The sequence below is a fragment of the Perna viridis genome, chromosome 10 (genome assembly GCF_037379345.1).
Source record: "Perna viridis isolate PV_CMFRI_1.1 ecotype Kerala chromosome 10, ASM3737934v1, whole genome shotgun sequence".
NCBI classification, from domain to species: domain Eukaryota; kingdom Metazoa; phylum Mollusca; class Bivalvia; order Mytilida; family Mytilidae; genus Perna; species Perna viridis.
In genome coordinates this window covers 10,840,377-10,962,272 of record NC_142454.1, presented here as the reverse complement: position 1 = coordinate 10,962,272, position 121,896 = coordinate 10,840,377, and the positions used below count along the sequence as shown (strand labels likewise).

The window sequence follows — 121,896 nt, the reverse complement described above, 5'->3', positions numbered from 1 at the left end:
TGTGCAAAATACCTTTCAAAACAAATATGCAAAGCTTCATTAAATGTTGTTGCACAGTTTCTGAGAAAAATTTTGAAATTGTAGACGTGAAAAAAAACGAAAATAAATCTGTTTCAAGGGCGACAGATCATTTTTAAATTTTGGCATAGGTCGGTCTCCTGATAGTGATCAATATTAATCTTCATCATAATTTTTGCATAAAAACTGTATTTTTCAATTGATGAACAAATTTTAAAAGGCCAGTTTGTGAATGATATCCGACCAAACAATTACGACAAACTTTAATAACATTTTGTTACATGGTTTCAGAGAAGATATTCAAAGTTGTAAACGTGAAAAAACTACTACAAAATATGTTCCAATGTCCATAACTCCTACATCAGGCGATAAATCATTTCGAAAATTTCAGCATAGATCCATTTTCTCATGATGGACAATAAAACCTTGTCAGAATTTTGCAAGGTTTTGACCTCTATTTTATTTATAGTAACAGTGGTCAAGTTTTGAAGATTCAAACAATTTTAATCAGTTTGCGAGGACATCCTAAGAAACCACTACACCCAGTTTCATTTAGATTGAAAATGCAGTTTCAGAAGGAAAATTGTTTGAAGAAAGTTACCGACTACAGATAACGACGGGCGCAAAGTGATGCCAATACCTCACATGGCCTGTAGACCAGCTGAGCTTAAAACAATTTCAAATCATCTTCCAAATATACCGAAGGTTGTTTTTGAAATACTGGAATACAGTGGTTGACGCGTTTTCCAACAAACGGTCGGTATTCCAATGGGAGCAAATTGTGCTCCTCTAATAGCCGACCAATTCCTTCACTCTTATGAGGCTGACTTTTAGCTGATCACAGAGGAAAGCTAAACGTCGTTTAGCCAGAACATTTGATCTCAGTTTCCACTATTTAAATGATGTATTATCGTTAATCTTTCCTAGTTCTAAGGATTTGATACATCGCATCTACCCCAAAGAACTTGAGATAAAAGATACGACAGACACCGTTAAATCAGTCTCATAATTTAACCTACACTTAGAGATCGATGGCAAAGAAAAACTATTGACCAAGCTATACAACACACGCGATGATTTTCCATTCCGTATAGTCAATCTTCATTTCATCTGTTGCAATATTCCTTCAGTATCTGCGTATGGAGTTTTCATATCACACTCATATGTTATGCCGTAACTACGCAGATTATTTGTATCGCGCTAGACTTTCTGGAAAAGGCTTATATTGCTATAAGATTGAAGTCATCACTACAAACGTTTTATGGTCGTCATCATGAACCCGTGGATTGTTCCGGAGTATCCATCTGCACCATAGGAACCAATTGTTCAACGTCTCATAGTATTCCTGAAGTTTCCTCTTTTGTCGACCTCGGACTTGACTTTTAATGGGCAATACGGCGGGTGTTTCTACGAAAGCACAGGACGCCTACCCTTACGGTGCACCTGGTCAATGCTCCCAGTTTTTAGTAGAGTCCGAGTTCATTTACTTTTGTTGCTTTATACTTATTATTTTGGTTATTTTATATTCATAGTTGTGTATGTCTGTTTTTCCCGTTTGATCTGTCCCATGATTATATTCTTTTGATTTCCGCTAAAATCTTGGTTTCTTTGATTACTATTTTAAATGAAACCAGTTACACTCCTTGGGATGCTTACGTTTCCAATTTTAGCGTTCGTGTATCGTGCGTTTACACATCGCTTTGCGCGTTTAAACGCACGATAAACGCACGATAGAAGCGTTCGTTTATTTTTGTATTCTGATTATTTCCTTGATTTAACTGTTCCTTTTATAATTTTTGCTATCATTAATTTATATAATTTCATTAATTTTGTTTTCTACTTTTTTTCTGACTTCATTATATGTCAATATTATTATTTCTCATCGTTCGTCTATCGTGATAGGAGCGTTCGTTTAAACGCACGTTAGAAGCGTTCGTGTATCGTGCATTTGTTGAGCCTTTGGCGTGCGTTTGTGTATCGTGCGTGCGGAAAACCTTAACGTCTCGAGGAGCGTATCAAACTTACCAGCCGTTTTGAATTAGGTCACTTATTGTACGGAACACAACATATTTTTGACAATGGTAATGGCAATCCATTGATTGATATAATAGTTTGTTTCGCAAATTAAAATCCGCGATTTGTATAAACGAAAAAGAACCTACATCAACGAGCACGCTTCAAAAGCAAAGAATGCAATGGCCAGAAATGACACCAAGACTGCGTACAACATCCCATGACAGCTGGCAGGTAGAAAGACCAACACATCAAAACCAGTGGTAGACAACAATGGCAATAAGATAACAAACCTAGATCGACCATTTTTAAATGGAGAAGTTATACCAGATGCTCCTGATCTACCTACCTGGGGAAGATCTTAATGTTGATACTGATACATCCAATAGAATACAAAGGAAGGGGTAAATGTTAAATGCTAGGGTTACCCAATTCCATCACCTGGGGCACACACACCATTTGCTCTGTGAGCAGAACGCCTTTAGCACCGCCAGAGTTCGGAGTACTATTTAGTTGCCTTTTACGACAAGCTTAGCACTGCTGCGAGTGTATTCTTTTGACACCCGCCCCGGGGCCCTAAGGCATCTTGAAAGAGTTGTTTGACATCTAGAAAACAGTAGAAATCCCTGAGGAGTGGAGTTTTGGTAACATCATTAAGCTTCAAAATAAGGGCGACCTGAACAACTGCCAAAACAGGAGAGAAATTCAGCTACGCTTCCAAGAAACATCCTAGCAAGAGTTATCATTGAGCAGTCCGTAGAATAGCAATTATCCTTCTACATCACCTTCGTGGACTTTGACATAGTTTACAGGAATACACTTTATATGTACTACTACACTATGGAATCTCTGTCAAATAGTAAAGATTATTTAAGGACTCTACAAAAACACCAAATGCCAAGTCATCAACACTTCCACACTCTCACCATCTTTTAATGTGCATACAGCAGTACGCCAAGGTTGTCGCCCGTCACCCCTGATCTTCTGAGTAGTCATGGACTGGATTATGGGAACATTGCTGTCACTACCAAGAGGAATCCAATGGTCATTCACTATAAAGACTTTTTGTATCGCGCTAGAATTCTAACAAATACGCTTCTGGAACAGGGTTTTGTTGCCACAAGATGGAAGTCATCACTACAGAAATGTTATGGTCGTAATCATGAACATGAGGATCGTTATGGTGTATCCATCTGCGCCGTGAAAACTGATTTATTCAACGTGTCATAGTTTTTCTTTGCTTGTTTATCTACCCCGGACTTGACTTTTTATAAGCATCTGTTTAGGTGTTTCTAGAAAAGCATAGGACGCTTACCCTACTGGTGCACCTGGTCCATGCTTCCAGTTTTTAGTGGAGTCCGAGTTGCTCATTTGCTTTTGTTACTTTGTATGTATGATATTAGTTACTTAATGTTCTTTATTATGTATGTCTGGTTTCCATGCCTGGTATTTGTCCCTGGATTACATTCTTTTGATTACCGCTATAACCTCGGTTCCATTGATTATTCCTCTACTGTGTGTAAATAAGTACGCAATCATCTGGCACTATTTGGTCATCGTTGAGCGACAGTGAGAAATTCAATGCTGAAAACCCGAATGTTAATGTCATATTTTAATGCGATAACACTGATTTTACAAATTTAAATCTCAAGACATGACTTCATGTGAACACTTCAAGATTAAAGGTTTTGACATGTGGTCAAGAAAAGAGGGAGGGATTTTAAAATGTTTGTCCTTACGGAGAATATTCATCCTTTCCTTAAATCCTTTTTGATAGTTTTCGAGTGTGTTCTATTGTTTTACTTATTAAAAGAAGTGAATATAATGTGGTTCCTGATCGCAATATTAAGTATGTTACACATACAACAATACGTAAAGGTGTAACTATGGCTAGTAGCTAATTGGAAAAAAAAACTGAATGTTTAAAATTGGGGTGGGGTGGGGGGGGGACATTTCTTTTTACCCATTCATTGAAAAAAAAATGCTCACACTATTTAACATTCTCATGATTAGTCGACCCCACCCCTTTGTGCCTAAGAAATTTGTAATGTACTTTTCTAAAACTAAAAAATAAAGCAAAAACAAATAAAAAACAAAAAACAAACAAAAAACATTCACTATGTATACAGTAATGTACTTGTCTAGTTATTTAGTTTTTCAAAGACAAGATACACACCACTAATTCAACCAATGGGCGTTTGGAACGTCAAAAACAGAAATTATTCCTCCTGTTCTTCATAGTTCTCATTTTATTTAAAAAAAAAACAAACTAAAACTGTTTATGAATTTTATAAGTGCATTTTTCTTCTTGTGCTGTAAATTGATTACAGGGTCTTGCTCCCATGATCAAATTGTGGAATCAATAAGTCCCAGTGCGACTGATCTCGATTAATAATGAAACCCTATCTTGTAAAAAAAAACTGGGATTTCCCGTGCTATATAAATAGACCCTTCACCTCAGGTAGGTCATTTGATTATCTTCATTTTAGTCACCTTCTCTATCTCATCTGCGGGTAAAAAACTATATAAAATGTTTGTAAGATATATTTTTTTTTGCTCAAATTAATGTGTATACCGACGTTTAATTGACGTTGGAACGAGTGGTTTCCAATATATAGCGCTCGGAAGTACATGTAATTAAGAGAACGGAATTCCAACCTCTTACTAAAGTTGACTAACTTGTATAAGTAATTATGGTCTATTATATACCAAACTTGGTGAATATCCGACACCTATGATTTTCCAGCCTTTATTGGTTCCTTTGATGTTTGCAGAGAACTCTATAGCTGCTCTTTTAATACCCCGCCGTTAATAAAAAACCTTAATTTTCGGGAAGTAAATCTATCTTTGACTTGTAATTTCCGCGTTCTATAAAAAGATAATATATATTTCGGGAACCAGTCGCTTTCACAAAGTACATGACTGTTCACCAAGTAGTCGTTTAGCAGAGGTGTACAAACTTATAGTAATCTGAAAGATGAATGAATCGATCATCAGATGTCTAACTTCATTTTCTTTATTCAGTGTAGGGTAAAAACTGTGTGTCCTCTAATATGACTAATTAGGTGATTAAGTAGTTTCTGCACTTGTCTACTTTCACCATGACGTACTTTCACTTTAATTACCGTTCTTTTTAAGGCAATGCCAATGGTAGTCTGGGATTGCTTTGCCGTCCAACGGTAAAGCAATCTCGGACATTTTGTTAAAGAATGCACATCACAATGAAACCCCTCCAGCACCACTCGTGCTATGAGCCTTTAAATAGTTGATGTCAGTAGCTGAGTATATATTTGGGAATCGGAAATAGAACACCTGTAAGCGCGGTCTTTCTTTTTATCGACAAGTTTTGAAAAGAATCCACAAAACGCGACCGAAACCGCATAAACACATAAATATTCTGACCTCACAAAATTAATTTGCCAGCAATCCCCCTCCTCAGAATCAAATGGTCGTCCCTCAAAGTATTGCCACACATGGACAGTATGTTGCGGAAACCTTTCGTACAAAGCGTACATAAAAAAATGCTATGCAAACCAGAGGGAAAAGTAGCCAAGCATCTCCCCACCATAGAGCAAAATAAATCCCAAGGCTAACATGTAGTCTAAAATTAAAGTTTAGTTTAAACATATTTATAATTTTGCTCAAGAATACAAGCAAGGGGATTGGACTCAAGTTATGACAACATTATGGAGGTCCTCTCACACATAAACAATCATGATTACAAAGAATGCATACATGTAATGACGGCAATTAAATATATATATACAAGGGTCTGAAAAATTCCCAACGATGTTAGAACTGTCAAGTTTGCGAAGCAAATTTTTCTCGTTCCCTCCGCGGGACTCGAACTCGTACCGCTGTGACATCTATGGCAACACCGCCTGCACTAAGTACATCGTGTACTAAGTTACAGTCCTAGATTAATCCTACGAGGAGGAATCACCCGGCCAGCGAAAGCTATATTTTATCTGGCCGAGTGGTCTAGGGCGCTGGACTTAGTGCAGGCGGTGTTGCCATAGATGGGAATTTTTTCAGACCTTTCTATAAGTTTACGTTATCTTCCCTGTATCAATTTGATCCGATGGAGCAGTGTAGAGAATAGAGTCGTCACATTCTGAGACGTTGTATATATATATATACTAAAAATAACAATAGAAAATGAAAAGGTAATGCAAATTAACATCTAACTTAAATCAAGGAAATGGAGTAAAGGGGGGGGGGGGGGTCTGGCAGAAGGGCGGCTGGGAGTAACGTGAGAGATAGTCATTTAATCATTTCATACATACATGCAGTATTATCCAAACGTTTTAGTTCATTTGATAAAATGATGAACACAATCAAAAATATCCGTGTTTTCATCGCGTATGTGAGGCTTTCATCACCAGCCAACAGAAATTCAATCGTTACGTTAAAACCGCCTAACCGTGCCAACAGAGAATTTCTATGTTCATTATACAAATTGCATTCCATAAAAAAAGAATGTAATAACTGCAAGAAGAGGTTGGCACTACATTTATACGATTTAAGTCAGCATTTAGGGAACTGCACGTTTCTTTGCCTGGTATATATAATATAACTTTCCTTTCACCAAAATTGAAGTACTCAGAGGATTTTTCCCGTTGTCCTTTAATGATTCTTTTGAAAATGCTTATGTTTCTTTCATTTCTTGTCTCTAAATTTAGCTGATTCCAGTCTCTTACTGTGAATAGAAAAAATGACCTTTCGTTACTAGTTAATCTGAAGTGGGGAATGGTATAAGGCTAAAAACCACTAATTCCACTTCCCATAGGCTTCTATGCTAATTTCACAATATTCAATGGCTTCTCTGGACTTTACCTTAACTTTAACCTGCAGAGGACTATATATCAGCATGATTCTACATGTGTCAGCTCACAATCCTCAGAATGGCATGTGAGGTTAGCAGACTTGCAGTGCAGTACTGGTCACCGGAAGTGAAGTGTCTACAAATAGCATGGGAAATCCCAGTGTTTTCACAAGATAGGGGTATATTTAGAAATCATTATGGAGATTAGGCTTCAAATCACAAGAAGCAAAATGCACCTATAAAATGTACAGAAATGTTTTTCCTTTCAGAAACTGTTAATTTTTTTTAAATGAGATGAGAACTTTTTCACAGCACTATAAGGAACAGGGGTAATTTCTGCGTAGGACTATATTTGCGTACGTTCCAAATGCTCATTGGTTGAATTGGTGGTCTGTAACCTATAATCCGCACTGTTGCGAAAATTATACGACGAAATATGGTTATTGAGTGGGGGCATAATATCGCTTAGTATAGTGGACACAGTTGGTTATGAATAGAGTAAAACATGTTAAGACGTTTGAATCGTCTTATATCTTCCAATAACTCCCAACCTATTTCATAGTAAATCGATTCCCTTCCGGCAAAAATAATTAATCCTGTTACAATTCGCCCAGCTTCAAGTTGCAATTTTTCTAAATTGTTTTAAGATCAAAATCACACCCGTCCCAGAGATCTGAAGCATATATTCCATGACTAGACGAATGAAAGTTAGATAAATTTTAGCTAAATATTTTCTACAAAGAACATATTTAAGTTTTCTAAGAATGGATATTTTTTTGCCAGCAGATTACATAATTTTGTCTAAATAGGTTAAAAACGTCCCGTTCGAATCAAACGTTATACCTAGGTGTTTATGAGACGAAAAAAATTCAATGGGTTGGTTTCGAAAAAATAAATCAATGCCTTTCGTAATGTTGTGTTTAGCAATGATTGAAGCCTTGGTTTTCTGGGAATGTATTAATCATTTTTCGGACTACGTTGTGATATTCTCTAGGTCTAAATTCATTACATCTTCTATTGTACATGTAGAATACGATAGTGCGGAGTATGATAGCGATGTGTCATCCGCAAAAAGTCTGGCAAAACTGATGAGATCATCAGCTATATCATTAACATAAACAAAAAAAAAAGCGGAGGACCAAGAACGGAGCCTTGTGCTACTCCAGCATTTGTTTGTTTCAAAGGAGATTTTGAATTGGCCAATGACACTTTGCTCTCTGTTCGCTAGGTAGCTTTTGAACTAGTTCTTCAAATTGTCGCTTACTCCATATGCTTTAAGTTTTGTCAGTAAACCTGTATATATGCCAAACTCGGCCGAAAGCTTTAGATACATCACAGAAAACAAAAGAAGATATATTTTTTCTTCGATAAAACCTGTTTGATATCTATAGAGTAAGTTATTGAACAACAAATGATTAAACATGTGCTTAAATACAACCCCTTCAAAAACCTAGCCGACAGATGATATAAGTAAAATTAAAGCACTATATAGCAATATGAACTCCCATGTAAAAATCAAAGACTGAAGTCTTCAAAGTCGGTAATCGTCAAATATTCATTGGTGTCACTGATTTTGGCGTAATTACTTTAAACATCCGAAATGATACAAATGCGATATGCTCTAAAATCAGGAGACTTCCTCCCTTGGTATTATTGCGTACTCTATCGGAACCGTTATGACCCAAATGGCTATATACAGATGTCCAGATAATATATGACATGTATATAATCAGTTGTAACGAACGGTTGTGTTTGAATCGGAAACTGGATAATATTGCATAAATTCAATACTAACTCATTTTATCTTTCAATGTAAACTCGTTCTAATTCATGCAAAAAACACGCATACTAGACATGGTGTATGATATGTTTTTAAAAAGGTGCGCTGTACCCCATACTAAAATGTCTTTCTTTTAAAAATGAGTATTCTTCAAGCGTTTTTAAACTCTTCGGGCGTTGCCGGGCACTTCTTAGTAGGACACTGACTAAGTACCGATTTGACCAAGTGCCGAATTGACATTCCATTTTTTTAACGCATGGAACCGAAACCTGAGCCGAGGTCATAAGCATTCGACATAATATGGGCAAGTTAGTGTTGTCATTCGTGATAGATCCATCTGATACAAAATTTACATACTGTCATTACAGGTTTGTGGAGCTGCGTGTTATTTGTCTGTTTCTGCTTTTATGTTTTAGCTTTTCTTTCTACAGTTCCACCCTCCATATTTGCGGCGGATCCAGGATTTGTGTTCGGGGGAGGGAGAGGGGGCGTTAATTAAATTAAATGCCATGCAAAGCAAGGCAAAACAATATTATGGGGTGAAACTTGTGGTAAAAAAAAAATCCTACTAGGGGTCGAGCCTGATGAAATGATTTTATTTATATTTAAGCAGCAAGCGAAATCAAGGTTTTTATTTAAAAATCTGTCTTGTTAAATAATGGAATTTTTTTTCAATATTAGGATACTATAAACTTGAAATAAAATGTTTCCAAAATCCCAACCCCATACCCTCCTTTGCCTTTTTCACAAAATGGTCGATAACTTTATAGCACTTCAAAATACTTTACATTTTGTGCCCTTAAGAGCATCTCTAGCAACAACCTTTTTAGTTTTGGCTGGTCAGATCAATATGTACAGATACCGGAAATATTACAGTTCTCTGTGGATGGTGGGAATACTTTACACTTATCATGTGACATTAACAGAATTCAGACGTAACTGATAGCAATTGGAACTACTCAGCCATTTCTGATACACTAAAGAATAAATAGTTTTTCTTTTGTGCAACTATAAAGGCTGAGGAGTTTTGATTGAACTGACACTGCGAATTTCAAACAAGAAACAATTGCCTTTCCTATCTTAGAAAAGCTATGTTTGGATTTGAATAATATAATCGGAGTTATAATTTTTACCAAGGCAGTTAGTTTCTTGACAATCATCAGTGGAACAGCGAAGATACATGTGCATACATCCACGTGTTTCCAGAACTTTTCAAATACATCAAATTCACTTCTTTTAATAAGTAAAACAAAAAAAGAGAAAGACTCGAGAACTAATAGAAAAGATAAATTTATTTTTAGTGCTATGTAATCTTAACAAATGGTCAGGAAATTTGGACAGCTCATGCGGGATATTTCATCAAACTTCAGCAGACGTTTATGTCAGTCTTTTACATGCTCAGATCGAAATGAACTTAAAATAAAACCTTTTAAGTAGCTATTTTAAGATATATATTGGACATAGTATTATTGCATCCCATACTCTGCCTGTTGAAAAATATCAGAGTGTGTGAATGTATTCGTTTCCTACCACACATGAACGTTCTAACATGTAAACAAAACATTGCATCTCATGGACTTTTTCATCACATAGGCAAACAGCCGAAAACTTCCAATAACGATATTCTTTCTTTCGGATCAGATCAGCTATGAAGTCAGCCTCACAAGAGTGAAGGAATAGGTCATCAAGTAGAGGAGCATGATTTTTTTCCCATTGGAATGCCAACCGTTTGTTGAAAAAAATATGTCCACCACACTGGACAAATATGTTGTCGATTGAAAATTCCAGCATTTTGTAAACATCTTCTGTATATTTGGGAGATGATTTGGAATTATTTTTTACAAAGTATGAGGAATCTCTACCACGAACTATATATTTGTATCTAAGTGTACCATTTTTTTTTTGAAAAACACTGATTTATAATGTTTTCAAGTCAGAATTTTAACTGAGTATGGGGAATAGAAGTATACAGTCTTGAAAAATTTTGGATGCAATGGGTGAAGTATAGGAATATGAAATAATTGGTATGGATTTGTCTTTGAAATATGGGGGAATTTCGTTGGTAACATTTTTGTGATGGAGGATTATAGCCAAATCAATTGCATCTATATCTTTGATGACAAATAAATTCATCACAAATATTTTTATATTGGCTTAAAAGGTTTCCTATACTTTTGATGTTGTCATTGCATCTGTAAGGTATTTCATTAACCAGTCTGCGTATCCAGTACACCTCTCTTTCCCTATGATTCTTTTTACTTAGAATGGGACTGTTTGTAGAATGGTAAATTTTTTTTTCTAAAATACGAACTTTCATAGAGAGGATTGAATGATCTTGTTGATTAAAATGTTGCTAAACTGTCGGGAATTAGGTGATATTAATACCCAAACAATGACCGCTCATTCTTTTGTTTAATCGTTCTTGTATTTCACCGATATATACTGAACCACATAAGTTGCATTCTAATCAGTATATTAAGTTTGTTGATGTGCAACTTAAGTCATCATGACTTCTTGTATGGAAGGTTTTGTTTGTAAGGAAACTAAAGAAGTAAGAGTCAGTTATAAGAATGTTGCATATTTTGCAATTTTGATACCACATTTTGATATAGTACAATGTGGCTTGTCATTGTTGTAGTCAAATATATCATTTAAAGTGATGGAACATGGTTTGATTATTTGGAAATAGTCAAAATTTTGCACTGGAATAGATGGTCTATAGATTGAATGTTTGATTGGGTAATTTTTTGTTGGAATGGTCGGGGCACTATCCATACAAGATGTGAGCATGCTAAGATTCACATCTGGGAACACCACAGTCTTACAAGACAACAGTGTGTCTGATCTGCTGTCAGGTTGGGAGTTTTTTATACTGGACAAAGCCCGAGCCAGTTTTTCTTTCATTGCTCTTGTTAAAACCATTAATTTTAAAATTGTGTTACTGAATTGATGATACCCTCTTGGACAAAGTCCACCAGCAGCGGTATCGTCCCAGTGGTGTGAAATAGTAATTAAGGGAACCAAGGTTATAGTTGTAATCTAAAGAGTGTAAACTAAAGGTATTACTCAATTTTTCTGCCAAGTATTGTTTGGAAGGGTCTTAATTTATTCTAGACATAAACTGTGATTTGTAACAGTACAGAAAGAGGTCTGCTATGGGTGGTGCACAATTAGTCCCATGGGAATTCCAATAACCTGTTCTACTCTTAACTAAGGTTACCTGTTATTTATCTGTAATAGTGACTTCATAACAAAGAAAAGTAAATATATTATTTTTGATTTCTTATTAACCTTTGTCATGCTGTGCCTACATTTATCTGGGCTTTACCTTGTTTCCCCTTCATTGATTCTAGCAGTGTTTACCTTAGTTAAAAAAGGACAATTTGTTACCATCTGCCAGCAGCATGACTGTGCTTTAAAATGAGGCTATCTTGTATAGAGTTTGTTAAAAAAATGATGACTTATGAGCTTTGTATTGACTACTTTCGGTTTTATGCCAAACTGAGGCCAAAAATTGGAAAAAAAATTTGTCATTTTTTGATTACCGCTATCACCTTGGTTCCCTTGATTACTTTTTCGCACGAGTGACCCGTCAGGGCTCTCCTGACCTAACACTGCTTACTGTAACAAACCGTTATGGCTTTAGTGGCCTTCACAGGGTACAAGTTGACAGCTATTTAAACTTAAAAGGCAGTGACAGTGTCCAAAAGATCACACTGGTGTTCTAAATTAGTTAAGTAGGACACATTAGTATAATGTTAAGGGAAGATTTCTACCTAGAGAGCTATTTAAATTACTCACTAACCTACATACATGTAAATTAGTATTGAAATTGGAACTGTTCTTTTTCAATTAGCTGTAAAATAATCAAAAGAAGGCATAAAAGAAAGCCTATTGTTTATTGTGATAAATAAAATTGTTATTTATTTCTTTCACAGGAATTTCCAGTGAAGTACGTGTAGCGAAATGGGCATGTTAATGGAGGAATTTATGTTTGAATTGGTAAGTTATATGATAATTGATATATTCATGTACCAGACACTTGGAACCAGGTAAGTGAAGAATGAACAATTTATTTTTCAGGTGGGGTTCTTAATTTACTTCACATGCATCGTCAAGAAGATGAAGGCAAAACAAATTGATCCAACATTTCACATATTTATATAAAGAAATATAAAAATAGTTTGTGGAATGACTTATCTTTGTAACTCACAAAAACAAGTTCCAATGCATTTTGGTCACTTAAGTCATTCACAATCTATTCTTGATTTACTAACAAAAGTAGAAATAAGAATTTTTAATTTGCAGTTGTTTAGTGCGACATCATTGATTTCCAAATAACAGTCAGCAAAAAAACAGAACATCAATGAGATATACTCAGACCACAGGGTTTATAGACACTGTGAACAAGTTATTAGTACCCTACCTGCTTTAGCCCAACGAAACTTTAGATTTGTATTCAGACAGTCCTGAAAAAAATAGAAGTTTTCAGCACATTTTTTCTAAACAATGGCAGAAGTTGAACTGATTTTTGAGTCAACCTTGATGAGTTTCAGATCAAATTTTTGTTTTGTTTCGCAGTGCTGATTTTTGTCCGAGTTATGGCCCTTGAACTTTAAAAAAAATACCAAAATTTAAGTTTTCCCAACTTCCTTTCTAAATGCTTGCAGATACATGTATATAGCTGATTTTTTTTTGTACGTGAACCTACCCTTATGAGTTACAGATCAAGTTTAAGTTTAGTTCTGCTCTGATGACTTTTGTCTGAGTAACGGAACCTTGAACTCTAAAAAAATTAGCAAAATTTAAGTTTTATGCACTTTTTCTTCTAAACACTTGCAGAAATTGAGCTGATTTTTTATATGTGAGTCTACTCTGATAAGTTACAGATCAAGTGAAGGTTTTGTTCCACTGCCCTGATATTTTGTTCGAGTTATGGCCCTTGAATTTACTGAAATGAATTTTTCCACACTTTTTAGGTTTTTGATTTATCAAAATGCCTGACTTGGCCAGTCTATCTCTGGAACTTCCCTACTATTTCAAAACACTACACAAAAATATAGTCCAAATGTAATTCCTTTCATATCATTCAATACCTCTTTTATAACCAGTAAATATGTTTCTTGCAATTATTCAGCTCAATAATATTCTATTGTTTCTGCAAATAGAATAGAGATCTAGTCTTCATATCCACTGAAGATTTGAGGGACTCCTTTTTGGCCTTGAAAGATCATATTTATTAATAAATTTGTTTTTAGAAAATTAAGTTCTTGCAGTAATGTTTCAAGAAGCATAAAATGTGTTAAGCATGTTCCATTTATCAGTCAAATTCTCCAGCCATTCATGACTAGTTTATCATTAATAAACAGGAATTGAAGAGCAGTGATTTTAAGAGAGTAAAATTGGCAGCAAAATTAAAAGTTTTTGGAAATCTTATGTTCATCAAGAACATTTTTTTCTTAAGCTGAAATTGTTGTTAATTGATTACATTGTGTAAAAAATAATCTGTTCTTGTAGTTTTTTAGTGTTAATGCAAATTAAAAGTTTTTAAGTTTTAAGACAGTCTTAAAAATTTAGGAAAAAGGTGAATTGGAACTAAACTTGTATCCAATTGTATGTGCACAATATTTTGCAAATCTGCATCTGTTAAATTGATTTGAAAGAACTTGAGATAAAGGATACTACAGACAATGTGAAGTCAGCCTCATATCTTGACCTACACTAAGAAATCGATGGTGAAGGAAAACTATTCACCAAACTTTACGACAAACATGATGACTTTTCATTCAAAATTGTCAACTTTCCTTTCATCTGTGGCAACATCCCTTCAGCACCTGCGTATGAAGTGTTCATATCACAACTCATATGTTATGCCAGAGCTTGCTGAAACTACACAGACTTTTTTTATTACGCTAGAATTCTAACAAATAGGCTTCTTGAACAGGGTTATGTTCCTACAAGATTGAAGTCATCACTACAGAAGTTTTATGGTCGTCATCGTTAACGTGTGGATCGTTATGGTGTATCTATCTGCACCATGAAAACTGACTTATTCAACTGGTCATAGTTTTCCTTTCCTCGTTTGTCTACCCCAGACTTGACTTTTTATGAGCAACTCGGCGGGTGTTTCTAGAAAAGCAGAGGATGCTTACCCTACCGGTGCACCTGGTCCATGCTCCCAGTTTTTATTGGAGTCCCGAGTTGCTCATTTGCTTTTTTTACTTTATATGTTTGATTTTAGTTAGTTTATGTTTTTTGTTGTGTATGTCTGTTTTCCATGTCTGGTCTTTGTCCCTGGATTGCATTCTTTTGATTACTGCTATAACCTTGGTTCCCTTGATTACTCTTTGAACATCTTTCTTGTGTTTGTCCATATTCCTTCTTCTGTTCCAAATCAAGGTCATTTCCTCAGTTTGTCATTTATACTTGATGATCTGAGGTAGTATTTGGGTCAGTGATATAAACTGTTTATATACAATAAAAGTCCCCTACCAGCTGTTTTATTTTAAAAATAAAACAGTCACTTAAGGGGACTTCTTGTATTGTTTAGCAATACTCTCAGAATGCTTGTTTCTATAAGGACAGATGTTTGATTTGATAAAGCTTTTTTACAATTTTTCAGTGTTGAAAGGATCTTAATGTTGTAGAATCAGAATGGACTATTTCAACCAAACTATAACAACATCAATGAAGTGATAATTTTTGTGTTCCATTTTCTTGTTTCACTCCCTTGTATGAAAATTCCCCAACTGTTACTCTTTACAACATTGGAATATGAATATTTATTTGGTGAATTGTTAAAATTTTCAGTTTTTATAGGATATACTGCCACCGAGCCATGACCCTAGATATGTCACCCTCTTTTTTGTGGGTAAAGTAATATATATTGGAGCTTACGTCTTGATGTCCGCTTTGTTGAAGATCATGTTGCGACCTCCAATTTGATTATCCTCCTGCATATATGGTTGATTTACTGTTTTGTTTGTTATATTATCCTTTCTGTTTCTATTAGTAATATGCATTAGGCCAATTAAAATTTATTAGTAGGTTTGTATCCCCTCTAGCCCTTAAAAAATTGACAAAAATAAAAAATACTGGGGCATGAATTTCAAATCTGGATTTTGTTAGCATCAGTTTCTAGTATAGAGGTACTGTAATGCACAAATCTTTCATTTTTTGGTGACTAAAATGATGTTTCTTCTCTTAATCTGATGTGGCTATGTATTTAGAACATGATTTATAATACTTCAAATAGCTAAAATTAGGTGAGCTAAAATCTGGTAAGAAATGAAAAATAAAAAATAAAATCGTTCCACCCACCATCATATTTTTTGTGTAAACTTTTAAGTTTACTTGGCCTTATATAAAATTATTGAATGCATCAATACATGTATATAATCTTTCTTTTTATACACTGCCAAAGAAGGGACATATTATGGTGTATGGTTGTCCGGACAATAACTCAAAAACACTTTCACCAACTTTTATGAAACTTTGGTGAATTGTTCATATCTATTGATGTAAGCTCCCTTCTGATTTTTATAAATTTCAGATTTTTTCGTTCCAGTATTAAGAATTTTTTTACTCAAAAAAAGGGGAATTTTCAAGTTTTCGGACAATAACTCAAAAACTCTTCACCAACTTTTATGAAACTCTCATTGGTGAATTGTTCATATCTATCTATTGATGTAAGCTCCCTTTCATCTTTTTTATAAATTTCAGATTTTTCATTTCCATGATATGAATTGTTTTACTTAAAAAAGGGGGGATTTTCAAGTTTTCAGACAATACTTGTAACTCAAAAACACTTTCCCCTACTTTTATGAAAATTTAGTGAATTGTTTATTTCTATTGACATAAGCTCCCTTTCGATTTTAATAAATTTCAAATTTTTTGTTTTCATGCTATGAATTTTTTTTACTCAGTAAGAGGGGGATTTTCAAGTTTTCGGACAATAACTTAAAAACACTTCCACCAACTTTTATGAAACTGGTGAATTGTTTATATCTATTGACGTAAGTTCCTTTTTGATTTTATAAGTTTCAGATGAATCTTTTCTGTGTTATAAATTTTTACACTTAAAAAAAGGGGATTTTCAAGTTTTCGTACAATACTCAAAACCACTTTCACTATTTTTTATGAAACTCTGGTGAATTGTTTATATCTATTGAAGTAAGCTCCCTTCTGATTTGTATAAATGTCAAATTTTATGTTTCCGTGTGATGAAGTTTTACTCTGTTAAAAAAAGGCGGAAACAGCCAAGGAAATTTATTTGTTGAAAAAATCATTGAAAACAGACCATTTGTTATGATGATCAACTAATAAATATAAAAGTTACTTGGTAACCTTGTCAGAAAAGTGTGTTTTGAACAAGATAAAAATTTATGGGTGAAAAATCAAAACAACAAACTTAGTCAAACTTGAAGTAGCCTTGATAGTGCCAATATTTTTGTGCATTTTTTATTACTTTTTTGGGTGGGGAGGGTATTTGACAGGGCTCACAGTATTTCTAGTTGATCATATAAATTCATTAAAAGCATAAGGACAAGTTAAAACGGCAACGAGCTTATCATGTGCTTCAAGTGCAGCTCTTTATTTTTTTGTAACACAAGTTTAATATGGTTCAGCGCTACATACTATACTGCCAAAGACCATTTTTGTATGTATCTTTGTGAACCCCATTCTTTTGTTTACATTTCCTCATTCTGATTTTTTATCTCAGTTTGAAAAAGATTCTTACAAAAGTTGTCTCTCACTAGTGTATTTAATTTCTTTCATTTAGAATGGCTACCAAATATGTGAGTGAGGCCATGGTGAATTTTCATCTATATTAAGTTGTCTATATCTCAGTGTTTCATCTTATAATGATATGCAGTGATTGATCCTTTAATCTCTACAATGCTACATGTACATGTTGCACTTATACATGTCTTTTTGTTTGCTCACCTAGCCAAAAGTCTTCTTGTTATTTAAAAAACGTGGAAAGAGTTCAATGCACCTGTATAATTGAAATTCTCTCCAAAATATCACATTTTTTTACAAATTTTTACAATTTTCTATAAAAAAAAAATCAGCTGAATATGTCATTTAGACCAGTCTTAGGCCTGATTGGTTAGGATATATACTTTTTCTTTTAAATGGTCATGATAGTTCATTGCATTTTTAATGGTTCTAATAACTTGCTTGTACTAAGGATAAGAAATGAACATCATCATGCATGATTATTTTTTAGGCAGCAAAGTCAGTAAAGGACTTGCTTTAATGTTTGTCCTACATTGTCTGTTAATTAAGCAGTTTTACTATATACACTTCTTTTACAGACTATAATGGTAAAAGTAAAAGTTGTTATACCTCCTGCAAACCAGGGATTGAATTTTGCCATTAGCTAAATTTAGCAAGTACAAATATATACTGTAAATTTGCCCTTCCTAAATCTAAATTCCTTGGGTTGTTTCTGGGCTTTACCTACATGTATAATTAGTGTACATGTATAACCTAGTTTTTTGATTAATTAGAGTATCCATAAGCTATAGCTCACTTATTCAATAAGGATTTGTTCTTTAGGTAAAGTAAACAGACATCACATGTTGGCTGTAATTTAAAATTATAACATGCTTGGTAAATGTTTCAGAAAACCTTTTTTTACATTTTCAAAAGAAGGACAAAAGTGATGATAAAATAATTGTATTAAAAAAAATTGGTTTAGTCAAATCCAGTTTCAGTCTGCCCTGTATTTTAAGGAAAACAAAACCTGAAGATCTTTGCATGATTGTAGAAAACAGACTACTGGCACAAGGTGTATGGCTAAGAGAAACAGAAAACATTTCAATTGAAACTAAATAATGGCAGATCTGAGGAAGGGGGTCCAAGAGTTCGTCCCTGCACTTGGTTTGAAAATTTGTTTGTTTAAAACAAAATTTTGACAACAAATGAGCAAATGATAGTCTGTTTCCCCTTTTTCAACAAATTTCACTATTGAATCCCATTTATATAAATTTTTGGATCCTGCTCCTTCTGTATCATGATAAATTTAATTTCATGACAAAGAAACTATTGTCACAGCTTTTCATTTAGTTGTAATTTGAATTTGATCCACTATAAAAATGCCCCAAACATTTTCTTTGATAGGACTAATGTACTATTTAATTGAACTTGTCCAAAACTACAGGCATATAAATTGAAATGTTCAAAAGAATGTTTTTGTTTAAATTGTGAAGTATATTCCATTCAGAGCATATAAATGAATTACAGCCATTTACGTGCTACACTGTTTCGATCTGCACATCATCTGATGTTTTCAGCCAATGAATAAACTAGGTTATAATCTATGCCAGTTTGAGTGTATTAAGTAAAATATTAAAGGATAAGAAGGGGTCACTCACTCCATTCACTCCACCCCTTCTTATCTCCACCCCTTCTTATCCGTTAAGGTTTTATTAAATATACCAGTACTCTAAACTTATACTAAAATAGAATTCCTTATAAGCAAATTTTAGCTAGTGGGAATAATTTCTACTCTCAAAATTGAATTTTACCTTACATTTAGCTGATATTACCACTTAAATTCAATCACTGTGCAAACAAAAATCCAACTTAAGTACAACACCTCTTAAACCACTCATGGGATTTTAATGAAACTATTTAGGAAGTTTTTGCATTAAATGTACGTGTAGATAAGGGAGATAATCGAGCTTAAGGGTTTTACATGTTAAAACTTTGTTGCTTTTTTTTTTTTTTTCGAAGTGCAACCTCTCCTAAACTGCTCAAATGGTTTTGATAATATTTTGGTTTAATGTTATGGGAAGATTGAGCAACGCATGTAGATTTGCATGAAGGAATATAGTTGCTGTTGGAGGACTGTAACATGAGATATTTTGTCATATATTTAACGAAATGTAAGCGGGGCGTTTGGGGGGGGGGGTGGGGTGTGGGTGGTTACCTCTCTTTATTAAATGCTCACAGTATTTCTAGTTGTTCCTGTAATTGATTTTTGGGCAGTAAAGGTCCACAAGTATTTTCAGACATTTGGACAGATTTAAAGTTCAAAATGTAAATATGCATAAGTTTCAAAAATTGAAGTATGATCATTATTACACTTCCAGTGTTTTTTTTTAATTTTAGGTTCTGATTGCTTGTATACTTCCTGTTTTAAGATTTGAGTTCACATTTCAATGTCCAACCAAGGAGCAATGGTCTCTAAGATCCAGGATTGTATGTAATTCAACTGTTCCTTCTTACTACTGCATCCTAGATTTAGGAGATGAAAAGTATATGGAACTATGTCTGGACTTTCCCTCTCAGGAATTAATTGGCAAGTATAAATCATAATCTTGACAGTCTGTAACCATGAGAAGTACCGGTGCACATTAATGGCTTAGTTGCACTCGTGCAAAACAGCTTTTAGAACAGTGAATGTCGGACAGGTGGGTGGGTGTAATATCGTATTGGTGCTATTTTATGGCCTGGGAACTAAACACATTGTTTTGGCTATCAAATCTAATCTATAACTCAAGATACATAATACAGACATAAATGCAGGTGTAGCATGCAAGACAAACTCTGCCCATATCTCACACTATTGGCTTATTTTAATACATTACATCTCTCCCTTGTTTTCGACTTATAACTTTACTATAGCAAAATAATTAATTTTACTGTCAGTGTCAATATCAAGATATTCATCAACCATGAAACTGTAAACATATTCCAGTTTTTTAATTTTAATTATCCAAATGAGTCTATAAATCTATCACTCTTCCCCTTACACACAACAAAAGTAATACTAAACATTTGTTCCAGTGCACTGTCTATTAAGCGGACACAAAGTCATTAAATCATTGAGGTTTCTTCTTATCTCTTGGTGGTCGATCATTTACGGAATGGTCGTCACTATTTTGTCTGTTTGTAAATTGTCTGTAATACGGTCTGACATGTGAGACGTCTCTATAGAAAGTTTGACCGTTATCTGACCTCACATGGACACTTGTTTCACTTTGCTTACAACTTTGTACACTATAGTCACCATTGGTTTGCTTTTGTGTTAAGATCACTCCTATACTAAAAGGTGACGCATCCACGACGATACTTGTTTCGCCATTTTGGTTGTAATATGCCATTACTTCGGCACTTGTGAGTAATTGTTTAATTGTTTCAAATGCTGTTTGTTGTTCAGGCAGTCCAATGCCATTCAACTTCTGTTCATGTCAACTTGCGAAGCGGTTCTGCAATTGTTGCGAAATTCAGAATATATTTAGCACAAAAATTAATTAATCCCAAGAAAGATTTGACACTTGCTGGTGTTGTTGACATCTCGAAATTATGCACTGCTTTGATCGTGTTTGTATCAGGTTTGACACCATCCTTTGATAATGAATTTCAATTGTGTTTTGTTGAACTCGCATTTGCTTCGGTTAAGGTTAGATTCTTTTCACAGAGTCGTGTAAGCAAGGCACGAAATGTTTAATCATGTTCTTCTTGGTTTTGTGCATAGATGATTATATCGTCTGCAATATTTTTACAACCTGGTATGTCTTGTATTGTCTGCTCAATAACACGCTGATGTAACTCGGGTGCTGAATTAATTCCAAACATTAGTCTCTTGTACCTGTACAGGTCTTTATGACATAAGAATGTGGTGATATAACGCAACTCTTCTTCTAATTCTATCTGATGAAAAGATTGGTTTAGATCCATTCATTTGTTGCAGAGCATCCTCTATAATTGGAATTGAAAAACGTTCTCTCTGGACAGCTACGTTTGCTTGTCACATGTCTAAGTAAAGGCGGACTTCATTGTTTTTCTTAGGCACTACTACCAAGCCTGAAACCCATTGTGTCGGACCACTGACTTTCTCTATTAGGTTTGAATCCTCCAGTTCTTTTATTTTTATTTCTACTTGTTTTCTCATTTTGAACGGAATTTTTCGTACTGGCTGAGCAACAGGTTTTATTGATTTGTCTATGTGCAATTTCAATTTGAAGTCTTAAGGTTACCAAGACCTACGAATCTGTCCTCAAATGAACTGATTATCGTGTCTGTGTTGAAGTTAGAAAGGTTGTTGACACTATTTAACATTTCGATGTGGAGCAATCCTAAATCTTTAGCAGTTTTATAGCCAATTAACGACCTTCCATCTCTGTTAATTACGTGAAATTCTACATCATGCTTGTTATCTTTGATAGTCATGCTCAATTTAATCTTGCCAAACATTTCTAAAGGTCTTTTGCTACGGTACGGAAATACATTGACTGCACATTTCTGAACTTGAGATTTGATACCTTCAATCTCAGTTTCCACTATATAGATGACGTATTATCTTTAAACAATCCTAATTTCGTGGCCATTAGTGACATTTGTGAACTTTTTGTGTATTTTTCAAGTACTGCCGGGCCATTTCTTTTACCCTTTTTGTTGATGATGTTGAAGTTGAGGTAGGTGAATTGCCTTTCTAAGGGGTTCAAATTAAGACCCTCAACTTCTGATGTATAGGACCATTGGATTCAATTTACCTAGGTCCTGGACCTCCTTAGTACCATGTGTTACATTTACTAATTTTGAGGACCTTTCATTCAGGATGAGAAAAAAAATCCAGGACTGACAAGGTCAGAAATTTCACACTTCAATGGAAGAAAGTTTAAACCCCTGTCTCTGAAAATTACATTTTACAAAATGTACATGTCATAAATACTATCAGAGAAAAACATAAGTATGTTATAATTAATAATTTGACGTAAGTTAAGGAGTGCTATTAAGTATTTATTTTGTCATGGCAAGTATCACTTAATTACAGGTTGTTATATGTACATTTACATGGATACATGTAATTTATTTGACATGGTATATATATTTTCTGTTTATATCATAATAGACAGATTTTCAGGTTATATTATATTACTCATTTATACTAAAATGGATATATGCATTTCAATGTTCAAATGATTACACTTTCCTGTCCTATATTCTACTTTCACTTTGGAAATTTTTGAAGGATTTGTTGTGTTTAGAACGCAGGCTTGAACTTTTGGAAAGTTAATCTTTATTTGGAGTAAATTTCTCATGGAATTTAAAATTTAAAATTACAAAATGAAATCTTAAAACACTGCATTTGCTTTGAAAATGTACTTTAGTCATCTTAAACAAAAATATTTGCCATTATGAGGTCTTTTACAATGTACATGTAGTTTGTAGCATATATTTTTACTATTTCCAGATTTCCTTAGGTTTTAGTGAATATTAAACAGATTTTCTGATAGAAAAGTGGTTATTAGTTTGAGGATGTGTGGCAGCTGAGTGGCTGCCAAACAACTTGAAAAGAACTAGTCTGATTCTGTTTTAGTATTAATATGTTGTTACATGTGACGAAATGAAGGTCAAGTTAGATTTTTACAAATATCCCTATTGTGGTTTTTGACTGGCGGCCAATTTTTTGTTGCAAAAAAGCACTTTTACCCTTGTCAGTGCAATTTTTGCACATTCATTTCAAATTTAACAAAAATAGAGACTTTCACTCTTGTCGACTGGGTTTGAGTTGTAACTAACTAATCATTTGCAGTTATAATTTAAATTCAGGAAAATCTTGTTTGCTGTCAAATGGACAGTACCTTGTTCCATATGTAAACTTGAGATAATAATAAGATAATTAATTGGAAAGAGTGAATAACCAAAACATGATCACGAGTGCCGATGAACACCTAGATTCATAGTTCTCCTTTCCTCGTTTGTCTACCCCGGACATGACTTTTTATGAGCAACTCGGCGGGTGTTTCTAGAAAAGCAGAGGACGCTTACCCTACCGGTGCACCTGGTCCATGCTCCCAGTTTTTAGTGGAGTCCGAGTTGCTCATTTACTTTTGTTACTTTGTATGTATGATTTTAGTTACTTTTTGTTCTTTGTTGTGTATGTCTGTTTTCCATGTCGGGTCTTTGTCCCTGGATTACATTCTTTTGATTTCTGCTATAACCTTGGTTCCCTTGATTACTCTTTAACAAGTGAGCAAAACTTGTTACGCATACAAGTTAAATCTTTATGGTTTCTTGACACAAGTGATCATATTTTGGTTATTTTTTATGACCAATTTATTATCTTCCATTATTCATTGCTATTTTCAATATGAATATTATATTTTGTGAACGGCATATTGATATTCATGTTTTGAAATTTTGGCAGAAGAAAGTGCGAGAGTGAAATTACCGAATTTATTTCACAGAGTGAATTTATGGAAAATTGCAACATCTTGTTTAAGTATTTGTTAAGATTCATTTATATGACATTCCATCAAAGCTATTTCATCTGTTGTACTTTTTTACTAATAATGCTCTTGAACACAAACTATTTTTTCCCTGGTATAAGGCTTAGTGTTTAATTTTTCAGGATTTCGAAAAGTCTTTTCTGGAAACTTGGATGGTGAAAAATGTACTACAGGAAGATACCAGCCTATAAAGTTTTGGACTAATGGTAGCTCTGATTGTATATACCAAAAGTCATTTTGTAATGATGAAGGCCAGGTAGTTCATGATGATGGAAACAGTATACTTGATCGAAAATGTAAATGTGACTACCGTCATGGTTTCAACTATGTTAAAAAACCAAAGAATTCCTGTTATTGTATTCCATCTGTAGAGGATTGCACCTGCTATAAAGTTTCTTGCCCATCAGAGAAGTTACTTTCACCAGGTATGTATTAAATACTGTCAGCAAGCTGTATTGACATATATCGTTGTTTCTATTGCAAAGTCTGGATTGATAATTGAGGGTTGATTATTATGGACATTTTGAACATATTAGTATCTTGCTGATGCGTAAGGGGTTGTGACTTATGCTGTTGAGTAAACCCCTGAGAACAACCTTTTGATAAGTGTATACACTCCTTGAAATGTTCACATTTCCCATTTTAGCATTTGTGCATCATTTATTGTAAATTTGTTTTGCGTTCCTTTAAACGCACGATAAACACACTATAGAAGCGTTTGTTTAAACACACAATAGTAGCGTTTATTTAAACACACACTAGGAGGGTTTGTTTAAACACATGATAGAAACATTCGTTTAAACATATGCTGGGAGCATTTGTTTAAACATACAATAAGAGGTTTTGTTTAAACGCAGGATAGAAGCGTTTAGTTGTTTTTGTACTGAAATTATTTCCTTGATTCAACTGTTATTTATATATTGTTTTGCTATTATTAATATATATATATATATATATATATATATATATATTTTCATTAATTCCTTTTTCATTTTTTTCTTCTGTCATTATTTGTTGATATTATTATTTTTCATCATTCGTCTATCGTGCATTTAAACACATGCTGTTGGCGTTTGTCTATTGTGTTTTTAAAGACACAATAGAAGTGTTCCTTTATTTTATGTACTTTGATTATTTCCTTGATTCAACTGTTATTGTTATAACATTATTATATTTTTTGATATTATTATACCCCACACAACAAAGCTGCGAAGGGTATAATGTTTTTTACCCTTCTGTCGGTCCGTCCATCAGTACATCAGTTTTCCAGACTTTTTTTCTAAACGCTTGCAGATATTGCCACTGCAACTTTTGGATTTGAACTTTTTTTTTGCGGCAATGGGGGATGTTATGGCTAGGTGTAGCAGTCTTGTGTTATTTCTCATGAAAATTCCTGCCTCCATTTTTCAATCAGATTTCAGATATCTCTTACAGTTTTCAAGTTATAAGTGGTCAAAGGGAACCACACCAACAAAAGGACCGTTATGTAGTCAATTTTGAAAAAATATGAGATCCTTTATAAAAATCTTTACTGATTTGTTTTTGTCAGATTAATGTCTTTTATGTTTTTTTAGTTATAGTGGTTTTAAAATGCAAAGGTCTATGATTAGCACCTGTCGGGCAGAATATTTTTTTGGACCCTTAATTGATTTCATAACAAATAGGCTTCTGGAACAGGGTTATGTTCCTACAAGATTGAAGTCATCACTACGGAAGTTTTATGCTCGTCATCATGAACTCGTGGATCGTTGGTGTATCCATCTGCACCGTGAAAGCTGATTTATTCAACGGATCATAGTTTTCCTTTCCTCGTTTGTCTACCCCGGACATGACTTTTTATGAGCAACTCGGCGGGTGTTTCTAGAAAAGCAGAGGACGCTTACCCTACCGGTGCACCTGGTCCATGCTCCCAGTTTTTAGTGGAGTCCGAGTTGCTCATTTACTTTTGTTACTTTGTATGTATGATTTAGTTACTTTTTGTTCTTTGTTGTGTATGTCTGTTTTCCATGTCGGGTCTTTGTCCCTGGATTACATTCTTTTGATTACCACTATAACCATGGTTCCCTTGATTACTCTTTCAAATATTGTGCAATACTGTGTCAAACCTAGTTGTTTTAGTCCCTATGCTTGTTTGCAAAAAAAACTAATATTGTGTCCACAATTTGTCCCAAGTAGACACAGATTTTAACATTCTAGGATGGTTTCATTATGCCCCTTCACTGAGCTCTTTATCTTTCTTTTTTATTACAGATTATGAATGTATATCTATCAATAACTGGAAAAAGAAATTTAATTGTTCTGACATATCAATGGGGTAAGTTTTTTTGTGTCTTATTTCTAAAAGGGTAAGTGAAAGAGTGGTAGACATGATGTAAAATCATTAAATTAGTATCTACTCTGCAATTGTTTTATTTTGCAGTCAAATATTGCATCAACAGGATATTACAAGTGATTGTCTCTAACCAAACATTACTTTATTATGATGTTGCCACAACATAACATGTCCTTCTTCTAAAATAAATGAAATTGTTTTCTGGCAAAAAAATGTTTTCTTTTTTCATATGTTATGTTACAGTGTATAGACATTAACTGAGCACCAACTTTGTTATAGAGAATATTTTTAAGGACACAGCCTAGTATTTTTCCTTTGTTCAACCTCATCTGTAGGTTGGTTCTATTTCATGTTAACTGAATGAAAAGGTAAAGCTCAATATTAGACAGCAATTTTTAAATTGGTTGTAAAAATATATATCAAAATGATACCCAGAATAACTTACACACTTCTTGAATTTTAAACTGAATCAATTTTTATAACCGCCACAAACAAAGTTTGGGGGTATATAGGTTCTAAGCAGCTTGTTGCATCGTTCTGAATTTTTGTGGGATGTAAAAAAGCCACATGGAGATGTGCATACTTTCAGGAATTTATGTTTGGACCAAAGTTGTAGAAATGATGTCTGTTGAACTTAAATGTTTTTTAGCAAACTTGGTGTTGTCTACAACTCTTCCTCAACTACTTGCAAGATTGTTATAAAATTTATTGGGGTGATTAATTTAATTACCATATTAGGATGTGCATTTTGTCAGAAATTAAATTTTAATGTTTGAACAAAAATGTAGAAATAATACTGGTATGACAAACTTAATGACTTATCATTCCGTATTGTCGTATAATCTGTGATAACATCCCTTCAGCACCTGCATATGGAGTTTTCATATCACAAATCATACGTTATTCCAAAGCTTACCATAACTATGCAGACTTTTTGTACCATGCTAGACCTCTTACAATTATATAGGTTTCTAGAACTGGGTTATGTTGCTACATGACATAGTCATCACTACAGAAGTTGTATGGTAGTCATCATGAGCTTGTGGATCGTTATAGTGTATCCATCTGCACCATGAAAACAGATTTGTTCACATTGTCATAGTTTTCCGTTCCTCTACCGTCTACAGGGCCTGTTAAAGATTGTCATATTGCAGGAGGCAAGTAAAATAAACATTCAGACAAGTAGAAGTTGTAATACTTGCTCAAATGACAACCAAATTTTATGTATTTACAAACATGTTTTAACCTAAGGACAACCTAGTTTTCAATTTGGACAAGTTGTAATCTCATCAAATTGCCTGAAAGCACTAGCTTCACATGATGACAATGTTAAACCTTTGTTAACCTTGTATTTGACTTTTTAAATATAGCTTGGTGGGTGTTTCTAGAAAATCAGGGGGACACCTGGTCCATTTTCCCAGTTTTTAGTGGAGTCCTGAGCTGCTCATTGACAATCTTGCAGGGCATAAAATTGTTCAGTAAGCCCAAATTTTCAGAAAGATCCATTGACAATTGAATGAGTAATAGGTCTGTAATGGATTTATTTTCAAAATTTTACATTTCCAATTTTGAAAATCTTCTCGTCTGAAACTGCAAGATAGATTGAAACAAAACTTAGTATGAATGCTAGGTAGAATATCTTCGAAAATCTGTTCATGGGGGTTTTTGATCTGGCAGAAACATGACTACTGTTACTAAAAATAGACCATTGGGGTCATGTTGCCTAATTTTGCACATAACTCAAACACAGTTGGGTTTAGCTAAAATATGGCAGGCAGTAAAATTGTTCATTATTATGAGACGGACACATACAAACATTTTCAGAAAGGCCTTGATGAGTGAATGGGTCCAGAAATAGATTGTATTTACTGAATTTCCAACTTCAAAAATCTTTTACTCAAAGACTTCTTGTACGATGGATTGTAACCAAACATGGCATAAATGTAAGGATATTCTTAACAATCTGTGTAGAGAATATTGATTCGTCAAAAAACAATGTCAGGTCACTATTAAAATTGAGAATTGGTGGAAATTACTTGAAAACCAAGGAGTTTAGTCGAGTTTTCACTGGGAAAAATTGATCAGCTTGGTGAGATCAACCTATGCCTAACGTTTCATGAAGATATGTCCATCAGTGTTGGAGCTATTGCTCTTTAATTAATGAAAAAATGACTGACAGATTTATTTTGTAGTATGAAAACCTGGTGGATCACTAAGGTCAAGAGTCTAGCTTTAGAAAGATAAAAATATCTATTTTGACCAGGTGGGCGATACAGGCTCTCTAGTTTTGTACATTAAAAATCATATTATGGAAAAAATGATCCTGACAAAAATATACACTGATAGATTGATTTACTTCTTTAGCTCAGCTGGCCCAATGGGCTAAAGGCGCTATTGCCATTAATTAGTTTCTTCTATCATTGATTAAAAATTTTTTTTATCCATTTCTCATTTGACACCACTGGATCAATTTGAGAACCAAACTTGACACGAATTTTCTATAGGGTTTTCTGCCTAGAAGTTTTGTGGGGATTTTTGATCTGTCAGTAAAAATAAAACATTGGAGTTGGACGGTAGCTCCATATATATCTCCAAAACTGATTTTGACATAGATGTCCAAGTGTTCAGCATGATAAGATCTACTAATTTTGTAGTCAATTTCTAGTGTAAATAGGTTTTGTCATGTTGGAGGTATTGTCCTTTCAAGCTCACCTGGCCAAAAGCCATGTGAGTTATTGCCATCACTTGACATCCGTTGTCGTCATCTGTTATCTTAACAATTTTTCAAAACTGTTCTGCTCTAAACTTGGTACAAATGTTCCTAGAGGTATCCTCCATAGAACTGATGTGGGGATTTTTGATTTGTCAAAAACATGTCTGCTGTTACTAAAAATATAACATAGGGATCAGACAGTTTTTTTCGCATATATCTCCAAAACCCTTAGTTTTAGCTTAATTCTGACCAGGTAAAAGTGAGATGAGATGAGATCTAATTATGACATATAATTACATTAAACTGTATTACTGATATTTAAATGAAATTTGAATGAAGATATATTTATTTTTACAGTCCAACTGTTATTCCAGAGCAGTCCATTGATTTGCTAAAGCTAACATCACAAGGTATATGCATCCAATATGAAAATCTTACAAGAAAATGCATGCTTATTATTTAGTTTTTTAGGGATTTCTCTAGACTATTTATTTTTGAAATTACAAAATGAGGAAAAAATAATTTTGTATCACTATCCCATATCAGCAGGTGTTTCTAGAAAGTCAGAAGACACTTACCCTGCCAGTGCACCTGGTCCATGCTCCCACTTTTTAGTTTTTATGTTCTTTATTGTTTGTGTCTGTTTTCCATGTCTGGTCTTTGTCCCTGGGTTACATTCTTTAGATTTCCACTAGAGTCTTGTTTCCCTTAATTACCCTAACTAAAGGGCTTAGTCATGTCTGCAAGCTTATGGGTAAGATAAGTTGGAAAACAGAAAGCAAAGAAATGTATCTAACCCCCTTAGTCATGACTGCTAAACTAATTCCCTTAGTTGAGGTAGTTTTTCAATGTTTTAAAAATAAATTTGCACTTATTTTCTTCAATTCACGATTGCAGTAATACTTTGTTGAAGCAGGAAGACCTCAAATGTTTCGCTCACTTGGAGATCAACACCAAGTATACTGTCATCATAAACTTTGCCAAAAGTCTTCTTTTCTAATTCCACTTGAGATTTAAGATTTTGCATTTGTGTTATGTGGATTTAAATGATAGTGTAACAAACATGACTGCTTTGTATATTTACAGAACACAGGGATCAAACAACATTTTTTATCCAAAAAACTATGTTATATTAAAAAGGAAAAAAATAGAAGTAATCATCTGTCTTTGCCCTGAAGTGCCCTTTGAAAGTTTCCTTTGGGTTGAAGTTTTCGGATGACTATAAGAGTCATTGGTCTTGAAAGGCGAAAAATGACTCATTCATTGAATAAGGGTTAGGAATCTTTTAGCATACATTTAAAAAAAAAACCTGTTTGATAAAACAGCTTTAAACTGATGATCTATCTTCATGGTTAGGCCAACAAAACTCTTCATTGATTCGAAGTTGTAGGACGACTGCACTCCTTGAAACATTCATGTTTCCCATTTTAGTGTTCGTGCATTGTTAATCGTGCATTTATATATTGTTTTGCGTTTTTTTGAATGCATGATGATTGCACGATATAAGTATTCATTTAAATGCCCAATACAAGAGTTTGTTTAAACGCACGTCGGGAGCATTTAAACAAATGCTTGTAGAAACACTATTGAAGCGTTTGTTTACTTTTGTACTGTGATCATTTCCTTAATTTAGCTGTTATTTTTTTATATTATTTGCTATTAATAATTTATATATTTTCATTAATTCAATTGTCTTATTATTTTTTTCATCTTTTGTCTGTTGTGCGTTTAGACGCATACTTTGAGTGTCCATTTAAATGCATGATAGAAGCATTCGTTTATCGTGTGTTCGGTAGGTGTTAAGAGTGCGTTTTGGAATCGTGCATGTGGAAACCTAAATATCTCAAAAAGTGTACCTATAAAAGTAATTGTCATGTAAAAAGAGAACTTTACATTTTTGCAATTTTATAGCACTGCAAAACAAAAGGGGGGGCCCGGTAATGGTATCATTTTTAACGTTCTCGTAATCATTGCTTAACATCTGGGTTTCCAGATAGTAGGTTGTGTGTGCTTGTAAGTGTATATCTATGAAAAATGTAGGGGCCATTCTACGAAGGGAGGTGGGATCTATTTTGTGGATTGTGATTCAAATGTTTCAGAGTAACTAGCTTGGATTGATTTGGGTCAATATGAAGATAACAGTTAGGAAAACTATTCAAAAGAGGGTGAATTACAAACACTTATCTTTTTTTTTTGGTACAATTACTTTATTTTGAAAATGTAAGAATCTTAAAGAAATTGTACACCCTAAATTTAGGGCAAAAAAATGCAAACATTTTTTTAAATATTCTGGTATTCTCACAATAATTTGAATGAAAGTCAATGGATTGGTATGAAATTTAGCTAGTGTTCCATAGAAAGATCCATGGATTGGATATCAATATTAAAAATTCTAGTTTATAGTTGTTTTATTGCATACCTATAATCAACCAAACTGCAGAACTCAACAATAAGGCTTGTCAAATTATCTGATATCAAAATTAAAAACAGCCAGACAAGTAAAATCCAAGAGAAGCTTGCCTAATGGGACAACTAAAATCATTTTGTACAAAAAAATATTGTAACAATTTACTTAAAGGCAAATAACAAGGAAAGAATTGAAATAACTATCAAATTTGTCAATTGTCAGTTGTCAAATTGTCAATTATCTGTAACTGATAATTCAAAAATGGTTCTTTATCAGGGTATATATTTATAGTAAGAACACATATTCATAAACCAGTGTCTTTTCCATCTGAATCAAAGACGTGCTTGATAGACAAGGATTCCATTGTTGAAATCAAAATGATTGAAGTGTTATATAAACTATGATTGACAGGTACATGTTTAAGTACTTTATTTTTAAAAAATCAAAAACATCTCTACAGTTTGGATTAACTGAAGAATTGTCACGAATTATGACTAGTTTGCGAATATCGGAAGCCCACTATGAAAACAAATAAGAGCATGAATATTTCTACATATGTGTAGTAGAAGTGCAATCAGCTCTCAATATAGTTCATACTTATCAACACTGCATTTGACCAAAATATGCATCCTATCTACTAGAAAATGGCTAGAGGCCTATTTGATGGACTCAGCTAACAAGTCAAATGTCAAATGATGGGGTAAGCAGACCATTCAAAATAAAGCAAGGAGTAAGGGAAGGGTGGGAATTCTATCTGTTCACTTATATTTGTACAATATGTATTGATTGAACTTAAGAACAATACTCACTAGGATGTCATATGGGAGACATATACATAGAAGCACCTACCTGTGCAGATGATATTGCCATAATTTCAAAATATTTTAATTTGATGAGAATCCTGATATTTGATTGGTTTGTTGACAAATATCAACATTGTTTCAATTGTATAAACTAACTTGCTATTTAGGCAACGCCCACCTTTTACGGAACTACTTTTTGTTTGTCAACATCCGAAACAACGTTTTCAGTCACATTGTAACGTTGAAACGTTTTTGTGACAATAAATTATTAACTAACTTTATGTCCGCCGGGTTTATGTCAAATTCCTGCTTTAATAACTGTGTCTTCAATTTTGGAAAAAAACTGAACATTTCCCAGCTGTGATGAAATGACAGCGTCTTGCCGCAGATTTTAAAATGGCGACCAATTTGTTTACTAGTTATATTACACAGAGGGAAAATTGAAGTTGTTGTTTACTCAGTGTGAATAAAAGTGATGGATATATCATTTTTTTTATTTTTAATTAAAATATAATGAATGTATTCAATTTCTGATAAGTTTATACGCTATAACCTAATTTGGGCCCATTAAGCTGAATAATCCGCAAAGCGGATTATGTTTCAGAGTAAACGGGCCCAATCAGAAATTGAATACATTCATTAATAATCTGTATGAGATGCAAATAATGCTGAATGTTATAGCCAGATATGCCAAAGAGCATCACTTAAAAATTCATCAGAAATAATTGATTGCTCTAAACAGAAAACATGCTACATTTATATTTTGGTCAATAGTGATGTGTACATCTTAGTATGAAAAGAACAAATAGGTCTGAAAATAACATCGATGTAAAATAATTCAAGCATCCAGAAGAACAAGTTAAAACCTCATTGGATCTGGTGTACACAGTATAAATGGGCAATAATTGTATTCAAGAAACGAAGTTATTCACATGAAAGAATCTATTGAATATGGTGAATGCAAATGTTTAAGCCTTAAAATGACACTGTGGAACCTTTATTAATGTTGACATAGCTACTTCAGAAACTTTCATTTACTGAATTAGTAGCATGGCATTTTAAGCATTTGTGATTTTGTCATTGCTTCTTTAGATACATTTATATCTGTATTACATTGGAAAGGAATCTGTGACATCAAGAGATGTAATAACACAAAATATATATTTTTTGGAGTAAACTTTTATTGGAGAATAATCAAATCTACTTAATTTATTTTTTTTTTGGTAGGAAATAAGCCTGTTTCTCCTAAATATGGTGCTATTGGTGTTACATTTCTACATACAGTTTTTGTAACAGCAGGTAGGTGAACTATATTTTCAGTGTGTATTAGGTACCTCATTTATATATATATATATATATATATATATATATATATATATAGATATATATATATATATACCTCAGTTTATATTTTACAGTTTTGAATACAGCTATGTTTTAAAATGTAAACTAAGTTGATAATTCATCTACATATTTTGGTGCCCAGTTGTTTGCTTTCATCAGAAAGACACACCATAAGAAATACGAATTAATTTTGTGCTATTTTGGGGATTTTGTTCCTTCAGGCTTTCAAGTTTTCTAGTTTTTACTTAAGTAGTAGTCAATAGTATCGAATCTTTATAAAAATTAATCACAAAAGCGGGATAGGTATTGACTTTGTGGGGGGTTTGACTTAAAACATTCATGAAAAATTGGTGAAAAATTAGCATTTCATATGACTTAACTAAGTATAAGTGTACATATGTCTATTACCTTGTACACTATTATTATTATCTGAAAGGTCAGGTATTGAATAAAGGAAGTTATGACCTGAACTGCAAAGTAAATTATGGCTGAAAAATAAAGTTATGTTACAGGAGTTTGAATGAAATTATTTCTCTGAATGTTTCAGAAGTTTATAAACATTTTGTATTACAATATGGATTCGATTAGTATTTGGGTGACCCCGGTTGTTGATAAAATGAGCCAGAAGAAGCAGGCAATTTATAATGCTTTACTATATAACTTTATTGTATATGTGAATGTTCTCAATGAAATGGCATCATAAGCTTCCACACCAGTCAGATCTGCATTGCATACATTGTAACCACTTTGGGTACTGTCCAATTTTCAACTTCCTGTTTCATGGAACTTTTCGTCACTTAAATAATTGCTCCTAGTGGATGAATTGTTTGCAAATTTGTGTGTGGCTTTATATTGATGGACATTCATCGTAAACGATTTTAGGTGTTGTTTGATACTAAATTCCAGCACCAGTGGGAGTCATGTCTAGCCTGACAATGCATGAAACTTCTTGGTTCTTCTGACAAAGTAAAATTGATGATTTTTGCTATTTTTAACTTACAATATCTTGGCCCTTTTCTTGAGCACTTCATTTGAAATAAATTGGATATTGTTGGGGTTTAAATTTCTGCTTTACAGCTTTGTTTTATAAAGGATATTTTTTTTTTTGTTTCCTTATTTCTCTGATACTTAGATAGCACCTATATAACTTACACTCCTATTTTTTCCGTGAAAGTTGTCTGAAGGTATCTTTTGGGTCTATATCCTTAGTGAATGTGTTCATTTTGCAAAGATGTCTTAGACTAGATAACTTAAATTCTATAAATATATAAAATGGATCTTTTAAAAATTGTATGACAAAGTGCCATACTCCAAAAAAGAATTTGGGTTTTCAAAACTTTATAACTTAGTTTTGTTTTGGTGTGTCCTTACTTCCTTTCCCCCCCCAACTACTTTGCAAAACATTTTTTAAAATAAATTTCATATTTTGTATATATTTTATATATATCTTGAGGTTTTCATTTTCCAGGAGTTGCATTTATACTGTATATACTTTCAAAACGTGAGTTTGGAGGTAAGTATAACATGTCTAACTAGTCCATTCACCGATTTTTATATGTTTTAACAGTACATTGCTATAAATTATTTTTACATTTCGCAATTTACTTCGTTTATACTAGACAAAGAAAGGAAATCAGATTTGAAGGCTACAAGAGCAGTAATACATATAGTCACGTGGAATAGGTCTCAGAACGTTAAAATATTTGAAATTCTTCTATAATAAATGTATCATTTAAAAATTTCTGATAGTAATATAATCGAATCAAGTTCCTTTTCCCTTGGCTCCCATTGTTATGTCACCCAATGCTGTACTTGCTGATCATATTTGAGCTCGATATAATTAAAGAACTTTTCTGGTATGGAAGTGAATGTAAAGGTCATCTATTTCATTTTAATGTGATTAATAAAGGTAACTAGCATAAACCAAACATGTGCTGAAAATGTATTGCATGTATGTTTGTTTCATTGTAAATATCAATTTCAAACAGAACAATGAAAACTTTCACTAGGAGAATTGTATTGAATGATGGATTCATCAGAAAAGCATGTATAATAGAAAAATATGAAACATAATATTTATGGCATGTTTGACATAAGAAAAAACCTCTTAAGTTAATTTGATTTATGTCGATGTCAAATTTTACAAGACTTTTAAAAATTTGGCAAGTAGGAAATAAATCTTTTGGTAATTTCAGGCAATAATAATCTTTTTGTTTTTTTTGTTTTTAGATTTAAGTGAACCAACATATATGAAGGCCCTTCATGACGAAATCCCATTTAATATCAAAGGTAAGAAGACTTTATTATTGTAGGTGGTGGAACAATTTTGACTGTTCTGTAAGAAGTTTATGCACTATATTGTTGCCTAGATACAACCTTCATTTTTTTCATTTTTCTTCCAAACTTTGGTAAATTGTTAGTTACAGCTTGGATGAGGTTGTTTTTCACTGAAATATGTTGATGAAGACACTTTTTGGGAGGGGAATTTAAGAAACTGCTTTTGCGTGTATAGAGCTTTAGTTGTTTATCATCATTCCTTTTCATTTGGATATAATGTTGTTAATCAAATGATGTCCAGAAAAGTACTTTTAGGGTGAGACAGATATTCATATATTTTTCCTTGCCACATGGGGACACTGGGACTGCGACTTTGTCTCAGGTTAGGGTGCTGGCCTAAATTGCTGAAAGTTATTTGTTTTAGTCACACTTTAGACTTTAGATATGGTAGTCATTGTTTCTCAGTAAAGCATGTAGTATTTAAGGAGATAGACTGATTAGATTTGAGTCAAAATAATATGACCAAGTGGAGTTGCATGCCTAACTGTGGGCTTTTATTTCTGTGAGCTAGCACAATAAGAAACATTGCTCAACATGTCACTTTGTAAAGTAGGGTATGTTAAATTGGTCAATTCTTACCTTGAAATTCTTAAATTACATCTGCTATAGGACATGAGACTATAATAATCAACTTGTAGAACAACCTCATTATTTGTCATATTTTCTTCCAGCATACACAAAGTATTGTGTAGCATGAGAGCCTGGGTGAAATTTGTTTACAGAAATCTTTAGGAGACATGCATGTCATCACTTAGATGTGATTTGGTTTTGGTTGGCAAAAAAAAACATTCATACTCGAACCGTATTAAATACTGTTCTCAGGATTTTGCAAGATTTGTTTCACCAATAACTTAAAGAAATTCTGGTGCATGCAAGTCCAAATGTCTAGCCATTGTTTTAATGTGAAATCGGAATTTAATCCTATCACGTATATATCAGAATTTAATCTTCACTAAAAGTTGTATTGGAATTTAATCCTCATCCTTTATTTGTTTTTTCTTTTTATATATAGAGAAAATCACCATCCTCGTCGCCAATGTAATATTGTATTGGTGTTATTTTATGGCCTCGGAATTAAACGCATTGTTTTGGCTATCCAATCTTATCTATAACTAAAGATACATAATACAGACTTTAACATAAATGCACTTGTAGCATGCAAGACAAACTCCGCTGATCTCTCACACTAATGGTTTATTTTTATACATTACAGTGTCCCATCCCTTTATCATGTCATCATCATTTCATGTTCATTTTTTCATCCATCTCGTGTTAATCGCATGAATATAGCTGAAATATTGTTGCTTCGGCGTTAAACCCCAACAATCAATCAATCAATAATTAAAATACGATGAACAGAAGTACATAATCTATTATTAGTTTCGTTTCGCAAGGTACAGTCCAAAATATACCAATAACTGGGATGAATACTTCCGGTCGACACAAGCATTCATGTATCGTGCAACTTGTTTTGTGTCTTTCGTGAATCGTGTGCTTCATGTGCGTGTTTCTTGTGCTTCATATGTGTGGGATTCGGAATTTTACACATTTCTGGAGGTGTGCATACAGTGACTTAATGGAACAATTGATAGGGCTAATTTTATAATCATTCAATACTTTATGATTAATTTTCAGTTGAATTTTAGGCAATTAAGACCCTTTATCTCCCCACCTCCTTTGGAGTGTTGCTTTACTTTTATGGGCATATGCATTTGTAAGCAGTTTTGGGTGCTATCTGATGTGAACTTCTTGCTTTGTAGGGCTTTACCATTTTCATTGTATGGAATGATAAAATAAAACATTGTCACAAAGATTTTGCTCCTAATTGATGGATTCTTTTCAATGACTTTTTGTGTCGCTTTACATACAAATGGTATAAATTGTTAGTGATTTAGGGTGGGGTCCAGTTTCAACTTCTATACTGGTTAGAGTATGCCTAGCATGACCAGGTATACAACTGAATGTTTTCTTTGATAAAAATAAACCCGTTGAGTCGACAACACTGAAATTATCCTTACTGGTATATTACTCATGCTATGTTAAAATTATATGCTCGCCAAAGTTTGTGTTCATTAGGTTGAACAAAACTACCATGTTGAACTATATTTTTTTACCAACAAGAAGTACAACATGCTCCTGAATCGAATAAGTATATTACAAGTTAAAGAATTTTAATGGTGCTAGATATCGGGCATTAGAATCATGTTAACATTGTAAAAGAAATTGATATTATAAATGACACTTTTAAGGTTTTTGCATGGATGTTGACTATGCTTGCTTTCTTCTCCAGAGTTACAGCAACATGAAGTTGACAATTGGAAACACGCTTTAAAAACGTTTGTACCGACCAGAGCATCAGCTGCTGTAAAGGAATCTATTAGGACAAATCAGTGTGTTGTTATAACAGGACCTCCTGGGTGTGGTAAAACTGTAACTGCTAACTATGTTACCCTCTATATGACTGAGTCAGAGGGATATGATTTGATGCTTGTGTGTGACATAAATGACACAATAAGATATTCAAAGCCAAAAGGAAAACAATTGCTTTTCATCGATGATATATTTGGAAAACATTTTATTGAAGAGCATAACAGAGATTGGTGGGGAAAACAAAACCAGCGAGTTCAAATCTTATTGTCTAGAAATAAGGATTTAAAACTTATAGCCACATGTAGGTCATATGTATATAATCTAATTGATGATAGGTGTCTATTGCCTTTTATTGAAATATGTTTTCTGTCTGAAGGTATTTGTCTTAACATAAGTGAAAGGCGAAGTATTGGACATTCTTATATCGGTGATGAAATTAATGGGCTAGGTGATAAGGTACTTATGGAATTCGATTTTTTTCCACAACTATGTTATTATTGTAGTGTAAAAACAGCAGGTGGATTTGAAGAGGTTGTAAATCCTTGCATGTATATAAAGTATGAAATAGACCAATTGTTCAAACACTTGGATATCAATTTCATAATATTTTCATTGATAGTTATTTTAGGCAATTCAATCAAAATTGACCTACTCACTAACGAAAATCATAAAGATAATGATAAGCTAAATTTTTTGTTTCGTGAAGTTGGTCTTAAATCAGCTCCTACTAAACAATTACTTTTAAAGTACTTGGTGTCCTTGAAAGGTTCTTTTGTAGTTGAAAAAAACACAATGTATAAATTCAAAAGTGAAAAATTATTCAATGGTATAACATTTTGTGTTAGTAAATATATTATGAAATCATTACTTAAGTATGGGAAATGGTCAGTTTTAAAGGACAGATTTACACTTGATCAATTTAGTAAATATAGAGCAACAAATCAATGTGTATCAATTCCACCAGGTTTTGATCAACTCTACTTTGATCGTTTGTTGATGGATATAAAGTCAGGATTATTTTGGGATGTATTCTTGGACACCAACAATAATCTCCCAGAATTTAGAAACCTATTTCTAGACTATCTACGTAACAATTTTACTTGTAAAGATTTTAAAGAGGACACAAACAAGTCCACTGTATTACATGCTGTGGCTGATCAAGGATATGACGATTATGTTAAGTTCTTTGCTGATTTGGACCGGTCGAGAGTAAACATGAAGGATAATAATGAAAATACCCCTCTTCATCTTGCAGCAATTAAAGGACACAAAGCTGTGGTTGAAGTATTGTTAAAAAGGAATGGATTTTTTGATGCAACGAATAAAAAAGGAAATACACCGTTACATCTTGCATGTGCAGGAGGTTATGTTGAAACAGTTGTATCTCTCTTGTCAAAGAAAGCCGCAATCAAACAAAACCCTTTTACTTTAGATACAGCGCTGCATTTGGTTTGTAATAATGGACACATAAATTTAGCTTTAATATTATTGCAAAAAAATGCGAAAGTAAATGTTTCTGATCAGAAAGGTCTAAAACCATTACATTTAGCATGTCGGAAAGGACATATTGAAATATGTAAGTTACTTCTGTCCCATGATGCAAATATCGATTGTGTAGATAACAAAAGAAGAACTGCATTATATCATGCATGTGAATTGAACAAATTAGATGTTGTTAAACTTCTTCTCGAACAAAAAGCAAATCTTAATATAGATACATTAGATGGAAAAAAAAATCCTATTCACATTGTATGTGAAAAGGGTTATTTAGAAATCACAACGGAACTGTTGAAAGAAAATGTTCAGGTTGACAAAGGTGATGAGAAAGGCAATACTCCGTTATATCTTGCAGCAATGAACGGACATTCAGAAATAGTGAACCTTTTGCTTTTGAAACATGCTGATATTAACTTTTGTAATAATGGGATGAATTCACCTCTTCATGCTGCAACTAGTCATGGACATACTGATGTCGTAGAGTGTTTGCTTGAATACAACGCAGACAAAAACTGTGTAAACAAGGAAACACATACCCCGCTTCATATTGCATGTCAAAAAGGACATACAGATATTGTTGAACTTTTGTTAAAATGCAAAGATGTAGAAGGGGAAACTTAAGTACCTCACAAAAAGTTACTGCTTTGAATATGAAAGATAAATACGGTAGAACACCGCTACATATTGCATGTGAGAACGGACACATTCCTATACTGAAGTTACTTTTAGATCAAGGTGTAAACACGGAGTGCCTTGACAGTGGTGGTTTGAATGCAATTTACATTGCATGTCGGGAAGGGTTCTCCGACATATTACGGCTGTTATTAAAACATACCACTAATGTGAACACTACAGACAGGGATTTATGGACTCCACTATACGTTGCATGCTATGAGAACAGAACCGACATTGCGAAAATACTAATAGAGAATAATGCTGATGTAAAGAAGGCCAATAAAGATGGCGATACACCACTCCATCAAATTGCCACTTCTGGGAATGATTCACTTACCAAATTATTGGTTACTTATGGTGCCAATATTAATCAGAAGAATAATTTAGGAGAAACACCTCTGTGGAAAAGTGCCATAAATGGACATAAATCCGTAACACAATATTTAGTTCAACATGGTGCTGAAACTGACATCAGTGATAGTTTTGGAAACAGCCTAGAAACTGTGGTTAGAAGAATTAATAACGACGACCACGTTGAAATAGTTGATATATTGTTAGGGGAAAATGAAACTGCTCTTTGATATATGGGCGCTATGCTCTTTTGTATTGAAAGGACGTGTTAGTCAACTGCCACTATTTTTAGGGGATTCCACCATGAGAGCTCCTAAGCTAAAGTTTCTTGAGAGCAATTTATACCTGCACTTAGAGATCGGCGGTAAAGGAAAAATATTGACCAAACATTAAGACAAACGTGATGACTTTTCATTTAGAATTCTCAACTTTCCTTTAACCTGTGGCAACATCGCTACAGCACCTGCGTATGGAGTTTTCATATCACAACTCATACGTTATGCCAGAGCTTACTGTAACTATGCAGGCTTTTTGTATCGCGCTAGACTTCATACAACTAGGCTTCTGGATCAGGGTTATGTTGCTACAAAGTTGAAGTCATCCCTACAGAAGTTTTATGGCCGTTATCATAAACTCGTGGATCGTGGCGACGCATCCATCTGCACCTTGATTTATTGAACGTGTCAAAGTTTTCGTTTCCTCTTTCGTATACCCCGGACTTTTTGTGAGCAACTCGATGAGTGTTTCTAGAAAAGCTGAGGACGCTTACCCTGCCGGTCCACCTGTTCCATGTTCCTAGTTTTTAATGGAGTTCTAGTTGCTTATTTACTTCTGTTACTTCATTATGTCAGTTACTTCATGTTCTTTGTTGTGTTTGTCTGTTGTCCATGTCTGTCTTTGTCCCTGGATTACATTCGTTTGATTTCCGCTAGAATTTTGGTTACATTGATTGTAAACTCTTCCATTTATAACTTAACTTCATTGTATCTTACCTTTAAAATACCCAAAAAAAAATCGAGATAAATTTGAAAACCCATTAAAAGGATTTATAGAATTGTTATGCCTACGTAATCTTTAAAAAAAAACCAGGAGCATTTTGAAAAGTTGGCATGTATCAAAACAGACTTGCATTTATTACAATTTTAAACTAGAAGCACTTTGAAGCAAGTGTAAACATTTTTTTTTGGGGGGGGGGATCTATCGGTTTATGCCTGGAACTTCCCTACTGATTTTGAACACTACACAAAAATATAGTCCAAATGAAATTACTTTTATATAACTCAGTACATCTTTAATGACCTTGTAATATGTTTCTGACAATTTTTCAGCTTAATAATATTCTATTATTTCTGGGAAAAAATGAAGACCTAGTTTTTAAATAAACTGAAAATTTGAGGGAATCCTTTTTGGATGTTAGTAATAAATTAGCAAATTTTTTACTCCTAAAGATAATCATATAAATATGAAAAAAGTGTTTACTTCCTTTGATGATATTTTTAAAAATAATAAGGAATAATTCAGAAGGCAAGTAAAACAAAGCTATATGTAGCATTGATAGAAGAACAGAAGAAATTGATCAAATACTCAACTCCGACCGTTTGATGTTATGGTAGTCCCAAAATACACTGTTATATAAGTGTTGTGTAATGACAATGTACAATGTAATGATGTGCAACCTCTTTTGTTCAAAATGTTATAAGATTGTTTTGTAAGAGTAATCAAGGGAACCAAGGTTATAGCGGTAGTCAAAAGAATGCTATCCAGGGACAAAGACCTGACATGGAAAACAGACATGCAGACGTACTCTTTGCTGTATTGTGAATGGAGAACTTGGCAAGTATCCTATTGATGTGCTAATCAAATATAGCATTATTGGTTTTTGGTGTAAGAATTATTTTGTTCGAGTCAAGATACAGTTTTTGTTGTTTGATATATTGTATAATGTGCTATAATTTTTTCATCATTTATAGAGGATTCTCAATCTTGAAACTATTTTAAATGAATGTGGGTTATATGAATGTTACTTATAATTTGGCCGTGTTTAATTCAGTGAATAAAGATCGTGTGATCAGTAAAGACATAACAATCTGTTGATCCATGTTGTAGTAATTACCCTTTTGGTGTTTTTGATGTTATCACTTTCAAAAATCGTCTCCTCAGAAACTTCTGTGCTGTAATCAATTAAAGAAAGTTGGTATGTTCACCATCAGATGGATTAATGTCGACATTTTCAAAATGATTAGAAACATATTTTTATATCGTTTTTCACCTGTACAACTTTGAAGATCTTCTCTGAAATCATGGGACAAAATTTAAAGAAAGTATGACAGTTTGCATAATTGTTTTAAGGGTATTTCGCACTAACGATCATTTGAATTTTATATTTTTCATTGGTTAAACAAAAAAAAAACATGGCCGCCGTTACTAGAAATAGAATATAGAGGGTCAAAATTTACTTTTTTGCAATAATTCAAAAACTTGAATATAGCAAAATTCTGATGGAGAGTAACATTGTTCACCACCAAAAGAAGGACTTGTGCCGAAATTTTCAAAGTGATTCGTCGTCCGATGTAAGGATAATGACCTCTGAAATATATTTTTTTCTATCGTTTTTCACCCTTTCAAATTTAAAAATCTTTTCTGAAACCGTGGAACAAAATTTATTAAAAGTTGGCATAATTGTTTTCTAGGATTTTCAGCACAAACTGATCATATAATTCTTTTTTCATCGGCCAAAATTCATGACTGTTGTTACTAAAAATAGAACATTGGGATCAAAATGCTTTTTTTTGCTTTTTTTCCCTCAGCTTAAAGATTATATAAACAGGACATTTTGAGTTGTCTGCCAGTTTTGATTTTTTTAGGCCATTTTCGGACCATTTTCGCCAGTTGATCGAATTTCAGTGATTCTTGGATTCTTCAAGTAAAATTGTGATTTCAATTGGATGGTTACGACGATAGTTTGTTCTGGATGGTCATTTTCTCGATATCTTTTGTTCTTGCTTTGATTTCAATGATACTTGGTTAAGTTAGTAAACATTGTCTCCTGAATTGAAAGATGGTGACGGAAATGTTGTATAGCCAAGGTTTAACTTTATTTTATGTTCCTTCTAAGCAAATGTATAGTGTGCAAATGACCTCTCAGACCCAGTGGAATAAAACGGCATAGCGGTAGTCCTGCCCAATTTTTTTCAGAGGTTCTTAAACACTTAAAAGGCAGTTCCAACATTTTTCAGTGCCTAGGTACTCGTTTTAACTGACAGCATTCATTAACATACCTACTAAGATAATAGGAAATGGTTTGCCAGGTGAGCAATTCAGGCCATTTGAGAGCCTTTTGTTTACTGTAACTTGTTTTGAAACAGGGACATTTTAGTCTTTATCTGGATGATGTTGCAACTAATCCAAATACATTGAAATTTCGTCAATGTGAATGTGTAACCGTGGAAAATATGAATTTGACTATTTGCACCATCGGATTTGAGGTAAAAGACAAGATTTTCAATATCACTTTGGTAAATTGAGTTATAATTTCATTAAAATTCACTGATATTGAACTTTTCAAGAGAAAATAACTGCCGAAATCTTCATTTGTCTTGCATTCTTTTTTAGTATATTAGAGCAAATTTTAGTATCAAATAATTGTCTTTTCAAGTAGAGAAGGTATCCATGAAATAAATTGTATTGTCATATCGGTGGGTTTTTTTTTTAACACGCATGTTTCCGATGTTTCCCTTTTTGCTTGATTTGTACAAAAACTTGCGTTTAAAGTTGCAAGGTTTGGTAAAAAGTAGTTTTTCAATCATCCCAGGACTGTCTTTGTTCATACGCCATTATTTCTTGCCAAGCTGATTTCAATGACTCACAATATTGTCTATTTATTTTTTCTTGTGTATACATTATATTATTGCTTATGTTCACATACTTTTCCCTTAAGAAATAAAACTTCGAAGTGCAAGACTTTTTTCTTGATCTTAATTCAGCAAACAAACTTAAAAAAATAAGCTAGAATGTGGAAAACGAACTGCCGAAATAAACTTCTCAACTAAGACAACATCCGAAAAATGGCAATATTAATATCACAGGTCATTATTGAATTTGAAAGAAAAAATATCAGTATGCAAAATTCAATTTTCAGCCTTTTGTTATCCTAATACCGGTAATGCATATTTGAAAATTAAAAATACGGATCGCCAACGACTTCCAGAAGGTAAATCACTTTCAAAGACAACATTTATGTAAATAATTAGATTGTTCAGTAGCTTTACATTACATATAGATAACACTCCCTTCATCTAATTATCTAATTACCTTTTTTCCACCTACTCCATGCATGTTTTCATCCTGTGGTAGTGTCTAAGTGCCTGATATTTTATAAAACATAGCATTTGGCTGTTAGTTTTGGAAAGGCACCCATGATTTGTACTAAAACTCAGTAATATTTTTTTCAGTATGTTACCATGCCTACTGGATTTTATAAGAATAATCACTAAATTACTTATAAATGACTTGAACCTCCACACACCAGGGATTTAAAAAAATATGTACTTTTTTCTGACAAAACACTAGAAATTTCTGTGTGGACTGCCTCAAAACAGCTTTATTTCAACAAAATGAGACCAAATTTTCAGAAATGACCTAATTGCATTGTACTACCTTATTCGTAGATTAGTAATTGCCAGGGTCTTGTACGGTTACTTACGAATAAGTGCGTGCTAGCACGGTTACATTACGATTTTGCTAAGGATAGAGCACGATGTTCTACGATTGGGTAACGGAAAGGTACTACCCCATTACGTTGAATTTCTGATCGATAAGGATCAGACAAGTTTCCCAAGAATTTTTACGGTTTACTACTGGTGTAGAACGATAAATTCCGATAAAATACGGATTATAACGGCCCAGTGTAAGCTCAATGGAGCACTGTCATAAGAATATGACAACACTTGCAGGCATCAAACTGTCACCAAAATGACATCAAAATGACACCAGAATTTTGTATAAATATCCTGCACATGTAGTGCCAAAGGTATTTATTTGTCTTGTCGTAGATACATTAGGTCATCAGTCCTACATAAACGATTAACAACTCATATTTGCAGTTAGTTGGCTTGGTCTTGATATTGATAAGACTCGAAATGCAAGAACAGTGATTGAGCTTCTTGATGACACATGTAGGGAGGGACGGAGGCAAAGGAGATGGTGGACTAGAGACTGGCCTCTCGGAAGACCTATCAATGAGCAGTATGAGACCCTAATGGCTGAAATTATATCAGAAAATCCAGGGCATTTAAGAACTTTGTGCTGATAGACCCACACATGTTTCAGGAACTTCTTCAGGTTATTGGTCCTAGGATTACTAAGAATAACACCTGCAATAGGCAGTCCATCGATCCTGGATTTAGACTAGCGATCACATTGAGATATTTGGCTACAAGGAACAGTTACCGAACATTGATGTATGGTTTTTGAATTGATCACAACACAATAAGTGGTATTGTTCGAGATATTTGCGAGGCAATTGATTCAATGGATTCCGAGGAGTATAACCAGACCCCTACTGAGCCTGAACAATGGCTGCCTATAGCTGAGCAGTTTCAAGCGAGATGGCAGTTTCCCCATATACTTGGTGCTCTGAATGGCAAACATGTAGCCATATGGTGTCTTCCGAAGTGAGGTTCCCTTTACTACAATTACAAAGGATATCATTCAGTAGTAGTTCTGATGGCCCTCGTCGACGCCGATTACAAATTTCGATAGGTGAATATTGGTGCATAAGGTGGGTGCTCTGACGCTCAGATTTAGAATCAATGTGATTTGAAGAAAGTTATTGAGAAGGGATTAATTGGCATGCCAGCTGCATCACCTCTGCCGTGTTTTCCGTACTTAATCGTATCAGAACGTGGTTTTCCGTAGTGGCCCTTACCTATATCGTAACAAAAAATTGTGTCACCCTAGCGAATACGTCCTGGCACCTATCCATCCGTATTTAACCGTGTTATGACCCTATTGTACCGTGTCAGTCCGTATCAATTATAGCCATTTTCCCGGAATGTCGTTGATGAGTCCGTCCAAATCCGTAGTCCCACCGTCCTTCAATCGTATTGGATCCGTTTCGAATGACGCAGCACTATGGAACATCACGAGGCACTACGACAAACCCGAGAAATATGTAGCAATCATCAGCAATACACATCAAAGCATGAAAAGTTTCCAGTCATGACATGAGTATGTCTCCGTATGTCTAATACTATTGACATCTCTACTTTCGATTGTTGCATTATTAACTTCAACTTGATAAATTCATTTTTATTCTTAATTTAATCTATATCAAAACGATTTGCCACACATAAGAGAACTTCATATAAAACCAGTTCGGCATTTTTTTTTCATATAAATCTTTTATTAATTGTATCTGTTGAAGAACTACCTCGGTTACAGGAAGGTCGTTAAGTTTATGGAATTGACTGCATCAAAGTGTCAAAACCATCGACATCCTACTAAGTTCAGTAATCAGTATTTCACAATGTGGGTGACCTTAACGTTCTTATAAAGATAAACTCTACAAATGTCTACAAAACCTAATTTAGCTAAAATTATTAAATTATATATATATTTTTTTTTCATACAGATTACTGGTTCATTTAATTCATTTTTTTAAACTATGTTATGATGTATTTCATTGTTATGGCTTTTATTTTATTATACATGTTCATGAAATGTAGGCATAATTTATTTTATTTTATAACTTTGAGTCAGATACAAGTTTAAGTGTTCGGATTATTTATACGCACAACATATCAACTTATTTATTACTAATTTTATCCTATATGCAACTGTTGATCAAACTAATCATGCACTTTGTAATTAATAATTGATATTCACATGGGAAATAAACGTGATTTATAATGATAAAAAATATATGCAAAATTTCATATTTTTTTTTCAATGTGTAATTCATTCACATCTAATATTCAGGCGTCTCAATGTAGAATTGAAAATACGACATCATAAAAGGCTTTAAATGTAACTAGAAGTTCTTCATTGGATTTGTATGGCAATATATAAAGTAAAGGTATTCAATGTGCAGCAATGGCAAGGTGCTGTGATTTGTTCAAATTAGAGTGCATTATTACTTCATCCTTTGCAAAGTTGTACTGTCTATTCAATATTATAACTTTTCATAAATCTAATAGGCGGCATTTATCAGGCTTACAAATTTTATTTTAACAAAGTTATTAAGCATACGTTAAGTCATACATTAACTATTGACCTGTCAAATGTCTAGTGACAAAGATTATACACATATTGCCTGCACTAGAGGATAATACGCCAGAGAAGTGTTCACATGAGGTAGATATATATTCCGAGTAAATTTCTTTGTGTAAAACTCCCTGCCGCAGGCAATATGTGTTATATTATACTGAAAACCCTTCTTAAAACATTCTTCAAACTTTTATGTGCATATGTTAATGGAATTATGTGAAATTAAACCCTGGTGTAAATGTTGAAAATTCTCAGATATGATGAATGTCAAAAAACATTTTAATAAATTATTTTAAACCAGGCCTTTCTTTCCTTCTCCATTAGGTTACTTTTTGTTTTGATGGATTCAAAGTACCATTGTAGTTTAATGTAATGCCCAGGTAGCAGTAAAATTTTACTGTTTCTAGCATATTTTTATCAATACTGAAGTGGTTGAGAAAACTTTTACCATTTGAATTGAATATTATCATTTTTGATTTTTTTGTGTTTACTTCGAGTTTCCATTATATGCAAAAATCATTAAGAATGTTAAGTGCATTTTGCAGGCCTTTTTCTGTTTCTGACAGCAAAATTATATCATCTGCATACATCAGTGATGTAATTTTTAAATTACCAATTAATATTGGTTCAGTGTTCCCAATTTAAGCTGATCAAAGATACCATTTATAAACAGATTAGAAAAGGTCGGACGTAGGACATCACATTGTTTAACTCCACAACTGGAGAGAAAAGATGGACTTAAACCGTTTGGTAATTTAATTCCGCATTTTGTGTTTTGATACATAGAATAAATTATATTAAAATTTTATTCGAAACTTTTTGTTTGATAATATATAGAAAAGGCCCTCTCGCCAAACCGTATCAAACGCCTTTTTAAAGTCTATAAAGGTGACACTTTCTTTTTCTTTCTTTTGTAGTTATCTATTATTGATTTTAAGGTAAAAATGTGATTAGTAGTTCTTGATTTTGATTTGAATCCAATTTGATTTTTTATCAACCGTTTATTGGATTCAATAAATTGAAACAATCTTCCATGAATAATTTTATTAAAAAGTTTACCCAGATTAGAGGTAATTGATATCCCTCTTCAGTTTGATGGGCCTGATTTATCTCCTTTTTAGCTCGCCTGGCCAAAGGCCATGTGAGCTATTACAATCACCTGGCGTCCGTCGTTGTCGTCAACAATTATACAAAACTCTTCTCCGCTGAAACTACTCGACTAATTAAAACCAAACTTGGTAAGAATGTACCTTGGGGTATCCTGTATAGAACTGATGTGGGGATTTTTTATGATTGCCCTTGAAAGGGGAAAAATGACCTTTTTTAAATAGTTTTCAGTCAATATCTTGAAAACTATGATAGATTAAAAGAAACTTTCAATTGTTGGAAAGATCTTTTAATAGTCCTACCAAAGACTTCTTGAGTCAAAATTGTTGGACAATTTCTTGTTTAATTTATTGCCTTTGAAAAGTAAAATTCAAGAAGGTGAGCGATGCAGGCTCCTGGGAGCCTCTTGTTTAAATATTAAAGAAATGTAACTCTCGTTCCATATTTTAGGGAATGATCCTGTATTGAATATTAGGTTAAAGGGTTTACATAGTGGTTTCAGTAAGACATTTGTACCACAATTGATCATTTCATTTGAAATTAAATCATCTCCTGCTGATTTGCCATATTTTAGTGTCTTTATTGCCTTTTAATATTTCATTTGAGTCTATTCTGTTGTTGAGAGTGTGTTCATTATTGAGGTTATTTTCTGCATGATTATTCTTAAGGTTTGAAATTATCATTTTATGAAAATTGTTATTTTTTTAATGACCAGAATTCATGTCTTTAAACAAATTTATAAATTCTTCATAATTTTTTTCATCTTTACTGCTTTCTGATAACCTGTTTAGTTTATTCATAAGGTTCCAAAAAGATTTAAAATCCTGATTGAAGTTGTTTGATATCTTATTGTATATTTGTGCTTTGTATTTTTTCTCTTCTTCTTTACACCGCCTTCTATATTTAGAACGGAGAGAGTAAAAGGTTTTCCTGTACTCACCATTATTAAGATTTTTATTTACAAGCTAACAATATTTGTGTACAGTTACACAAAGGTCATGGCAAGATTCTGTGCACCATGGTTTGGGGGAATTCCTTTTATTTTTATTTTTTGGGAAGCTTTTAATAAGTTGAGTAGAGTTTTAAGGCTGTATCATATAAAATTGTATTTATGTTCTCAATGGCTGTTTCACAGTCAGTGTGTAAATTTGTCATGAAATCGTTTAACTGTTGTTTTACATGCGGGCTTTGAATATTATTTAAGTATTTAACCAGTGTTTATTCATTCCATATGAACTTGCCCGGAAGGGGTTCAAGATTACCTTTTTGTGAATTTTTTAAGTTATTAAAGCAAGTGAACAGTGAGTAACTAGTTGCTCAATGATCAGAAATAGTTACATTAAAAGTTCCAATATTATTGAAGAGGTCATGAGATGCTATTGAATAATCAATAACACTACACCCCTTATATGTTTTACAAGTGTAATTACCAAGTAAATCACCTGGTTTTCTTCGATTAAGTATTCATATACCTCCTTCTCTACATAAATCTAACAAGAGTTTACCACTTCTATTTGTTTTTTTTTTTTATTGAGATTGTTTTATAAAGCTTAGAATGAATCACAAACATATTTTGGATCATTCATTTTTGGGAATTGTGTATCATCAGTTAAAACAAAATCATAAATATTACTGGTGTATGCATTTAATTGTCCCCTTGGATAAGAATATCTCCTAGTTGGCTATAATATTCAATATTTCTAAGTAAATGAGAATATCTTTCATTCAAGTCATCTATTTTATTAAGAGAGGTTTCTGGAGAAAAATAGGCTATTCCAAGATATATGTCTTTCTTCAAATTAAAGAACGTTTTGTCTACCTTGGCCCATACAATATCTTTATATTTTTCTGCAGTGCTGTTATGCCTTTACATAGATTATGATCAACATATATGGAAATACCACCAGAGTTTGGTCTGGCCTTTTTATGTTTATGTCTATTGCTATTACAAATACACACAAATCCAGTGATATCTTTTAGTGAGTTACCACTGTCACACTATGTTTCATGACCATGACCACTCTTTTGATCTCTCTACCAAACACGATGATTGTGATTTACTGTCTATGTACTGGATTCCTAAACTCCACAAAAATCCATACAAACAATGTTTCATAGCCGGATGTGCAAAATGTACCACCAAACCTCTTTCAAAACTTTTAACTTCTATACTCACAACTGTCAAAGAGGGTATACACTCCTACCACAATATCCCTTACTCCCGTAGTGGTATTAATTCAATGTGGATCCAGAAAAATTCGAATGATCTTTTTGAGACAATCAGTTCAAGACTATTATCTGAATATAATAGCATTAAAACCTATGATTTTTCAACACTGTATACTTCTATTCCCCATACTCAGTTAAAATCCCAACTTCAAAACATTATACATCGTTGTTTTTCCAAAAAGGATGGTAGACCTAGATACAAATATATAGTTCTTGATAGAGATTCCTCATACTTTGTAAGAAATAATTCCAAATCATCTTCCAAATATACAGAGGAAGATGTTTACAAAATGCTGGGATTTTTAATCGACAACATATTTGTCCAGTGTGGTGGACGTGTTTTTCAACAAACGGTTGGCATTCCAATGGGAACAAATTGTGCTCCTTGACTTGCTGACCTATTCCTTCACTCTTATGAGGCTGACTTTATAGCTGATCTGATCAGAAAGATAGAATAGATCCTTCAATTTCAGTTTCCGCTATATAGATGACGTATTATCTTTAAACAATCCTAATTTCGGGGATTTGATACATCGCATCTCCCCAAAAGAACTTGCGATAAAGGATACTACAGACACTGTGAAGTCAGCCTCATGACTTGACCTACACTTAGAAATCGATGGTAAAGGAAAACTATTGACCAACCTTTGCGACAAACGTGATGACTTTTCATTCAGAAAAGTTCAACTTTCCTTTCATCTGTGGCAACATCCCTTCGGCACCTGCGTATGGAGTGTTCATATCACAACTCATACGTTATGCCAGAGCTTGCCGAAACTACGCAGGCTTTTTGTATCACGCTAGAACTCTAACAAATAGGCTTCTTGAACAGGGTTATGTTGGCTACAAGATTGAAGTTATCACTACAGCAGTTTTAGGTACCAGTATCGTATTGCATATCCCTGAGCGGGTGTACGTCAAAACATGGATGCCATAAAAATATAGTGCATTTTCTTTTTGCCTCTCTACAAACTAATGTTTTGTCAAAAGACATGAACAATGACTTAAAAAATAGAGCAAACATCACACTGTAAGATGAAGAACTTTTTTAAAAGAAAATCTAACATAATATCATAAAAATGTTCCACTGAAAAGGTTGGTTTTGTGAGTGCAAAACGAAAGTGAAAGTAGGGAAAATGGCTATTTATAGTTCAAGACCACTTTTCTGTCCAATCTTCGTGGACTCACCCTATTTTCTTTGCGGGAAATTATTTTTTCACGTGTCCTTAGAAATGCTACATAAGTGAAAGTTTTATTGAATCAATTTACATATTTTTTAAAAAATCCTAAAAATATGCACTTCACTATAGAAGTCTATGGGAAAATTAATACGATACTGAGACCTTTATGGTAGTCATCATGAACTCATGGATGGTTATGGTGTATCCATCTGCACCATGAAAACTGATTTATTCAACAGGTCATATTTTTCCTTTCCTCGTTTGTCCACCCTGGACTTGACTTTTTATGAGCAACTCGGCAGGTGTTTCCAGAAAAGCAGAGGATGCCTACCCTACCGGTGCACCTGGTCCATGCTCCCAGTTTTTAGTGGAGTGTGAGTTGCTTTTTTGCTTTTGTTGCTTTGTATGTATGATTTTAGTTACTTTATGTTCTTTGTTGTGTATGTCTGTTTTCCATATCTAGTATTTGTCCATGGATTACATTCTTTTGATTATCGCTGTGGCCTTGGTTCCCTTGATTACTCTTTCAAATAAACTATTTGAATTTTAGAAACAAAATTTACAAATACTTGATCTTGACTGCTTATCTTTCCATTTGATAAGCCTTGTATGTTCCACATTCCAATGTTTAGGTTAGAATTACATGTTCATTTTTCCAAATTATAGTTAAAAGGATTATATGTATACATTTGTATATCGTTTCTAATGACATTGAAACACAATAGCAAAGGTTATTTTATATTGAAATTTGAAAGTATTTTGTTTTCCATTATGACAATTGTAAATTGTAATTCAATAATTAAAGAGTCAACAAATAAAAAAAATATCCGAGATTACATAAACAGACTTTACATGTAAAGAGAGATAACTCTATCACATTTGGATAGTGAAGATAACTCCGTACAAAATATCATATTATTGTCAGATTTTGTTCTATTTTTATTGATTTCAGGTAAAATATGTTACTTTTGCGGAACTTTCCTTCTTAATGACTATCATACCTATCCTGACCATGATATGTAACACACTTAATTATATTGGGGATATTAAAGTTTTTGGGTAATTTTTAATTTAAAAAAAAAATCATATTTCCTTGCCCTTCAATCATTTTGAATTGTTTTTAATAGTTTTCATTGTTTACATTTGCCAACTATTTATAAACAATTTTTGTCTTTGTTAAAATAATCTTTTAACCACAAAAAGAAGAATATTTATTCTCGATTGCTACCCTTTATTTATCAGATGCAACATAATTAGGAAATTTAAACTGCTTATTTTAAGGTTTCCCCACCTTAGATTTTGTTAGACTTTTTTCTGTGTTTATTTGGGTTATAATGCTGTAGATTAGAATTTAAATACTTTCTGTTGCAATTTGTTTAGATTAAGGGTAAAATTTTACTAGATTGCCTGGACTTTTTTAGCTCACCTGGCCAAAAGAGAGCTATAACCTATTATTTGGCATCCGTCATTGTCATCGTTAACAATTAATCAAAACTCTTCTCCTCTTATCTGTGGTCAAATTTCGTTTTTATCTGTTAAGCCATGTTGGAGTTATTGTCCTTTTTTGATATTTATGGAACCATTAATTTGGCTTAGGGTATTCTGCACTGTTCTATGGTGGGAATTTTTTATCTGTCAAAAAAAAAAAAAAAAAAACACGACAGCAGTTACTAAAAATAGAACAGAGGGTTAAGAAGTTTTTTTTCATACTTCTCCAAAACTGCCAGGTTTAGCCGAATTTTTTTCAAAATTATCCTTATTATAAGACCTACGATAATCTGCAAAGGATCAAAGTTGTTGGATGGCCCATTGTTTAAGTTATTGCACTTGAAAGGCAAAAAATGATGATTTTTACAGTTTTCAGCCAATATCTTGGAAACTTTAATAGATAGAAAGAAACTTTCAATTGTTGAAATGATCCTTATAATAAGTCATACTGAATAAAGTCTCCATTTGAGTCAAAATTGTCTGGCAACTCCTTGTTAGAGCTATTGCCTTCCAAAGGCAAACATTTAACCAGGTATGCCTCTTGTCGAAATTACAACATGTTGAAAAAGAAATTTGTGTAACTATTGGCAAGGGTTTCTAGAAAAGCAGAGGACGCGTGCCCTAACGGTGCAATTGTCCATGCTCCCAGTTTTTAATGGTGTCTGGGTTGTTCATTTACTTTTGTTACTTTGTATTTAAGTTATTTGTTTTTCTTTGTTGTATGTGTATGTTTTCCATGTGTCTGTTTTCCATGTCTGATCTCTGTCCCTGAGTTACTTTTATTTTTTCTGCTATAATCTTGGTTCCCTTGATTACCCTTTCTAAGGGGTTTAGTTATGTCTGCAAGCTTATGGGTAAGGTTAGTTGGAAAAAAAAGGGAAGAAATGTAACTAACTCCTTTAGTCATGACTGCACGACTAATCCCCTAAGTTGTGGTTAGTTTTTTTTTCAAATTCAAGATATGTAATAATACTATGCCATAATAAGTGAAAAAGACCAACATTTAAAAGTTGAAGGTAGCCAGCTCACCATGAAAAGAGAAATAACTCTTAATAGGTGATAGAAAGAGAATGTCTTTATGCAGCTTTCTGTAATGCAAAAATGTTATTATTTACTGTAAAATGAAGCTCAGGTTTGATTTTGATGGAATTTGCTTTTGCTGTTCAAAAGTTATTTTCTCTTGATTGTTAAAAAATAACACCATCCATTGTTAGTTCACATATATAAAAAAAAATCTCATAATGGCAATGAGTTCAATGGCTGAAAGGGGACTCTGTATTGTATCAGCATTACTGTCAGAATGCTTGTTTTTAAATAAATTTGTATTACTTAGTAATAAAAAATATCGTTTCTATTTTGAGGTTTTCATTTTCTAGGAGTAGCAGTTATCCTGTACATATTTGCAAAAGGTGATGTTGGAGGTGAGTAAAACTATTCCATTCACCAACTTTATTTGTTAAAACAGAACATTGCAATTGACGACTTTCACATTTGCCATTTACGTGAAATCTGGGGAAAACTGGTTTACAGATTTATACCAGACAATGAAAGGATATCTGATTTGAAGGCTGCCCGAACATGAATACATTGATTATGTAGAAAAAGGTCTCTGACCGTTCAAATATTGGAAATGCTTCTATTATAAATGTATCTTTTAACAATTTCTGACAGTAATCAAATCAAGTTTTGTTCCATTGGCTCCCATTGCAATGTCACTCGATGGCATGCCTGCTGACCATTTTAGATCTCGAGAACTTTTCTGGAATGGAAGTGAAAGTGAAAGTCATCTCTTTCATTTTAACGTGATTAATATCAGTATCTAGCATGAACCGAACAAACACTGAAAATGTATTGCATGTATGTGTGTTTCATTATAAATATCAATTTCAAACAGAACAATAAAATCTTTAACTAAAATAATTGTATAGAATGATGTATTCATAAGAAAAGCATGTGTAATAAAAAAAATATGAAACTTGATACCAGTGGCATGTTTGACATAAGAAAAAACCTCTCAAAAATTAATTTGATTAATGTCAGTCTTTACAACACTTTTAAAAATTTGGCAAGTAGGAAATAAATCTTAAGGTCATTTCATGCAATAACAGTCTACGTATATTCTTTTTTAGATTTAAGTGAACCAACATATATCTACTTGGATCCTCCTTGTGACGAAATCCCAGTTAATATCAAAGGTAAGGACACTCTATTAATGTAGATGGTGTAACGGTTTTGACAGTTCAGTTTGTGTCTGTTATTTCATGCACATTATTGATGCCTATATTGATACAGCTTCGTTTACTTTGGGCCCTTTGCGGGTCCGGGTGTCAAAAGAATTGGCCCGCAACAGTGCTAAGCTTGTTTTAAAAGGCAACTTAATAGTACTGAGAACCCTGGCCAGGGGTTAGGGCACTCTGGCTTCAGAGCAACTTGGTTGTGTACCCCTGTTGATGGAATGGGATCGCCAGGCCATAATACGGAAAACTTTACCACAAACCATAGTGGTGCAATTCGTCTAGAAATATGCCATGTTCCTCACACACATGAACCTTAAAGAACCTGCTTGGTAATAGGTACCTTTGCGCTCCGCCACAGGAGGTTAAATTGACCTACCCTACCCCACCTCTCCCCATTTCCAGTGGCAATCAAAATTTGTAAAACATATTGTCCTTGTGTCCTATCCAATTTTCATTTCATCATCATAGAAATGGTCTGCATTGCTTCTCAACAAAGCATGCATTATTTAAATGGATAGAGTATGGACTGATTAGCTTTGAGTCAGAATAATTTTACCAAGTGGAGTTGCATGACTATCTTTGGGCTGTTACTTCTGAAAGGTAGCTAATAAAAAATCTTGCTCAACATTTCACTTTTGTAAGGCAGGTTATGTTGAATTAGTCAATTTTTCTTGTCATGAAATGCATAAAATAAATCTCCATTGGACATATCTAGAAATAGCTCAAGCCAAGGCCTTCGGGATGCAGTAAAAATTTTCTGGAAAAAAATTACCCACAGCATATAGGGTTACCATAGAAACCATGCAAAAAGATGCGAAAATTTGCAAACAAATTCATAAAATCAGGTTTAAAAATATCAAATTTCCTGCAAAATATCTGAAATTTTTATTTCAATCCCTAAAACTGTTCAAACTTTTTCCTTCTCAAACCCCTTCTTCATATGGGCATAGCCGGTTAGATTTTGAGCTATTCACTTTGTAATCCACTTATTAAATTTAGCATGGTAAAAAATTGACTTACTTTCACTTTCACAATGAAGTCAAATTGTCATTGAAAAAAAGCCCCTTCAACATTGAATATATATAAAACATTATAACAATTTTGAAAACAAGAAACACAATCTGTCCTAAAATCTAGTAAGTATATTAGAGGTGAAAGAATTTTAATGGTGCCAGATTTATGGGCATTAGACATGTTAGAGTCATGTTACCATTGTAATAGTCATTATGAATGACATTTTTGGATCCTAAATGTTGAATGTGCTTTTTTACATTTCCAGAGTTACAGCAACATGAAGTTGACAAATGGAAACAGGTTTTGCAAAAGTTTGTACCAACCAGAGCATCAGCTGCTGTAAAGAAATCTATAATGACGAATCAATGTGTTGTTATAACAGGACCTCCTGGGTGTGGTAAAACTGTAACTGCTAACTATATTATCCTCTATATGACTGAGTCAGAGGGATATGATTTGATGCTTGTGTGCGACATAAATGACACAATAAAATATTCAAAGCCAAAAGGAAAACAATTGATTTTCATCGATGATATATTTGGAAAACATTTTATTGAAGAGCATAACAGAGATTGGTGGGGAAAACAAAACCAGCGAGTTCAAATCTTATTGTCTAGAAATAAGGATTTAAAACTTATAGCCACATGTAGGTCATATGTATATAATCTAATTGATGATAGGTGTCTATTGCCTTTTACTAAAATATGTTTTCTGTCTGAAGATATTTGTCTTAACTTAAGTGAAAGGCGAAGTATTGGACATTCTTATATCGGTGATGAAATTAATGGGCTAGGTGATAAGGTACTTATGGAATTCGATTTTTTTCCAGAATTATGTTATTATTGTAGTGTAAATAGAGCAGATGGTTCTGAAAACGTTCTAAATTCTTGTAGTGTGATAAATGAACATTGGTTAGAGGAGCCACTAAATCCTCGCATGTACATAAAGTATGAAACAGACAATTTGTTCAAACACTTGGATATCAAGTTCATACTTTTTTCATTGATGGTGATTTCGGGCAATTCTGTCAAAACTGACCTGCTCACTAATGAAAACCATACGGATAATAATAAACTAAATTTTTGGTATGGTGAAGTTGGTCTTAAACCAGCCCCTAGTAAGCAATCACTTTTAAAGTACTTGTTGTCATTGAGAGGTTCTTTTGTAGTTGTAGCACTTAAGATTGCAAGGTTGTGTAAAAGTATTTGTTCAATCATACCAGTAGTGTTTTCTTATATACACTATTATTTCTTGCCAGGCTGATGCATTGTACATTTCTGTCTTACTATATGTTTTGTATATATGTTTACATTATTTGTTTGCTTATGATCACATTCCCTAGAATATCGTTTGCCTAGATTCTTTAATCTCAGTTCGGCTATATAGATGACGTATTATCTTTAAACAATCCTAATTTCGGGGATTTGATAAATCGCATTTACCCCTAAGAACTTGGGATAAAGGATACTTCAGACACTGTGATGTCAGCCTCATTTCTTGACCTACACTTAGAAATCGATGGTAAAGGAAAACTATTGACCAACCTTTACGACAAACGTGATGACTTTTCATTCAAATTTGTCAACTTTCCTTTCAATTGTGGCAACATCCCTTCAGCACCTGCGTATGGAGTGTTCATATCACAACTCAAACGTTATGCCAGAGCTAGCCATAGCTACGCAGACTTTTTGTATCGCGCTAGAACTCTTACAAATAGGCTTCTGGAACAGGGTTATCTTGCCACAAGATTGAAGTCATCACTACAGAAGTTTTATGGTCGTCATCTCGAACTCGTGTATCGCTATGGTGTATCCATCTGCACCATGAAAACTGATTTATTCAACGGGTCATTGTTTTCCTTTCCTCGTTTGTTTACCCCGGACTTGACTTTTTATAAGCAACTCGGCGGGTGTTTCTAGAAAAGCAGAGGACGCTTACCCTACCGGTGCACCTGGTCCATGCTCCCAGTTTTTAGTGGAGTCCGAGTTGCTCATTTGCATTTGTTATTTTGTATGTATGGTTTTAGTTACTTTATGTTCTTTGTTGTGTATGTCTGTTTTCCATGTCTGATCTTTGTCCCTGGATTGCATTCTTTTGATTCCCGCTATAACCTTGGTTCCCTTGGTTACTCCTTGACTCGAGAAATAAAACTTCAGACTATTTTCTTGTTGTTTATTCAGTAACAAATTTTAAAAAATTAACAAAAAATTGAGGATAATATTGAAAACCAAACTTTTCAACTAAGACACCATCCCGAAAACGAGATGACCATAATTAATGCAAGAAATGGCAGCGAATGCTCCAATTCTACTCTGACGATGGTTTTACTGAGAGAAGCTTATTTGAAGTCGGAAATAAAACCGTAGTGTGTCTATAATGTCCGTCTTATTATCATCACCATTTTACTGTGCCTGTGAAGCAATTTATATTGGAATTGGCGATAAATTGTCTCTTCATACTGGTAAAGCATATGTAAATAATAAAGAACGTGGATCACAAACAAAATTCCAGGTGATGGTAATTAAAAGTAAACAACATATCTTTATTAGCTTTACTCTCATATTAAAAATCACTATCAAAGACTAACCCGATTAATCCAGTCCCCGTCAGTTTACACTGTAACGAGAGGCAGGCGACTAACACATTGTCATAAAAATGGCGAACAGAGCATAGTGATACATACAAAATAAAAGTACATGTAACTTATATAAACATGAGTCGACCTGTGGCAGGTGACCTCGATGATTACATATGTATGTACATGTGGATATTATTAACTTTGTGACATACATGTACATATATTGGATTATAACCTTATAAATGAAGTACTATCTTTATTATATTAAGTATATTAAGTATATTCAAAGATACTTAACGAGTTTTTTTACGTAATTGGCCTAATTGTTCAGTAGCTTGTACTTGCATATAGCAATCTATTTACTTAATCATCTCTTTGATTTGACCGATAATAATTTGTTTTACATTTGCTTCTAGGTTGTACAAAGTTCATAATAGTACACACACTACCACAAGTGGAATCTGATCTTTTAAACAGAATAGAATATCTTTGCTTGAATTGTAAAGCACTTGAGTATTTCCCTTAGAAAATTGTCAAGCTTACAGCCGGAAGATTTGCGCGTTAAATTTGTTTGGTGATTATTCTGCTGAACTCAGTTTACATTTTGAATTTAAAAAAACATTAATTGAAATGTATCTTTATGAAAATTTAAAATACAATCGCTACAGTTTTACACTATCAGAAATTAGTGACTAGTTCTTTCAAGCAAAAACACCTTTTCATTTATATATATTTGCATTTTTTCCCATCGTTGCTACTGTTCAATTTATAGCAAAATTAAGTAAAGTTTTTATTCATTGAAAGTCATTAATAATAACATAGGAAAGGGTGACATCAATTTTATCAACTAGTAAAGTACACGTGAATATTTTCGGTTGTAAAGTTTTGTCCGATGAGATAGTAATGTATTTCTGTTTTGTCACCTCCTTGGAGGACAAAATATATCGTTTCCATTTAAAATATTATACCCCTCTCAACGAGTGGGTGGTATATTGAAATCATTTTGCCCATCCGTCATTCCGCCAATCCGTCCGTCCACAATTTCGTTGCAATTATCCCGGCTCCCAATGAATGGATTGATTTTGAAATTTGTGTGTTTTTATATGGGAGGGCATATGTTGTTAGCAATTTTGGTTGCTCTACAATAACAACTTCCTCTACGAGTGGGGTATGCATAGCACGACGACGGGTGCATCGTGTAGACTTAGCGAGGTAAGACTTACGACACATAAAGGAATAAAATGACAAGAAGAGACATAAAACAAGCATTACCCTCATCTCTAAACTATTTTCACAATAAGTACGTAAATATCTTTGAAAATGTGCCAAAATAAGTCGTATCCATACTTGTCCCAACCATAAGTATTTGACTTTTACTGTGCTACTGTATCCAGGCTGCGCCCTGCGAAACATTTTATCCTAGATGTAATACGCAAATGTGCCAAACCATTGTTTAGAATGTATCAAATCATTCCACCGTTACTGGAGTTTTGAAATAAAACTTTAACGTTTGTGTTATTCTTATTTTTTTTACACAAGAAAAAAGGGAAAACAATTTAGTAAAGAAGTATCAGTGCAAAATAGAAAAAGTATATAATAATACGATGAAAATTTTTCCCCAAAAAAGTGAATATGTATAACCACAAAGTGAATAACCACAAAGCTAAAAAGTAGAACTACAAAGTGCAAAATGACTAGACATATCACATAAAAAAAGGTCAACATAAGACCGCTTTGTCGTTTCATATCAGCGATCATCATCGTAATAAGTGTTAAGATGTTAAATATGGGTAGTATATTTCCGAAATGTCAGATTTTGGACAATTCAAATATGTCAAAATCCTAAAACAGAAAGAAAACGAATAATATACACAATGAAGCGAACTGAACAAAACAGATTGCACATACAAATAAATGTTAAGGAAAACGATAAATCACAAATAAAACTGAAGTACCTGCAATATGTTGTGGTTAAAGGGCAGGCCATTGAAAAAATCGGGAGAGACATCAGATGCTCCGGGGGGTAAACATGTCTTGCTTCGCCAACTGAATCCGTCATGATTTTATACACGATGTACCATGTATTGACTAGGTCAATATTTAACAACCGTTATTGACCATGCTTAGTGCATGTTCAATTTGCAAACGTATAAGAAAATCCACTAGAATTAGTACAAAGAAAAAAGTGTAGTACGAATAAGGAAGTTTAAAAAGTGGAACAGCAAATGTAGGCGAATTTGCTTTTAAATATTACTCATTAGAACAGATGGACTTACATCCATTGTAAGCAATATTACTAATACAACTTTACAAGAGGAAAGACTTTGAAGTCAACAATTTTCTGACTGACCGCTTTATCGACACTGTTAGGCCATTTATCAAGTAGCAAAAGAAACGATTCATTGGGCACACGAGGCAATGTGGCGAGCGCTGGTTTAATACAAAATCTTGTGAGCTGTATGCAAGTTATTGCAGGTCTTAAGGAAAATTCAATCGGAACAGCGCGCAACCAAATGCATTAAACAGTTCAAAGAGGTCATCTTAAGTATATATTGGCGAACAAAAAAAAACACACATACACACACGTATTCACGGTAACCTGGTAATTGTCTGTCTAGGTCAAAGCGAGATATTCAAAAACCGTTTCAGTTAAAATTTAGAAAGAGACTAATTGTAATTGTAATTGTCTGCAATGGAGTTATACAAATCAACTCGATTATCTGATGAGCAAAACCAAACTGATGTGTCTTTTTAATGGGTCAAGTGATAATGATGTGTACTGAATGCACACTTGTTATACTACAGTAATTGTATTTTTGGTGTTAAATTTGTAGAACACTTTGTGTAAAAGTGAAAAACTATACTATCGTTCTGTTGATTTCCTTAAACATTCGACATTGTGAATCGTATATTTTTGGAAAAATGTTGGAGACAAAGTAAGCGAAGTACTGAATGTTAATTCCATTCAACGTTTTTACCTGACTATATTTTGACAATCTCAGTGTTATGCAAGGTGGTGTACTTTCATTTATTTTGTTTTATTTTAATGTGCATGACCTTGAACAAAACTTCTTGTTGAGTTTGAAGTTATTTTTATAGGTTCTAGCGGAAATCAAACTAATATTATTCGGGGACATAGACCAGTTATGGAAAACAGACAAACACAACAAAGAACATAAAATACCTAAAATAGTAACTATGAAACGTTGAACACAGTTTTCATGGTGAAGATGGATACACAATAACGATCCACGAGTTCATGATGACGACCATAACACATCTGTAGTGATGACTTCTAACTTGTAGCAATATAGCCCTGTTCCAGAAGCCTAATTGTGTAAAAAGTCTTGCGCGATACAGAGAGTCCGCGTAGCTACGGCTAGTTCTGGCATAAAGTATGAGTTGTGATATGGAAACTCCATACGCAGGTGCTGAAGTGATGTTGCCACAGATGAAAGGAAAGTTGACAATGTCGAATGAAAAGTCGTCACGTTTGTCGTAAAGTTTTGTCAATAGTTTGCTTTTACCATCGATCTGTAAGTGTAGGTCAAGATGTGAGACTTCACAGTACCTATAGTATCCTTTATCTCAAGTTCTTTGGAATAGATGCGATGTACATGTATCAAATCATCGAAACTAGGATTGTTTAACTTTGTCATCTTATACAAGTAATTGGTGTTTGTCAGTTTATTTGATGGTTTTCTATTTGCGATTTGACTTACGTTCGGTTGTAATTTCCTTTGAACAGAAAAATGTGAATTTTGAAGATATTCACTGGTCTATTCGTGCAAATTTGAAATAATAAACAATTTTAATTTTGTGCACTAATTATTCGGTTTAAAACAAAATATGTACTAATATACAAGTATTTTACATAATCTTCTTGATTTTAATTTAAATATAATATGGAACAACCAGTTGACACTTGGTATTAGAAATCTCAATCTATGTTTTATATCGTATTGTTTGTACGAATAGGGAAAACAATATCTCCATTTAATACTAAAAATATCGCCTGATTGTTGTTTATATTTGAGTTATGGCAGTACCAAACGTATCAAAACAAAAAAACAAAAAACAAAACCAAAACCTCTATAGTTGCATAATCTCCATATTGAAAGTGTCCACTATCATGGTATTGGTCGAAACCACAGACTCACGGACACTGCAGCATTGGATTAAGTGCAATTTGAATGCTAATATAAAGCTTACTTTACTTTTGAAAACATCACGGTTTATTTGAAAGATTATCTGAATTCGTTTTTTTACGAAGTATGATGAATCTCTACCAAGAATTACATATCTGTAACTAGGTTTTCGGTCTTTTCTGGAGTAACAGCGATGTATGATGTTTTTGAGTCGGTTTTTTAACTGATTATTGGGACTAGAAATATAAAAAGTTGAAAAACATAGGTTTAAATGATATTATATTCTGTTAATAACATTGTATTGCGGGTTTCAATAAGAAATGTTTAATTTTTCAGGATCCAAATTGAATTCATACCAGTACGGGAGAAACACGTGTCGTGGCAGAACACCTGGTGGAGAACCTCTTTGACAGCTTTGAGTGTAGATGTTAAAAGTTCTGAAAGCGGTTTGGTGTTACACTTTACAGATCATGCTTTGTAGCGTTGTGTGTATGGCTTGTTGTGGAGTTAAGGAATCCAATACATCAATGGAAGATCACATTCATAATGTTAAGTAGAAAGACCACGAGAGGTTTAGACGGAATTATGGTTTTCAACTATCTCTTCCTCTTGGAGAGTGTGGTAGCAGTATGGGTCGTATTACTGCTGTTATTTTCTATGTCTTCCTCTTATCATGAACATAGGATGTAATACGTTTTGCAGACAAAAAAAAAATATAGTTTTGTGTTATGTCTCCTGGGACGATTTGATTGAGCATGAGCAACTGTTTTAGGCATGTACAACTACTGTCTGTGAAAAAGTGCATGTACACTGATTTGTCATTTAGGCAATTATCCCTTCTATGCTTATATATTTAATGTTTTGTTTGGTGTTGCTGTTGTAGTTTTTGTTCGTTGGTATTTTGCTGTTGTTTTTTTTTTTTTTTTTTTTTTTTGTGGGGGGGGGGGGGGTTGGTTTGTTTTTGTTGTTGTTGTTGTTTTTGTGTTGTATTTTCTGTTTGTTTTAATTTGTTTTGTTTTGTTTGTTTGTTTATTTGTTTGCTTTTTTTTCTGGTTTTGTTTTGTTTTTTTTTTTAGTTAGTACACAGCTCAACATTATTATGAATACTTTGGTTCTATTTGTCCTGTTAAGCCAATATTGGTGTAACGTTGATTGATAGTAAAGTAAAATGGAAATAGTAATAACCTCAACAAATCTTACTCCCGTAGTGGTATTAATTCAATGTGGATCCTTTAGAGACAATCAGTTCAAGATTACAATCATAATATAATAGCACTAAAACATATGATGTGTCAACACTGTATACTTCTATTCCCCGTACTGAGTTAAAATCCTGACTTAAAAGCATTATACATCGTTGTTTTTTTTTTCCAAACAAAGATGGTACACCTAGACACAAACATATAGTTCCTGGTAAAAATTTCTCATACTTTGTAACAAATAATTTAAAATAATCTTCCAAATATACAGAGGAAGATGTTTACAAAATGCTGGAATGTTTAATAGACAACATATTTGTCCAGTGTGGTGGACGCGTTTTCCAACAAACAGTCGGCATTCCAATTGGAAATAATTATGCGCCTTTACTTGCTGACCTATTCCTTTACTCTTATGAAGCTGACTTTATAGCTGATCTAATCCGAAAGAAAGAATATCGTTTAGCTAGCTTTAATCTCTGTTTCCGCTATATAGATGACGTATTACTTTAAACAATCCTAATTTAGGGGATTTGATACATCGCATCTAACCCAAAGAACTTGAGATAAAGGAAACTACAGACTCTTATCCTGACCTACACTTAGAAATCGATGGTAAAGGAAAACTATTGATCAAACTTTACGACAAACGTGATGATTTTTCATTCAGAATTGTCAACTTTCCTTTCATCCCTTCAGCACGTGCGTATGGAGTGTTCATATCACAACTCATACGTTATGCCAGAGCTTTCCGAAACTACACAGACTTTTTGTATCGCGCTAGAATTCTAACAGGTAGACTTTTAGAACAGGGTTATGTTGCTTAAGTATTAAATTCATCATTACAGAAGTCTTAGGGTCGTCATCATGAACGCGTGGATCGTTACGGTGTATTCATTTGCGCCATAAAAACTGGTTTGTTCAACGTGACATAGTTTTCCTTTCCTCTTTCGTCTACCCCGGACTTTACTTGTAATGAACAGCTTGGTGGGTGTTTCTGGAAAAGAAGAGGATTCTTACCCCACCGGTGTACCTTGTGCATTTTTTTCTGATGGAGGCTCATTTACTCATTTGTTTTTGTTACTTTGTATGTATTAGTATAGTTACTTTATGTTCATTGTCGTGTTTGTCTGTTTTCCATGTCTAGTCTTTGTCCCTGGATAATATTCTTTTGATTTCTGCTAGAATCTTGGTTCCCTTGATTGCTCTTTTATTGATTAATTTATATATTATTCATACATTCTTTATTTTTTGACAAATTTCAATCTAATTTCAATGTTGTCCGTCATTTTTAATTCTATTAAAATTTCACTGCATTTTAAGATACGTAATTTTAATTGACATATTGAAAATATTCTATTCATTTTAAAATATTTTACTTTATATATTTTTGGACTTAAGTATTGATTTTATTGTGTTGTTCTTTGATTATTTTTAATGTGTATCCGCTTAATAGTTTTATCTAAGTAATTGTGTTCCAAATTGTTAAATATGCTATTCTTTTTTTTTATATTTTGATATATTGTGAATGTATTTTATATGTTTTTGTATAATTAGATAATGCGCTATACAAATACTGTGTAATAAATAATAAAATAAATAAATGATAGATATAAGGTATTTCTATATTACGAATTCTATAAGAATACTAACCACACAAAGGTTTAAAAAAATACTAGCAGGACATGTATCGATTACATTTGAATCGGAACATGAACCAACTAATCGCGTATCCGTTTTGGGCTTAGTGCAAAAGGGTAAAGAATTGGGTCAACAAAGATTGATTTTTCGTTTATCTTATGCAGAAAACCTCTCCGTAAACCGTAAACTGATTCTACTAAATGTTCAGTTGTTTAGACTAGTATCAACTACAAACAATGGTCATTAATGTATCAACTAAGCTGTCTATGAAATTAACGAATTTAATCGATATAATGATTTACATTTTACATAATTCAAAATGCAAAAACTTAATTTTTCATTCTTGCAATTTCATAAAACATTTGAACTAATTGCTACTGTAATAGTAGTCATTTCCAAGTCCGTTCGTTCGGCAATGTAATGGAAATCTCTCGTATACGGGAGCCACGCCGCCGATAACTTTCCAAAATACCTGGTAGTCACCAAACTTATGGATATTGACATATCTATTCGAGCGACTTCTCTACCTAATAACTTCGTTATACTACATGTAAAACACCTCTCACCTTATTTCCTGTTTGATATCTGAGAAAAAACTAGTAATTCATTTATCATTAATGTTAAAGTCTCTTTATCATTGTTCGGGTATGATGATTTCATAGTACATCATGAGCCATTTCGCTGGCTGAAGATTTAAAATGTTTTTCCTATAGAGGATGCATTCTCACTGGATATGTATTTTAATTTTGATTCTCGTTTGTAACAGATGCTAGTCTCTCTTTTTTGTTTCAAAACCAGTGTTAAGTACTTTAAAATTTATGGTTTGGTTTCGAAAAAATCCACCGAAGAAACAATGAACTGTTGGTTCAACTAACTTATCTTTCTACAAACAATGGTCATTACTGTATGCAGATATATATTTTGTAGAAAACCGTACATTCATTTCCAAAGAGTGCATATTTCATACACAGTTTACATAATATGTTAACCGATTTACAAACAAATAATGATTCAGTAGTCTGAAACTGTCTGAATTAGAAACATAGTCACTTTGGTTGGGTTTTGACATACCATCCATGAAACATAGATCGAAGAATTCATATCATTTAAAGGGTGACAAAATAGGATTGATCTTCCTCTGCATTATTGTAGTGTTAATCTGTACTCTAGTGATGAACTAAAATCCCATTTTGTTACTTACACGTATCACATATCATATAAATATTTGGTTTCATAACGTAAACACTGAAATGTAATCTAAATAGGATAAATCAATTTAGGAAACGTAAAAGTTACATTATGAAAAATAAATCATTTTTGTTGAGCATACACACAGTTCATGCAATATACATCGAAACAATTTTGAAACCTCCAGGTTGCATGTAGCACATACAACTCTAAAAGCTTGCTCTTGCTGATTTGAAAGATTAAAATGTTCTCTAACCAATCTAAGGTTTCTGTTTTGTCATACTTTAAGGCTTACAAACGCGATAACAATTTTCCTGTTTTAATAATTTGACAACACAAAAGACAGGTGATACTGATTATGGCACGATTTTCTGTACATAAACATCAAATCGATGAATGTTAATAACGACATACCCTTGATAATAATACAAAAGCGACCACTTTATTTAAAGTATTGCATAATCATTTTGATTTATGAACAACATGGAAATGGTTGTTTGTATTTTTTCTAATTTAAAAAGAAAACAGAAAAAAACTGGCCATTTCATTCATTAGTCAAAGTATTAAGCACAGCAATTGGCTAGTATGTAAGAATAAATATTTTTAGTATTCATTATTGTTAGCCGGAAGATTTGGATGATCATAATGATGGATATCTACAGTCGTTTTCATAATTGGTTGATACTGGTGTAGATACTCTGATGTCATACCGGTGTCGTTATCCAATTTTCTCTGAAAACTCATTGTTGCATATGGTTGGATATCAGACTTTAAGTCGTCATTTGCTGGCATGGGATCTAAATATCCACCATTAATTACCTTTGTTGATTTCACTGGTTTGCCTCCAGGTACTTGTATGTTACATGTAGCACACACAACTCTAAAAGCTTGCTTTCGATTATTTGAAAGATTATAATGTTCTTTAACCAATCGAATGATTCTGTTTTGTCCTACTTTATAGCATACAAAGGCGATTACAATGGTCGTTAAGACACCAACCCCACCTACTACAACTACGGGAAATACGTTGATATCCACTACTGATTTTCCTTAAAAATAACACTAACATATACTTATATATTAGAATAAAATGACAAGGTTTTTGAACTAAACACTTAAAAATATGAGCTTAAAATTGAAATTTGAAAACAAAACTCAATGTTCTATTTTCTGTTATTCTGTTACTCTTTTTTATATCACGAAAATTCTTTTGAACCGTTGTTCAAAACATTTTAAGTATTATATTGTCTTACTTGTTGTAGATTGATGTGGTGGAACATCTGACATTTCAATTGAAGTACATCCTGTGACGGGATGGCAACTATGAAAAAAACAAACATTAAAAATATAATTTTCTGTATTAACATGCATATGTAGGTAATAATTCGATATCATTCATGGTAATTATAGTTACGGATGATATGATATGATATGATATGATATGATATGATATAAAAATGTGTTGAATAATGCTTAAGGCTGATAATCTTTATAAGACAATTGAGTTTTCAAGAGCAAAAATACGAAAAGTTAATTTGTGTGGAATGATATTTACCATTAACCCTAGTTTAGAGCCAATATACATTAGTAATTACAATGTAAAACATAGTGAAAGTATTCTACATTTATGTGTAATTATATTTTAATAGAATATCTTGTTAATTTAATATGTATTGATATTTAAAAAAAATGTTGTACCTCCGTTTTATTTATTTATTCATTTATTTACATTTTTGTTAATACATTCCTATCATTTGGTTCTAATGCTGCTGAGAGGTTACTATTTGAAACATGTGTATAGCATACCGGAATTTGAATAAAAACATCGTTTCAATTCATTTAAAGTTTTATGTAAATTATGTGCAGTGTTCAAACGTGCGACACAAATAATGAAATAACTGAAAAAAATACAGTGACAATTGTTTGGATAATTTTGAACATTCTAGACTCTCAAAATTACAAACAATTATCTACGTTTACATTTTTAAATCAAAATACAAAGTATGTTCAACACAAACTAAGAGCGATTTCATCTTTGTTGAATAAGAAAAACGGAGAACTATTTTTTATATAAACTTGATGTTTTTTGACAAATGAAAAAATTGTCGAAATTATTACCTTTCATTAAACAAACATCTGCAGGTGAAAACACAATCGTCACCATATTTACCAGGTCCGCAAATGAGACAGTCTGAAAATTCAGGAACGAATCGACTACCAATAGAACAACCTGAAATTGCCACTTAAAAGGTTTTAAAATTGACAACAGTTTGCGCTTTGGTCAGCTCGACAAATAGTTTATAAACTTCATTGTAGTCCATTTTCTTTTCCTTTACCCACATTATCGTAAATAATGACATGACGATATGTCAAATTATCACCCAAAATGTGACTGAAAGGGGTGTTGACACAGATAAAACTAAAGAAAAGTTCAAGATACGAAATGAGAGGTTTTCGTGTTTGTCGTATATTTATGTGAAGAGTTTTGCCTTCCTATCAACAATTAAGATTATGTCACGATATGGGACTAACTTATTGTGTTTGTAGTATCCTCTATCTCAATTACATTTGAGGTAGATGCGATGCATGGAAATCACGAATCCAAGTTTGTTTGAAAACAAAACATCATCGCATACAAATACAAAAGAAAAACAAGTGTCGTGGTAAGATTTGAAACCTTTTTTCAATGTTTTTGATACGGCTTAAAGTATCGAAATTAAAAGTTTTGAAATAGGCTTTGTATTACACTTTAACCACCCGACTCTGAAACATTATTTGTATTGATTCTTAAATGGAGTAATTTGGTCTAATACACAAACGAAAAATCACTTAAGCGACTTTTGTAGAAATACCGAAAGAAGAGGAGTATTATTGGAGAATAAGTCCTGTAACTTCTATTTTCTGCATGAATACATACCATGTATAACAGACGATCGTTTTGTTACAACATGCTTTTTGAACATTGTTGCATTTATACTTATTCTACTTAAAACTCTTATAAGGCCTTATTGCATTACCCCGCTCTAACATGAATGAAGGATTTTTTTCTTCTTGTTTTATTCATTTGCTGACGAAGTCCTACACTTTGTCAATAAGAAATTAATAGTTGTTAAACTTTCAGTAGATGTAGCGTGAAAACTAAACAAGTACTTTACTGATAGGTTCTTTTTTACGATTTTGTAAATCAACCGTATTGACATTACCAGAAGGACAATATTTGAATAAATAACTTGAGCGATATCAGTAAGATAGTCTAGCTTGAAGTTCTCAATTTTAAAGTCCTGAAATACCTACTGCAGTTGAAAATTGTAAATGCAATTGGTAAGGTATAGGATATGAAAAAAATGGTGTGGATTTGATTTTGAAATACGGCCTATTTTTAGTAACGGTTTTATGATGGAGTTAAATATTAAGTAATGGTATTTAAAACAATTTTGGTAAATGGTAGTAGAAGAAATAAACGCTTCTCTCCGAGTTTTTAACAAAGAGTGGGTAATGGTACGTATTTGTTTACAAATAATAAGAAAAAAGGTCAATAGGCTGTTCAATAATACTGAAATAAGCTTAGAAATTAGAGTGATAAGACTTGCTTTGTAAAGACAGAGCAATGAACTGATAGGTTAGGGGTAAATAGTAAAGTTTCGTGCGAATGTGATGAAGAGCAAGAGGTTTTGTATGAGAGGAAGAAGACTATCTACGAAAAACACCATACATATAAGTTGATGTATATAGTCTCAATGACCATGATTCCTTACCCATATTGGATTTTTTCTCGAACAAAAAATCGTCATTTATGTATTTTTATATAGATTAACGATTTCCTATACATATATATATACATGTACTCTGAAATTGACTTTGCATCCATAAGACACTGCATTGCTTGTCTGGGTATCCAGTATTGCCCTCTTTTCTTGTTGCATTTTTCACTTAAGATACGACTATTTGCTTGGTATTGTGTAATAATATGAACTTTCATAGAGAGGATTGAATGCTGTTATGGATTATGAGGTCGATAAACTGCTGGGTATTGTTTTTATTTAACTTTCGAATGATAACACTATGTTGTTGGTTTTTTTTAAACTTGATTGTGTTTTACTGACATAGACCACACGGGGTACGTTGCATTTTTATCAATTTGTATCATGCCTTGCTTGTTGTGTGATAAGTATTGTTGGTAAGGGCAGTAAAAAAGTGTCGATGATCAGAATATTGCATATTTTGTAATTGTTACGTCTCTTTTGTGATCATCGTTGTAGTCAAGTATATCATTTAAAGAGGTAGAACATGGCCTGGTGTGTTAAACGTTGTCTGAATGTTTTACTTGAAATAAATGGTCACCAGACTTAGTCTGTCCTGTCGGGAAACTATCCATACGAGATGCAAGCTTGACTTGATTCTCATATGGAACACTGTAGACTTTAAGGACAACAGTGCGTACGATTAGTTTTCAGATTTAGACCTTTTGAGACTGGATGACATCACAGAAAGTTTTCCTTTATGAGTACTACAAATATAACTGGTCTGATCCTTTTGGGAATACAACCAACCCACAGAACTATCTGCTTAATTGTATGAAAGGGAAATCAGGAAACCTAGCTAAGAGATTCGAACGTTTATCGTATAAGATTATGTTCAAAGGATAACGACAATACAGGGAATATAGACAGCAAAAACAATGAATATGGCATATACTAACTAACATGCTCATAGAAACAATGAACAATCAAACTTAAAATGTATGTCGTACTTTTGATACTTAAATACAAAAAAAAATTCATTTTATATATTGTTAATGTCGATATGCTGTACACGTGTTTCAAGGAGTAACCTCTCATCACAGCATTAAAATCAAATACGTAAGAAGAACATACATAAACAAAATATTAGTTGTATACAAGAAGTACTCAAAACCAAGACTGTCGAAAGAGGAAGCCAAATCCATCACCGAAAGGTACTACCATATTAAATGCAATGAATGAAGACTCAGTGTTTCAAAAAATGTTATGATATTTACAGACTATACTTAAGTTTTAATCTTTAATGTTCATTTTCATTTAAGCGATGTCTCGTTTTTATAGCTAAGTGACATTTCGTGATTATTTGTTTCTATTTTGTCTGTTCACACAGGTGTCACCTTCTCATATGTATTAATTTCAATATTTCCGTTAAACTCGATAATTTACTTACTACATCATCTACAATAATTCCCACGCTTTTGTATAATTTATCATTTTGTTGATTCCTGTATTTTACTGAAATTCCCAGACTTTTAATTTCATATCATATATCGACAGAACAATACTGAAGCGAAAGGACGATATAGGGACATTAAAATCCAAGTGTTTTACATACATGCAAACAGAAAACAAAGACATTCCACATAGGCAATGTAGCATACAGGATAAGATAAAAAAAAAAGTATAAAAAACTGAATAATCAGGACAACCCACAAAATCATAAGCATTAACAATTTAAACTTCTACCATAACTTGGAGTATCATCAAGTGCTATTGAAAAGCAAGCATATCTTGCTTTGCCAGCGGCACCCGTCACAATACAAGTTGGGAGAAACTTAAACAGAGAAATGCGATTGACATGTAAAGCTGGACGAAAACATTTCATTGAACAGTTTTAAATGATAATATCAATGACCCTCAATATAAAAGCACCCCCCCACCCTATAAAATTAAATGTAGACGATTTAAATCTTCAGCTTAGGACAAACAAACTCTTGATCGTATGATACTAATCAATAAAGTATGGAAAATTAGCTCACCCAATGTTGGTCGTAATTGATAATATATATTAATAATAATCATAAAATCTCGACTCTTATTTTATAACTATCAATATATTTTGATGTCACAAATAATGCATATTTCAATGATACCTCTCGAATAGACCAGTCAAAAGAAATTTTAGTCAGTTACACACGACACCAATATTTTACTGCATATGCACTAAGGCGTAATAATTTCTGGTGTGACTATGGAAACGCATATACCTGTTTCTTAATCTAGTATGATTGAATATCCAATCTTACCACATTTCCCATTTTTGTCTGTAAATGGCCGACAGCAATGATAGATAGTTGTTTCTGTTCCATCATGTAATCTGTAAAATATGATGCTACACGCTTGTTCGTGCTGCAAATACCCAACCCAATCATTTTTGTCTAAATTGTAAAGGACAGAGACACCTTAAAGGTCATAATAAATAAAAAAAAATCAATATACCAAATATCTAAGTATTCCCTCGACAGAAGCAAAGTAATTGTTACATATAAAAAAAATTAACAGACGGAAGGGGACAAAGTGATTGTAATGTAGGCCCGCGTCTTATGAGTAGCGGTATAATTCATGTGTCAATTATTAAAAATGAACAGTTCTTATACAGTCAGAATAATGAGTTGTGCAAAAAGGTAAATACATGCATGGACTGAATTAGGGTTTAAATTCACTAAGCTCGTCATAAGAAGCGGCCTTTGTTAGAATCATGTAAATTCCGTAATATGGGATACACCCTGATAAAGCTATAATTTTTTATATTTGTTTTCGAGTGGTTTATATTATGAAATGTTTGATTATTTATCTCAATCTATCTGGACTTAGAAGATATTTTAAAGTTACTATTGTATTTTATTGTCTTCTAAGACCAATGGTTTTATGGAAGGCCGCATGTTAATTTCTTATAACCAAAATATGTTAGACAGTATATCAAATCGTGTATCCATTTTTGCAGCTGAAGTGCTATTTTATACCATTTACAATTATTTATTATCACATGATATCGTGTCGATGTGTAGTAATAAAATTATTTTTGTAGAAGGTAAATAAAAAAAAAACATGGAAATTGATGAAGGAGTCGACATTATCTAAAAAGTTGCTTGACTCCTTATGACCGACAAAATTGTAACTTAAAATACAATTCCTGAAAAATGTAAGCATTTAACCGGGAGGAAATAAGATTTCTATAAAAACAAAAGCAAGCCAGATTGAAGCAAAATATTGACAAAAAATCGTTAACTTTAAATTCAATAGATTAGTAATAATGTCTTGACATCCGATAAAAGACAAAAACTAAAACAAAACAAAAACAAAAAACAAAACAAAACAAAACAAACAAAACAAAACAAAACAAAACAATATTTCTAAATATAAGTATATATAATGCCCATTATAGTCTAGTTGATATCTATAACATGCCGGCATTAACATCATTAAATAAAATTATTCATTGACACTTCAAGTCATAAGTTACTTTTTAAGTATACCTTTTCTTTTTGTAACAGATTCTTTGATTCCCACTTGCTAAAGGCAAATTGAAAAGAAGTATGTAAACACATAATAATAACGTGACCATCTTCATGAACTAATTGGTACCACGAAAACGAGGAAATAATGAGTAATGTGTAATTAAATGAAAATAGGATGACCTATAATAGAGTCCGGAAATGAATTGACAACGTTAGGAACTATAACTTTATATAGATTTGAACTTCCCCATTCGTGTACATGTTAGTATTTTAAAGATTTAGAAGCATATCATTTGAAGGAGCATACTATTGGTTTTTCCTATTGAAATAACATAATAATGGTACTACTTCAAAAATATAATTATCAATAATTACCAAAAGTAATAAAACGACACTAACGATAGTCATATATGTATATATATATACAACGTCTCAGAATGTGTTATACTGCTCCATCGGATCAAATTGATACAGGGAAGATAACGTAAACTTATAGAAGGGTCTGAAAAATTCCCAACGATGCTAAAACTGTCAAATTTGCGCAAATTTTTGGTCGTTCCCTCCGCAGGACTCGAACTCGTACCGCTGTGACATATATGGCAACACTGCCTGCACTCTGGGAATTTTTCAGACCCCCCTTACATATATATAAAAAGAGGACAAAAATACATTTCGATCACAACTCTCTCTTTCTTTTAAATTTGGTCAATGTGGAAAAAATACTACACAACGCAATGAAACCATCCAAAAATATGTCCAAAAATAATTGTGTCCCTTCTTCAAAGAAACTAAAGAAACTAATGACACTAATGCATAAATAGAGGACTATTAGCAGTTAACTGACATGCTAGGTCTTGACCAGTTTAAACCTACAAAAGGTTAGGACCACTATACGCAATATTAATAGCAATTCTTCTCATGCGGGATTGAGAATCGCGGCACATCATAAAGCATACAATAAGGACATAAATAAGGAAGCTATTTAAAATTCAGAATTGATCTTTCAGAATTCAAAGTTCAGAGTTCAAAATTAAAATTCAAAATTCAGAACTTTAGAAATTAAAGACTTGTGACTTTCCCGTGCTCTCTTTATACTAAATTTGGAATTCTTAACTCGGAACTTGAGAAAACTGGTATTTTCCCCGCGTGTTTCAACATGAATAAACATTCAACATGGAATCCTGATACTCAATATATAACTGACACAACAGTTGATCATGTTCATAATAATCAGTCTTGGGTTTTCTATATTTTTATCAAGGGTATTAAGGATAAAATACACATTCAGTAATAAAAATTTTCTTGTTTGCAGAGTGCTAGAGTGCTATTTTGTTTAAAATTTAGCCGAAAGTTTGCTGCAAAATGTTAAATATCACATTGTTAGCAGCTTTTTCTCTTGACAGCTTTCCAACCTGAAAAGAAAGACTAAGATTAATCATTGTTTATTGGTTTGTTTATAGGGGTAAAAGGAAATAAATTATGAACATAGTAAGGAGTGAAGTTGTTAGCCTTCCATTAATAAGTCAAGGGACTAATATCCACGTTTTATAGAATATAGATGATATCGTCTAGTTTTTTTGTACTAAATAAAGTAAGAACAAAAATATATTTGATTCAGAAATTTTATTACACATTTTTTTTAAAATAACCTTGTAGACAAGGAAGGACACTATGTATACATATTTTATATGTAGCATAATGGTTGTACGTATTTGAAATTGATATCAAATAAACTGGGAAATATTACAATCACTATCAATTTTTGATTCAACATATATACTTTCATATTTACAATTTAGATTTGTATGCAAGGAAGGAAGTATCAAGCTACATGTATATACCTTATACCGAACCAAAGTGACCTATTTGGCTGTCATGCCAGAATGGGGAATATTTTTATCGAAAACCTTGTTGTAGCGATATCGAGGTTATATATTGATTTCATATGTGGAAATCCGAAACACTGTTACGGACAAATCGAACCAATATCATATTGATACCACTCCTGGAGTAACAAGTATATTGTAACTAATGGAGGCCTTTTTGTAAACAGTTTTGATGTAGGCTTGGTACTGAACTTTGCAGATCCAGCTATGACACGTTGTTTAATATATAGATTATTGTGGAATTTTGAAATCCAATACATGGACGGAGAGGGTGGTACATGAAGCAGTATAGGGCTTATTACTGCAATTATTTTTCACGTCTACCTCTAATGTAAAATCCTTGAATGCAATGCATCTTGCAGTGTTGTTTTGCCTAACTGTAGTTTGATTTCATTATTGGTAGCACCACAGATCTTGCCAAGTATCGGTTCTAGAGTCGAATCAAGGTTTTCTTTCTAATATTCATTAATTCGTTTTGTGCTTACTAATGACTGCAGATAAATCAATAGATCTGCACTATTCATTCTCGTGTCAAAACATTTTTTTTAAATTCGTTAGTGTGGGTATATAGTAGGTATCTTTCATCTTGCTCAGCGCTACATGCCCCTGACCAAAGCCACAAAGCCGAAATTAATTACCCCATCTGTTGTATTTATAAATCATTTGTATTTTATTTCCTTTTACCGTTTCAAATAACGCTAGTTTTCATGTTTGTATTACTCATATTAATAAAGCTGATGATGTTTATTTAATCAAAATCTACAATTTTTAACTAAAAAAGTAGTGAATAAACATCTTCTGTTTAATATGCATCCGTTTTGTATGTCGTCTCCATCATTATGCTTTTAACCTTGTGAAAAAGTAATATCAATACAAACGACGAAACGAGAAAAGCAATCACGGAAACCAGACTTCTAATATATAAATAATGAACATGTATATGATGCAGTGGACGAAAAATAATTGATTTTCCAGGAAGCTATATTTCGGAAGAAGACAAGACCTGACAACAGAGTACAGATGCTGACCATTTTGAACCTGTGTTAGCACAATCTATTTCAGAATAATCTAAGTCAAAAATATCGAAGGGTTCCTGTATTCCTGTAATAGTGGTATTTTTCTCATTTCATTTCCTATTATTCCAAAAAGCAGTTATCTGCAAAAAAGGCGTGTAGGTTAGATGTAAGTCGTTTATATAGACCAAATATGACAGTGGTCCCAGAATTGTTCTCTGCGATTCTCTTAATGATATTTGAGCTTGAGAACTGCTACAAACCACTTGTTTTGTCTACAAGGAAGATTCTGATTGGTTGCTGAGTATTGGCTATGACTCCGTTGTGTTCAAGCTTCATTGCAAATCTGTCGTGAAGAACTTACTGAAGTCCAGTAGAATTGCATCAATTTGCTTTTTGTGTAAGGTCATTTTGATAGGTCATTTATTGTGTTAATAGTTTAATTTTTACCAGGGCGAAGCTTCCTGATTCATTTTGTTGAAAAGCTGGGATGTTATTGGCGACAAAGTGAGAGGAGACTTGGCTGTACATAATGGTCACTATACAGTTACATTAAGAAGCACTGTTTCGCACACCAAGTTACCCCCATCAAGTTTTGTAAAACTTAAAAATAAAAGTTTGGTGGATATATTGTTTAAATGTAGTTAAGCATTTATAAATAGACAGATGTAATATATGTAATGGCAAATAGGTGTTACTTAAATGAAAAATAGTATCCGGAACGTTTCAGTTCCCTGCCATATTAGGTTCTCTCCACAGCATCAGTTGGCTGATTTTCAAAATACCTTATTTCGCTTGAACTTTTGGAACATAAAATTGTGAGAGAATGAACCAAAAAGGGTCTTATTATTTTTACACTTTTTCCACCTACTCCATGCATACTTTCATCATGTGGTAGTGTCTTTAGTGCCTGATATTTTATAAAAAACATAGTATTTGGCTAGTCGTTTTGGAAAAACACCTCCGATTTGTACTAAAACTCAGAAGCAGTTTTTTTTTCAGTATTTTACCATGGCTACTTGATTTTATAACTATAATCACTAAATAACTTATAAGTGACTTGAACCTCCACACACAAAGAATTTAAAAACTATGCAGTTTTTTTATGACAAAACACTAGAAAGTTCTGTCAAAACAGATTTATTTCAACAACATGAGACCAAATTTTCAGAAATGACCTAACTGTATTGTGCTACCTAATATGTACCTTGCAGTTTACCTATGCAAGAAACAGAGAGTATGTTGGATTTATGTAATAGCTGAGTCACATATGGTAGCTTCCAGTCATCTTGACCATCCATTGGTCGTTTAATGCCTGGAATATCACCGTTATTATTGGCGAGACCGCTTCTACCATGATATTCAATTATCTGGTTAGGATCCGGTTGGACTTGCGTGCCTGAAAGGGTTAACTAAGCAGTTAAATCAAGTGTTGGGTTGAGCCATTTGGCTTTCGTTTTCTTGAAGCCCTTATTCATATTATAAGTACATATTCCTGACAATACTTAATATGAAGGAGCTGTGAACGCTATTCTTTAAAAGATGTTTTTTTTAAACAAATTTCTTACATGTATATCAGTCAAAAGTCATTTGATCAACACCATTTATAAATCTAACCTAAAATCTATATCAGATACATAATATACCGTTATGAAATATAAGACGTTAGTATTGATTGTAGTTCTCTACGAACTTTTTTTCAAACTTTATTTTAAAAAATAGGATATTTTTCCCTTTTACCACATTTTCCTTAATTATACCAGATAACATGCATTTTATAACGTTTCATAGTTATGAACTCAATTATCTTAAACAAGATGTTGCATAGCATTTGCAAAATGTAGAAATTTCACAACCTTTAAATATGATATGGGTGCAAAAACTAAATACTAAGATGCATTTATGACCAATCCCTTTAATGATTTGGGAGAACGAAAGTTGTTAGAATTTGTAAAAAATCAGTTCATTAAACATTGACATTCAATAAAAACAATCATAAAAATCCCCATGCAGCGTACTTGTATGCTAAGGATGACATTCAGTGTATAAGAAATGGGATTTTTCAGAAAATCATTGAAATCTACAAGTACATGTTTATTCTCGTAAAAACCAAAATATACATAGTATCGTAAAACAAGAATCGTTTGAAATTTTAATGAAAGCATAAATACAAAAATTATAATAACTTATTCAATTTATAAAACGTCACGTTATCAGATGGAGATTAATATGTAAAATTAAAAAATACCTGAAACATTAATTTTACTTGTCACAATGCTTTTTTAGAACAAACATGGAAACAACCAACAAGTCATCGTGATATCTCCTGAATACATGTTTTTGGCGGGGTTAAAGTTCGTTACATATTCAAGTCTTTGTGAGTAAACCTTAGAACTCCCGATTGAAAACAAGGTTCATACAGTCTTCTTAAAGACATGTTACACATAGGCAATGTTAGAAACAAACACAAATCAACGTATATATCTACAGGATATCTATAGGAAATTGCATCGCAATTTCAGATAAAAGAAACTAATATCATATTGATGAACAAAAAAAAAATGTTTTTTATCAAATTGTTTGTCTTAAATCTGAGTTTCTCATTTAGTTTTGTTCTTTTTTCTACGTATTTTTCCGGTTATTTTATGTTCATGGTGTTGTGTGTGTTTTTCCATATCTGGTCTTTGTACTCAAATTTCTGCTAAAATCTTTGTTCCCTTGATTACTTTTTCAACATATACACAAAAGTAAGCTCAAAGTTTTGCATTTTTTTAAAAGTCATCTACGTGTGTTTCCTTGACATTTCCTGAAATCAAAAAAGTTAATATTTGATCAATTGAACATGAACTACTTTATATCAGACCGACGTTTTTTAGGAAGAAGCTTACCAATCGCAACATCCAACTAGAAGAGTTGTTTTCTGACTTCGCCATATTCTGCTCTTATTTCCAAGAACCACCATGCACCTTATATTTGTCGAAGTAAATATCATTTTTAATTTATTTGAATTATCTAAATGAATCTCTGTAGCACAAAACACCCTAATATAGCAAATTTGGCAACTTAAACTAAGTTAGTCATAACTATTAGCATTTACAAAGGATATGAGATCATGCTTGCATTTCACCACGCCCTTGCTTATTTTAAAGCATGTTTATTAACACACTATGGCACATTTTATTTTCAAACATCTTATGCCAGTCAAAGATTCACTATCTCAGTTTATTGTTGATTAATTACATGGATGCTATGCTGATGTTTTCACATTATTGACATAATGTGTGTACACTGTCTTAAAATATAAAGGTTTATATTTTGCCATTTACAATTTCTGAAAAGTTGTTTAATGAAAGGACGAGATGCAGTACTTCATACTCATTACAAATGATAATCATTTTGACATATATATATCTTTGATTTGCTTGCAAGGATTACAGATTTTCTGAAACTATCGAAAAATAGCAATGATGTTGTACCCTCCTTCTTCATAACGGTCCCGTTTTGACATCCGTTATCGATCTGTTTAGGAACATTTCTCCCGCTTCACAGGAAAAAGAGGTATATTGTTATAATTTCATCCTGTTACAAGTTTGTTTAATCAGTCATATAATCAGGTAATGTACTTTGGTTTTAACTTTCATTTCAAATATTAAATCGAATAAAAATCGCTCATGTTTTCCTTTTTCACCATAGCATCTTTATAAAGATATATGAAATACGATTTAACCGTGTCATAGGTTTTTTTATGATAACAATAGATACGACAGCAAACGTTATCTGACTTGACATGAATCAGATTGTTATTGGCAATTATAAATGCTTGTTATAGCAGGAGAAGGTGAGTTTAATATGTATTATTGTTGCTTGCTTATTTAAATAGTAACATTCTTTTTTCAAGTTCTTTTCCTTTGGAGAAAATCCAAAACAAAAAGATATTTTTCCTTCGTTTTTTTTTTTTGTAAGCCCTGTCTATTTAAACTTCAAATATTAACATTTGATATTATACCACTTTTTATCCGAATCCTATCAAGCATGTACCGCTGGTCTTAAAACAAAACGTACGGTTGGTTGAAGTGACGATGAAGATCCCGAATTTTTTTCCGTCTGAATCCGGTCGTCTGTCATTTGTCTATACTCTTACAGGCGCAAATGTATAGGGGGCGAACCGGGCGTACACTTCGCCTAAAATTTGCAATTGATTTGCATGAAATCGTGCTGTTTCAGTTTTTACCCGAAAAGGGGTCTTGCTTTTCCGATCCTTAGTTCTACTTACCTTCTCTAACCATATATCCTACATTCGCCTCTGTTTTATGTTCTCCTTCCCTAACCTTAAATCCTGCATCGTCCCTGTTTTATTATTTGATTTTGCTAAATGCAACTTAGATTGTATATTAAATTGGATATGATTATTGATTGTAAAAGCATACAAACAAAAGTCAATGAATTATAACGGATGGTATAGAAGATTGACAGTGGAGGCTGCGAACCAAGTCCTTATATTTTATCGATATTGTGTAGCAATTCTATACGATTATAGTTAAAGACAATGCTATTAACGATATCGAATAAAACCCATGCTTGCGACAAAATTCACATTTGCTCAGTGCATGTTTTAATCAGTGTATGAAGATAATTTCTCCATATTCTGCGAATAAACTGGCGTTTAATCTACACTATATGGAGTTGTACGGACAGTAGGTTGGGTTGTTTATAAGTCAAGTTTAAGGAATTTACTGGTATCACTCAGATAATCTTTAATGTCACAGAGGACGTTTGTTATCTATTTAGCACTGATTTGACTATTATAATGTAGGATAACTCGCCCCATTCACAAGTCGGCCGAAAATATTCGGACCGTGTTAAAATAAACACATTTTATTTTTGTTTTATTTTGTTTTTTTTTCTGTTTCTATTACCGAAAGTGTAAGCAAATTTAATAGAAATACCGAGAGAGTAAGCAAATTAAAAAAAAGCGTTTTCTATAAGAAAAATTCAGAAGTAAATGGAAGAATGTTTCATCCACTCATTTTTTTCGACGATCTTCAGACTGGGTCAATTATCTTGAAAATTTTAAAAACAATACTACAAACAATGAATTCAGCCTCATGTCGTGACCTACACTTAGAGCACTTAGAGATCGAAGGTAAGGGAAAACTATTGAACAAATTATTCGACAAATACGATAACTTTTCATTCCGTATTGTCAACTTTCCTTTCATCTGTTGCAACTTCCCGTCGTCGCCTTGGTATGGAGGTTTCATATTATAACTCATACGTTATGGCATAACTGGACGTAATTGCGCAGATTTTGTGTATTGCGTTAACGTTCTTACAATAAGCTTCTGTAAGAGGATAATGTTGCTACAAGTCATCACAGCAGAAATTTTATGGTCGTCATCTTGAATTCGTGGATCGTAAAGGTGTATCCCTTTGCACCATGATAACTGATTTGTTCAACGTGTTATAGGTTTACTTTTTTCATTCGTCTATCCTGGAATTGACTTTTTATAGGCAATTCGGCGGGTGTCTTTAGAAAAGCAGAGGACGCTTCCTCTACCGGTGCACCTGGTCCATGCCCCCAGTTTTTAGTAAAGTCCGCGTTTTTCTTCTATATTAGTTACTTTGTATTATTTTGGTTATTCATGTTCCTTTGTTATGTGTGTCAGTTTTCCATATCTGGTTTTGTCCCTGAATTACATTCTTTTGATTTCTGCTAGAATCTTGGTTCCCTTGATTTTTTTAAATGATTTCCAAAGAGTAATCAAGGGAACCAATGTTATAGCGGTAATCGAAGGAATGCTATCCAGTGACAAACACCAGACATGGAAAACAGACACACACTACAAAGAACACAAAGCAGCCAAAATCAAACACACAAAGCAACAAAAGCAAATGAGCAACTAAAAACTGGGGACTATAGATATGCTTAGGAAAAAACTGCTATTTTGTGAAAAAAATATGCCTTTTAGGATCATTTCGAGAACATTTTGTACATTTGCAAAATAAAAAATATGGTTCGAACGAAAATGCTTCCATATCATTTCATTCAATGTCAAAATTTGTGATGAACTTTGGATATCAGTTGCATAGCTTACTCAAAAGAACAACACTAAAATTATTCATATGTACTCGTTGTCCTAACTATGAAAAAGGACTATCTTTGTTTGTTAAGATATTGGAACCAGATATCAGTTTGCAAAAGACAATCTCAATAATAAAATGAGATGAAATTACAGAAAAAGGCATACGCGACAATATTTGTTTTTTTTTTTGCCAAAGAGTCGCCTTTCGTCTAAACAAATAACCAATTAATATAACAGCGCATTATTCTACTAGTATTTTAAATGATTTTCCCTTGGTTCTAATCAGTCAAAATCGCTGGTTTTCTAATTAGATATGCAAATCATTTTGTGGACCTTGAACTTTCTCATACTTTTTGTCAATGCTTGTAAAAAAAACAATATATTGATGTTGGTCAATCCTGCATCAACATCGACTTATCAGACGCTCTCGTTTTTTTAATTGTACCATTAAGACAGTGGTTTTGTACATGTCTTTTTTTGCAAATATTTTTAGTTTTTGATGGAATGTTATAAATGTACAGAGACGTGTATCATTGTTTTTTTTTTTTTTTTTTCGATTTAAATTACACCATGCCATATACACAATATTTTTTCTTTAAATTTGTTTTGTATATTGAGCAGTTAATCATAAGGTGCAATCAAGCAATGCAGGAGTTCCGGTGGGATAGCGTCCTCTACTGTCTTATAGAAACACCCGCCGAGTTGCTCATGAAATGTCACGCCCCCGTTAGACGAAAGAGAAAAGGGGCAGTATGGCACAGTGAACAAATCGGTTCTCATGGAGAGGAATACACCATAACGATCCACAAGATCATGATGATGATCATATAACATCTGCTGTGCTCACTTTATTTTTGAAGTAACATAACCCTTTTTCGGCAGACTTATTATAGAAAATCCAGCACAGTTTAAAAAAGTCTACATCTTTTCGACAAGCTCTGGCATAATATTATACACTGCTGCTCTAAGGAAATGTTGAAAGGACGAAAGGAAAGTTGACAATACGGAATGAGAAGTCATCGCATTTGTCGTTTAGTTTTGTCATGAGTTTTCCTTTTCCATCGACATATTATTCAAAGTCAAGACATGAGACTGACTTAATAGTGCCTGTAGTATCCCGAATCTTATGTTTTTTTATATGATGGAATACCCTTACCATATTTCCACACCATTAACATTATTTACTGCATGATATTTTTTGAAGCTATATATATATCATCCAAGTGTGAATTGTATTTGGCGTTATATCTTCTGTGACTTGTGTCGGAGTGCTACAGGTTTGCATTACATTTGATATACTTTTACCGAATTAAATCACAATATAATCCTGTGAGGGTCTTGGAATTACACAGATACAATTCAAATTCCTTAATTTTTTGTCACAACTTTATTTATTACTTTGTTGTATCAAGTTCAAGATCAACTCTTCCGTCTTCAAATAAATAAGGTGCAACTATTTTTTATGTATATTGTATTTAATAAATTTATTTGTGTATTTCGGATATCTTCTGTCATTTCCACATCTAAAACTTTCTTTACAGCATGCTGTTTTGTTGAAATAATAGAAATGACCCAAGTGTCAATTGTATTTGGCGGTATCCCTTTTTGCACGTGACTCGTGTCCGCGAGCTATACTAAGGTTGGTAGGCTCTATTATGACAGATGCCTCTGGCAGAGCAGGATATGTGCACCCTAACGTCACTTCTGTTTTTTGTTTTTTTTTTTTTTTTGTTGTTTTTTTGGTTTTTTTTGGCAGTTCATATTGCAAATGCTTTATTGCTTTTTGTATTATGCTTTGTTGTACTTGTCTTCAGATTTCATGCGTAATCTGTTTTGTTTAGTTCACTACATTGGGTATGTATATCTTCTCTCTTGTTTTCACATTCATGCCATGTTTTTTGTTTTTGACATATTTGAATTGTCCAAAATCTCACACCTTGGTAAATTAAAAACAAAACATCAGATGTACAACGAAAACTGAGATCAAAGGATATGGCAAGAATCTGAACAAGGGAACCAATGCTCTAGATGTAATCAAAAGAATGTAATACAGGGACAAAGACCAGACATGGAAAAAAGAATACACAACAAAGAACATAAAGTAACTGAACTAATGCATACAAAGTAACAACAGCAAATGGGCAACTCGGACTCAAGTAAAAAAACTGGGTGCAGGGTAGGTTTCTTTTTTGGGGGGGGATTAGGTCAGCTCTAAAGCCAGTCTTACAGAATTCGCTACAAATATTGAATGTACATGTGTATATTTATGGCAAAAATTGGTAAACGTAGAAATCCAAAAGCAGGACAAACAGGTCATAGTGGTATTCATCTTCAAAAGCTCTCATATTACAACATAAACACAAACTACTACCTCTATTAATATATATATATATAAACGACCAATTTCCATATTTGAGTTTAACTTGCCACTTCGTAAAAACTATAATGGAAATTTAAGTAACTTTCAGACAAAATGAATACTTCAAATTACAATATACACGTAGCTTTCTACTTTATTAGATGCGTGAAAAACCAATGCTGTTGAAATTTATTATTAATACGATTATCTATTAATTCAAATGAGACACTATTTGTCACTTGAAGCAGCCATACATGATTTAAACCAAGATCGCGTAAGAAGTCACTCACATTTGAAATTGCGAAACAAAACAAAACAAAATAAAACAAAAAAGAAAAAACAAAAACAAACGTACACACTGAAAGTTAGGTATGTCAATTCCAAATCATGAACTTTTAAATTTTATTGACCAAAATGTTATTTGTTTATAATACACTTCATACAGGAAATACAAATTTCTATATGATAAGTATTATGTGCTATTTTGGTCATTTTCTTTTTTTTTTCTTAGTTTTGACCATTAAAATTCATTGGTTATTACGATAAATCACTCAGACAGATCACCAACATCACGACACATCTCCCTCTTGACAAGGCAATGCCTGTCCTTGTCCGTATGCGTATCCTTCCGATTTGCATTTACAATAATAACATAAAACGAAAAGTACAAGAGTTTCGTATGCGCATCCTTCTATTTCAATTTATAATAATAAATTATATCGAATAATACAAGTGTTCATTTCTGTTTTGTTTTGTTTTGTTTTTTGTTTTGTTTTTTTTTTTTATCGTTTTGTTTTGTTGTGTTAAATTCCATTCCATTTTGAGATTCACTATATCTCAGGAACTTCAACAATTACACCACACCTAAGCTTAATTTCACGTTAATTTCCCAATTACACCACAGCTTAATTTCACGTACAATGTAAGTTTATGCGCATATACATAAAAGTTAGATGTATTGAGGAGGGTATTCAGTATAATATAACTGCCTGCATCAAATGGTTATACACAAAGAAACACACTCAGAATACATATCAGCTTCGACTACGTTTGGTGTGATAAATCTACCTCATGTGTTACATTGGCGTGTCACCCTATACAGCAGACATTGAACATTTGGTAGGCCAATAGTTAATGTATAATTTAACGCTTGCTTATTAACTCTATTAGAATAAAGCATGTGGAACTGATAAATGCCGCCTTATAGATTTGTGAAAAGTTCTAATATGGAATAGACAGTTAAATTTTGAAAAGGGTGAAATAATAATGCACTCTTATTTTAACAAATCACATCAGCTTTTCATGGCTGCACATTGTATACCTTTCAAATTATTAATTGGCATACCAATCCTCCTTATTAAAGCCTTTTATTATGTCGTAATTGTAATTATAGATCTAGGTGCCTGAACACCAGAATTAAGGGTATAAATTACACATACAAACCAGAAAAGAATGCAATGCAATAGCTATGATAATTTGCATTTTTATCAATTTAATTCACGTTTATGTCCCATGAGAATATCAGTTATAAATTACAAAGTGCACGGTTTGTTTGATCAACAGTTACATATAAGATAAAATAAGTACATAGGTGTTTTGATGTATTGCGTGTATAAATACTCCGAACACTTAAACTGGTAAAGGACTCAAATACAAGTTATAACATCAAACAAACTATGCTTTTATTATATGTTCATGATGTAAATGTACCTAAAAGCCATAACAATGTTATATATCATAGTCATATCAGTTTTGAACAATTATTTTAAAATTAAACAATAATATTTATGCAAAAAACATAAAAGCAAAATATGGTTGAATTACATTTAGCTCAACAAGGTTTTAAATATTGTATACATTTTGTTATTAAGAACGATAATGTTGCATGCATTGTGAGATACTGGACATTTGACTTGTCAGATGTCAATCAATTTGAGACTTTGATGCAGTCAATGCCATACCTTTAACGACTATCCTATTACCGAGACACGTTTAGTCTAAAATCACAACTCTTGCTCGATTTATATGGAGCATAAAGGACAATGAAAAAAAATACCGAACCGATTTTACGTTTTCTGAAGTGTACTACTTTTGTTTTGATTTCGATTATCTTAAGAATTAATTTAAATTTATTAATAGTTCAGAAAACATGAATGTCAAAACTATCAGTTTTCTAACTGATTTTAATTGGTTACATTGACATTTTCGTTTTGTATTGTTTGTTACCATTTCAAAATTAGCCCGATAAAGCAGAAGTATGATCTGCCCGAGTGGTTGCTGGTTTACAAAGTATTTTGGATGAGGTAATTTTTTGTCCTTCGGGTTTTACTTGGTTTAACTGACTTGCAAATTAATGGCTGCCGCTGTTTGTGAAAACACACTAACATTTCGTAAAGTGGAAGACCGGGTAATATTTTCGTTCCGCAAGTTTCTCTCAAATATAACCCTGGGTCACCAGTGACAATTATTTCTGTTGATTGGCTGACTGGATATGACGTTATCCTATTTGTTTTATACGTTCAAATATTCAAATTTCTAAAAGCAACGTTTAAATAATTCTTTCAAATTACTTAGATTAACTTTCAATACAAATGCGCAATAAATAAGTTAATTTAGATAATCTCATCTTTGTTTTCATTTTATTTCATAGGTGGCAATTTACTCATATTTTGTGCATATCCGTTGCTGGTGACCTGGGTCTATATTGTGCGATCCTAGGGTTGCTTATGATATTGACCAGGGAACAAGATTATAACCCTTCAGAAACACCAGAGGTCATTCGCAATCCTCTTTGGGAGTTCAATTTGACCATTGTTTTAGTTTTTTCTTAGGTGGCTAGTTTTTCTTATCTTCAGTTGATGTATGTTGTTACAATGACTTCCCTACAACCATGACACTCTTTTGTTTTCAATCTGCTGAACAATACATGGGACTAACAAGCTACATATTGGGACATTCAAACTGACCAGTTGCTATTGAAAGAGTTGATGACTACTCACCTATGAATCTTTTCATAGTCAGCTCTTGGTTATTAAAATCTGAAGCAGCTACCTGTGTTATGCTATTTTTATTGGTGATGGAAGTTCAAATTTAACGAATTAGATTTTATTTTGTATTTTGTCGACAATATTAAAAACCTTGATTTAGAATTGTATTTTAAAATATTTATTTTTATCTTTACATCACTGAATAGAAGTCGTAAATATCATTATAAAAATGAGACGTCAATTAATGTTTATACTCTCCTTCATAAAACTGGAAGAGTCCTACTATGGTCCCTTTTTAATTAAAACTATGTGAAGGAACAAGCGTTATACAAAATTCAAAGTTTTAGGTTCATGTGAATTACAATTTTTGAAATAGTACTGACTTTATTTAGTGAATTAAGTTCTTTATAAAGCGTGAAATATTTCCACTGGAATTATATTGTTCTGGATTTACTGCACTGGTATTCATAGCTAAAGATTAAGTGTCATGTTAATAATAATTTTCATTTGTGATATAGTTTGGTATTCAGTGCATTGAGTTTTATTGAAATTATTATTTGAGATTATAAATGCAATGCTTTTCAATGAAATTTTAGATTTGAATAATAAGTTTTATTTACATTGAAATTTCTTTGGATTAAGTGTAATTCATATGTAGTTTGGGATTTACGTGTAGTGCAATATTTTCGATGTATTTTGGATTTAAATGCTTTTTCCCAAAAACTTTTGTGGATAATTAAAAAGAAATGATTTTCATTAACATAATATGTAGTTTTGGTATGAAGTACAATGGTTATTTTTAAATTAAAAATCTTGATCAAGTGCTATTTTCATTGGCATTTGAAAAAAAAACTAAGATTTTCATTGGATTTATATTTATGGATTAAGTCCATTAAATTTCATCAGAACTATGATATATACATGCACAAGTATATTTTGAATAATACAAAAACATGTGCAAGGAATTTATAAGAATCTGAACTAAAGTTTAAGTAGATACGTCGAAGGAGTATATATCAATGCATATATTTTTAATGAATAAAGGCAATATTAAATGGATTCAGATTTGAGATGGGACAATTAAAACAAATAGCAGCATAACATTGTAACATACGTACATTGATTTTCTTTAACTTGCTATTTCATAATTGCTGTCAACTTGGTGGCCTGTGAGTTTAAAGTTTTCTTTTTGGAAAAATGCTCAACCATTAGTTTTCTACATTAATATTTTCCATATGTTAGCATGAGCAAAGGATGTATTTAACAGGCTTTTGTCAACTTCTAAATACGATACCTAAACAACAGAAAAAAACATAAATTAAAAAATCACAAAGTTCCTTCAAAACACATTGTGGGTAATAGTCATAACTGAGAAAATTCCATATGATGTGAAACATAAAGGGTATTGGCTATCTTACACATGTCCAGGTAAATTCATGGGTGAGTGGCTACATACTCATCAACTCTTTCAATAGCAACTGTTCAGTTTAAATGCCCCAATAGCTTTTTCAATCCTTTGTATTGTTCAGCAGATTGGTAACAAAAGAGTGTCATGGTTGTAGAAAATTTACTGTAAAATCTTTCCACGACTCATACCTTTTTGAATTGATTTTTAGGTGTGATTAGATTAATTGTCCAATACTTTCATCCACAGTGGCCAGATTTACAAGAGGGGAATTGTGGTAACACAATAACTTTAACTTTAACTTTAACGCCGTTGCAGTTTTTTTTTTTTTTTTTTTTTTCGTGCTACTTTTCCTAGTCATGAATTTCAGGCCTCTTGTTTCTTTTTGTTCATTATCGGTTTTTTTACGTTGCTTTAGTTTGTAGGAGCAACTATTTCGTTGTATCTATGTATAATGCTGTTTTGGGCCATTTGCAGCCTGTCCTTTGGTATTAGGGTTTCCTGGTCGTTCATAAGTTCCAAGGATTGCCTTGAGCTAACATTTTTTATCCTGGTGGGATTGTTGTCTATTTGGCATATTGACTATTCTCGCCCTAAGGTTACAGATTAACAATTGCATCATCGATTTGGATCATACGCAAAACAGTACAAAGTAATCCCTTTAGCATGCCATTATAAAAGATAGTTAAAAATATTTTTAATTGAATGAATTTTTATTTACCCCAGGCTATTTTAAGGGTAGATGAGTTCCGAGTGTCAGTGTCAGTAAACTACTGAGTATCCTGAAAATGAGTAAATTAACATAGAGAGTAATTGGAATCTGGATTAGTTGTTTGTAGCCTTAATACAAATGAAATCTCCACAATTGCGTTTGACAATACATATATCACAAAGTGTAAAAAAGAACTACTAGTAGAAAGTTAGCATGTAATATGTTGCAGGAAATGTCTTACCGTGGTCGTAATAAGGAGAAAGATTTCAGAGAAATAACAATTTAATTGTTTTCCAAAAATACACACATTATTACTTTTTTATTTTGTTTTTTACATTGCTTGTGTGTATTTACTCTATTTTGGCCATGGTTTTTGAAGTTTTTACATTATCTTTTATGCTGCGATATGTTTTTGTAGCTATTTACTGCCGAAAAATTAATTCTTTGTCTTTATTTTAGCTAAACATTTTTATATAAATACATAATTTGAATGTCTCTAAAATTTAAAGACAATTATCACGTCATATGTTAAAATATATATTGCAATGATCTCTCTTAGTTTTTTTTTACTTTTTTTGTTGATGGCCATCTAACCCTTTTAATCTCTGCTAAGATGTACGTTCATCCCATCGATTTGATACATTGCATCTAACCCCAAAGAACTCGAGATAAAGAATACTACAGACACTGTGAAGTCAGCCTAATATAATGACCTACAATTAGAGATCGATAGTCGAAAGAAAACTTTTGACCGAACTTTATGACATTGATGATTTTTCATTCCTTATTGTCAATTTTCCTTTCATCCCTTCAGTACCTGCGTATGGAGTGTCTGTAGTATCCTTAATCTCAAGTTCTTTAGGATAAATGTGATGTATCAAGTCCTCGAAATTAGGAGAATAATACATACAAAGTAACAAAGTAAATGACCAATTCGAGCTCCATTAAAAACTAACAATATGGACAAGGTGCACCGATAGGGTAAGCGTCCCCTGCTTTTCTAGACACACCCCGGAATCTAGAAAAGCAGAGGACGCTTACCATACCGGTGCACCTGGCCCATGCTCCCAGTTTTTAGTGGAGTACGAGTTGTCAATTTGCTTTTGTTGCTTTGTATGAATGATTTTGGTTACTTCGTTTTTGTTGTGTATGTTTGTTTACCATGTCTGGTCTTTGCCCCTGGACTACATTCTTTTGATTACCGCCATAACTTGGTTCCCTTGATTTTTCTCTCATAAACAGTAAAGTATTGGGTAGACGAAAGAGGAAAGAAAAACTATGACACGTTGAACAAATACGGTTTTATGGTGTAGATGGATACACCGTAACGATCCACGATCCAAACTTCTATAGTGATTACTCTATCTTGTAACAACATGACCAGGTTTCAGAAGCCTAACTGTAAACATACAAAAAGCCTGCGAAAAATCATTTTAACTTAATAACAATTGAAATGCATAATTCCGTAGGAAACCAACATAATTTGAACAGAAAATATCAAGAATTGATAGAAATAGACTTAATTCTTCTTTACTTTGATTAAGATGTAAATACGAAGGGCGATCCAGCGGTAATGCTACATATATTTAAATGTCCTATCACTTGATAAATAAGTTTATATGCATATAGTTCATTCTTTTCACACGTGTCAAGCACCAGTAGCATTAGGGAGTAATCTTTTTTTTAACTAGGTATTGTGTTATTAGAATATCACTTGAATATAGTTAACAATTTCCAAAATTTACCATTCGATAGGTATTGAAAAAGTAATCACCTCAAGACAAACGCCACTATGAATCATTTTTAAATCTGACAATTTAATATTCAACGTGATATTACAAAGCAAAAAATCATGAAAATTGCAAAGGAAATATAGAAACGTACTCTCTCAAAAGAGAGTACGTGTCCAAATAAAAGATATAACTAATTATAAATCCTTCTTTTAAGGTCATCGGTTGTTTTGATTAAAACTACACATCGTGAAAATTCTTTTCAACATAAGAAAATGTTTTCGAACGTAAAATTGATTTTGTAATATTTAAGATTTAAAATCGATGATTGTTTTACATTTAAGATATGCTGAATATTCAATCTTACAGACAAAAATGGCATTGATCATGGTTATTCTGTCTGATGTATTTTCCTTATTTGGTAAGTATATTGACACTAAGTTCCGTGTCTTATTTATGAAATATGTTATATTTGTTATATGTTTAAGGAATTAAAGTATTGGTTTGAATTATGTAACTATGATAAAATCATTTCAGTTTTGCTAAACAGATATCATTTTGTTATTAACGAACATTGTATATAGTGTACCATTCATAGCAATTTTGTTTTTTTTTCAAAACCTCATAATGTTCAATTTTGGAAACATTTCATAGATAACTTTCCGAACATTTTAACGTAAACACTTATGATTGTTAATGGTGTTGGTCTCCTATAATTCAAAATCAGGTTATTAGTATTTCTTGGTTTGAATGTCCAAGCCTGCCACTCTGGAATTTCCATGCAGGAGTTGTATGCAATAAGACTACTAATTACTGGTGCATGTGGGACACAAATAAAAAAGCCTACAAAGAAAATTGTGGTGGAACCGAGTTTCAAATGAAAGGTATGGTAAAATCAGTTGCGAATATAATTTCATCAATTCCGATTGTATTGTTTTCTATTGATGCTTTCGATGGAAAACTTTGATTCAATTCAAGTTTTTTATGGCTTATTCATATATGAAGAAATATTTATAAAAGAGCGCTCATATAAATGTTTAATTATACTTATTAATATGATATATTACTATACCAATATACAGTAGTTGAAAACAGTACAGAAGATATTATAATTATCCATCATCTACATAATATTTTAGTATGGGATAGATCATTTCTTACAAAAGATTGGATAGCAAGAATACATTGTACAATCAGCGGATGAAATTTGTTTTATGACTTATGACTGAAAGCTGTCCCTTAGACAACGGTTGCCTATTAATAAGTCATAATACTGCCTAATCAGACGATATCAGAATTAAAGTCACCATATAGAGTTTGGCTGCTATATTACAACGCATGAAAAGGGAAATTGTTTAAATCATATTGTCTCACTTGTCATATATTTTGTGCCTACTGTCATCAAGTTCGAGATTAAATTATAGACTCACAAGGACGAAATTGTGTCATGAGTTTCTCTATTTTCTACGGCAGCTGGATAAAAAGATGGGAGCCATCCATTTTACAAATTTATGATGATGAAAAAAGAAATCTCCTCAAAGTATCGATATGTTAAAAGAAAGGGTGCAAATTATTTCACCTTCTTTGCGGTCAAACGATTTTGAAGGTTTATTTATATGAATGAAGGGACGCAATTGATGACCATTGAAATCTCTATAGTTTGCTAAAAGAAGTCGCATCATAAATGACGAATATGGTGTCCGAAAGAAACATTACCACACGGATATATTTGCTCGCTGTAGTAGATCATGTCTTTATGTTCCGTTGGGGAAAACTAATTAGAGTCGTAACTATAAATAACAAACTTGACAACAGCCATTAGTGCATTTGAATGATATATAAATATATTCAGACGATTTCTTTTACTTTTCCAAGTTATCTTGGGGAAGGTAACATTTAATGTTGAAAACGCGGAATTTCAATTATCGTAAAGATTTTATAGTTTTTAGACTCCATATACGTATGGATATTTATGATTTTTTTATCAAGTCTTCAAAATTGTCAAAAAGATCATAAAGTATAAAAATAGGGTATGTGGTATGGTTGCCAACGAGACAGTCACCTATCCAAATTCCAGCGACATACAATTAAACTGTTACAGGTCATCACACTGTCGTCAGTGATGGGCAAAAAGACAATCAGTTCTATCTACCTCAAAGCAGTACTCGCTTTTTCTATAAGCTAGTTCAAACACCAACGGTAATTGATAAGCACACCTCGTCTACGCATACAAAAGTATAAATACAATCATGTCCAACAGGATTAAGTGAAAATATATCACAAAATGTCTAAGTAAAACAATGTCTTCTTACAAATACAGAGATAATAAAAACAATGACATTCAAATGGCACATTAACATCATAATGTTACATGGGAGTCATTAATCTTGAAATTTGAACTATTAAAACCCACCGGCATACTAGAAACACATGGAGTAGAGTATCTTTGTAAAGAATTCATCGACCCCAGAAAGTCAATCTTAGAAACAATAAAAACACAATTTGAATATTTGATACAGATTTGATGGGAATAATCCTTACGTATAAGTTTATTTAATTATTTTTCCAGACTATAAAAATTATGTTCAAACTTTCGAGCTATGCATATTACATTACCATGAAATATCATTTTTGATTAAGGTATGATTAGGTTAATAAGATCTGGAGGTTAGCTCACAAAAAGATAACATTATTTATTTTGCAAATTGTATATCGTTCAACGGATTGTCATATACAATCAATCTCAATCAATGATGTACATTGAATGTATTTACTGTTTTGAGATAAACAGTTCTGCTATCTCTTATCGAACTTATGGTTATGCTTATTCGTTCCACCCTGTTCGGAAATGCTAGATAACAGTATATCCCGTCCCGTTTTGTCTCTTTCCTATGTTATTTTATAATACAAAAGAGGTATGCTTTGTAGGTTACAGAAGAGTCTTTTCTGGAGGTACTACAAGATCCCCGTGTTCACCTGATAAATTCCAACCGTTCATGTACTCAACCAATGGAAACTATGAGTGTGTCTATAAAAAGTCAACCTGCAATGAGATTGGTCAAATTATATATGATGATGGAACGACTACGTCTGATAGGAGATGTCGCTGTAATTACACTGCTGGTTACGTCTTTCTACAGGAACCTGAACACTTATGTTACTGTGAACCTGTTAAAGAGGATTGTTCTTGTGTAAAGAAGACTTGCCCTGTTAACCATATACTTGATCCAGGTAATTATTCGGCATTTTATTTTAGACTTTTCAACTTCCTTCATAACTTTAAAAACAAATTCCTCATGCCTCCTCATTGAAATAAGAAGTGACGGCATTTTGTATATGAATGTCACATCGGACTCCAAGTTCTATTCATTTAGATATATTATTGAGAATTCACAGATAAAATTTCCATTTCAATTTTGATTCCATTAAAGAGTTATGAAATTCACACCTACTTACATCGTTCAACTTAAGTATTAACAATTAACCAAAATTAACAAAATAAACGAGTTATGCAAATTAATTGTGAAACTGTCGATATTCTTTCGCGTTGTCATTTGTTTTAATTCTCGAAAATGTTTTGCGTTAATTATGTCTACTTTATCATGATAAATTAACAATATATTGTCTAATAAGGTGAATGTTGTATGATCTATTCATTTATTTTGTAGAATACAAATGCCGATCTATTTCAAAATTGAAAGTATCTTACAATTGTGAAAGTAGTATTCTTAAGTAAGTGATTATTCGTTTAATGATATTACTTAGTTTCTGGTTTGCTGACAATTATCTGAAAATGGTTTTTTTTAATAGATACGAAACATCTAGAAACAGATTCTTTCTTTTTGAAAGAGTATTTTTACTTTGTAAAATAGCATTTCAAAACACATAAAAAAAGATGTTTTCAAAAGTCTGAAATTTTCAGTTTAAACATATTTTACTTCAAATTTATACACGAATTATAATTAATACAACAGAAATACATCATAAGGATTCGACATCAAGCATAAGCATATGTTGAGCCGTTCCCTATCATATGACGGAAATTATCACGTTGAATCAGCATGCTTTATACGTTAGTTTTATTATAATAATGCAATAGTGAATATACAGAAAAATAGTGTGTGAAAAGAAAGATAGACATGCATGTAAAAGCAGAAGGAATGTGATGAAATGCATTAGAAAAAAAAACGTACAATAGTATTGTTAATCTACAAATCGCTTAATTTTTAAAATATAAGATTGCATCTTAAAGATAATTCAGTATTTTGTTCTGTTGTACAAGCATTAGATTTGATAGTGTTAAGCCGGATTTCTGAGTACTTTTTGCATTCAAGTAAAAAATGGTTGCTTGTCTTACATGACTTTAGGAACAGTTCGGAATGGCTACCAAATTACGCCTGAACAGATGCTCGTTGAGAGAGCTGTTGTTCATGTGCAGCCTGGCATGTAGGTTCTGCCCAAATGCACACTTGTCATTTTCATTTTGAATTTCTTCAGAAATAAACTCCGTTGATGGGAATCCTTTTCTTCACAATGAACACAAATTTAATCTTTTTTACAATCACCAGATAGGTGATCTAATCTCAAGCACCTAAAACAGTTTCCTTTTAGCTGGCGCTTTCTTTCTTCAACACTTTTAAACTTTTAGCATTCATCACTTCAATGTTATTTATATATTTACTCTTTAAATATCTACATTTGTCAAAGTAGTTTGTATTGCGTTCCGGTGAAGCCACTAAAGCTTCTGCAGAATTAAATTGTTTATTTGATGTTCCACCTTTACTCGAACTGAATTTTTCATTTCTTTTCTGCCATGGTTTGTTAGAATTAAGGGATCCGTTTGCATTACCTCTACGATTTGAACACTCCTTTTCAGGTTAAAATTATCAAATTTCTCTTTTGCTACGATATAAACCCGCGATCTTTCACATGCTTTAAGAACTGTCCATTTTTCTGTAGATCCTTTTTGAATCTCTAATTGAAGTAGAATTTGCTCTGGTAATTTTGACTTCACCATTGACAAAAATACATCATGGTTAACGTTCTGTTTCAGAACTTCCAAACTACGCAAATGCCTGTTTATTTTATCTAAGAAAATTCTAAGCGATGACGTCTTATTTTAAGCCGGTTGTAATTTTATCATTTCGCCCACATTTCGCTATAATGCAGATCTACAAGTTCCCGAATATTCCCAAATCTTTCTTTAAGTATTCCAACAGCAATGTCGTAAGTTCCTCTGATGATGAAAGACCAGAAACAGCATATTTAGCATCTCCAAATAATGTACTCTTCAAATGGTTGAATTTTGCAATTTTGGAGTCGTTTGTTCTTGTTGATGGAACTTTCGAAAGAATCCCAAAATTCATTCCACTTAGTTTTATCTCCATTAAATGAAATGATAATCTATTTTAGGCAGTTTCACAGAAGATCCATTTTTTTCTTAAATTTTCTGGTTTTGAATAAAATCATTTTGTTGTTTCAGTTGGGTTGCAACAGTTTCTTTCATTTCACGTTGAATTTCAACATTTTGTAAAGAACTGGACAGTTCACTACTTTGACTTCTATTAATAAAGACTAACCTTTTCCTTGTACTGTTCCAATTCCAAGTAACAATCTGTAGCATCTGAACAGTCGAATAAAAAGACGCCCTTGTACTGCACATATCTCGGATAAGTTCTGTGACTGTCACGTAAAATGGTTGTAAAGGTCTGACCGCGCATTTTGGTACAAGGGTACATTAATATCCTGGGGTATTACCGTTTATAATCTTATTCATCATCACAAGTTTATATTCTTTCCTGCTTTCAAAGAGTTGTACCCACCCGGTTTCTCGATATAAATTTTCTAGTGATATTTATTTCGTTAAATATCCGTTACGATACGATTCAATCTGGATTATTCCATCTTTTTAATTAAAACTTTATATCTTCATACGACTTCCCCGCATTTGTGAATTGGTATAATACACGAAATATACATTTTTTATGTGATATCAGCATCGAATAAGCCATCACGTAGTCATTGGTGGACTATTTTCGATGTCTCTATTCAACGCAAATGGTGCGATATCTAGGGTAAACAACGCGTTGGAATCTGTTAGCCATTGAACCGACACAAGAAGCACCTGGTTATACCATAGTAGTGTAACTTAAACAATAAACCGTCATATCAGACACGATCAAAGGCTTTGGAAATGTCACAGAAGGCCACGCAATTTTTTTACTTTTTTTCCGACTGAACAACTTCCGACTTTTTTGACTGAACAAATTTGTAAAATCGATTATTTGTAGTTCATTTATAGATGAATCTCCGTAAATAAATACAGACAGGTCGGTCTTGAGTAACAATTCAAGTAACTGTTCATGTGTATGTAAACACAACCTTCTTTACTTTTTAAAATTATACTGAGAAAAGAAATATAGATCTTGACTTTGCGTGCTTTAACGTTTATAAATACATGCGTCACATCACCTGTTTTCAACATAGAAGAACAAAACGACTTCGAAAGTTATAAATTGAAAACTTACACAACGGACCCTCACTTAGGGATATGCGACTTTCAAGAGTCAAAACGTTAAGATTCGTGGAGTTCGAGTTGCTCATTTACTTTTGTTACTTTGTATGTATTATTATAGTTACTTTGTGTTCTTTGTAGTGCACGTCTGGTCTTTGTTCCTGGATTACATTCTTTTGATTACCGCTAGAATCTTGATTCCCTGGATTACTCTTACATATTCTATTTTGGATTCTGTAATTGCAAGCTGATCGATCTCATTCCTTCTCACGGAAGGACTAGGAAGATGATTATTCCAGTCATCTAATTTGATTTGCAGAACGAAGAAGTCTTGGAATTCGTCTGCTTTGAGAGTTTCCTTTGTGTTTAAGTTACCATTTTAACAACGATGATATACCTACTTGAAGTTGTTTCATTGTTTCATTTTATTGCATATATGCCACCATGATTTCGTCGATGGGTGGTTATCTTTTAATTTACGTATAAAATGATCTTTGTAACTCTTTTTGCACTTATAAATTTACCAAGTTATCGGTCGCCGGCTGCATCAAAGATATATTTTGAAAATTCCTAAACGATTTTGTCAATGTTGTCAGACATGACCACTCATTGCCAGTCTGTATCTAGTAATATATGTGCGTATTTATTGTCATCACTTCAGTCAAACATCCTAATCTTACGCTTGGAAGAACTACGGGTAGTTTTTTGAGACAATGATATTCTAATAAAATGGCAGTGATATCTGATCCAGTCTAGTAAGGGGGGAGCTTTGAATTGACAACATACTGCTCTTTAATGGCATAAAATTCCCACCTATACCAAATACCGTACCAAATTCTCCACTCCAAATTGCCCAACATTCTCATTGATAATTCCCCCTTCCCATAGAAAAATTCATATTCCTTCATACAATCCCAACTCGATATTTCAATTCAAATACTACATTATCAGAATGTATGTTTTTAAATTCTTTTAAATTTTAGCTGTAATTTTTTATTAAATTTTATAAATATTTTCATATCAATTAGAACTTATTTCCCCAATCCTTCCCATTCAAAATCCCTACCCCACAAATACCATACCCAGCCCCATTTTCGATTTACAATCCCCAATATAAGATAGTATGGAAAGCTTTCCCCCATGCAAGTACTGTATCTTCCGTTTAGTGACGTATACAAATGGGATCAATTGTGCTTATCCAAACAAATCATTGCTTATTGTCAATAGATTTTTTCCATTTGATTTTGAAAAAAGCTAATATTTGCCATTGTGATGTTTTACAGTATCCATTGTAAATGCGAGTAAATAGGAAAAAATCCTTGAAAGCATCATAAGTGTCAGAACCAACTTGATGACTTCTAAATCTCTTTTCAGGCCTTTTCAAACAGAGTCAGCAATTGTTCTAGTTACGGATACATCAAGAGGTATTTCTGGTCTTCTTTTTTGTTAAATAATTCTCTGTATTTTTGAAAACATTTTTGAATCCTTTTTTGTAGCGTCTATCATACAAGGAAAAAGTGTCATTAAGTTATAGTCAATGGGCTGGGACAGTCCCTCAGTGCAACTCCTAACCCCACTCTTCATCTTCACGGGTACCTTTCCACCTCCCGTTATAGAATCAAACAACGCAAATAAGTATGGTGAATATGTAAAGTAGAAAACAACCCCGCCGGGGTCTGACTACTGGGTTGATGAATACCCTCGGGGACTTTGGGTCCACCAGCAGTGGTATCGACCCAGTGGTTCTTAAATATAAAAAATACTCCAAAACCCTAGGTGTTACGGCAAGTTTGTTGTACTATTTAAAAGCTGAGATGTTTGGCTACCTGACGTTGCCTACATATGTCTGTTGACTTCGTTTTGGAGAACATAGACGTTCAAAGAATAAACAAAACAACATAAAAATGGATGTTTGCCTCATCGAAGTATAAAAAGTGGCAAAAATACATGAGTGCTTCTGTTTATTTTTAGGTGACAAAGTAACTAGGCGAGGTATAATGAGAGGTATAATGGTCCTTGCAAATCATAGTTTGGCTGATAAGAGGGGATGGATGGTTATCTCAACCCTTGTACTAGTATAAGTAACATTTGGTAACAATTTGGAACAAAATGAATAAAAACCACCATATGCTCGTTTTGTATCTCCAATTAGGTAAATTTCGTACAGACATTGAAATCTTAAAATGTCTTCTAAGGTTATGAATTCATGTGCTGAATATACGTGTATATTGGTTATACATTTGTATATGTTGACTTTATCAGTCAACAATATGTTTTGTGCATAGCTTTGTTGTAGTAAGTACAGACAGATAATTTACAGTTAAAAAACTCAAATCTATCTAGCTGGAAGAGTAATCAAGGGAACCAAGATTATAGCGGTAATGGAAAGAATGTAATCCAGGGACAAAGACCAGACTTTGAAAATAGACACACATAACAAAAACATACAGTCACCAAAACCATACACACGTAGTGAAAGAAGCAAATGAGCAACTCGGACTACACTAAAAACTGGGAGCATGGACCAGGTGCACCTGTAGGGTAAGCGTCCTCTGTTTTTTTCTAGAATTACCTACCGAGTTGCTCATAAAAAGTCAAGTCCGGGGTAGACGAAAGGGGGATAGAAAACTATGACACGTTGAACAAATCAGTTTTCATGGCGCAGATGGATATTCCGGAGCGATCCACGAGTTCATGATGACGACCATAAAACTTCTGCAGTGATGACTTCAATCTTGTAGCAACATAACCCTGGTCCAGAAACCTATTTGTTAGAGTTCTAGCGCGATACAAAAAGTCTGCGTAGTTTCGGCAAGCTCTGGTATAACGTATGACCTGTGATATGAACAATTCATACCCAGGTGCTGACGTTATGTTGCCACAGATGAAAGGAAAGTGAAAAAAAAATGGAAAGATCAGCCGAAAATAAATAGAACAAAATAACTTACTTTAAAAAAATACATCGTTTCATAATCAAATTTGTTTTTTGAAGGTCCTGAATATTCCATTTCTACCACAGCTGCTGTTATTGTTGTGTTGTTAGGCGTATTACTTTGTTTAGGTAAGTCTAATATGTTATTCACACGACTGAAACAGCAATCAAGGTTATTTTCAAAACCTCTTATTACTGATGACTTTTAAATCAAAATTTGACGCATAGATATCTTCAAAATATGCTTCAATTCGATAATGTTGAGTGGCAATTTTAATTGGCGCTGCGAAAGATGCAAACACATAGTTGTTTTTTTTTAATTATACTTTTGGCCAGATATGAAATCTCCCGTCGATCACAGATTTTGTTTTGGCAGATCAGGTGTTCATATATAATTCTCGTCTGGAGTCCTGAACACCTTTCAAGATAATAGATAACACTTCTTGACGCAGATTTTCATTTCATCTTATGGACGTAAATTCTTTTACCTTGTGAGTATAAATGTGATTGACATATTATTTCGGGATTTCTTTTACTGTAGTAAGCATTGATGTTTTAATTAATGCGTATAGTGTTTTCAGGAAAGATTTTCTTTACAATTCTAAAAGAAATTTAACATAATAATTCCCAAGTCTTTTTCAACAAATGATCGTCACTAAAACAAATTTTGCTCAACTACTTCCTGACCTGTTCCTTCGATCATTTAATGCTGAATTAATAGCAGACCTTTCGTAATAAAAAGACGGAACATCGATCCACCATATCCTTTGATTTTGATCTCAAACTCCGCTATAAAGAAGATGTTTTGTCTTTATGCTATATTTTATACAGAAAAAGAACTTAAGATGAAGGAAAACTACAGACAGTGAGAAGTCTGTCTCATATCTTAACTTACTATTAGAGATCGGTGGAAAGGAAAGTCATGACACTACGTTACGATAAACATGATGACTTCTCATTTCGTATTTTCACCTACCCTTAATCTGCAACATCCTTTCACCACTTGCGTATATTTTGTGTCACAACTGAAACGTTATGGCAAATCTTGTCACAAAATGGATTCCTTGGTCTAGGCTTTACTATTTGTTTTAATTTTAGAATAGGGTTATGTTGCTACAAGATTGCAATCTTCACAATAAAGGTGTTCTGGTCGTAATCAAAATCTCTTGGATCGTTATGGTCTATATATAAGGATAGAATGAGCTTACTATAAGAATAATGAGATTACAAAATGACATATTGAAGCCTTGTTTTCACTTCATGGTCTAAATTTGAGACAACAATTTTGTTCACACCTTTTCTGAGCAACACAGCGGGTGTTTTAGAAAAGCCGAGGATGTGCTCTTGTAATGCATCTGGTTCCAGCTCCCATTTTAGTAAATTCTGAGTTAATTTACTTTGTTTAATATATTCATTTTCCTTGTCTCGTGTATTGTTTTTTATTAATATTTCTCCCCTTATTTCACCAATAATACATTAGCTTTTTTATTATATTTATTCTTGGTATTATACCGTACATTGTTATATCAATGAAATAATATTCAGATCACATAAATCATCCTATTATACATGTACAATAATTAGAAATAATATGATGTCAAAACATTTTGTTAATAAAGAATTACAAAGCGTGTCTGAGAAATGTGCGAACACTATTATTATAATTCATTATCACTTTTGGATAATTGTAATCACTCAAGAGATAGATTATTCATTTAAAGTCCAAATGTCCCTCTGAAAAGGTTCAACTTCTCTTTAGAAAAGTACAAATATTCAATATATATATCAATTTTCTCTTTAGAAAACTTAAAAAGAAGGAATACAAATTTTCTGAGAGGAATTATTCAGATATAATCGATAAAATATTTTGCAAAGAGAATACATAGATTAATAACTTTCATGAAGTTTTGTTTAATAATAGCAAATATTACTTTATCTTATGATAGCTTCAATGTATGGTCAAAAATGTTTGTCCACCGTTTTTCAAAAGTGTCCCAAAAAGTTTTAGTTTTACGAATTCAACGTATTTGTGCTCAACTTTCTACTTGTTACATTGTTCACACTTATTATCGGCGACATATCCGAACTTCTGCAATAGATTTAAAATTATCGATAGGAATACTAAAATAAAAAAGAAGGATATTCTTTGTTATCAATATTAGCTTTATTCAAAGGCAGTCGTACAAGATAAACATGTTCACTACAAATATAGAACTCATCGCTGTTTAGAGCAAAAAAATGTAATCCAAATATCTAAATGTACTATTAAAAGTTCTCGAAAGACATCTTGTATGTTAGTTTAATGATCAAAATGTAATTTTATAACAAAGACACCACTCCATGAAAAAAATGATACGAAGGTTGATTTCGATTTAAAGCGTTCTGCCACAACCATATGAGAAGTAGGGTATAAAATATGAATTTCATGAATAATTACAGAATATAAATCCAGGTAAAATGACTAAATGTCAGTGATATTGCTCCATGATATGGTTTACCACGAAGATGAAACTGGGATTGATTTTCAAGAATAAGACTTTAACTGTTTAGAAAATAAGGGCTCTAAAAGGTGCATAGAAACAGGTGTTTGCTTGATACTTAGTAGGATAGTATTTGTACACTATGAGTAACTTGGTGCATTGGAAATTGTAAATAAGATGTCATACTACCATTAGACGGCTTCGATTAACCTGCTTTGGAGATCAGTTAAACGTATTATGAACGTGTGGCAAAGAAAGGCTTGACTTGATACAAGTCCCTCGTTATTATATATATGACCCAGAAAATCTATGTAACTAACCTTTCTGATAACACCAATACTAATTTCTGTGAAAAATGGGTCTTTTCGGCAGTGTGCTACAAGGTGTGCTACACCTTCCCCCCCCCCCCCCCCAAAAAAAAAAAAAAAAATAATAAAAATAAAAAAAAGGTTGGGATTGATTTCATGGTTCTGATTGAAACCTTTTAAAAACTAGGGACCACAATTGGAGATTGCAAATTCTTACCATGATTCAGGAAAAACGGAACGGGTTTCGAAAGGATAACTACTAGAAAAGGAAATTGGACAGGTACAACAAAAAGACAAGAAAGAATCACAATAACATGTACGAAACACAACAGTAAATGTGCAATTGGGAATACTGTCTAATTGCAATCAAATGTCAAAACATGTACCAAGCTTGAATGGTGTGTCCATTCTTGTCGCAATCAATTGGATAAGACCTATTCACTCGTATTAAGTTGAAAAGTTTGTTTTATATTTTTTATAACTTTATAGCTTCTTTTTTACGGTTTTCATTTTTCAGGACTTACGATTAGATTGTATACTTGTATAGAAAATATTGAAGATAAGTGAAACTACCACATTCACAGCTGATCTAATTTCTTAAAAGAAAACAAAATGCATATTTGTTTCGTTTTAATATCATTCATACATTAAGTAAGTGCATTGCATAACACCGTATCTCCCTTTTTTGGAAAAAAAGTATTACATGTATGTTTTATTGTAAGTACATTTTTGTACCGATTTGCAACAGAACAAAAATTAATTTTCTAAAAAAATTCGTTAGCATAATGGATTCATAAAAAAGTATGTGTATTAGAAAACCATGAAAATGAAAACAGAAGACCTGTTTAATATATGAGAGAAATTAAAAAAAAAAGAACAATTTCATTTGTGTTAGTCGTTATAAAAATTTTTATTATCGGTAACTAGGAAATAAATCTTCTTTTTTTGTACTTTCGAGCAATGAGTCTTCATTCTTTTATAGGTTTATATGCGCTAAAATATATCTATATGGGAAGGTCTACTGATGAATTGCCACTCAATATCAGAGGTATGAAAGCTAAATTATTGCAGAGGGTTTTTTATTTTGACTGTTCTGTCAGGCTGCAAATATATATATATATATCATTCATTTTCTGAGTTTTTTTTCTAACTTGTAAAAAGTCTTGGTAATTGTTTTGATCGGGCTGATTTTTACTGAAATATATTGAGTGAGACACTTTTTGGATAGGAATTTAAAAGAAAACATTGATGTTTCGCTTGCTGGCTTTATAGAAACTTTAATTTGGTTGTTATGTGGTAATTTAAATGACGGTCACAGAATTGTTTATGGCGACTTTTTAGTAAGACAGATAAAGTCATACATTCATGATTGTCACTTTGATTTACTTGGATAACAATGCCAAAAGCCTCGGTGGTCGAATGGTAAGGTTGTCGGATCGATCACTGATGTAATCATACCAAAGACTTCATTATTAGATGTCATTGCTTCTTTTCCAAGCATGCAGTATTTAAGAGGATAGACTATTGACTGGTCTCGTTTGAAACGATATAATAATGTGTCCGAGTGGGATGATATGACTATCCTTAACTGTAAGCTGTTGCTTCTGTTACCTAGTAAATGAAAATAAGGCACAGCATGTAAGAATAGTACAAACCATTCCCGAATTCCCGACAGTTTATCAACATTTTTATCAACAGGATCTTTCAATCTTCTTTTCTTAAGTTCGTATTATTGAAAAAATATATCATCCAGCGAACAGTCCTGTCCGAAAGGAAAAATAGAATATATAAATACTTGATACGCAGACTAGGCACTGTAAGATCCTACTGGTGTACTGTTCTATCTGATATCATAGAACAGAAATCCTGACAGAATTTAAGAGAGGTTAGAAGTGATCGAAACTGTAACATTAAAGAAACACTATCAGTTTATACGTCACCATGTCGATTAACTCTTATGAGATTAAAATAATATAAGATAAATTGAGATTTCGCGGATCGTAATAACTCTGCCACAGACCGGGTCGGTTGCACGGTATTCAGTAGCAAATTCAGTGGGGATGGAGGCGGACCCGTCAACCCCCCCCCCCCACCCCCACCCCTAGAAAAAATGTTGAAAAATTGTGCCAGTCATATCATGAAAGAAACACTCACTGTTGGTCCTGTCTATTATTTTATGTGCCTCCCCACTTACCTGTAATTCTGGATCCGGCACTGGTATATTGTTTAAATAGGTTAATACTCGTATATATTTTTCTAGTATATTGATGAACGTAACATACAGGTACAATGTATCTGCTCAATTGATTGTTTTCATCTAGTTCTGTGTGTACCCAGGACGCCTGAGCTGTGCTTAGATGCACCGAATTGCGATTCAGATCCTTTTTAAAATGTTTTTCGGGGCGGAACAGGAGTATTTGAAAAAAGGGGCCCAGAGATTACCATTGAAGGGTGTACAGTTTGTCCGAAAATTATCATGAAATTAGAAGCGTTAAATGTTTTCAGAAGGGAGGCAATAAATGGATGTAATACAGTCGTAATTAAGTTTGGAAGAAATGATACGAAAGACTCGGCATCGCGATTGGACGCGGAGGTACGATCGTCGTACGCTTTAGTGCGTTTACGATCACGACATGGTTAGACATGATTGCTGACTGCCTATAGCAAAGCAGAAATGCGTTGGTCACTACGAGGAGGTGCGTTTTCTTTAAATGGCTGAAATGTTTTGTCTATCATGTAGATGTTCTCCGTTGATACCGTAAATATACGATTATCTTGAAATTCTACATATATGATATTTGTGTACATGTAATCAGAAAAAAAACTGCTTTCAGTTCGTTTATACTATTGATGAAATTATAAAAAAAAACAAAATTAATGATTTTTCTACATATTTCCTATACCCATTTGAAAATTGAACAAAACTGGCAGTCTCTTAAAAGGACGAGTACTCTTTAAATGAAACAAAATCTTGACTAACTTAGCTATAGACTGGTTGTGGATAGCTTTAAGACTTCTGTATTAGCGTATTAACTACATGTACTACATAAAAACAATTGATCTATAGTAACTGTAGAATTTGTAAATACAAATAAAATGTAGTATAGGACGGCGCTTTTCTCTGCATGTGTATCATCTTATACACCGCTGCTAAGGTTATCATTATGATTGATGCCACAGAGATCTAGATTTGATGGATTAAGGGACTATACGTAATATGAAGAAAAACATGCCAGTCTGGTCCGGGACTTAATTTGGGCTTTCGGTATTCTATTACTACACTCTTTACTCGTATATTGCAGTTTCTATTTCGCCTTTCCACTATCGAATACACTCCATGATTCGTTTTGAAAGCATGTCTTACTTTTAAAAGATAAAGATCCGTGATATCAAATTTATATATATATATATATATATATTATATATAAGGGTCTGAAAAATTCCCATCGATGTTAGAACTGTCAAATTTCCAATTTATTTTTGTCGTTCCCTCCGCGGGACTCGAACTCGTACCGCTGTGACATCTATGGCAACACCGCCTGCACTAAGTCCAGCACCCTAGACCCCTCGGCCAGCTAGGCTATATTAAAATATGGCTTTCGCTGACCGGGTCATTCCTCCTCGTAGGATTAATCTAGGGCTGTAACTTAGTACACGATGTATGGAATTTTTCAGACCCTTCTATAAGTTTACGTTATCTTCCCTGTATCAATTTGATCCGATGGAGCAGTGTAGTGAATAGAGTCGTCACATTCTGAGACGTTGTATAATATTGATTTGTTGTGACATGCATCATTAATTTGATCCACTATCCTACATAATAACATGTACATGAACTGTCCCGTACTACCATACATTGTGTACTAAGTTACAGCCCTAAATTATTCCTACGAGGAGGAATGATCCGGCCAGCGAAAGCTATATTTTAATATAGCCTAGCTGGCCGAGTGGACTTGGGCGCTGGACTTAGTGCAGGCGGTGTTGCCATAGGTGTCACAGCGGTACGAGTTCGAGTCCCGCGGAGGGAACGACAAAAAAAAATGCAAATTTGACAGTTCTAACATCGTTGGGAATTTTTCAGACCCTTCTATAAATTTACATTATCTTCCCTGTATCAATTTGATCCGATGGAGCAGTGTAGTGAATAGAGTCGTCACATTCTGAGACGTTATATATATATATATACATATATATAACAATTTTCCGATTTTTCATACGACAACAAAGTTGTCCCGTTCCGCTTTTTTTTTACCTCGAGTGTCTTAACGTATCTTTTAAGTTTTGATACTGCATTAAGTACGTGTACTTTTAACACTCAAAATTAGTAATGATGTATGCTACGTTTTTTATACAGGCAACAATAAACTAGCTAATAATATGACTTTACTCTAGTTTGTTTGTTTTCTCTATAACATTGTACGCGCTTACGCACATAAAATTTCATGGCGACGTTGAATGGGGTATTATACTAACGCACTTCCGCGCATTTGCATTTGACATCCAACGTACTTCAGCGTTGACCATCGCCGGTCAACGCGACCTCTTCGCCCATTGGCGTCCCCATCGCACTTCCAATGCCTTTCAAATGTACTAGACGCCTTTTCCTTGGATTTGACTTGATTATGGATCGGATTAGTTTTCGGTAATTCTTTTTGCTACCCTTATATTAAGACCTTTTTGCTAACTCACTACCCTGAAGTCCAAGAGAGTGCCCCACAACATAGTTAAATCTCCGAGAATATTAAAATAATAATTGATTTAGTTTTATCTAATGGAAGTTTTACATTTTGAGAGTATATTTTCGTTTGCAAAATGAAACACAACTTCACACTCAGACTTGACTGGGGAAATGTATTTGGGTAATTTGGGTAAATGATGAATGCCTTCACTCCTTCATTTTGAAGTAGATGAAACATTCGTAAGTAATCCAGAGTTTTATTACTACATTGTACATGACTTTGTATCTAATCAGGATCTAAGAAAAACTGATCCACGAAGAAAACAATATGTTTGATGTTTTTTTTTTTTTTTTTTTTTTCTTTTTCATTTAAAAAAGGAAGATGTTTCTATATATTTAGTGTCATCGTCAGACTAATTATCAGGGTTGTGATTTAATTTAAAGAGAGTTGAAATAATTGTTTATTATACCACCTGTCTCCTATATACGCGAAAGTTTTCCCAGGGCGTGTTCACTATAATTATTAATACAGGTAATGAATCGCGTTTTGGAAAAAAAGAACTTCTAAATAACACATTTTCCCTGACATAACTATCTATGACAAAAATGATTGTCTAATTATGGATGAGTTTCTCACACATTTTTTTCTCATTCTATTGAGACAAGCAGATTTTTTTCAGAACTATTTGACATTTCTTTTTATTTTGTATTAAGTTAATATTTATGCAAGGAGGTCGATAACAACCACATTAAACAACCTTATTATCCTTATAATTTTCTTTTATAATAATTCATTTCATATATATTGATAAATGCCCCTTTCATTTAAAATAATAAACTTCCGGTGTTACGTTTTAAAATGATTTTTTTTCCATCCGCCTACGCTTTTGTTGGCATTTTCAAATTTATCTTAATTGTTTTTTTTTTCTCATAAATATTCTATATGTATCCCTTAATTAGAATTTTAATTATTTTATTACCAGTAAATAATAATAAGTTTTTCTTCATTAATTAATCAGTGTATTTATTTATTTATTTATTTATTTATTTACTTATCATACTATGATAAAGAAAATAAGAGAAAATAATTATGATGTACCCGTACTTTCGAGACCCGAAATGGGTAGTCAAGGACATTAAAAAAGTCTTAGTAAGGCACCGCCCATTTTTATATTGGGGGGGGGGGGGGGCTGGGATATTTGAAAACTAAAATGGATATCATCAATATCCAGAGACTTTCGTTTTATTTTAATCTAGTATGTTTAACAAAGTATTAGAAAAATGCACAAAAATATACGAACTACCACTAAACATTATAAGAGAGAAGATATAAGAATACCAGGTGGTCCGATTACAGAAGACTATGCTATACATTTGAGTAATGAGAACTTACTTCTAACATTAGAAATAGTTCTTAATATGATAATGCAATGGGGTGCTACAACCTTGTTATCTTAGGGTGAAGTTACACGGAAATCATGTGGAGCGGTCATACTATCTTCAGGGCAAACTCTACTGTACCCTGAACCACCAAAGAGGATAGTAACCATTAACATGGAATCTTACTCAATACAATGACCAAATAATCGAATGGAATCTTGTTAATGGAAGAATTATCATGGCAAGATTTATTTTTAAAGATACAGAAAGTAACAGTTATTCAATGCAACGCTCCTACGTATCAGAGTAAAAAGACAAACGTAAGTTTTACAACCAGTCCCAAGCTACCCAAGATTGAACAACACTCGGGTCATCTTGATTGTAATGGGTGATGTGAATGCCAATGTTTGAATAAGATAACACAGGGAGAGGACTTGTCACGGGGAAAAAAGGAATTTGTACCATCAACGAAAAATGGACAACTTTTTGCAGATATTTTGCTCCCAGAAAGATATGGTCATAGGAGGTACGATATTCCCATTCCCTAACAAGGATATACACAAAACAAGCAGGGAATCTCCAGAAAAGAGAACAAGAAACCTGATTTTATCAATTTACAGTCACTGGGAGATGGAGAAAGAGCGTTACAGCTTATGGAGGTGCTGATATAGCATCCGATCATCAACTTGTGGTGTCTAAATTTAAGATCAAGATAGCTAGGGCAACTAGACAAGATCAGATTAGAAGCAGAAAGTATAACATAAGAAAGAGGTCCAGTGGAAAAGCAATTGAGAGAGTAAAATCCACAAAGAACACCACATGCGTAGAAGAGTTTGGATTCTCAAAGGAATACAAGCCACGTTTATCTGATGATACAATCGAGACAACTGAGAAATGTCTGTTAAGATATAACCTGACCAGATCAAGACAAGATTGTTGTTGTTGACGAGGTATTTCATAAGCATCAGGAAAGGAGTAAAGAAAAACATCAACAAGCTCACTTCAAAAGCAAATAATGCAATGGTCAAAAATGACATCAAACCTGCGTACAACATCACACGCCAACAGGCAAGTAGAAAGACCAACACATCCAAACTAGGGAAAGACAAAGATGGTAGTGATATAACAAACCTAGATCGACCACTTTTAAATGGAGAAAATATATCAGACGCTCCGGGGATCCCGATCTAAAACCCAAAAAAGACCTTGATGCGCATACTGACCCAATCAAAAATCATAAAAGCCCTACAGAGAACAAAGATTTTAAAAGCCCCAGGACCGGACGAAATTCCACCTATGGTCTTGAAGATAAACCCAGAAAACACCTAAAAAATATTGATTGATTAATTGATTTTTGGGGTTTTACGCCCGAGCAGAAATATTTCAGCTATATGCCGGCTACAAACATGAAACAGATGATAAAATGAAGACGGCATAATGATGAAATGGAAAATTGGATGGGACACAAGGATAATTTTGATTACCACTGGATATTAGGAGAGTTGGGAAGGGTCAGGTAATTTACCCTTCTGTTGCGGATCACAATGGTTCCTACTCCTGTAGCATAACCACAGATCGGTAATTTAACGTGCAAGGAACAAGACATCTTTCCCAACACGTTGCATCACTGTTGTTTTGTGGTCAGGTTTTTCGTATTATGGCCTGACAACCCTAGCGTGTGAAATGTTTGGGTTATCTCACTCTACCACCTGGGACACACAACCCAGTTGCTCTGTAGGCAGAGAGACCTAGCCGCCCGCCAGCGTTCTGGGCACTATTTCGTCGCCTTTTACCACAAGATTATCGCTGTTACGGGCATGTTCTTGTACAGCATATCGAAATTTACAATATATAAAACTGGTCATATTTATAATCACACTTTGACCCACAAGGGGCCCTACAACTTCTGGCATAAGCTGTTCGAACACATCTGGGAAACAGTGATAATCCCTGATGAATGGAGTTTAGGTTGCATCATTGAGCCTCCAAAGTAGGGTGACCTGAGCAACTGCCAAAAACTGATAAGGAACTCAGCTACTCTCCCTACCAAGTAAAATCCTAGCAAGAGTCATTCTGGAAAGAAACAATATATACAAACATCTGTGATGAGCAAGCAGAATTCCGATGCGGCCGATCATGTATTTGACCAAATTGCCACATTACGGGTTATCATCGAGAAGTCGATAGAATGGAAATCAACTCTCTACATCAACTTTGTGTAATTCAAGAAAGCCTTCGAACAATTTGACAGAAATACTCTTTGGAAGGAACTAAGACACTATAGAATCCCTGTCAAATCGTAAAGAACACTATAGAATCCCTGTCAAATAGCAAAGATTATTCATGGATTCTACGAAAACACCAAATGCCAAGTCATCTAAAATTCAACACTCTCAACATCCTTCAATGTGCCAAGGTTATCTCCTGTCGCCCATAATTTTCATTATAAGTGTGCAAGAATTTTTATTAGACATAATGTACAATAATCATGAATTACATCATGGATTGCTCTTTGTCTAATTGATATATTTTGGGGTACTATACAATGTGATCACTATAGATTGGACATGCATAATTGATTGTGACATGGGTTGCTTCCCTGCATAAGTCCCAGACTTTCTCGTGCTATTGCAGATTTGCAGGGAAGCTACCGGTCTCAATGAGTCCCGGACTTTCTTGTGCTATTGCAGGGAAAGCTTTCCATTCTGCATAAGTCCTATATATTCTCATGCTGGGTTATAGTTTAGAAAGAAAAAGCAGAACTTTATCCAATCCCTGGCTACAGGCAAAGCCATGTCTTGTTTAGGCCAAGTAAATTTCATCCAACCCTCACCAAAAATGTGGGATGGTTGGCAAGGATTTGGTTTTGGTTTTTACTCCTCAACTAATATTTGCTAGCCTAATTGTAGCTGTTTGACATGTTCTTAATCCATACCCACATCAGTTTTAGAGAGGAAACATTATTTTGGTCACCATAAAATGGAAGATTTGTATATTATAGTGCCTAAATACAAGAAAATGACGGAAAAAAATCTTTATTTTGAAATTTTCATCCCCTTTGAGATGTTAATCTACTAATTAATTTTATTTAGTCATAACAAGAATGAAATATCTGATTGATCTTAATATCTATACTCCCTTGATAGTTATATAATATTTCCATTTTTTTTTGTTTATCATAAATTTGACTTGCAAAAAAAAATCTGCAATATTCTTGAAAAAAAATTAATTCTTCTGTTATTGGAAAAAAAAATAATTTTAAGAGGAGCAGAAAAATAATATTTAGCAACATTGAAAATCCCAGCCTCCAAGAGTTTTCAGTAGATGTTAAATAGGAAATGGCCGATTCAGTAAACGCATTCGGCTACTAGTTATAGCAGTAATAAGACCTACACTGCTATCACACTCTCCAATGAAGGGATAGTGGAAACGAAGACTTTCTGCTCTCCTCTTTTAGTCTCTCTGCCAACCCGTGCAGGTCCGGGTGTCAAAAGAATAGGCCTGCAGCAGCGCTAAGCTTGTCGTAAAAGGCGACTAAATAGTGCTCAGAACCCTAGCCGGTAGCTAGGTTACTCTGCTGACAGAGCAACTGCGTTGTGTGCCCCAAATGGGGAATGGAGTACCCCTGGCGTGTTACATGCTGGGGTTGTCAGGCTATAATACGGAAAACCTGACCGCAAACTATAGTGGTGCACCGTGTTGGGAAATATGTCCCGTTCCTTGCACGTTAAAAAACATACTATGGTATTCTCCCGGAGTAGGAACCATAGGGCTCCCCCACAGGAGGCTAAATTGCCCGACCCTACCCACCTCCCTATTTCCAGTTGCAATCAAAATTTCTCGACCCCATTATCCTTGTGTCCCATCCCATTTTTCATTTCATCATCATTTCATGTTCATTTTATCATCCACCTCATGTTCACCTCCTGAATATAGCTGAAATATTGCTGCTCGGGCGTTAAACCCCAACAAACAAACAAACAAACAAACTTTAGTCTCTCTGCCAAAGATTGTGATCTACCGTCTATATTCTGGATCCCTAAACTCAACAACAATCCTTACAAAGAAGGCTACATAGCTGGATCTGCAAGATGCACAGCTATTAAAGAGGGTTTCCAGTCCTATTACGACACTTGTTACTCCCGTAGTGGGATTAATTCAGTGTGGATCCTGAAAATTCGACAGATTTTCCGAAAACACTCAATTCAAATTATTATTAGAAAACAATAGCATAAAAACCTATGATTTTTCAACTTTTTATATTTCCTTCCCCATACTTATTTTAAATAGCCACTCATAAAACATCATATATCGTTGTTTCTCTGAAAAAAAGACGGTACACCTATATACAAATATGTAGTTCTTGGAAGAGATCCCTCACACTTGTAAAGAACGATTCCAAATCATTTTCCAAATACATCGAAGAAGATACTTTCAAAATGATAATACACATTTGTACAGTGAGGTGGACCCATTTATCTGATCCAAAAAAGTAACATCGTTTAGCTAGATCCATTAATCTGATTGTTCCCTATATAGATGACTAATTATCGTTAAACAATCGTAGTTTCGGGGCTCGCTTCCGTATATCACATTTACCCCAAAGAACTTGAGATAAAGGATACTAGAGACACTATGAAGTCAGCCGTATATTTTGACTTTCACTAAGACATCGATGGTAAAAGAAAACTATTGACCAAACTATACGACAAACATGATTTCGTTCCGCATTGTCAACATGCATGTAATCTGTGTCAACATCCTTTTATCACCTGTGTATGGAGTTTTCATATCACAACTCATACGTTATGCCAGAGCTTGCAATAACTGCACAGACGTTTTGTACCGCGCTAGGCCTCTTACAATAAGGCTTCTGGAACAGGGTTACAGGATTGAGGACATCACTACAGAAGTGCAAAGTAAGCTCGTGGATTGTTACGATGTATCCAGCTGTACAATGAGATATGATTTGTTCAACGTGTCATAGTTTCTCTTCCTTCTTTCCTTTAGTCTGTACTTTACTTATTATGGGCCGGTGGGTGTTTCTAGAAAACCAGACGACGCTATCCCTATCGGTGCACCTGGTTAATTTTCCCAGATTTTAGTCCGAGTTGCCCATTTATTCTTGTTACTTTGTATGTATTATTTTATGTTCTTTGCTATGTGGGTCTGTTTGGTTTCCGGTAAAATCTTGGTTCCCTTGATTACACGAAGTGTTGTTTAGCATTATCCCTAAGTGAGTTTTTAGAAATAAACAGATATAGTTTGGTAAACAAAACATACAGGGACAATGTCCTCTGCAGCATTTCCCTTAAACAGGTTCATTCCTAAAAGTTTCACTTCTATATTTTTGGTATTGTTTTTTAATTCCTTGTACCAGTAATTATAGTTTCAATATTCATTTGAGTTTAAAAACAAAAACTAGCTTTCCCAATGTGTGTTGTGAAAACAGACTGTGATATTCCATACTGTCTTTAGTCAGGCAGGATCTAAATTTTTATTACTGATGCTAAAACAAAACTTAACAGAGCCCAGTGTCATAAACAATCTCAAACTGAGATTTTCCTCAAATCTTTCCTCAACTCAAATTGCGACCAATCAGATCACTTGAGATTTGTATTTAAGGAAAAACTCAAAGATTTGAGGACAGAAAGTAATACAAAAACCATGCATATAGTTGTCTGACTCAGAATAATGCTGTGGGTGATTAAGGGGTCAGAAGATGTTTTTATTTTTAATACATTGTTTAGATTGTTTCAGAGTTCAGAAATTTCACCAAAGGTTTCATAAATTCTGTCTTCTAGTAGTGGAAAATCAAAGTTCTATTGGACCTTTTATTTAAAAAGGGTTTCAAGGATTGAACCTGGGCAATATACTAACGGAGGATAGAGCATTGGTGATGGAGGCCATAGAATGCACCATTATTCTACCTACAAGGAAAATAACTTTAATTTTTCCAAAACTATTATCATAGAACCAAGGCTGTACAAAATATTTCTAGGTTTTCAGACCACTTTTAAAAAAAAACAAGTTGATGTGGGAGGGTGGCCTTTATTTTGTCAGAAACAAATAGATCTCTTCTGTGAAACATTTCATGATATATACTGCTCAAGCTGATAAATATGTATTATAGAGTTCATAAAACAATGCATGTGGAGGTAAAATTGTGTATCATACTCCATGGCATCAAAGCAATTTGGCATGATTTTAATCTGTCAAACTACTGCATCTAAAGCATTTTAAACCTTTCCTTCCAGCATGCAAACAATCCTGATGACAAATTTATCAAATGGAAAAAGGAAAAATATCCAGCTTTTTTTATTTTTGATTTTTTTTCCAGCAGAATAAAAATCTCTAATGCAGGAGTGATTTAGGGATGAGGTGGTGCATGAGAACCTATACCATTTTTTACAGCCAAATCAGATTATGTTACTTGATATCCACTGAAGCACTAAATTGAAATTTTCCATGAATCTTTAAAAGACAGCTTCTTAAAAATATTGGTATGTTCATGTTTACCTGACCCTTCTTTTAACCAACAGGCCCCAGTGACACAAAACTTGAAAAATATGCCTAAGAATATTCTTAACATCAACAGTAACTCAAATAATCAAAGTCGCCGAAAATGATGTTAAAATTTTTTTTTCAGAATTAAGCATTTTTTTTTAGTTTTGTGATACTGGGGCCAGGTATTTGAGGTTTACCTGTTTTCTCTTTCATACATCTCCCTAGTACTGGTTCTCAGTCTGTCTATTTCTGAGTTGGTTTTAGTTCTGATCTGTTCCAGTTCCTCTTTCAATTTGTTCTCATACTCAGTTTTGTACTGGTCCCTGTGAAATTATAATACACAATTATATCAAATGATATCATTTAAGATTTTTGAAGGCAAAAAATCATAAAGACAATCATCTCAGGATGTCTCATACAATTGTCATTCATTTAAGTTAGTTTAGTTATTTCAAAATACGGATTTTCTACTTTAAATCACAATCAGAGTGGTATTGAAAAGCATAATTTTGATAATGGCAATTTTTTTTTGTTTTTTGTTTTTTGGTTTTTTTTTTGTTTGTTTTTTGTTTGTTTTTTTTTTGCATAAATCTTTCGACGGGGAACATATTCTTGGAATTGATTTTTGTAAATGAAATTTAAGATTTATAAATTATGTCGCTTTATTTGCCAAGAGTACTTACTTTGTGTAATCTGTAACTCAAGAGTTAATATATATATATATATATATAAGCACAGTGTGTATATGCACACTGAACATGTGCAGCTACATATTTATCAATTAGAAATAAAGGAATTTTTATGGTGCTTCATTTGGGCCTTTGTTCCTTGTTGATATGATAAATGGCATGTACTGAAATTATCCTTACTGGTATATTACTCATGCTATGTTAAAATTATATGCTCGCCAAAGTTTGTGTTCATTAGCTTAAACAAAACTACCATGTTGAACTATATTTTTTTACCAACAAGAAGCACAACATGCTCCTCAATCGAATAAGTATATTACAAGTTAAATAATTTTAATGGTGCTAGATATCGGGTATTAGAATCATGTTAACATTGTAAAAGAAATTGATATTATAAATGGCACTTTTAAGGTTTTTGCATGGATGTTGAATATGCTTGTTTTCTTCTCCAGAGTTACAGCAACATGAAGTTGACAATTGGAAACACGCTTTAAAAACGTTTGTACCGACCAGAGCATCAGCTGCTGTAAAGGAATCTATTAGGACAAATCAGTGTGTTGTTATAACAGGACCTCCTGGTTGTGGTAAAACTGTAACTGCTATCCATGTTATCCGCTATATGACTGAGTCAGAGGGATATGATTTGATGCTTGTGTGTGACATAAATGACACAATAAGATATTCAAAACCAAAAGGAAAAAAATTGCTTTTCATCGATGATATTTTTGGAAAACATTTTATTGAAGAGCATAACAGAGATTGGTGGGGAAAACAAAACCAGCGAGTTCAAATCTTATTGTCTAGAAATAAGGATTTAAAACTTATAGCCACATGTAGGTCATATGTATATAATCTAATTGATGATAGGTGTCTATTGCCTTTTATTGAAATATGTTTTCTGTCTGAAGGTATTTGTCTTAACATAAGTGAAAGGCGAAGTATTGGACATTCTTATATCGGTGATGAAATTAATGGGCTAGGTGATAAGGTACTTATGGAATTCGATTTTTTTCCAGAACTATGTTATTATTGTAGTGTAAAAACAGCAGGTGGATTTGAAGAGGTTGTAAATCCTCGCATGTATATAAAGTATGAAATAGACCAATTGTTCAAACACTTGGATATCAATTTCATAATATTTTCATTGATAGTTATTTTAGGCAATTCAATCAAAATTGACCTACTCACAAACGAAAATCATAAGGATAATGATAAGCTAAATTTTTTGTTTCGTGAAGTTGGTCTTAAATCAGCTCCTAGTAAACAATTACTTTTAAAGTACTTGGTGTCATTGAAAGGTTCCTTTGTAGTTGAAAAAAACACAATGTATAAATTCAAAAGTGAAAAATTATTCAATGGTATAACATTTTGTATTAGTAAATATATTATGAAATCATTACTTAAGTATGGGAAATGGTCAGTTTTAAAGGACAGATTTACACTTGATCAATTTAGTAAATATAGAGCAACAAATCAATGTGTATCAATTCCACCACGTTTTGATCAACTCTACTTCGATCGTTTGTTAATGGATATAAAGTCAGGATTATTTTGGGATGTATTCTTGGACACCAACAATAATCTCCCAGAATTTAGAAACCTATTTCTAGACTATCTACGGGACAATTTTACTTGTAAAGATTTTAAAGAGGACACAAACAAGTCCACTGTATTACATGCTGTGGCTGATCAAGGATATGACGATTATGTTAAGTTTTTTGCTGATTTGGACCGGTCGAGGGTAAACATGAAGGATAATAATGAAAATACCCCTCTTCATCTTGCAGCAATTAAAGGACACAAAGCTGTGGTTGAAGTATTGTTAAAAAGGAATGGATTTTTTGATGCAACGAATAAAAAAGGAAATACACCGTTACATCTTGCATGTGCAGGAGGTTATGTTGAAACAGTTGTATCTCTCTTGTCAAAGAAAGCCGCAATTAAACAAAACCCTTTTACTTTAGATACAGCGCTGCACTTGGTTTGTAATAATGGACACATAAATTTAGCTTTAATATTATTGCAAAAAAATGCGAAAGTAAATGTTTCTGATCAGAAAGGTCTAAAACCATTACATTTAGCATGTCGGAAAGGACATATTGAAATATGTAAGTTACTTCTGTCCCATGATGCAAATATCGATTGTGTAGATAACAAAAGAAGAACTGCATTATATCATGCATGTGAATTGAACAAATTAGATGTTGTTAAACTTCTTCTCGAACAAAAAGCAAATCCTAATATAGATACATTAGATGGGAAAAAAAATCCTATTCACATTGTATGTGAAAAGGGTTATTTAGAAATCACAACGGAACTGTTGAAAAAAATGTTATGGTTGACAAAGGTGATGAGAAAGGCAATACTCCGTTATATCTTGCAGCAATGAACGGACATTCAGAAATAGTGAACCTTTTGCTTTTGAAACATGCTGATATTAACTTTTGTAATAATGGGATGAATTCACCTCTTCATGCTGCAACTAGTCGTGGACACACTGATGTCGTAAAATGTTTGCTTGAATACAACGCAGACAAAAACTGTGTAAACAAGGAAACACATACCCCGCTTCATATTGCATGTCAAAAAAGACATACAGATATTGTTGAACTTTTGTTAAAACGCAAAGATGTAGAAGGGGAAAATGTAAATACCTCACAAAAAGTTACTGCTTTGAATATGAAAGATAACTACGGTAGAACACCGCTACATATTGCATGTGAGAACGGACACATTCCTATACTGAAGTTACTTTTAGATCAAGGTGTAAACACGGAGTGCCTTGACAGTGATGGTTTGAATGCAATTTACATTGCATGTCGGGAAGGGTTCTCCGACATATTACGGCTGTTATTAAAACATACCACTAATGTGAACACTACAGACAGGGATTTATGGACTCCACTATACGTTGCATGCTATGAGAACAGAACCGACATTGTTAAAATACTAATAGAGAATAATGCTGATGTAAAGAAGGCCAATAAAG

The 121,896-nt window shown here is 33.1% G+C and overlaps 2 protein-coding genes and 2 pseudogenes across 4 annotated transcripts in view; 3 read left to right on the top strand and 1 right to left on the bottom strand.

The window, feature by feature from the left end:
- Positions 1-8,893: 8,893 nt before the first annotated feature.
- Positions 8,894-44,671, top strand: LOC148604506 (uncharacterized; annotated as a pseudogene). Its single transcript, XR_015916212.1, has 10 exons — positions 8,894-9,004; positions 12,575-12,638; positions 19,758-19,947; positions 24,007-24,309; positions 26,135-26,198; positions 29,287-29,339; positions 33,367-33,438; positions 34,952-34,996; positions 35,713-35,772; positions 38,111-44,671. The product of XR_015916212.1 is annotated as an uncharacterized LOC148604506 (transcript).
- A 1,571-nt stretch (positions 44,672-46,242) lies between these two features.
- On the top strand, positions 46,243-59,385 carry LOC148604505 (uncharacterized). The gene is made up of 5 exons (XM_088550163.1): positions 46,243-46,385; positions 48,653-48,729; positions 55,346-55,405; positions 56,114-56,179; positions 57,501-59,385. Exons 1-5 carry the CDS (start codon positions 46,243-46,245, stop codon positions 58,496-58,498), a joined length of 1,344 nt encoding a protein of 447 aa, XP_088406289.1. The 3' UTR covers positions 58,499-59,385.
- Positions 59,386-68,194: 8,809 nt separating this feature from the next.
- On the bottom strand, positions 68,195-75,355 carry LOC148604504 (uncharacterized). Its single transcript, XM_088550974.1, has 5 exons — positions 75,263-75,355; positions 74,033-74,103; positions 70,105-70,216; positions 69,240-69,307; positions 68,195-69,035 (listed from the first exon to the last, which is right to left on the bottom strand). The coding sequence occupies exons 1-5, from the start codon at positions 75,349-75,351 to the stop codon at positions 68,590-68,592; spliced, it is 786 nt and encodes a 261-aa protein (XP_088407100.1). The 5' UTR covers positions 75,352-75,355; the 3' UTR covers positions 68,195-68,589.
- Positions 75,356-87,547: 12,192 nt separating this feature from the next.
- The window catches only part of LOC148604503 (uncharacterized), a 38,892-nt pseudogene continuing 4,543 nt past the window's right edge, over positions 87,548-121,896 (top strand). Inside the window, exons 1-10 of the transcript XR_015916211.1 lie at positions 87,548-87,704; positions 93,764-93,840; positions 94,147-94,303; positions 96,348-96,650; positions 97,088-97,151; positions 101,308-101,357; positions 101,905-101,937; positions 102,926-102,994; positions 106,636-106,701; positions 119,360-121,896. The exon at positions 119,360-121,896 is cut by the window's right edge and continues 4,543 nt beyond it. The product of XR_015916211.1 is annotated as an uncharacterized LOC148604503 (transcript). The remainder of the gene's footprint in view (positions 87,705-93,763; positions 93,841-94,146; positions 94,304-96,347; positions 96,651-97,087; positions 97,152-101,307; positions 101,358-101,904; positions 101,938-102,925; positions 102,995-106,635; positions 106,702-119,359) is intronic.

Bases quoted from the DNA above. Each gene is read 5' to 3' on its own strand.
- LOC148604505 (XM_088550163.1), top strand. From the start codon at position 46,243: ATGGATTCCGAGGAGTATAACCAGACCCCTACTGAGCCTGAACAATGG. The intron at 46,386-48,652 runs GTGAGGTTCCCT...ATTTATAAACAG, and splicing joins GCCATATGGTGTCTTCCGAA to ATTAGAAAAGGTCGGACGTA. The intron at 56,180-57,500 runs GTAAGGACACTC...TTACATTTCCAG, and splicing joins AATCCCAGTTAATATCAAAG to AGTTACAGCAACATGAAGTT.
- LOC148604504 (XM_088550974.1), bottom strand. From the start codon at position 75,351: ATGGTCACGTTATTATTATGTGTTTACATACTTCTTTTCAATTTGCCT. The intron at 74,104-75,262 runs GTATACTTAAAA...CATATTTTACAG, and splicing joins ATCTGTTACAAAAAGAAAAG to ATTACATGATGGAACAGAAA. The intron at 70,217-74,032 runs GTAAGATTGGAT...TGGCAATTTCAG, and splicing joins AGACAAAAATGGGAAATGTG to GTTGTTCTATTGGTAGTCGA.